General features: G+C 38.6%; 4 protein-coding genes and 1 long non-coding RNA gene across 11 annotated transcripts; 1 reads left to right on the top strand and 4 right to left on the bottom strand.

Annotated features, from left to right (window-relative positions):
* Positions 1-11055: 11055 nt before the first annotated feature.
* On the bottom strand, positions 11056-15585 carry GJD2 (gap junction protein delta 2). Its single transcript, XM_054827401.1, has 2 exons — positions 15171-15585; positions 11056-14528 (listed from the first exon to the last, which is right to left on the bottom strand). Exons 1-2 carry the CDS (start codon positions 15239-15241, stop codon positions 13685-13687), a joined length of 915 nt encoding a protein of 304 aa, XP_054683376.1. The 5' UTR covers positions 15242-15585; the 3' UTR covers positions 11056-13684.
* A 19149-nt stretch (positions 15586-34734) lies between these two features.
* On the bottom strand, positions 34735-40161 carry ACTC1 (actin alpha cardiac muscle 1). The gene is made up of 7 exons (XM_054826973.1): positions 40062-40161; positions 39282-39430; positions 37856-38180; positions 37046-37207; positions 36744-36935; positions 35422-35603; positions 34735-35063 (listed from the first exon to the last, which is right to left on the bottom strand). The coding sequence occupies exons 2-7, from the start codon at positions 39408-39410 to the stop codon at positions 34920-34922; spliced, it is 1134 nt and encodes a 377-aa protein (XP_054682948.1). The 5' UTR covers positions 39411-39430; positions 40062-40161; the 3' UTR covers positions 34735-34919.
* Positions 40162-42536: 2375 nt separating this feature from the next.
* LOC129206892 (uncharacterized) lies at positions 42537-65373 on the top strand. Of its 4 annotated transcripts, XR_008577315.1 has the most exons (7): positions 42537-42613; positions 44053-44161; positions 47713-47775; positions 59374-59519; positions 59990-60169; positions 62591-62678; positions 65237-65362. It is a non-coding gene; the product is annotated as an uncharacterized LOC129206892 (long non-coding RNA). The 4 variants fall into 4 exon arrangements; XR_008577314.1 differs by lacking the exon at positions 62591-62678 and having other exon boundaries at positions 65237-65373; XR_008577312.1 differs by lacking the exons at positions 62591-62678; positions 65237-65362 and having other exon boundaries at positions 59990-60662.
* A 1291-nt stretch (positions 65374-66664) lies between these two features.
* Positions 66665-124988, bottom strand: AQR (aquarius intron-binding spliceosomal factor). 2 transcript variants are annotated; one of them, XM_054826991.1, is made up of 35 exons: positions 124793-124988; positions 123872-123928; positions 122653-122693; positions 121620-121655; positions 119613-119733; positions 118230-118370; positions 116681-116749; positions 116083-116183; positions 115329-115405; positions 113983-114047; positions 112466-112582; positions 111389-111502; positions 110463-110566; positions 109518-109620; positions 108307-108427; positions 105141-105282; positions 104192-104370; positions 102164-102331; positions 101571-101740; positions 95539-95780; positions 93755-93898; positions 93116-93185; positions 90401-90511; positions 88693-88802; positions 85972-86107; positions 84060-84269; positions 83083-83220; positions 82133-82204; positions 78206-78393; positions 76454-76625; positions 73684-73854; positions 72842-72927; positions 71865-72039; positions 70607-70720; positions 66665-67573 (listed from the first exon to the last, which is right to left on the bottom strand). In XM_054826991.1, the coding sequence occupies exons 1-35, from the start codon at positions 124874-124876 to the stop codon at positions 67325-67327; spliced, it is 4398 nt and encodes a 1465-aa protein (XP_054682966.1). In that variant the 5' UTR covers positions 124877-124988; the 3' UTR covers positions 66665-67324. The 2 variants fall into 2 exon arrangements, 1 of the variants encoding a protein (XP_054682966.1); XR_008577311.1 differs by lacking the exons at positions 66665-67573; positions 72842-72927 and having other exon boundaries at positions 124793-124979.
* A 10018-nt stretch (positions 124989-135006) lies between these two features.
* On the bottom strand, positions 135007-144048 carry ZNF770 (zinc finger protein 770). 3 transcript variants are annotated; one of them, XM_054828594.1, is made up of 2 exons: positions 143947-144017; positions 135007-138988 (listed from the first exon to the last, which is right to left on the bottom strand). In XM_054828594.1, exon 2 carries the CDS (start codon positions 138844-138846, stop codon positions 136669-136671), a length of 2178 nt encoding a protein of 725 aa, XP_054684569.1. In that variant the 5' UTR covers positions 138847-138988; positions 143947-144017; the 3' UTR covers positions 135007-136668. The 3 variants fall into 3 exon arrangements, with proteins under 3 accessions (XP_054684569.1, XP_054684568.1, XP_054684567.1); XM_054828593.1 differs by having other exon boundaries at positions 135053-138988; positions 143967-144048; XM_054828592.1 differs by lacking the exon at positions 143947-144017 and adding an exon at positions 142290-143453 and having other exon boundaries at positions 135053-138988.
* Between the last annotated feature and the right edge of the window lie 131 nt (positions 144049-144179).

Genomic DNA, 144179 nt, shown 5'->3' with positions numbered 1-144179 from the left:
AAAAAACTTGCGGGTTGAGATAAAGACAATTTAATAGGATAACAAAGGAAAAGAATTGTTGTTAATATTGCAATTGCTCACCACCCACAGAGAAAAACCCCAAAACCGATGCCCAGTCTGTTTCTGAGCAATCCTGCCTCCCAGCTATAGCTTCCCCAGTTACACATGGAGCGTGGCGTTCTATGGTAGGGAATCTCCCTCTGGCCGCCCTGGGTCAGCTGTCCTGGCTGTGCTCTCCCAGCTTCTTGGGCACCTGGCAGGGCGTGGGAAGCTGAAAAGTCCTTGACTTAGTGTAGGCACTACAACTACCCAGCAACAACTAAATATATCAGTGTGTTATCATTCTCATCCTAAATCCAAAAGACAGCACTATACCAGCTACTAGAAAGAAAATTACCTCTGTCTCAGTCAAAACCAGGAACGAGCTCTACCAAAATCCAAAGCTTCATGGAAAACCCACAGATAACAGAGGATACACTCCCTAAATTGCCCGCAGTGAAGTATGATGAAACCAAGTTCATTTAAACCGAGGTCATTGAGCCTCAGGAGGATGGCACTCAGCAGACACTAACAGCGTGGTATGAGTTGCCCAACACCACAGTCAGGCTCATAGCAGCGTCTGAGCACACCTGTGCAACTGCAGCATGGAAATACTCCTCACAGTGAGCAAGCGACAGCAAGGGGGAGGAGGAGGAGATGGCTTACCGAGATGTGTACATTTCCTTAGAGTACAGTCGGGTCAGTAGAGTAACTGTAAATAAGAATAACTGCCGAATTCAACACAAGTGCTTGAAAAATATAACCCTTAAATAAAGATGACTGAATTTTCTCTCACTATGGTGACACAGTGTTCTATTGTGCCATGGGGCTGAGCCACTCACTTTCTTAACAAGAGTTTCTGTCATGAGCTTTTAAAGTCACCTGAGTGAAGTCAAAAGAAGCCCATGGTTAAGCAGCTGTCAAAGAACGGTCCACATGGAAGGGAAGGGCTAAGATGTCTGTGCAATGAAAAGGATCTTTCATAATGTTTCCTTTTGTAAGGGTTGAAAGGGCAGCTTAAACACAGAGGGAGTCAATACAACTACAGATCTTCACAATATATACAAACATTTTGACACATATGTGAGTTTAATGGGGAACTAGCAAGCTGACCAAAAATGTGACCGGAATAAAAAAGACAGCTGTCAGATTCATTTTGAAGTGTCATATAGTTCGTATTGACATAAAGCTGTAACAATTGCACAACAGAATAAATTAAATCTGGATTATATTTTTATGACATTGCTTAGTTGTAAATACAGTGGCAGACTTGGTTCTCACCTGACATGGTGAAAACGTGAGTCTGCACTGAGTCTATAAATCTCCATGGAGTTATTCCCTCTGTACGCTGGTGAACGGTGTCCAGACCACAATGGACAACCTATACTGCAAGCATTTCTGCACCTTCTTTCTCATTCAGGTGTTTATGTCCTCATATTTGTTCCTTGCATGCTGCACTTACTGCCCTGGCTTTTCAAGAGGGTAGGCAGTGAGCTGCTGCCTGTTTCACAGTAAGCTCAGATCTGCCATCTGTAATGAAACAATGACAAAGTATTCAAGCAGACGATTGCTGGGATTCGAACAGAACATTTACGAGAGGCATTTTGTATGCTCTGAAATACTTTTTTCTGTGCCTGTCAACAGCCATTGAGCTGAAGAAGAGGGACTGAGTTACAAGAGTAAGGGCCGAGATATATTCTATCATTTGAACTAACCAGATTAATAAATTGAATGAAACCAGAACAAAAGCAACAAGACAGGCCCATCTATCCCTTCATGTTTTTCAGATAGTGTAAATCAGAGATAGTAAAAATTTTCCAGGTTTTAAGTTTTCACTATATACTATCAATAACACAGTTGTCAATAAGAATAAAATCATAGAAACTACACTATAGACAAAAGGGCAATTTTTTCATCTTTAAGATGAAAACTTGAGATGCAAATGGCCCTAAATGCTCAGAAATCCTCCTGCCTTTACAGAAGCCATGGCATTCTTCCTGTTGCTTTGGCCATAGAGCTTAATGTCTCAATCCAGGAAAGCAATTTAGCACATGCTGTTGAAGGACATGCTTTGCTGACTGAGAATTGGATCCAAGGGTGCTGACAGGTATTGCAGAAGAACCAGCTGAGATGGTTTAAGAAGTCACTGGCCCCAGATCTCAGTTCCTCTTTCCTGCAGGACACTTGCCAGGACTGAATTCCTTAACAAATGTGAAGCTAAGTTCTACTCAAGTTACTGTGAAATACTTTCACTTAATTGAGGAAAGAAATGACAAAAAGTGATTGACTACCCTTACAAAATAAGCAAAATAAACTTCCATATTTGCACAGCTCAGCTTCTTCTTTAAAAAGCTTAACGTGTTAGTTAAAACTCCTTCTTCAGCGGTTTAAAGCAAGTTGCAGGATCTCACGCAGATACAGCTAAGGCAATTTTAGAAGTTTTTCTATCATTAATTTCTACTATAAGCTCTGATGGAATACCGGTAAAGTTTCTAAAAGTCACATCTATATCTGATAAAAGATTTTTGTGTGGTTAAAGCTCATCTACACACCCACAAAAGAGGACAGAGAGATAATGCCAGGTGAGGGGGCCCTAAATAATACCCTGCCCAGTTCCTGTCACACCCATCACAGGAGCCACCAGCCCATAAAAAGCCCACCTCCACAGCCCAGACAAGTACAGAAGTGCAGCAGCTGGGAGGGAACCTAATTTAAGGGCTGAAAGGGTGGGTTACCCTGTCCAGGTCACTCCCAGGGCTGTCCTAGGAGAGCCCAGCACTGGAGTCTGGGTATTAAGCCCATCAAGATGAGCCAAGCCTCAAGCACCTTTTAGTGGTTTTGCCTCAACTAGGGTGGGGGGGGAGCAGTGCTTAGAGGTATGGGACCTATTATGGGATGCAGAGGAAAGTAGATTTCAGGATTTATTCTGGGATGTTTAGGGGGCAAATCAAAGGTCGGGAAAGGGAGGGATCTAGATGATTTGGGAACAAGTGTGTTGATAAGGGGAGGCAAAGGGGCCGGTCAGGTGTAGTTTGCTGGTTGGTATGCTTGTCTGGCCGTGCCCTGCACCTGACCAGCTCAGTCTGTCCCATCTTTTTAAATTCCTTCCCAAATCTTTCCTGGGTGAGGGACTCTCTATTGAGCGCATCTGTGTGGGGCTCTGGGTGCCAGAAACTGGAGTCAGCCCACGGGCCCGTGTGCCTGGGTGGTGGTGACTGGAGAGACCCAAGTGAGTGAAACCCAGTGCCAGGCACAGGATGGGGACCGGTGCTCAGAGTCCCGGTGCCAGCGACTGGAGACCATGGGGGGTGTGAGCACAAGTGAAGGTCAAGCCGGACTTACTGGGGAGTGGGTGAAGTGGCTGAAGAGCTGGGGGACAATGACGTGGGTGGGTGTCTCTAAGGCCGAGATCACACCAGGACCTGGCTATCGGAGCGGCTGGGGAGTCCCAGCCTGCTGCTGGCGAGACCGTGGGGTCTGGGGTCTCCAGGACCTGCCAGTGTGTGTCTGAAGACAGGACCATAGGGCGGTTGGCTGCTGGGGACCAGGGGAGTCCCAGCCAGCTTTGGGTGTGTGTACAGGTGTGTATCTGTGTGAGTGCGGGGTCCGCACCAGCGACTGGAGTGGGGCTGCAGCCTCAGGGGCTCATATGTCCAGGTGACAGCAACTGGGGAGACTGGGATCCAGGGACAGCAGCTGGGCAGACCGAGTGTCTGAGCCTGGCTGCTGGAGGGATCCACGTTATACATATGTATATGTATATTTCCACTAGTGCACCTCCATCCTGCACAGCCAGAGAGGGGAACAGGATGAGGTCCATGCGGGTGCTCTGTGTGTCCATCTGCTCTGTGTGGCCAGCCACGTATGTAAGTGATGTACACGTTTGTGCTCTGTGTGCATGTGCCTGCTGGGAATACGTGCTCAGTCTCGCTACTGTTTGGACCTGACGCATGGAGCTGCGGCAGCGTCCCTCTTCTCAAGGTTGTTGCATCCAGGAAAATATACGTTCACCCAACAATATGGTAAATAGTTTTTAGTCAACATTCTACCTCACTCTCCCAATTATTTAGAAAATTAGTATCTCCTGGCACTGGTTTAAAATTTTTCTTGGTAAATTCTGTTTTAAAAAACAGTTCAAATTATTTCTAGACAGTAGAGTTAACTATATATTTCTTCTTTGGAAGACTTTTTGAACTTTATCTTTTTTCACTTGAGGATCTTTCTGTATTTAAGTATGTTCATCTTCAGCGCTGAAATATCCTGGACCTCTGAGTATGCTGAGTGCCAGAAGTTGTTATAAAAAGTGTTAAAAAAAATTTGCAAGGGGACAATTGAATATTATGCTCATCAGAATTAAAAAAGGAAGATTTTTTTTATATGTAGTGTTCTATATTAAAATAAAAGGGAACTTTTTAGAAAATGTTGCACTTTTTTTTGTAACTCTTCACTCTAATTTGCATGTGACACTATGTGGTGGGTTAACCCTGGCTAAGAATTTCTAATTGGTATTGACAGAAGTACCCTCACACTTTCTTAGGTAGAATTCAACTTGAAATACGCATTAGTTCTGTAATGAGTCAGCATTTCCGGATGAATGATCCAACATAAAGGATTTAGTTGTGTATATCTCTTAGCAACAGAGAAATCACAGCCTTAATTTCATAAAATAACTCTCGTGTTTATTAAACCCTTTTTTAGCACTATGGATTGAATGCATGAATTATCAAGAGTTGCCTTGGGCATGACATTACAGGCAGCTGTCTTGCACAAGAAAAACGGGGGATGTCTTGCTGAAGAGCAATGAAGCCATCCCTGGACAAGCAAGAACTACCAACTGCCAGGGTCCTTCAGTTGTCGGGCCCGTTACAGTCCCTGCAAAGGCACCAGCAGGCAGGACAGAACAGCAGGAACCACCACAGAGCTCCCCGCAGCTGCTGGGTCCAGGGAATGGCCGCATACGTGAGGTGACAGCAGCCTCCGAGAAGCGAGGACAGGGGTGAAGGCAAGGACAAGCAGTAATCACAGCTTTCCTCCCTACTTCTCCTTAGCAGCAGCAAACTGGCAAAGCCAGCTCTTCCTGTTCTCTCCTTCTCTCTCCTGTGGTTTTGCTTATGCTGCTGAACAGACTGGAGCCAGTTTTGTTGTTTTAGCTCCTGTGAGAATATGATCCACTGTCCTAGGATAAACTTTGAGATGACACGATTTCTTGAATGAGAGAGTTTCACCTTGTGATGGGTAGTTGCATGAAGAGCGATGCTGGCCAAAACCAATTAATATTAGGGGGTTTAGCTCTCTTTAACAGGTATGCAAGCCGTCCAGTATCTTGACCAGTGGCCACTCAGGTGCTACTTACATTTAAATATTTGTACACAGGAGTGCAGCAGCCTTACGGTAGCTGTCACAGCCCTATAATATCGTTCATAGTCTTATAGCAGGGTAGCAGGGGACGTTTCTGAGCAGAAGTCCTGTTTGACTAGGATTGACAGTCTAAACAGAGTTCCACTTTTATATTTTTGTTTCAGAAGCTCACACATTTGCTAAGGAGACGACATGGTCAGGGACTTTAGCATAACCAGACCTCCCGACCACGCTATTGGCATGATTCCTTTTTTAGTATTTTATTCAAAGCAGAAGGTCATTGGAACAAATGGGGAAGGAATTCATAGGCTTTTCAGTACTGAGAAGAATCAAATATCCAGTGCTGCATAACTCTTTGGCACAGCGTATCACTGAAAAACCTGTAAAACTGCAAAGTGTAAGCTGCTATTCCAATGGCGTGATAGTTTCAATGTATCAAATTTGACACCTTTTCAATAAAATAGGCTAAATTTAGATAACCATATGCTCACGCTGACAAGCTAGCTTCTCCCTGATATGTGTTTTCATGAAAGAGTACAGGAGGGCCTCAAAGTTTAATTAGCTTAAAGTGAATTCAAAATATTGTATTAACTTACAGTAGAAAGGTCAAGTTCTTGAGTAAACAGCAGGGATGAATATTTTCTACTTAATATACTAAGATTCAGCTGCACAGCCCCCATTAATGTTAATAAGAGTCACACTGCCAAATTCATAAATTATACCAGAAATATTTTATCTGTCTATGCTCTTACTGCAGTCTAATAAACATGGTACAATTAAAGCCCTTTCTCTCTTGATTGCCAGCTAGGCAAAGTTGAAGAGTACATGCAGACAAGCAAAGCAGTCTTTTATCAACAGAGATGTATTTATCATTTGTGCTTCAGTAACTTAAAAAGATGGACCAATTTCACAATTACATTCCAATCACGGTAAGGGATTTTTAAACAGCCATTTGAGAAATTTAAAAAATGAATGATTTTAAAACAAAAATCTCTCAGTTGTCACTAACACTGCCTTTTTGTTAGTAAGACTGCAGGTAATATACAATGACATCTATTCATTTATGTGTGATTAAACCATAAAGACTGATTTCATTTAGTATATGTTATTTAGAAGATCAACGTCACTCTAAAATTCACTTCTTTTTTTGATGTGTCCCACCAAGCACTGTGATTCCCTTGGTTGCTCACACCCCGTGGTCTTACTGGTCTAAAAGTAAACCAAAATCTGAGATCCACACCACACAGATGAAGGCAGAAAAAAATCTTCAGTCTCCACTTACATATAAACTGCATGAATAAACGCAAAAGACATAATTTCTTAAAATGTAGTAATAATTAAAGCTATAAATAAAAACCTTCTGTTTGCTTGGTTTTTCAAAAAATAAAATCCACAATTCCAATGATACATAATTGTCTGCCTCATGCAAATTTAGCAAAAAACCTGACTTTATTTGCTGACACTCTTTAAGAATTACAATACATTGAAATACATGCAGAATCTCAGTTAATTATGGTAATTAAAAAAGCAAAACATAAAAATTACACATCTCTGGAAACACAATCCAAATAATAACCAGAACATGAAATTGAAGAATACATCAAGAAAATTTGCACCACACAAAACCCCCCCAGAAAATCAAACAAAACAATACCAAGGAATCTGTGAAATTAATGTAAAAATGTTAAATCTTTTTTTTAGAAATGTGTTTCCACTCCTTTTATAAATAGAGAAACTTCAATAATTTCATGCAATAGAAAAATGAAGTGTTTCACTTTGGGGAAATTAGTAGAAATATGCAGCAGATAAAACAAGTTATTTCCTTGCTTTACAAATTATATTCCCACTTGCATGTGAGAAAATGGTGATAAGGAGTTGAATGCCTTATCTCTCTATATATGCAAACTAAATATTGCTCAAATACACTTGCTTGTGGGCATTTCACAACATCAGATGTGGATTCTTCCCTCTGAGAAGCTGTACATATACAGAATTACAGGCGTTTTTACACAAAGGACATTACTCAAGCAGGTTTTGTGTGGTTTAGGGTTTTTTTAAAGGAGAAAGTAAAGAAATTCCTACGGAGTTTATCTTTCTTCAAAACACCTGAACCTCTAGCACCTCACACACAGTGCAAATGTGAAAGCCCCTTCATATTTCAGTTCTGACCATGTGGTAACTCCATTCATAACGCACGTTGATCACCAGTCACCCTTTAATGTGAAGCTCCAAGTCTGATCACACCATCTATGTCTGCTAGATATCCGTATCAAGTACCGTTTGTTTTCCGATGGGCAAATTTTCTGATGTCAAAATGGTTTTCATTGTAGACCAGTGATGAAGAATGTGGTGCATTTCAAAAAACCTCCAGATATGTTAAATTCACTAAAGCTAGTGATACTCACAGGGACATTAGTGTTCATGATGGCTTTGGACAGTGTAATGTGCCATTTAGATTCTTCAAAGAAAAAGCTGAAAAATATTTGCAAAAAAATATAATTTCTAGAATTGTTTTGCTTGCATAAGAGATAGTGCAAGGAATCTTGTATGTTTTCTTATGAATGTGTTTTGAGCATGTTTTTATCCCTAAACTTCATAATAAGTAAGTCCATAGCCCACCTGTTTTTCCTTAATACCTACAAATCCTTACTTTTTTTCCCAATTTTGCTGTTATATATGATTCCTTAATCTTATCTTCTCACAACCTGTAATTCTAATATGTTATAAAATCCCTGTTCAATGTTAATTTTTCAAAAAAAAAATGTATAGATTTTGTAGATAAAGCTTGTCATCAAAAAGGAAACCATCTCTTCCAGAGGCGATGCTGCTTTACTGGTGCAAATTATTATTTACTTTAGTGCTCTTCCAAAAAAGATTTTGTTAACAGGTTTAAATTATAAGATTAATTATTAATAACACTTTTTAAAAAATAGAGACTGAGTCAATTTCTACCAGCAATCTTTTGACCTTTTGGAAAAAAAAAAAAAAAAAACCAAAAAAACTCCACCTTGATCATGATTGCATCAGAAACTTCATAAAGTATTTCAAAAATGAAAGTTACTTTTAATGATGTACCATGAAATATATTTATAGAGAAATAATATACAGCAAATGTTGTTTTCAGTGAAAGAAACTAAAAGTCCAGAATTGCTTCATCGCTTTAGAACGTATTAGTTATCCTCCAGGTACTGGTAACCTTTCTCTAGTCTTTCTAGCCACACCATATACACAAAAAGAGGTAGAGTAGAAAATCACCTTACTTTCACCTTCTGTTGAATATAGGAGAGATTCTCACTTTGGGGGGACATCAGAGTCCCTGTACATGTGGGTTTCCATAAGCTAGAGATCTGATTCCGCCTGTATTTCAGTCCCCACTAGGAAAAAGCCGGTAGGTTTCAATGGAACGAAGGCAAGCCTCTTTGCAGCTGTAACTTAGAGACACAGCTGCTCAGTTAAACTCGCTAAAGCAATTAGTATAGCCCGTAGCCCCAGAATTTCGCAGGAAAAGGGTGATTGATCGGGGTTTTTCAAACATCCGGTCAGGTCATTGCACACAGTTGTAAGAATACATGCCTGTGCAATACTTGCACAGTTTTTAACTGTCTCTGGATATGTGATTCCTTCTGTATCCATCTCTGCAATTCAACCTGTAACAGAGTAATATAATTTAGGTTAAATTCTTTTAACAGTCTTGCATATATTTAGCTATTTATATATACACGTATATGTATGGTTTACTATTAATGCAGTGCTATGGATTTCTCCATATCTACACTTATTTCATGGGCCGCGGACTCCTGATTGACTTCTTTAGTACATTTTAATAGACATAATATGAATCACTTCCTAGTGCAATTTTTCTTCACAGAGATGTTATCAGAGTTTCATTGAGAGGACTGTGGGGTTTAGAATCTGGTCTTAGTAGCTGATACTAACTTAGTATGTTTTCTGAAAGCTTACAATAAAATAGAATTTCTGGGAGAAGTATCTCAACATGTCCAGGTGCAATATAGAAATAGTGTAATCTCTCCTGTTAATCTCACTAAATGATGGAAGCGAGTTTCCCCCCAGCTGGGAATTGACTGGGTCCCACAGAAAACAGTCTCAGCATTGAATTCATGAAGAACAAGAACAGACCCTAAATGAGGAAAACCTATACGTGTTTTTTCCTTATACGTCTCAAATTTTTTATTCCCAATTTTATACTTGTGCACTAAACGAAAGCCTGTTTCACTGAAGGAGTAAGGCAGAACATTTATATTCAAACAAAATAAAGCAGAGGGATGCAGGCACAATGTGCAGCTGGTCCATCCTCTTGCCCTACAAGAAATGTATTCTTTTAGATGTGGGTGAAAAGAATTCTTCCTCACATTTAACCTCAGCGTTTCGTGTACAGCTTTTCCTATGGTTCTACCTAGCAGTAGCCATGTCCTGCCCTGTTAGGTATAATGCAGGACAAGCACTGAGCCCACTTGGGAGTTTCTGAGTGTTTCTGAATTCTCTAGCATAAAACAAACTAAAATCCACCTCACTGATTCCGTCATTCATTCATCTTAGTTAATCTCTAGTTAATCTCTTCATTCTTCAGATTTTCTTTAAGAAAGATGAAAACTCCAATATTTCTTCAAAGTCAATAGTCTCTAAAACCAAACTATTCATGGGAACAGTTATTCCAGCTTCCCTATGTAAAAATGTAGCTAGTTTTCATTATTAAAAAAAAAAAATCCCAGTTTTTTAAAAATCTTTTTATAGAATCTCATTGCATCTTACATATAGATAGTGAAATGGTTCAAAATCCCTATGTAAATAGTTTTTAAAATTCACGCAGATTCGAGAAGAACAAGATCAAGCCTGTGTAAGAATGAAATAATCTAATTATTTTATGTAAATTTTAAAATTCCATGGAACCAATAGTGTATTAAATTCTATTATAGTTTTCCATAAGAGCTTAGTGAACATAATTTTTATGTTTGCACATATGATGACATACAATATTGTCCACTAGTACAAAACAGGGTATACAATGAATAAAGCAAACACGAACTCATTTTTCGTATTTAATGTCTGATTCTTCCATAGGTGTCAGTGGCAAGACTAATTCATTTCATCAAGGCAGAAGCAAAACCTAAGTGGCCAGTAATGTGCCCTTCAGCTTCATGTTCACTCAGTTCTGTTCACTTAACACACTTTTCCATTGCTGTGACAATTTTAAAGCATTTATTTTGTAAATGAATAGTCAGCTTTCATGCAAACAATCCATTAGCATTACTCATATGACTCTCACATGATAGATTGGCAAAAAAAGTGTTTGCAATATTTCTCTTATCCATGACAAATTTGTAGTTGGTAAGAAATGAAAAATAACAATTGAAAAAGAAGGCTAGAACAATTGATCTCCTGACACCATTTCATTTCTCTTCTGAAATATGAAAAGCCATATTTTGTTTAGTGTAAATATGAAGGATGGCATTGCTGTTGATCAAAATATGAGCCTTTGCCTCCTTTATCACTGATCCTGTTGCATAAATTAACATTTGCATTTCCCTATATATTTCTTTTAGGAAAATTCTGAAGGATCCCAACTTACTGGCGTACAAAATGTGCAACTGCATAAAATAATTCAATGAACTGAGTCACTGGCATTGACTATTATAAACTAATATTTTCCTGGTCTTATCTAAAGAAATCTAAGGTATTAAAACCTTATAACTATCAAGACATGCACCTTCACTAGATTTTGACTAAACACTGCTACGCAGCCAGTGGAAATAACTTGCATTAGGGCTTCTGCCTAACAGGAAATTATGCTGAACCTGAACCAAAGCCCAGCGAATTCTGTACGAGTTTTTTTCCTTCAACTTTAACTGGCACTGGGTCAAGCCCTTTGCACACAATCTCCCATTTCTTCAACGTTAAAGCAATGCTTATGACTGTCAAACAACATTTTCCCCTTCAATATCTATTCAAAAGGAGATTTTTGCAAACCATCCCAGGACTCTGCAAAATGAAAATCAGACTTGGAATTCTGTGTCAAATAATAATCTTCAGAAGCTTGTTATATTGCAGATGGAGATTTTAGCTGCCATGTTGTCCTTCTAAAAATAACATGCAGTTTTCCAGTGAGCATGCAGTCAACTAGCAATATCAGTGTGCATTTATATCGCAAAGAATCATTTGAGAAATCCATCTTTATAGTTTTCTACAATCAAATTGGAAAACCTGTTCATTTTATACATAAGGGAAAATATTTTTAAAATCTTTAAAAGCATGACACATCTCAAAGTCTTTTTATGTTTCACAGTGGAAGAAAAAAAGACCACAGATGGAAGTGATAATGAATACACTATCTAAGAATTAATCGACATTTTTTTTAAGTGACAATGCTGGCAAACCACAAGAATAAAACGTTAAGGTATTTACTGTAAGCCAAGAGGAAAAGATTTATATGCATTATCTCCAAGCCAAAATACAATAAAATCCATTTTTAGGCTTGAAATAAAATACAATCAAAAGGCTGTTTGTGACTTTGAGCCCCCCTCTCCTTCTTACGTTATAAACTACCCTCAAATTTCCCAGCACCATTTTGGCCCTTTTCTTTAAAGGCCCGATGATATTTAGTTAGGAATGCACTTGTATGGTTTTTTAGTCCTGATCCAACTCCTACTGTTGCCAGTGGGATATTTTCTGTTGAATTCAGTGGGAATTAAATAAGGTCCTTAAGAAAAACTTAGTATCCTATATTAAAATGGTTGCTGTTAACACAGATTTATTTGTGACTGCCCCGGTGGCTTACCAGTAAGTCGATGGGACATAAACAGTGTATTTCTTGAACCAGCTGTAAGGCAGAAAAGCTGAGGTTACTGTTTGGATTCCCTGATGAAAAGTTGCAATTGTTTCATTTATAGGTAAATGCATTCTGGCTATTCCCAGAGTGACCTTGGCAGCCAACTGTGTTACCCTTAGTGTCAGCAGAAAGAAGGCTGTTGGTGTCAGTGGGCTTTGGATCAGGCTTTAAAGACAGAGAAAGCTTGCTTAAGGAGGAAAACAGACATAACGAATAGTCCTGATTTCCCAGGTTTTGTCACTTAGAGTTTAGAATATCAGCAAGACACTTTAAACCCTGAAGAATAATTGTTGTAAAAGTCAATTATTTTGACCCTGTGTGTTTCTACAATTGTATACAATAATAAAGAAGAATCTCTCTGGCTTACAAAAAAAGGCAAGTATTTTATTTATCAATAGAGATTTTAGCTGCTTTTTACACTGTTGCAATGACTAAACAAATAGCATAAAATAAACAAGGGAGAGTATAAAATCACTTTATTCCAGCTGGTATCCCAAGACAACCTTTTGACTAAGTACAGAGTTAGATGTTTCAAGTATGGCACTTATATAAATAAGAGCAGAGAGAAGGTGATATATTCACAGTTAAAAGCAATGAACTCTGTTCCTTTGGTATGTGTGTCATCATAGGTAATTGTAGATAAATGCATAACTTGGCTGGCATGAAACAACTCCATCTTTTTCATGCACATATTAGGGAATGAACTGAAATATATTGATATATTTTGCAGATCACAATTAACATAAGATGATTAAGGTCTCTGGTGTGTGTGTGTGGACAGGCAAACAAAAAAAAATGGCAAAATTATATTCAGCATTTATTGTTTAGCATAACTAATTGATGCACAAACTATGATAGAAAATAGCTAGTATTACACACCAGGAACAAACTCAGTGATTTTGACAGGGAAAATAATATAAGACATCTGTGAGATAGGTGAACGCAGATATCCTGATTGAGCTGTGGTCAGGTTCCTTACAGTGCAATTACCCTCCTTTTAAAACATGCATACATCTGCATATTGCAACAGTTTCAGCCCCCCCATCCCACCCCCCATCCCGCCCCCTCCAATATAGAGTATCCTTGCAGATTTTTAATACGAACATTCTACACGTTTACAACAATTAATCAGACAGTCCAAACTGTAAACTTATCCTAATGATGACCAAAAAGCCGCTCCACCGACAGATAACACCCAATCATTAGAAAGAAAAGTAGGAATAATAGTAGCTGTGCTGTAAGGCTAGATCAAGCATGGGTTTATAGCTGTTTTTTCAGTCTTTTACATAGCACTGCATTTTGCAGCTAGTTCAGTAAGTGCAGATCCAATACCTTAATGGCTTTCTTGGTGGTTTGATAAAATGCTTGCCTAAGCAATGTACCTTTCTCTAATGGCGTCTGGGTCTGTTCCACCTGGCACAGTGTTTCAGTTCTGTCACAGCCTCACACATAAGCTGAGTCACTTGACTGAGTCCTGCCAAAGTTAGGCATGCTCATTCTTGGCAGGTCCTTATTTCTGATTTCGTATATGGATTTCCTTTTTGCCTGGACTCCTCTCACTGCCATTTTGATCTTTCTCCAGCCCAGGTGGTTCAGTTCTGCCAAATTGAGCACCACACAAATCCCACTGACAGCAAACATGAATACCAAGAATACAGTCTTCTCAGTGGGTCTAGAGACATAGCACTCTACTTCTTTAATGCAAGGGTATCTGTCACATTCGTACATGGAAGGGACATTGAATCCATACAGAAAATACTGTCCCACTAAGAATCCGATCTCTAGGGCATTTCGAAAGACCACTTGGATGATATAAAATCGAGAAATGCCTTCTTGCCTCCTCATCTTTGACTTTGTAGTTCTGATAGCAGGATTGGGGATTTCCTTCACTTCTAAGCAGTCGGGTTCTGCCTCTTTGGTGGAGTTCTCAGTGTTCTGCAGTACCCCATTGACAATCGTGTTCTTGATTTTCTTACTGTCCTCACGCTTCATTGAATCCTGGTCCCTCTCCAAAGTGAGGAAGACAGTGGAGTACCTCCGTTCCCTCTGCTTAGCAGACTGGTGAACGGAGTACGTTATGAAGCAAAGGCTGGGAGTGCACACCATGATGATCTGGAACACCCAGTACCTTATATGAGAAATGGGGAAAGCCTGGTCGTAACAAGCCTGGTTGCAGCCTGGCTGCAGCGTGTTACAGACAAACATAGTTTGCTCGTCATCGTACACCGTCTCCCCTACAATGGCCACAATGAGTATCCTGAAGATCACCACCACGGTCAGCAGGATCCTGGAACAGAGAAGCCCGTCAGTGCGCGCCGCCGCCGCGCGGCCGGGAGCTGTCCGGTGCTGACCGGGCCCCCGCGCCGCGGCGTTCCCAGCCCGGCTCCCGCCAGCGCCGGCGGCGGCCCGGCACCAGCGACCGCCGGCGGCAGCCCCGCTCCCGCGCAGGAGACGCGCAGCCTGCGCGGCACCGCCTCGGCGCGTCCATGTGCGGCCGGGAGAATCCGCCGCTGTCAAAAAAATCTCCGGCGGCGGTCAGCGCTGCCCCCCGCCCCAACCTCCCGCCGAAGAAAAGGCAATCACGCGGGCCGTTAGAGCCCCGCAACGCGCCGGAGGGCGCGGCACGGGGTGGCTCCGGCCGCGGGACCCCGATGGCGGCGGGGTCTCCCCGATGGCCTCCCGCTGCCCCGTGGCTCCTCGGGGACAAGGACGGTGGCGTTTGCCGCGTCCCCGCGCCTCGGCTACCTGTGCCGCGCACACACGCACACACACGCGCACACACACGCACTCAAGGCACACACCGCAAGAGCCCCGCGCGAAGGATGCCCCGCACGGCCGGGACCCGGCGTGTGCCACCGACCCGCCGGCCGGCCCGCTCGGACAGAAGGGGATCCCCCCCGGGCCCCCCCGTACCTCTCGTAGCCCTTACCTCCCTATCATAGTAGAATGCTGCTGCACGGCAGCTTCCAGTAGCCTCTCTAGAATAGTCCATTCCCCCATCGCTGTTCATTCGGAGACAAAGACTTTGGCAAGCGGAGGGGATCTCTTCACTTCTTCCTTCCTTCCCCCCCTCCTTTTTTTTTTCTTTTTTTTTTTTTTTCTTTTTTCAGGGGCAGGAAAAACAAAAGAGCAGCCCCTCTCTACCGCCTGCAGTCCGGTGACAGGAAGGCGGCTGGAGACGGCAGCCCAGCCGAGGACTCCCGGCTCGGCTCGGCTGGGCTCGGCTCGGCTGGGCTGAGCTCGGCTGGGCTCGACTGGTCAGGGCTCAGCTCGGGGCCCCGCGGCGGCCGCCACCGGCCCGGCCCGCTCGGCTCGTGGCGCGGCGCGGCGGACCCGCGGCGTGGAGGGAGGAAGGTTGGCTTTTAATGTCTTGCTGCCTCTAATCTGCCTTTAAGTAGTCTCCGCTTGCGTCACTGACAGGTTGGTGGAGAGCAGCCAAAAGCAGCGCTCGGATTTTCTCATTTTTATTATTCCGGTGAATATAAATAAATAAATGCAATAAAATAAATGAAATAAATAAAGGAGGAGGAGGAGGAGGAGGAAGAGGAGGAGGAGGAGGAGGAGGAGGAGGGAGGGCGGAGGAAGAGCTGCCCCAGCCGGCACGACGCTCGTTGTGCAACCGAGTGCCTCGTTGCCGGAGCACCCCGGCCAGGCACCCGCTGCCCCCCGCGGCCCCCGCTCGCCAGCGCACACCCCGGCGCTCCGCCGGCGGGCCCGGCCCGGCCCGGCCCTGGAGAGCGGCCCCGCCAGGGAACGGGCGCTGCCCTTCGGCTGCTGCTTTGAAAAGCGGCTCTGGGGCGTGACTGTGACACCGTGACCCCTCCAGCCACGAACGCCTGGCTGCCGGGGGGGATTCCCAGGGGTTGCTAGGCTTTGCTTTTCTCCCAGAGCTTGACTGGGTTTTCTGCCACTCACAAAACAGCGGTGTCATACAGCAATAACCTTACTTGTTCGAACCGCTTACCCTTGGAAGGTATTGGACTTAAAATTGCATCTTTATTCTCCCTCGATTACAGATATAAGAATCACTAAGGAGAAGTGAGACGTATATATATAACCATTTCAGAGAATTCTGAGGCTGAGATTGGATTTATGCTAGGAAACACACCAAACCTTCACACAAAGCATCTCTAAACAGCACAAGAATTAAATACCTTGAACAAATCCTTACATTATAATCAGTCCATATATTTTATTCCCATGAACTACTATTCTGTGTTTAAAATATTTTTTTATTTTACAGATACCCTTAGAAACTGTACCTGAGACACCACCAAATAATTCCACACAAAACATTGGCACCAATTGGAATTGACTGTTCTCTGGTGGAGAAGCATAAAATGTATTCTGTGTATTTCCATAAAGATCAAGTATAGCTTCATACCTGCTGTCCTTTTTGCTCAGCTAATCTTATTAAAAAGCAACATAAGAAAAACCCTAGTGTGTCTGATCATAATACTCCGACTGCCAAACTCAGTAAGATCAGTCTCTTTCAAAAGCAGAACTGCTCAGGCCATTGTAAACAGCATAGTCCTTTGTTTTCTTTGCAGCTCTCTCATGAACCCATTCCATGTTATATTAATGATGTTAAGTGTTTTCTGAATAGACGGGACCATGCTTCATCTGTGCAGAGGACATCTGTGTATTTTAGACACCCCAAGGTTTGTTGTCTTTTCATTTGGAGTGTGCAGATGGTCTCTGATTCACATGATACTGGGTCAGTTGCCTGATTGGATCCCCAAATCTTTGAATTAGGAAAGTATCGAATAAGAGAAGATCGATGAATACCTCTGCACAGAAATTGGTAGATTTTTTTTCTCTCCCAATCAAGAGTCTGTGAAGAAGCATTCAATAATCTGAAGTTTCCTTCCCACACTGTTGGGAATTACTGGGAAGACTGAATAATTACTGTTTTTCCTTAAAATCTGACTGCATTCTTCCTGAAAGCTGGTTCTCATAATTCCTGCATTTGTTTTGTTTTGTTTTGTTTTGTTTTTTGCCTGTAGTTTGTAAAACCTGCTGCTGCAGCAACGCCATAACTAAAAAGAAAAGGTTGTTTTTTCTGTTAAGAGGACTGAGGTATCTATCCAACTGCCCTGACAACTGAGTGTCTCTTATGGACCCCAAAGTATCTGTTTGGAGATGGATCAGAGAATGAGAGAAATCAAAGCAGTAAAGGCAGCAGTAATGCATATATAGAAAGAGAGAGGGCAGGGAATATGCTAAGAAGCTAATGATTATAATCCTATTTAGCAAACCAAACAGAGAGGGAAAGCTCGTGATTGAAATTACTGAGAAGAGGAGAGATTTTGGTTCATAGACAAATATAAGAATTTCTACAAAGGAAAGCTGTTCTCTAGCACTGGGATAGAAAACCCACTTATCCGAGCTTTTAGAACCAGTAAATAAAAGGGAATTAAATTCTGATCTTATCAAACACTGGCCTATTAATGAATAGTTAGTCAGTGTTTGCTGTGTGTGATGAGTTCTAGTTACTACTGACAGCCCAGCTGTGGAGACATGGAGGGCAAATATCATAAATGAATGCTACAAAAACATGTAAGCACTGTTATGAAATTGCTTTTGATTTAAATATGGTTTAAAGTTAAACATTTTCAGGCCTGCTTTTACAGGATTTGCTTCTCATTCCAAAATATCTGACCGCTCCTTTTTAACAGTAGCCTCATACGCCCCGCTCCCCCCCCCCCCAGCCATATTCACATGCAGGATACAAGGCCTTAGTCTTGAGAAAGTTCACTGAGCTTCAGGCCTTAGTGAGTTTAGGAAAAAAAATTATTTCAGCACAAGAGTCTCTTTCATGATGCTAACATATTTTAAGTGACTGGAAAACTCAAAGGAGTTTGATACATCTCAAACTTACCTGTACAGTTTCTAGAACTATGAACTGATGTCCTTAATCTGAGCCCTGACTTGTCAAAATAGAAGTAGTAAGAATCAATGTGATGTTCTCTGAGTGCTTAGTGCAACAGTGAAAGGTGCATGAAGAATGTAATTTTTGCATTGCCATTATCCATTACGTGTATAGCAGCAACCTGTGGACTTATCTCACAAATTGTCTAAATCACAAAGTGCTCGGACTATGTATAGTCATGATTGTAAGAGAGAGTTGTAGACATAAGAAGATTTTCAGCTTCTAAAGGTTCACCTTAGGTTTTACACCATTCCCCTGAATGCTTCAGTCTGTGGCAAAGCCAGGATTCGCAGAGCAGCAATCTGCCAAGAATGCCGTGGATGTATATTGCACGGTGTATGGTATCCACGTTAGAAAACCATGCCTACATTTCATTCACAAGCATTCAGGATTATCAAAGCTTTATTTCTCCAGGCTTACAAAGAACCATTTCCTAATGAAACAGCAATACCAGTTTGCAGCAGGGCCAGGCTTGTCCTGTTCAATATTTTTTATCAGTTGCATACAAAGGAACTAAAATCAGCTTCCCACTCCACACACAGGCTTTCGGGTGGGAGGATGTATTTTTGTTTGTTTTGCTTTGCATTTGAAGAGGTTGAGTATTCCTCCACAGACAAAATTCAGAATAAACTCTGTTGTTCCTAATATGAGTTCAAACAAGCTTTGCAGAAAGAAAACTTCAGAGTGTGCGTCTGCTCAAAGATGCCGCTGCAGCAATATTAATTCATGATAAAATAATATAGACTGAGCTGATCTTGGATTAGGTCTGAAGAGCGAGCCTGTATGTGTCCTCAGTTGGATGCCAAACCGAGGTTAATCTGTCTCTAAGAAGCTGTAGGCCAGATTCTCTCTAAGAAATCCAGCCCTTTTGCCCTGATCTGGTTTTGTAAAGGGTCTGGAGAGCAGTCAAATCTCGCAGGCTGCACATTCCTCAAGTAGGGAGCGGCTCCCACGGGGAGCAGAGCTGACATATTTGGCTCTCCTGTCAGAGCCCCCGCAGCCTGGATGTGGATGGCATGACTGGATGGCATGATGAAGCAGCCCCACGGTTAGTGCCATGCCCACCGTCGGAGAGTGTGCTAAACCACAGTATTCCCCTGCTTCCTTATTTTCTATGCTGAGGTGAACTAATGTAAAAAAGAATCCAGATCTTACACAAGCCTTCCCCCCATACTACCTCCTCTGAAGGATGTATATTAACCCTAAATTTATTCCAAGGATTTTATTTTAAAATAAATCTACATATTTTTACTACCATGCCAACAATTTTCCTTGATTTTTTTTTTGAGTTGCTCTCAGTGGATCCATAATAACAGAAAATAAATAAAATGTCATATTTAGATTCCAAAACTGCGTGACAAATGACTGTATTTCATTATTATATTGCAAACCACTGTTTCCACCAATTGCAGTAAACTGGGAGCAGAAAGAGCTTTTAATTAAAAATTGTAAGCTAAAGAAAATAATGGGTTTTTCTTTTAGAAGTTTTTGTGAAACATGTTGCCCCATATCTGCTTTGTGACTGCATTTTCTAGCTAGTGTCACAAAAGAGAGATTTATCGGCATTACTTTCATAAAGCCGTAGAACTTTCTTTGGAAGACTGACACGACGAGGGCTTCCTGTTTGATAATATGTGGTGTAGTCCATGAAATCTAAGTCATTAGCTACTAAACAGAAAATGCCTTTTTAAGACCTCTCATAGCCATCTGCTATGCTCTGTTTTCATTTGGTGCCATGTGTGTATTAATGAAATGATTACATCAGATTATATCTTTTATTCATAAAATCATCTAGGTCATCTGCTTCCACCTACACTTTCTCTCTCATTAAAATGAGCATTTGTGCCGTGCCTACTTTCTCCCCCCGCTGTAAGAGTACAATCCCAGCTGCAGTCAGTTGCTATATGCATCTTAATAAGAAATCCCTCCCTGTGGTTTTTTTCTTAAATGAAATTCCTTCAAAAGACAACTCTAGTGCTTCACACCACAGAAAGTGCATTTTTCCTACAGTTTGAAAAGTAAAGACTTCCCAAAAGGTACGAGATCTGGATGTACTAATGACCTCAGCCCTTCACAAGAGAAAGCAGCATTTCAAGAACAGGGTCATTTTGCTGCCAAGAAATAGGTAGCACACTCTTCAGATCTAGTCAACAGTGTTTGTGTCAAAACTGACAACGGCAGGGCAAGCGCTTGTGTTCCTCCTTGTGAGGATGGAATACAGCCCGCATTCACACACTTCGAGCTTGAGAACAGCAAGGTGTCGAGTGCACCCAATTCAGGTCTTTCTGTAACGCACAAACAGGCAAAACACTCAGTTATCCTAATATTAAGACACTATTATGCAGCACGGGTTCATATCTACAACTGAAGATTACTATAAATGGAAAGTTCTTTGGCAAATCAGTGAAAGTTATCAGTAAAGAAGGAGTAAATCTATGAAGAGTCATGAGCTTTTTAACTGAGGGCTTGTAAGTGACGTGGAATTTCCATAACTATTCTTGCCGGGGCGGTAGTATAAGAAATATTCACGAGGGGGGCAGGTATTAAGTAAATATTCCACAACGTTTTGAACTAAGAGAATTTAAAATACCTAAATGTAACTGCTTTAACTAGAAAACAAATTTTAACTATCGTACTTTTCCAGTTACACATTATTTTATTCCCTGACAGACAAAATCACTAATGTTTCATGGGGGTCTTGTTAGCTGTCCACAAGGACCTTCTCATGTACAAATTAACAGCTCAAATCAATTTCCTCGGAAATAATTTGGACATATACATTGAAAAACAGTTGCATATACTTCTGGCATATGTACAGCTCCCAGTGCAGCAGCGTATGCACTTCTTGCAAACTCCAGAGAGTAAACTGAGAGTAAACTATAATTTATTTGCAGACAGGCTGCTAGAAGAATGAAAAAAATCATTGAATCAAATCCTTATGAATTGACAGGCTCTGGAAAGAAGTACAAAAGTAGTAAAATATTCCAGGGGCCAGATCATCTGCTGCCCGTCTCTTCATCTTCCCTTCTGTCTTTCACCAGTCTCAAAAGACCACTCACAGTCTGCTAAAGCATCCATTAATGCAGCTTCATGGAGTATGATTGCTTAAGTGTAAATTTGTGAGCAAATCTTATGTGGATCCCCATTATACTCTACTTTAAGGTTCCATACTCACTACAGAAAGAGCCTTTCAAAAATACCTTGGACAAGGAAGAGTATGAAGAATTCCATACAATCAGATTTAGTACCTACAATATGCATTGTAGACATGCAAAGAAATATCCACATACTAAGACAACAATAAACTCAATATGGGAATGAAAATCATCTTTCATTGATTAAAACTTGCATTTTTTTTTTCCTAGAGCCTATTCTTTCAAAGATATGTATTCCAAAAGATATGCACCCCTGTATAACTGATTAGTCCATTATGCTAAAATACCAGACAATTTTGCAGCCACTATGCCAGAACCAATACAGAATATTGGTGAGGCTCAGTTTGACAAATCTTACTTTCTTCTTTTCCTTACAAAGCAAAAGGAGTTATAAATTGCAATTGGAAGAAACAGTTAAACTTAATGATAATAATATATTTTTTAAAAAAATATATAAAATAAATTTATTTTCAATTTATATCATAACATGTCCATCCAATGGTAGTCAATTTTTATGGTACTAAAGGCAATTCCCACTGACTTTAGTGGAGCCAGAATTAAAAAACTCTTAGGACCTTATTTACACCAGAACATTTTTAAATCTCTAGTGGCAGAATAGTAATGATGAGAAAGTTAGTGAGTGCTTCAGAATACCCAGAACTGCAAAAAATAAGACTAAATAATAAGAAGAGAGTCTTCTATATTGGAACTCTAAGCAGCATTTTGATGCTTCTTGTATTCCATAGCAAAAAAAAAAAAAAAAAAAAAGCTTCAGTATTTCAGTATGAATGCATAACATCAAGCATTTTTTTCAGACCTACTGGTTTGCTTTGCCTTGTCTACATTTGTCTTCATCCAAACGCTGAATCCCTGTACTCCCAGCTGCTTTCAGTTCAGTGACGTGATTTACGGCAGAGTTGCTTTCCTTTGTTTTGATTGTTACACCACCATATGTCTTCAGTATTCCTGGTGCCCCTCACTCTCATCGTCTCCCTCCCCATCTCACCCGCCTCAGAAGGGAATTCACATTACATTAAAGCATCCCTTCAGAGGCCAGGCTGAAACAATCCCTTGAAATAACTAGGGCAGTCAAATGATTGATTTGAAAGTAAACTATGTCAGTGAATGGGAGTGAAAAGCAGAAGCTCAGTAAGAAATGCAGAGGGGGTTTTTATCCTTCTGTCATTCAAAGATTCTACAGTTACAATAAAAATGTGTGAAATATATTCGATATGAAATCCGTTACAGATATCTAAGGTATAAATACATACACACACACACGCATGTGTGTGCAAGTGCATGTGTTTATGTATGTGTTTTATAATTAGTGTCTATTTGTTTACAGACTGCAAAAAGAAATATGAAATAATATTTAATAAAGAATTCCATAGGAACTCCTACTCTGTAGGAATCCTATTTTATAAGATTATTAAAGGGCCTATGTGGGGAGAATATATTTAAATTCCATGTGATTTTAGACTTTGTCCCAGGTAAGACCCTAGGTAAAAACTATGGAGTTATCTTTTCAGTGACATTAGTACATGTGGATCAAGAATATACAGTAATGGGTTTGAGAGAAGAATCTGACATGTTTTGTGGAATAGTAAAAAAAAATTAATATTCAAGTGATTTTAAGTTTTATAAACATTCAAGAGTGTCAATTTTTTAGTCTAGAATCTTTAGTCTAGTCTATAGATCTACACATTTGCACTGGAAAATACTGATTCATAGACCCAGAATAGTTTCCCAGACCCATCCCAATCATGCACATCTGGAGTTTCACAGGTGGTGATTTAAACTGGCATTTTTGTGAGTTCCACCACTGTTAGTAACAAACAACATCTGCTCAGATGCTGCAGAGCATGCTTTGTTTTCAGAACACCATTTGTTACTCTTTCCTAAACAAAAAGTTTTCCAGGATGAACATTTAATTAAATTTTTGTAATGTTTCTCTTCCAAAATGGAGGGAAATCAAATTTGGAATATAAACATTTTCTATGAATCAAAAGCCCTGAGTTTTTTAAAGCTGTGGTTACGGAACTCAATTTCTTTTATCCCACAGAAAATTGAAGTGGTTACCTATAGATTTTGCAAAAAATTTCATATTGTGAAATACTCAATTCATAACTACATTTTCCAGAATCTATTAGAGATAATGTATGTTTTACTATGCTGCAGGAAAGAATCTGTTACACAGCAAGAGAAAAAGATACAGTCAATCATTCATAAAACATTGTAGAACACCTACAGTTGTGAATGATTTTATTTCTGTGCTCTTAAGAAAAAGACAAATCAGCATTATGTGTAATTTTGCTATGGTACTGGAAGTTGCAGTTTATTTTTCTAGATAACAGTGAAACCCACGTAATTTCTCACATAGGTCAGAGCTGCTCAAGGGCGGCATTGATTTGCACACATCCTATGCAAATCTGTCCTCATTTTAACCAGATACTTACTCTGTATTTTAGATTTAGAAACACTGCTTTGTAGCTGCTTGCAACCTCTTTCACACTTCCCTGTAAGAAAGTGGGGACTGTTTTCCTGTGAGAAACATAACCAAACTATCAATGATTTACAGAAAAAAAAAAAAAGAGAAAAAAAAAAAAAAAGAAAGGAAGAAACAAAATTTTGATGGTACCTTACTCCATGATTTCCTTAATCTAAAGCTGTGGCTGTCCAACTGATTGGGAAACAGCGTGGAAAGATGTACCTGCCTTCATCCGATCCACATCTCCTTCAGGACGTTCCGAGGCAGTCTGGGGGCCTGGCGTCACACCAACGACAGCGCCGGGCAGCTGTTTGGGTCGCCCCTGGGTACCTTTCCCGCTGGTGCTTGCCCAGCTCCGCACCTAGCTGGGGATCAAAGGGAAACCGAAAGGCTCCATTACCCACCTCCTGCCAGGCTGAACACCTAATACAGACCATGAACCGTAGAATTTGTCATTTAAAATGTCTGTCAATGGAACTTCAAAGGCTACATCAGAGTGAGAACAGTGTCATATATTTACGCTTACATGTAAGTGGGTAAATATTTTATGTGTACAGTTTTATCAACTGTTATTTTGTGCCAATTCATAAGATTCACTGCAAATACTACATTGGGTTTTATCTACATTTTCTGTTTTTCAGGTTTTTCAGGATCTCTCATTTTCCTTCTTCAACAAAGAGCCACGATGAAACACAGGCTTTCTCGTGAAGACTTCTAAGAACGAGTCTGTGGAGAACTTGGCTCATTCCAGAGGCTTCATCCTGCCTACAAAGAAAAGATGGGTTACAGTGAATCCACAAAACAGAAGGACCAGGGCCCCTAAGCTTCAGGTTTAATAAACACTTGGACATGGGTAAAATAGATGAAAATTACACACACGCACACAGAGCATTTTCAGACAGGAATTTCAAGGCCTCACACTGAGACGCAGCCATCCAGTGTTTTCTCAAAATCAGACCTCTTCTGATGTTGAGGAACAGAAATCAGTAGATTTCCAGCCCTGATTTCACCATATAGGTATATCCATCCTACAGTCTCAGTAGACAAAAAACAGGCAAGTGACTTGAAATATTTGCTGATAAGCACTTAAAGGCTTGACCTGTTTAAAAACTATGTCAATAAGTAATATGTCAAAAAGATATGGATAAGTTACTGGTCTGATTTGTTTTATTAGTGCTGTTTGATGCATTTCATTAGTTCATATATTTCCTTGGAGTGAAGGATCTGCTTTGGGGCAGAAATTGTATTATAAAGAGAAAAGGCTTACAGGAAAGCTAGTGCGGTGAGGGAGAGAAAAGAAATGACAGCCAAGTCCCCACAGGGCTTTAATTAATATTTGTGAAGCATATTTAGTTTAATTACACCAACTAGTTAGTTATCAAAGTCCAGTGTCACGCTACCTGAGATGTCAGTGCAAGCTGTTCCTTGGGCTTGAAGGTGGTACGTACAGCAAAAATGAATGTGTGAAATCCAAATATGACTGCCACAAAGGCAAACAAGGCATGAGAGAAAACACGAGCTCAAAGAGAGATCAATTAATCCAATGAACACCAACTAGACAGGTGGATGAGTCATACACACCGTGCGGGCAGAGCTCCTGTTGAATGGAAAACACACTTAATACGGCATGTTTCACTGTGAAAGACAGTGCGGCCAACAAGCTGGATTAAATTGGGTGGCAAGCCTCCTACCTGTGCTCTGATGATAGAAACATCCTCAAGCAGAGAACAAGGACTGACTTTCCCCTTTTATAAGGTCTCTTCTCTTGTGATTAGCCCTCCCACTGGGAGGGTTGGTCAGAGAAAAATATCAAATGAATATATCAAAGCAATTAATAAAAGATTTTTTTTTTTATTCATTCACAGATATACAGCTGCTTTTAACACATAAAACCTCCAGCATTTTGGGGGGGCATAATAAACAATTCAAAAGCTGCACACACCAGCATTTTAAGTTAACTCTCAGCACCTGCAGCAAGTTGCACTAGAATCCAACCCAAGATGCACAATTTTAAAAACCCACACTAAGTGCCCTTTCACAAAGACAAAATGTCTCCACTTGAGTCTTTTCAGCCACTATATTCAATGTTTAATTAGAAGCATACATGGGAGATTTATAGCATGGGAAGGGGAAAAAAAAAATCTATTCAGGAAAATAGCAATACCCTCATGTACTTTAGACATTCCTACTAGTATCACTGGCTTCAAAACAAGAGTAGTGTTCTGATTTATCTGAGCTGAGAATTTGGCCCTTAATTATTTTATTTATTTTTTAATGGCCCTAAGAATATAGTGCAGCATTTCTGTTCTACATTTAAGTTATATCTGAAGTTCTAATCTTCAAAAATGATACTCATTGAAGCAAAATACATTCCACTCTTCAAGAGCCTTTTAAAGAGGTCGACTTACCTATGATTTGGGTAAATTTTAAATGATTATAGAAATGACTAAAGTTGGATGCAATACCCTGTTTCCCTAGCATACTTCCCTCCATTGCTTTCACCGGACAAATTGTGTTTGTGGAAAGGGCAGGGAATTTGGGGGAGAACGTATGCCAAATGAATGTGAAGACTGACAGCAGGACTGACTTGTAACGCAGGTATTTTGTCCATAGCCCAGGAATTTCATTATGTACTCTTCAGTGCCATCTGCTGTAATCAGATACATTCAAAAACTTAAGAGATAATCAAATAGCCAATCTCAACATCTCCATGGCAGGGAAATTATCTGACTCTAGGCTTAGGTCTGTCCTACAAGGGTAGAATCCCATTAAGGGATCAAGTGCACATCATTGCCAAAGATGAAGAACTCGGTCACGACAATGGCCACATTCTTTCAACTTTTTGCTACAATTTCTTAAGCTGTAGCAAAAGACCCTTTACACAATTTAACACCTATGAGAATGGGTGCTCTACCACCACAGCACCTTCTCCAGTCAAGCAGGGACAGAACTGCACCTGCAGACGAGACTCGAGAGCAGCTGTCCATTTCATGCTCACCCTATGAACCTGGTGAAAAGAAGTCAAGAAACACTATTTTTCCAAAGTACAAATAGGATTTGGGTGCCTAGACTCCAAAAACCCAACACTGTAAGGCAATGGCAAAGCCTTAATCTCCTCTACCACCATTCAAGTTGGTCTATTAAGTGAAGAAAAAAATAGTTCCATTACGCACTTTGTTATCTTAATGACTTTTCTGCAGCTATTGCAAAGAAAGTAATGATGATTTTTCTGTGTGTCTTAGAGTAAGCGTACAATGTGATTGATTATGTCTATTCTGTCCTTCAGGATTTAAACAGAGCTCTAGAGTTCATAAATTATGTCCTACAGAACAACTTTCTGCTGGAAAAGCCATTTCTTCCAACAAGACTTACACAGTGGGTTGTTTGTCACAAGATACATGGCATGTTTTCCAGTGGAACATTCCCTAACCTTCATGTACTGGACAGGCTCCATTTTGTCTGTGTGAACGATGTGCTATGGTCTGGTTTTTATTAGCTTTAGGACACTCAAACTCTGATAGGGTCTCCATTGCTACAGATGGACATGAAGAAATATTTCCTATACAAAAGGCTTTTTGATTTCTAATAGGCAAGATAAAGGAAAAGAAAAGCAAAACAAACTTGTTTTTTCTTTTCCATACTGAGAAAATCCTAGCCAATAGCACCTGCAATGCATTTCCAGAACATAGAGCACTATAGGTTTAGCAAAACACCACCAGCAGTTTGCTGGTTTTTGCACAGCAGTATTTATCTGTTCTGTGGTATTTGTGGCATTCTCTATACTTAGATTGGCAAATGCCACAAATACCATGACAAATTTAACCACTGTGAGTGATAAATGTCAAGCTTTTAATAGCACCCACTGTCTCTCTGTCACCACACGACCCTATTTGGAGACTGCACAATCACCATCTCTGTATTATTACTTATAAAAGAAACAGTCTTTTTAGCATTTTAAATGGCAATATATTTGCTTTGTATAATATATATATGGACAGAATGAACAAAGGAAACCTTTGTATGCCTTTTGGCAGAAGGAAGATACTATTCCCAACAATTTTATATGCTGTTTATTTACAAAATAAAGTCAGAGGCTAGTTTCTTATTTCTGTTAGGTGCCAGTACAATGGGCAGAATTCATAGTCTCAGTTGAAATAAAAAGGCGGAAGCAAATTTGTCCACCCAGTTGGTGACAACAGTTGATATTATGTTTGATCAGAAAGCAAAAGTCTACAAAACTATTGCTACAGATGTTACATCAAACATTGCAAACTTATTGTCTACATGACTTTGGGCAGTTTCTACACTTTCAGCAGTACGTGATGTATTCAGGCTACATCTGAAGAACATACCTCTGTGGCACTTTGACTGTAGGTTGTAAGAAGGAAAGAGTATTTCACATTATCTCTAAAAACACTTCAGTTCCGATCTTGTCTCAAAATTCCAAAGTTCTGAGGTTTTCCCTTGAGCAGAAGACTAAATCAGAAATTAACTTCTGTCTTAGAAACCAGGCTACAAAATATCCACAGTTTTGTCTTAGTGAAATATCTCTGTGATATTTCTGACATGAAATATTCGCCCTTTCAAATGCAACTATTCTAATTTTCTAGGGAGGATAGTCATATTCTGTGTCATACAGATGTGGTCTCTAAAACTTGTTACCAAGTCAGGGATGCTCTTCCATTGCAAAGTTAAAGAGAAGACTTAGGGAAAATATTTGTATGCATATATATGTATAGACACACATACATATAATTATAAATATATATATATATTATTACAGCGAACACTTTGGAGAACCCAGAACAAAATGCAAGAGTGACTATCACCAGCAACAACGTAATCACTCATTTTTCTATGTCGAGTGAAGGTATCAGTTCCATGTAAGTCTCCTTCAAAGTCCATTCAATTTAGTTGCCAAAATATATGGGTAAAAGATCAAAAGCTACTGCATTACTGCAGTTTGTCCACTTGCAATACAGAGCTGACCTGCACGAGAGAGCTCCAATTCAATTAAAAAGAAATCTAAAAAAATTCCACACCAGTAAGACTAGTAAGGCCTAAGACCATTTTTGTAAACCTCTTCATCACATATTAAAGGTTTCGTCACACGTTAAAGGTTTTGGATTTTACAATACCCTACATTAAAATTTGAAAGTATATCTGGGCATTTTGTAGTGTCTTATAATGGATTGCGACATTTAGTAAGCCATAATATACATTAAATACCTCCTATATATCCATTCCTGCAGATACATATATATGGCTTTTTAAATACGGATCAAAGAAATCATTAAACATTTATAAGTCTAAAACCACAGATTGTATTTTTCACAACTCACATTTCTACATATACAAACAGGCTGTCAGCTATGAGTTCAGTGTTTTAATTATGAATGAAAGAGTATGCTAATAAAGTCAAATTCACAACCAATGCTGAATTAGTAACTCAGTGAATGATATTAATTTCAATAATCAGTCACTCAAATTGTCAAACTAATACATCAGAGAATGAAGTCAGAAGTTTAGCACAAGAAAGGTGTTTTCTGTTTAGTCTATAATAGAAGACTGAGTAGGAGAGGATTCCCTTTAAACTTTTACCTGAAGTAAAGTTACAGCCATGGAAATGGCCTTGACCTAACTGGTGGAAAACAGCGTTTTCTTATAGGTGGTGTTCCTTGTCAAGGAAGGATCTCCCAGTTTAGGTGCTAAATTCAAGACATAACTCATGCTAAGGAAGTAAGGAGTGAAGTGCTTTTTTTTTTTTTTCTTATGACTTCTTCAATGATGTGTCTTTAAATTCTGCTGACATTTCTATTTCTGCAAGAATTCTTCTTCCCTCTGGCTTACCAGAGAGCCAGAGCACACATGCACACGTGCACACACTCTCTCACACACACTTAACTTTAAAACACTTTTAATAACCCGAAATATTTAGTTAAAAAAAAATAACCAAGGTGGTCAACTTTCTTGCTCAAGATTAATGTTCCTTACTCTGTTTGGGTTTGGTTTGAGGTTTTTTTTTCATAAAATAGAGACAGCTTTTGAAGGCAGAAGCCTGTGTCCTGAAAATTATTTATATTATCAAAATCAAAAATAATGAAGAATTAGCACGAAATTCAGTGTCAAAACCCATCTATTACATAAACATGAGGATATGGTTTGGATTCCCTAAACTTATCTTTTTTTCCTTGATAGCAACTACTGTAAAATCCTTGTGCTTCTGGATGCTGCAGAAGATCTCCCCACCCCGACTGGCCCAGCAATATGTGCTGCCCAGACCCCTTCGTCCCCCAAACAAAATGAACCAGGTTTTTCACCTGCTTGCTTTCCCGTCTCAGCTGAGGCAGACACAGCCAGCTACGGCGAGCTGGGGGAGAGGGAGGAATACGTGGCAGGAGTTGCTCTGCTGCTACAGCCACCGATTTCCGCCCTCCCCAGAAGAGCTGGAGTTGCAGACCCTCTCTAGCACCCAGGAGCTCCCCAGTTTCCCTTCGAGCATTGCCTTTTTGCAAAAGCGTGTCTAGAAGCCACAATGCAGCACATAAGGCATTTGGGACCCTTTGGAACGAAAGCTCGTGTAGTCCTCGTTACCACTGACAACAGCCTTTCTGGTGATCTAAACCTGAGGGATTACAGACTCAAAACTAATCTTTAAGCTCTTTCTTACTGCTTCGCTACCTGGATTTTACTGGGTACCTTCCCAGGCTTACTAAATCATTTATGTGTTACGTAAATCTATGTCAATAAAGCTTTATGCTATTCCACATTCACTTTTCCCCCTGCATATGTATATCATCTGGCAGAAAATGGTGAAAAAATGTCCTTTAAATGCAATTCCTCTCCTCTAAGAGAGCATACTGACCTGTATTTGGAAGAACTCAGATATGCTATATTTTGTGAATTACTTCTTTCTGATGAAAAATAAGATTGCCACCAGGTATATTAACTTTTGCTAATGTCTGCTAAATTCTATTCATCCGACATTATTCACACAGGACAGCTTAATCACAAATTAAATCCATCTTTTAATTACATATCAACATAATAAAATTTTTCCAATAACTAACACTTCTATATGCTGAGTGTGCAAGTTGCAGCAATCATAGTCATCCTCAGGAGAAAAAGCAAAGGTAACTGGTGGTATGTTAACTGCCTGAATTGCTGCTTTCTTGAGTGTAATGAGTGAGAGTTACTAATCACTCAATTTTATGAATGATTTGTGTCTTGATAATGACAGAGGCTTCGGTCATAGGATGCTTCAGGGTGGGACTGGGTTCAGCTCTTACTGGAAGAAAGCAACAGTCTCTGCCTGGGCCTCGCATTCAGTTTATCCAACCAGCAGAGAAGAGGGTTTTCTCTATATTTTTTTTTCTATTGTTGTGTTATTGTTGTAGATTAATCTGACTGTCACATATATTTAGACTCACCTAATGTTTTTAAGTCTAAAACCCTCTTATTCTACATTAAAAAATTATCGCTCTACAGAATTCAATTATTCAAGCTAAAAATTTTCATATTAGTGCTTTGCCGCAGGCTGACTTTTTTAAAGGTTTAGCTAAACCAGCCTTTTTAGAGAAGATTAGCGCAAAGTAGACAACTCTATCAAATTTATAATGACTGTGCTACCAATTTTTTTGAAAGAGCCTTGAAGCACTAACAAGTGACTTCTGAAACGTCTCCTTATTTTCTGTCAAAAAAATCCATCTTTTAAAGCAGAATCGCAGGATTTTGGGATTCTTAGCACATACTTCATAGAGATGTTACAAGCTTTCTGTTCTGATCAAAATCCTATCCCTCAGTACTCCTTAAGTGCCAACATGCTCCTCGATCTACAAGTTTTCTGTAAGATCTGTGGGTCAGGCAACAGTGGCAAACCCCGATACCCTTCAGTCAAAAGCAGAAATACTGGGTTGTGCTGTTCTGGCTGCCAGAACAGGCCGTAAGATTTTGTCCCAGATCTTACTGATGTGTGTTAGTATTTCTTAACACCTTCTAGCCCTTATTACTGAATAAAGCCTCTTCATGTAGCTTAAAGATTATGTCAGTCTGACTTCCGCAGAATGACTTCCACACCATTTTACGTACAGAGCAACAAGGAGCTGCTAAATCAGATAACGGGACACACTTTGGTGTGGCAGACAGACGTTTTTGCCATGTGTCCACACTGCTTTTCAAATTCCGTGTGTTGAATCTATACATTTGGCTAAACATTGTTTCCTTCTTCCATCCAAAGAGAATCTCATCAAGAGCAATGAAGGTTAGCTGTGATCCTTTAGTCTCAAAATTTATGTCAGTGTCTTCATTTAGCTGAGGTGTTTCAGAGGTGAAGATTGATGACCACAGCCGGGTTTGTGTACAGCTCTTTTTTAATCTGCCTTTTTCAAGGAAGTATCTACAATAGTTTTACTGGTTATCACATAAGTGCTCTCCAGTTAATTTCTGCAGCCCATTCCACCATCTTCATTTGCCACACAAAATGTACACCACTGTAATTAAGGCTTGTAAAATGTAAATGGAGGGTAAAGTTTAACAGTGGCATCTCTTATTGGTGTTTGGAATCCTAGCTTATGTGACCTAACACTCAAATCCCTCTCAATCAAATTGATCAGTTGCATTACCCATATTTAAAAGATCTAGTTTTGCTTCGATAAACAGTTATCATAATCCCCATCCCACTGAATTATTAAAGTTTTCACTGCACTGAGTGTGAATACATATTTTTCAATGGCAAAATATTGGATTATTGCATTAAAACTGAATACATCTGGAAACATGCTATAAGAAGAGAAAAAGGGTAAGGCATTGCTACTTTTCAGTCATATCCTCCATATATGCAAGCATATCACTATTTTGCACAATCATATCCATTTCCATAAACTGTGAATTACAAGCCTCAGAATGCCTGTGGAAGGAATTTTGCCATCAGTCATGCAAGCAGCGGCTTCCTTCAGTTCCCTCCTCATGCCCACGTGCTCACGGCCGAGAACGCGGTGCCAGCTGTATGCCTGACCTGCCAGTCAGCGCCAGTCGGTCAGGAATCCGCTGGGTCTGACTTAGCATACCCTTTGCATGCTTGCCTAACATTTTAAGCTCCAATTAGTTGCAATTTATGTCCACTATCACCCTATTAATTCACACTAATACCTGAGGTGACCTTTCTGAACCAGCCGAATCTTTCAAATTAGCAAGCAAGAACACGCAAGAAAAGCACAATGCTGCTGAACAACACCATGCAGTAATTAAATCTGTGTTGGTCAGAAATCTGGAAAAGTTGCCATGTTTTCAAAACATACAAAATTTCTCCGTGGGGTGAACTTCAGAGTGATTCCCCGCTCTGGAAACCTTCTTAAGAACGGGGGAAGTCGTTGGCTTTGCCTTAACAGATTCACAGATTGATTTGCATTGTTTTGTGAAAAAGCCTATTTGTGGCAGCATTTCGCTAATATTTTGTGCAGTGTGAGGATAAGTATTTCATATTTATGCTTAAGTTTTCATATTTTTGTTAAAATTTAAATTTTATGTTCATTTAAAATGCTTAAATTTATGTTTAAATTGTAAAAAGATGTACATTTTCATATTCATGTTTAAATTTTATTTATATTTAACAACTCCATCCACCTTCTTTGTCCAAAAGCAAAAATATCTAGAAATAGTTGAATACTTCAATTGCAAGCCGATGGCAGGCAATCACAACTGCATCTCAGTAAAATGTCTTCTAATGACAGGCAAACTGAAGACAGATACTAAATATGTCTTCATATATTCAAAGAGTAAAATCAGTTCTGCTTAATAGAACTAACATATCTAACAGCCAGTTTTAATGCCTTTCTAGAAAATAATAGGGAGGAGAAACAAAAAAGTTTCCCTGCAGCTGTGTAAACTGCCTATTATTATTGTGTTGTGTATATTTGAGTATAAAATTAGCATGACATCTATTCTTTTCAAACATCTGTAATGGCTGTCAGCTGAGAACATGCCGAACTAACCGCATGCACAGCTTGATAAATGCTTTAATTGATTTCCTAAATCAAGTTTAGGTGAACTCCAGTCTGTGCATAGTCCAAACTATGACACTGACTGGTTCCGTTATTTTAACGGAAATGTCCCAGATCAATTTTAGATACTACTTTTAAAAAAAAATCAAAGAGCACAGTTATAAGAAGTCATGGTGAGGAACACAAAAGCTCAGAGAGAGTAAGAAATTTATGATTGTAGTATCTGGGTCAAAAAGCAACAAAGAATAGGAAAGATTAAGGATTAAAAATTGCCTGCGCTATATGTATGATGATGTGAAAATAATCCTGATTATAACAATTGTATGTTTATACAGAAAAAGTTTTATTCTTGTGCATTAGTACAATAAAGGCTTCACTTCTTTACCTCTGGGTTTGAAGAGATGGGGGAAGATGAGTAAACTGTCAGCCGGAATTAATATTTTGTCATAAATATTTATAGCCCACAGAAAACAATTGTGTGATTATTTAGGAGTGAGCTAATTAGTTATAGATTGCATTCTAAATGTATTAACATAATTGTTTTGCAGAAGCTTTGGCTTTCAATAAATTAATATTAAAATACTTGGGTTATAATAAATGCAACAGAAGAAACATTTCTCAATCCAGTGAGTGAATATGAGAGGTTTCCTTCCACTTGTCCTACTTACTACATCTACCCTCAAGGCTATTTTTTTGTAAGCCTTGATATATGATGCTTCTTTTGTTTCACGTTTCAAAATTAAAACTATAAAGCATAAATTCTTACTAATAGAAAACCATGACTTAACACGCCTACATCACTTAGAAGGACATGCATGCAGTGAAGGCATTGATATGTTTGATGGGAGTTTCCAAATCCCAGGGTGTTTAGTCTCATTTTTTTAACCAAAGAATACTTATAATAAAACAAAAGACAATCATTTGTAGGTTGCAAGTCCCAGATCTTGTTTATTTATAAAGCAATAAATATTAGAAGCACAAATAAATTGCACGGGTGTGTAAACAAACTGTACAATGACTGAAGAGTTCAGGAAGGGTTGCCAGAAGACTCCAAGAAGCATATTGTCGTCATCCTGAGTGGGAAGTAAATTGAGGGGAAAAGTGCTTAGAAGCACTTGCGGTGGACAATGGATGGACCAGCTTCATCATACTCCTGTTTACTGATCCACATTTGCTGGAAGGTGGACAGGGATGCTAGAATGGAGCCACCAATCCAGACAGAGTACTTGCGCTCAGGTGGGGCAATGATCTAAGATAAAGAAAAGCAACAGAATCCTCATTGAACAGTTACATTTCTGAACAACCAACCCACATCACCAATGTAACAAACCACTAAATATTTCCTTAATAAAGAACTTTTCTATAATAACAGTATTGATCTTCAGAAGCTGGTACAATACATGTAATATTCCTTAAGAAAAATCTATAACCATAGTTTCTTCTTTTCTAACACTTGCAATATAATTATGCTTATTAAATGGAATTTCTTCTCATTTGTCCATCAGCTATCAATCTCACTTTTGAGTTGTTCCTATATCCCAGCTTAGTGATATGGACATTTTCCCCATGCTGACCCACATTTTAGAGTACAGAGTGAAATTCCTCACCTTGATCTTCATAGTGCTAGGAGCAAGTGCAGTGATTTCCTTCTGCATGCGATCAGCAATGCCAGGGTACATTGTCGTTCCACCTGAGAGGACGTTGTTAGCATACAGGTCCTTACGAATATCAATATCACACTTCATGATACTGTTGTAGGTAGTCTCGTGAATACCAGCGGATTCCATACCTTAGGAAGAACGAAGACAGTAGATCAGTAAATTATACAAGAGATCTTCGTGACGAGAACTCTTGGCATTTCTCCTCATCATTAATATGAACTGCTATGATATTTTTGTTGTAAAATTACTTACCGATTATTAAATGTAATAGAAAAACATAGAAAAAAAAGAATTGCAGAACTAGCTAAGAAAACAAAAATTATTTGTGAGAAAGGGTAAGAATCACAATGCCTGTGCAAAGGAAAAATACTCAAAATATACAGTAAGAGAAGAGGTAGACACACAACATAAACTCATTTAGTATATGGCAGTGGGAGACAGTTATATAGAATAGAAAACATGAGTACCAGGTTATGTCAGAGTCTCACAAAAAGCATTAGTTGATATAGAAAAGACAGAAATAAAGACAATGAAAGCAGTGGAAGCAGAGCTAAAGAAGACAATAGTTACTCCATTTCTTTTTCAGCCTACTCAAAATACAGTCTATTTATAAACATCAAGGCAAGACATAAGCAAGATATGGACCAAGATATTAGCACTTGGTGGTAGGGAAAAAGAAACCAGAAGCAAATGTTTGTAGGCTGCATTCCAATTTATTAATTTTAACAGGTGCTTCCTGAAAGGGCTGACACTAGATCCACAGTAAGATGTCAGCTGATGAACAACTGCATTTATTGCTCAGGACTTAGAGCATAAGCATTTGCTATATCTGTCAGCTGCACTCACAGACAGCAAAGCTTGCCATCTTGACCATGGCAATGTTCAATTGCAGTGCATATAAATATACATACACCTTCATTCCACTTTTTTACCCCTCCCAGACACTTCACTTCTTGCAGTCAGGTACTGTTGAAGTGTAAGCTTCACAAATACAGCACTGGAAGCTATTCTCTCCATTGTAATATGATGATATTCTAACTGCATTTTATCATGAAAAATTGTGACCCTAAAACCTGGTCTAAAACTTACAAGAAGACCCAGCTGAGCTCATGTTAAGCACAGCTTACAGGGACCAGACGATCTAACTCATTATTTATGTTTGATTTTGTGCCAAATTTAGATAAGCAGGAAGAGGAGTGGGACACCTTCTAGATCTTCTGATTCATTCATACCTCCTACTGAAAGGAGAATTTCCTGGGAATACTTACCAATAAAGGATGGCTGGAATAAGGTTTCAGGGCAGCGGAAACGTTCGTTACCGATTGTGATCACTTGACCATCGGGCAATTCATAGCTCTTTTCCAGCGAGGAGGAAGAGGCAGCAGTGGCCATTTCATTCTCAAAGTCCAGTGCAACATAGCACAATTTCTCTTTGATATCACGAACGATCTCACGTTCGGCTGCAGATATACAGGAATCAAATCAAGGTTTGGATAAGCAAAATACTAGAGGACAAAGCTGGACCAAGAGAGACAGGATTTTTAGAGGAGGGCAAAGCTGAAGGACTGACCTGTTGTCACAAAGGAATAGCCACGCTCCGTGAGGATCTTCATGAGGTAGTCAGTCAGATCCCTGCCAGCCAGATCCAGACGCATGATAGCATGAGGCAAAGCATAACCTTCATAAATAGGTACATTGTGGGTGACGCCATCGCCAGAGTCAAGAACAATCCCTGGGAGAGAAATGTCAGAGAGCAGTTGGGATCACCTAGCAAACACTTAGAGCCCTTAGGCACAGTGAGCAGCAACAAACACAACCAAATATAGGATTTTTCAGGCACTATAAAGTAGCATCATTCTATTTTAGCCGTAAAGATCTTGCCCATTCCTTCTGCCTTTGCTTGCCTGGACATTCCTGTTTGCTGTGAACTTTCCCATTAAACAGCTGTCCCTTACATGTTTTAAGCTAATCCATACGAACAGCCTTCCACTACTGCTACACTCAGCAGTAAGTTATTTGCAATAGTGATTGGGTTTGGTCCAACAATGGGCATTTTAAAGCCTTAAACTGGTATAACACTTGTGCAACTGCGGTATCTTCACAGGAATGTCTCCTCGCTTGTGTCATCACAAGTGGCATGAGAATTAGTTCCACAGTGCCTCTCAGAAAGCAATGCAGACAGGTCCACATTGTTCTGTCCACAGACTGTTTGGTACTGGCTTTTCTGCTACTGTTATCACCAATTACTATAAGTGAAAAATGCCTTTTTTTTTTTTTGTAAATTTGAATGAGTTATGAGGTTTTTTTCCCTATTTGGAGGGAGAAGGAAGGAGGGTTCCTGAAAGGAAAAATCTAAATAGTGTTTATTTTTTTATTTTACCTGTTGTACGACCAGAGGCATACAGGGACAGGACAGCCTGGATCGCCACATACATAGCAGGTACATTGAAAGTCTCAAACATTATCTGGGTCATCTTTTCACGATTAGCTTTAGGGTTCAAGGGGGCTTCTGTGAGCAAGGTAGGGTGTTCCTCAGGGGCCACACGGAGTTCATTGTAGAAAGTGTGGTGCCAGATCTTTTCCATATCATCCCAGTTGGTGATGATGCCATGTTCAATGGGATATTTCAAAGTAAGGATACCTCTTTTGCTCTGAGCTTCATCACCCACATAGGAATCTTTTTGACCCATACCAACCATAACGCCCTAAGAGAAGAAAATACAGAAGAGCATTATTTGAGGAAGACAACATCACAGAGCCCAATTACATCACCGTCAACTATGCTATTTTGAAGAAAGGTACAAGCAGTCACACCACTGAAAGGTTGTTTAGGAAAAGAAATTAGCATTATTAAAATATTAAGTCAATGGTATTTGAAGTTTTCTCATAAAATCCTTTGTCCTTTGATCAGAAATGGAAGTATTTTTTTCCCTTTTTTAATGCACCTCTTATTTTCAATTACTTCTTTCTGGTCCAAAAGTTTGACTGAAAGTAAAGTGCACAATATCATGAGCAGGAGAAGATACAGAGAGACATAGAGAGTCTATAAACAAGAAGATACAGAGGGAAATGAGCCTTCTAGTGAAGGAAGATACTCTATTACTATGGAGCCTCAGCAGTAATTTATTCACAGTAACAGAGCACAAATTGCAAATGTTTTAGGGTGAGGTGTTTTTTTTAAAAAAAAAAAGCATTACAAACTTTTTACCAAGGAAATTGCAGGAGAATAAGTACTGTATTCTCTATATGCTGATCTAACTGTGACAAAAGAGAGGGAGAATGAAACAGGAACAGAGAAAAGTCGGCTTAGAGAGCAGTAAGAAGGTAAGATCGGAGACAGACAAAGTAGAGAAAATGAAAACATTGGACAGGATGGGTGGGAAGGGACTTAAACAAACTGCATCGTGTGCAAATTCAGCCAATGGAGATGCCTTTGAACTAGCACCAGGTCTGGCCTAGGGGATGGAGTGGGCAGCAGCTTTGTAGGAAGCTGGGTTTGGGCTCATTAGAGGAGAAAGCAGGGAGAGAGTCAAGAGGAAAGTTGGTGAATTAGAAATAGCTGGGAGAAAGGGAGGCAGTGATAGAAAGGAGATCAGGGGCAGCCCAACAGGGGAGCTGAGGGAAGCACTGGAGAGAACTGGAAATGCATCACTCGTAGCACCGCAAGCAGTGAGCAGAGGGAAGGGCAGGGTATTTGGGACCGGACAGAACTAAGGAGGGAAGGGGTGAGTGAAGGCGACTTCTGGAGAGGGAGGGAAGGCTCTGTCCTGCCCCAGTCCTGCCCCAGTCCTGCCCTCCGTATTTACCTGGTGCCGCGGGCGGCCGACGATGGACGGGAAAACGGCCCTGGGGGCATCGTCTCCGGCAAAGCCCGCCTTGACCAGCCCCGAGCCGTTGTCGCACACCAGTGCGGTGGTCTCCTCGTCGTCACACATCTTCGGAGGGAGGCACGGACCTGAAAAACAGCGCGGCGGCGCGTCCAGACCCCCGCGGACAGCGCGGCGCTGCCGCCGGGCCCCGCTGAGCCCCCGGGCGGCCCCTCCGCGCCCTCCCGCCCGCCATCCCGGAGGGCACGGGCGGCGGCGGCACCACCGACAGCTGGCGGCGGGAGCGGGAAATTTGACTCGTCCCGGGAGGATGCTCGATGGCTCAGCCACGTTCGTGGGCAGGGCTTTAAATAGGATCCGTCAGCCGCTCTCTTCTCCGCGCTTCAAAAGGCGCCCCGGCTTGCAGGACGCTCGTTAGGGCATCGTTAGCGGTACTCTCAGGCCGCAGATTGAAACGGGAGGGAAAGCGTTTGAAATCGGAGAGATCGGCCCTGCCCCGAGCACTTCCCCGGCGGCGGGGCGTCGCGCCCCGTCGGGCCGCGGCGGCTGGCGCTGCGGGGGGGGCGGCCGGGGACGGAGCGGTGTCCCCGGCAGAAATAACGCCAAGCCGGGAGGTGCACAGGCAGAGCAGCGGCTGTACCTGCACGACCGGCATCCGCCGCCCGCCGGTGTCTCCCACCCGTCCCGTCCCGTCCCGTCCCATCCTTCCCTCCCTCCCTGGCCGCCCCGAGGGGCTGCGGGCGCCGCCGCGGTACTCACCAGACCAGCACCGGCGGCGGGGGGGCTGCGGAGGAGAGCCTGGGTGCCGGCTCGGCGGAGACGCCCCAATTTATACCCCCCCCGAGGGGCAGCGTCGTCCAGGACCGCCGCGGGACGGGGCAGCCACCTTCTCCTTATTTGGTCGGCTCCGCGCCATTGAGCGGCCGCGCAGCCATGAATGGAGCCCGGCCAGCCCCGGCGCAGCCCGGCCGCCCGGCCCATGTAAGGCAGGCGCGGGGCAGCGCGCCCCCGGCCCGCCGCATGGCCAAATAGGGAGCCCCGAGCAGCCCCTCGGGGGCCAGCGCTTCCAGGGAGCTGGGTGGAAAGGTGGCTTCCCGGGCCGCCTCCCAGGGGCACGCCCGGAGCCCCGCTCGGCTCCGGCCGCCGGCGGCACCCCGAGGTGTCGACACCCGCCGGGTGCAGGCCCAGGTGGGCCCGGAAACTTGAGATGCTCGGGCTGGGCGGAGGGTGCGGGGGAACCTGCGCGGGTGTTTTCTCCGCCGGCTTTTCATTTTTCCACTGAAAAAAAGCCAGTCGAGCTTCTATTTAATCGACGACCCATGAGATTACTTTGGTGCCAACAACTGGGGCTCTTCTACTGCATGGAGGCAGCATCTGCTGCCCGTATTGCCTTAGGAAAGAGCAGTGCACACTCAATTTCTTTTAAACTTTGATGAGCACACGCAGCAAAAATCGTGTTTCTCTCTGCTCTTGGCTGACATCTATAGCACAAAATGGGATCTGCTTATTTACATTAATATGCATATACTTAAACTCCTCATTTTTGCTCTTTTAATACACACCGGATCAGTAACGCATGGTGATATGTACAGGGCAGAGGATGAGAGATGGGCATAGCTTGGACAAAAACCAGCTATGGTATTAATGTAATGTGACAGTTGTTTTCCTGCTCAGTTGTTGAACCATCCACATTGATAATTTGTTCCAGCGGTGGAACCTAGAAAATCCATGTATCTTCAGGACCTTTTTTTTTTTTTTTAGTTAAAAATAGAAAGACTGGAGAGGCATCCCTTGAGTGGGTTTGGCCTGGTATGTGAAGGCAGAGTTTGTCAACGTGAGGACCTGTATTATAATACAAAGTACAGTGTCCTTTGGGAGCTCAGCTTATAAACTGCCCAATGCCTGCCTGTGTAAAGACACAACGGGGCGGGGGGGGGGGGGGGAAAGAATTGAGGTTCAGGACAGAAAGGAAGGATGGGATGTAAAGGTCAAGAGGGGAACACTCAGTAAACAGGATCAACTGCTTAAACACAGGTCCAGTTTATTAGATGCCATACAAGGGCTGACAGCCATCACATGGCTATATACATCTTAAATGAGGTGGAAGAAAAGAGCTTGTGAATGCATCCCAACCTGCAGTTTGGGGGCTTTGGGGGGTGTTGGAGTAAGAGCTATCTTTGCACTGTGGTTTGGCTCTGACAATGGGTGTGAGAACTGGAAATCGCTGACTACTCATTTCTAAACTGTATCCAAAGGGGGCATCAGAGATGCTTCAACTTTAATTTCTTCTGAAACTGGAGATAGTGGAATCAGTTTCCTCATTTCTAGCACAATTAATGAGGTGGTTAGCTCCACCCCAGCCCCAGTTTATCTTGGGGTTGTGCCCAATTATGAGCACAACTCTAATGCAGATGTAGCAAGAAACTTCTTGGCCATTGATAGCTCCTGCTTTTCTTTTCTTTAAATGCCTTGAGGAGAGACAACCTGTTTCAGGTGAGACACCATTTGAGTATAAAGGTGTGTGTATGTCTATTTAATATATGTGTATATATAAATACATATGAACATATATATGCATGTTTGTATCTGTGTATGTATACATATGTATATATTACTTTTTTTTTCTTAGCTACCTAAGAAAGGAAGGTGTAGGACTGTGAAATACAGTGACCTTAAAAGGGCAAAGCAGGGACAGACTGTGCTTCAGTGCCTCTCCTCTGGACAAACTTTGGCTCTTAGTTTTCCTGGTATTGATGAAAAATCAACCAAAATCAATACTGGTGGGACAAGGACCCCAAGTGAGTACATACTTATCTAAATCAATTAGGCATAGCAGAGTTGAAAATATTTTGGTGATAGTGATGCCTGTTTATATAAGAATTCATATATATGCCAAAATGTATAAGCATATACACCCTGGCACAGATAACCATTTCAAAGAAAAAATACGTTACTGTATGCTGCTTTCATTTTTTTTTAAAAATCAGCGTATTTAATTCCATAGTAAATTGCCATATATAATTTAAATCTGCTGCTTTTTTTCCCTAGCACATCTTTTCTACAGAAACCGTATAATGTGAGGGATTGGCCAGCTTCTCTGGCACTAGAGATTAGTTTACAGTGTTATCTCAGCTGTTCCTCTGCTCTGAGGTGTTACAGTATTTACATAGAAGCCTGCTGCTGATAGCTGCATTGAATTCCTCCCCAATCAGACCCTCCCTGTCCCATCCTACATTCCCTTTGGCTAGAGAGGAGAGACTCCGCTGAAACCGAGACAGAGCCAGCTCTCCCAGCAAAATCTACACGAAACGGTCTGTATTTTCTTGTTTCCTTTATAACCAAATATTGGCTTTCTCTACCCTTTCCCCAAGTTTTAAATTTCTAATCCAGCAAGACTCACATCTAGGATCTTGATGCACTTGAGAGCTCATCAATCCCTCCCACCCATATATTGCAAGGTCAAATGAAAAGGGCACCACACAATGTACATAAATCCAAAAATCGCATCTGCTTCCTCGTAGCCATTTGAAAAGTACGCAGCTAAACTTACTCCTTTGGCCAAAACCATTCTGCTTGCTGCAATAAAGTGATATTACAGCCTCAAGTAGACCAAACAAGCAAACAAAAAGGCAAAAACCTACTGAAATGTGTTATGCGATGCCGTCTAGAGGACAAATAGCATCTGACTGACCAGGGTCCCCACATACTGCGTACATTTCTCATGACTTCGCTATTGGGAGTGACCCCAGAGACAAAGGAAACACTGGCAGTATGGAGCATTGGGAAAGCAGACAGATCTGCAGTGGACATGATCTGCATATACTCTAAAACAGCCTGAACAGACAGGAGCATGAAGCCTCAATGTGTAAACAATATTAATGGGGTAGCAAAATTATATTTTTTATATATATATATGACACATGCACATGGAAAAAACTTGATGTATTATTCGACCAACAAGACACTGTTGTGACTGCAGCCTAAATCAGACCATGAGTTCTTACCTCTGCATGGTAAAAACGCGTATTAAAAATCACACTGTGATCTTATGATGCCCAGAAATCCTCACAACTGCTATTCAGCTTTTGAACGAAAAAACCACTTAGCTTAAAAATAAAGCCTTGATTCTTCAAAAACTTTAAAGCATAGAGCACTTATTGCCACAGACTTCAGATTATTTACAGTAGTTAACATTGCATTCAGAAATTGAAAATGTGTAGGATCAAGCCCTCTTTTTTTCAGTCATTCAGATTATTTATTATCTGTACATGTTCCAATAAAAACAATAAACTTTTCATAATACACCAAACCATTGCGTGTACAGTATATCCTGACCTAGCAGGTCTTAGAGCAGATGACTTGTCTCCTCATTTAAAATTTGCTATTTCTAAATCCAATGGATGATGACATATAATATCTGTCCTAGCACAGAGCCAAATGTTACCTCTCTTAAGCCTCAGGCCAGTGTAATCTTTGGAAGAAATTTCACTTTTTCAAGAATAAGAAGCAAATACCTCTCTGACAGGTTTTACTTTGTCCCATGACAGCTGTTTGGAGCTATACATGCTTTAGAAATATAAGAAGCATCGCAGCAGAGTCTTGCTGATGGGCAGGAGTCCTGATGAGATGAGAATGCCAAACATACAATATATGATGGGTATTGCTGTCATGAATGAATCACTGTCGTGATGGAGTCATACATGGTTATCTACGTCTGTATAGTTATGAACCTGTCTCTGTGTGTATGCAGACATACAAAGAGAAGCCAGAAAAGACAACTCTGCAGTCACCACCAACCTGAAGTCGTTCCCTATGAAAAGGTCTATTACACTTTTTCAATCAGATTTTGAAGCTCCCAAGTGAGAAATCTTTCTTCTGTTCTGCTAGAGGAGAGTCTCTCAATTTAATAATCACACTGTCAGGCAAACTTCTCCAGAGAATTCACTGGGTATTTCCCTTTCTCAGTCATGTCTCATTCACCCTAGTAATAGCCTATGTTTCATACTTAATACATTCCCTGTCTTCTCAGCATTTAAACCCTTTGCATAGTTGCAGGCTGTTATCATCTCTCTGCGTCTCTTTCTCTCACTCACTCATGTACTGCTGCACATCTATAATTAACCTAAACCGTCTTAAGTGTGCGCTGAAATGACAGAATAATGAGGTGGGCACTGGGAGTTAGAGATGCAGCTAAAACATCTTGTTATGAAGCTGAGAGAATTAGGCACGGGCAATGTCAGTGGAGGCGAGTGGCAGTGAAAGGAATTTGTGCTTCTGAGTCTCTGACCCTCCAGAATCATTATTTGCCACACGTCACTTGGAAAGAAACGCCAAGACTCGCACTCCCATTACACCCACTTTGCAGTGGGAAGAGGGCTCAGAGAGTGCTGGCAGAGCCTAAAAGCACTGTGCCTGCACGGGAGGAATGTCTTGCTTCCAGAAGTGATGTGCTTCTCTCGCAAGCCAGAGCACGACAGGCACGACAGGGTAGGGCTCCAGCATTTCATACTGTGGGGACTGCAGGCTGCTCTGAAATAAAATGCAGCCCAGGGAAACTGGTACAATTTAGGCTCCTCAGGCTGTCTTATGCACTGAGGGACATGGAGTGGTTCAAGAGGACAGAAATATGTCCTGAACACTTCAGCTGTTGCCAGCATGTGTGTCGGTAGCCAGTCCTGTGCAATGTCTCTGAGAGATACCTGCCCTACATTAGAAAGCTGATGGACAGTACTTCTATCAGTAGTTCTAAGTCTCATTTCAGCTCTTGGGTTTTTTTCCAGTTAGAAAACACATCTGACCTAAACACCAGAACAGGTGGAACATGAAAAAAATCTTTGTGCATGCCTGTTAGGTGTCATACAATCCTCATTTCAGACTTGATGAGTCTCTGGCTGCTAGTACCATATCAATAAATAACAATTCCAAAGGCAATGGGTAATTGCTAAACGTACCAAAGATGCTTTGACAACATCTTATATTAGGAATATTTCAAAAAAACGCCAATGCTTAAGGCTAAATTCTGCTCAGTTAAATAAAATCTGTGATTATTTTTATTTAAATAATAATTCCTTCTTACATGTGATGGTAAAAAGCTCAGACTTGCAGAATGGTCACCCAGGAAGTGTAATGAAATTACAGGGCACCTTAGCAGATGTTTCATTAGTATATAAATTATGTAGATTAATACCTAGATACTTAAAAATGACACAGGAGAACAGTGAAAGAGAGAGAGAGAGAAAGCAAGACATAGACTGAGAAATTTGCAGCCAAAGGCACTTCCCTACCCTGATTTATGTCTCACTCCACCTTCAGTCTCCTCCAAGCTCACTGTGCTCATTTCTTTGCCATAGATTCTGCACCTGTCATGTCCTATAGAAAGTGATCAGGCCTTCATAGCCTATCTATGTATTGCTTTTCAAATTTAGCATCACAACTGCTACCAGACCAATGCCATGAGCAGATGCAAATCTGCTGCCAATGGTAGTGTTTCTAGCACATGGCCGTACCCTTGCAATTTAGTCTAGTTCTTTGCTGTAATAATTCATGTCAAAGGCAGTTTCTAAGAACTGTTCAGAATGTTTCATGCTAGGAATTGATCTTTTCCCTTCTTCACTGCTTCTAATGTCCCCCTCTTCATCAAGTTCCCTTGTATCTATGTTTTTTATCGCTTTCCCACTATCCTCACTTTCCTTCTCTTGTCATTTTCGTCTTTGTTTTCCTTGCTATATATCTGTAAATTTTCCAGCTCTGTGTTCTCCAGTATGCATAGATTGTTGTGTGCAGCCACATGTATGCAAAATGAGCAGACACCAACTCTGTGAAGATAAAAGAGGATTCAATTTGCAAGGAAAAGTTTTCCAGAGAAACAAGAAACATACCCATTTTCTTCCCCAGCTAGCACACAGTTGCAGGAAGATGAAATCCAGTAAGTGTATCTTGTCTTTACTGACATATCACATAGTCTGGTCTTCTTAATTATAACCCAACAAATTACTTTGTTCTCACTGATCTGCACGAGCAGATTTGAAGTCCATTGCAACAAGTAGGGTTCAATAATCTGAAACAAAAGGAATCTGAATCTACCAGCTACCGCAAAGCACTGTGTGAATTTCCACATTGTTTCTCAGCTGCCTTTTATTTTTCAGAATCAAAGACAGATGTCCTGTAATTACAAGAAAAGCAACAATGAAGCAGTCTATTCTAATTGCATTCTAGCTAAGGAATTAGCTTTTAATAAAGGAAAGCATCAAATGCTGGCTTTTCTGTTAACATCTCTACATGCATTCTCTTGTACTGCGTGTTAAAGAGGGAGGACCTACATTTCTTAATCTGTATAGACTAAGGAGAGAAGGAAGTATTGCTTTAGAGGTGAGAAGATAAGGTTCAGCAGGATGACGTGACTTGACTGAAGTCACACTGGAAATTAGCAGTTTATGTAAGAATTGAATCCTACTCCTGAATACCAGTTCCAGCTATTGAATAATAAGCACGCCATTGTTCTCAAATATGAGTACGTAAGGCTCTCTGAATCTGTGGTGTACACAGAAACTGTTTGCTTTGCCACAATTGATAGATATATCCTTCCCAAGAAATATCATTTCACAAGACCGCTGGATTCTACTGCTGCTATTAGGAACACAAAGATATTTGCTGAGTGTCATAAAAATGATGACTCCAACCTCCAATTTTGCAAAGTTGTAAGACGATTTAGATAAAAGCATCTCACTTATTAACAAAAGATGTAGCTGGACCATGATACATGGAGAAAACATTGCAGTAAGTGTATTCAAGAACAGAGCTGGAGGATGCTGAGACTGGCTTGGAACTTTCTGCCAAAATTATTTCTCTTGCTAAACCCCAGAGATTCTTCAAAACACATTTTATCCCAGAAGTTTTCTACTCCATTTTTCAAAGAATGCTCTCAAGTAGGCTCATTTCATTTTCTTACAGGTTAAAAAAATCCGCAAACCTACAGGTTTATTTTGCAGAAAAGCACTATCTGAATTACAAACAAAATATTTTAACTGACCAAAATGAATTTTTTTTTCCAAATTTTGTTTCTGAGTATTTTCAAGATTTTTAACTCTTAGCCAAATTCAGTAGAAAAATTTTTTTACCTCACCTTTTTCAAAAGATGGAAAAAATACTTCAAACATAACAGTTTATTAATCAAACCTAAAACTTTGATAATCAAAATAAAGTTTCTCTGGAATCTTGCTGACCATTAGACTCCCTTTAAAATTAAGCAATTAGCTAGAAGATTACAGAAGCTTCCACAAGCTACCTTATAAAGAGACTTTACATAATATAAAAAACATAGTACGAGTGTCGTAGATATATTCTGACTACATATCATGTTGCAAATGCAGATTTTATCCACTTTTTGCCATTCATTTCTCCTTATGTCCAGTTGGAACTGAGCAGAGAGATAAAGCATCATTTGAAAATCTAGACCTTCCAGTGAAGACAATAGGTATGTAATATGGGTTCAATTTTCTGGATTTTTACTGGACAATAAATTTTATTTTAATTGTGCATTCATAATATGAGTACATTTTTTTGTGCAGGTATGGCCTACGCATGATTTTCACTAGCTTTTATGAATAGCTAATTGTATAGTGTGTCTTACAAAGAATATCCAAATATTTCCAAAATCAATATCCTACAATGAGCTATCTTCAGTAATGTAGTCTTCATTTCAATCCAGCATTCCCATAATATGTTCAGTGCAAGTCAAAAGAATCCATACCAGACCGACATTTTTCATTTTGACAATAAAATATATGTGTAACACAATAACAGTACTGACAGATTTTTCAGATCTCAGAGAATGTTTACTAAGTTACTCCTGTTATGTACATACAAGGTAAAAAAATACCACAGCAAAGAAACAGAGTTCAGCTGAAATAAAAATAGCAAAACCACATTTTGAACCATTCTAGAATGCTTGGCGATGGAAAAAATTTCAGGGAACTAAAAGGGGGTTACTTCTAAGGTTTAATAATTTTCTAAATAGTATTCTAGAATGACAGCGGGGAATGTTTTCTGCCAGTACTTATTTTGTCACTTATTTATCCAAAGTCCTAACTACAGAAAAAATAAATCAGGGTCTACTTCCCTTTTCTTGTAAAAAGGCTCTGTTTTAGACAAGACTAAGTATTTACCAAGGCTTTAGTAAGAAGTTTGTAGTCTCTTCTGTACATATTTTGTAAATAACCACTGCATTTCAGACTTCACTTAGCATGCTTCATTAATATCACAGAAAAATGTCATGGGGCATTTCTGAGTTACCTATAGAACAGAATGCTTCATTTCTAATGTATTGGAATACTTCATTCTAGTTCCTGTCATCCTTAACATAGGAAGACCTGTTATTGGCTCAGCCAACTTAGTTATTATTTATGCTTGATACAAAGATGTTTAAAAGTGAAATTTAAATTAGCATTTTGTATAAAGCTGTTCAACATGTCCTGCAGATAAATAAAGGGTTGTGGACAGCAGCAATGTACTCTTCTGTTTAAAATATCTCTAAGGCACAGCTAAAATTTCTGTTTATTGTCATTCTTCCTGTAAAGAATGGCCAGACAGAAACTGTCCTGAACTTGATAACAATGACCCATCGCAGGTTACAAAAACCTGGAAAACTTCTGAAAAAGAAGGTAAAAATTTGAAAGGTTTAAATGCATATTTAAGGAACAGGTAATCTACCTAAAATCTCAGTGATTCAAGATCAGAGGAAATACCAGATGGCATCAGTAAAATCTCATTGGCAAAAGCTCATCATTTAAGTCAACTGGGGAAAATGTTGCTGAAAATACAGTTTTAATCTGTTGTCTTCAGCATAGTAGATGATTTGGGGGAAAAAAAAAAGGTCAATCTGATGGTTCATAAAGCAATTATTTTCCCATAAAATATCTTCTAAAATAACACACAAAACACAACCAAAGGCAGTCACCACAAAGAAAATCTAGATGTTTTCCTACTTTGCAAAACAGTATCAAAACTACCAGGCCAAGTGGTGGCCCTCAGAGGAATAACTCTTATGATGAGCAATTGTTTCCCAGTGCAAAATATCTTCAATAGACCAAGGTATTGGATAGACATTTGACAAAGCTTGACATGCAGAAAGATTCAAATATAGCATACTGCCCTTCAAAATGAGAAAAAATGGCTCTAAGAAAAGGAACTCACTAAAAATCAGTAAAAAAGAAAAGTTACTTACTGAGGTCGCCAAGTTTTGAATCAGCCATACTCTACAGAGAACAGGGGCACACAGATGAGTTGGCATTGCCATTATCCTCCAATAGAAATAGTGAGGACCGAGGTTTCTAAGGATTCAGACTATATTCAGGCTGACTGACAGAGTAAAGGAAAAAAATCATGTTTGTTTAACTTTTTGTTCAACCACATGACATTTGGAGACTGTATCTGCCACGGCCCTGAGGGCACCCACAGCCCTGACTGTCCCTGCTCAGCCTCCCCTGGGGCTCCCCCCACCCTGCCCATGACCCAGGACCCCATGTCAGCTCCCTCTCGGGCCATCAGCCCCTGCCCCAGTGATGCTGAAGCATGGCTGGTCTCCAGCTCTCCGCAGGCTGAGGTCTGCCCATCCCCATCCCCATGGCCCTGCTCAGCCATCATGGGGCCATGTCTGAGCCTGGTTCCCCTCACCAGCCCTGTTCCTGATCCCCATCTGAACCTTGACCTCTCAGCCCAGCCTTGTCGCTATGGACCTGCTGGCCACCAGTGGATCTGAACCCTGTCCTGTAGATTGGTTTCCTGGCTTGACCTCAGACCTGCCTCATCACCATGATGCCTTATGATCTGGACTCTTGCTCGGACCTGGCCGCCATCTCCAGGCCTGCCCTGCTTGCCTTGGGACTGGGACCCAGGTGGTGGGACCCCCGCCGTGCTGTGCCGTGCCCTGCCTGTGTTATCCCCCACAGGATCCCCCGTCTGATGTTGAGAGACCACGCCAAAAGCTTTGGTATTGATCTTATTGGCTGCACCACCCATTTGTTGTTGCTCTCTGCTAGTCATGTCACCGCTCAGCTTTTCTGGCCAATATATTACTTGCCTCTGCTCTGCTCACCACCATTCACGGAGGCTTTACATAGGCATTGGGTTAAAAAAAGAAAAGCAGAGACCCAGGACACCTCCAGCCAAGTATAGCTAGTAGTCATGTTTCATCTCTTGTTTTCTCTCCCTTTGCTTTTTCATACCCAGAGAACCACATGAAATAGAATGAGGCAGAATTTTATCTGTTAAGCTTCAAATACATTATGGTGCTTAGGATGCTAACCTAAGAGCTGAAGAGAGTGTTAAATTTGTATCTCACATCCCAGCAGAATACTCTGACCTCTAATCTGTAATGGAAGTGAGAAGGAATAGACTCCTCTCTAACTCCACCTCCTTTTCCATGCCCAGGTGGCACTTTAAAAAGCAGCCAACAAAAGAAACAATAAATAATAAGTCCTGTTTAGATTCTCAGGAAGAAAAGATGCTGACAATTTCTACAAGGATTTCAGGTTCTGGCTCCCAAGTGAGCAGGGTATCTATCTGCTAGCTTCTCCAGTTCAAGCACACTAACTCCATAAAGGAAGGGTGTTTCAGCTACATCCCAGGATTTAGTGTTTTCAATATATTAGCTCTAAATGTCTTACCATTACTTTAGCTTTTTCTGGCATGTTCCAGTGCCTAAATCATTTCATGTATTTTAGGTGGAACCTACACATCTATGTCAATTCTCTAGGAGTGACAGGCCACTAAGAATTAGGTACTGCAGCACCTCCAGCTTCCTTACATTTAACACGCTACATATATTTTTTGAAAGCTGCAATTAAAATCCATGGTGCTTTCCAAATATATACCATTTTAAAGGTAAAGGCTTTTAATACAGAATCTCTCATGAAATGTGAATTGTGTCAAGGCTTTTGGGCACTGAAATGAAATACTTTATTTTCTGTAGGACTCGTCTGCACTGTTCCCTTTTTCTGTCATTGATGGTCCAGCTGGTTCCCAGTGAAGACCCTATGACAACTCAAGTAAAAATTATCTAAATGGCTGCTGTAAGAAGTAAACTGTTGCACCTAGAATATCGCAATGAGTTCCAAGTATCCAAGTGCAAGAAAAATGGGAATTAAGTACAGAAGTTCAGAAAGATTATTATCTATTTGAGAGAAAGTCCTGAGAAGAGAGCTTAAGGAGTTGATACAAACTGCACCAGAATTCTTAATAAACTCTCATAGACTTTATAGGCTTTGAAGTAAGCTCAGGAAGTGTTGGCTATGTGTATTGCTTTCCTATCAAATTAAGGAGAGCATAACAGCTATTTGTATTTGGCCTAAATACCCAAGGATAAAGAAATATTTATCTGGTAGAATTATAACTAGCAAATTTACTCCGGCCATTAATTCTGAATCATTCTGTACCCTACAAACCTGTTAATATATGGTGTCATCTTCAAAGGGTACTGCGAGAGTTCAAATCCCAGCAGGAACTGGACAGGGATCTCCCCCGGGCTATTCATATTGAATTAAGTAATTGAAATATGATTTTGTTGATTGATTTCTATAGCACCAGGAAGCAGGTGAAATTCTATACAAGCATAAAATAAATTCAAGATTAAATACACAATAGGATGAAGACTGAAAATATCATATCACATGTATATCAATATCACATATATGTCTAAGCATATTCTGAAGATTGGATCAGTTGGGCTTGAAGCACATAAACTAAGCTATTAAAGCTTGAGACATTAAGAGAAAAAGCTAAAATATGCACTGTAATTGCAGTCTTGTGCTAGCTAACAGCCTGCTTCTATACAAAAGTCAGTAGATTTCTAGCTCTAAACACAGGCCTTCGAGTTTGGTGTAACTAAGTCGTTCATATTTATTAGTGAATTTTAAACTCCCAAATTCCTGTGAGGCTTTTATATTGAAGGCGATGAGGCACAGATTAATTGACTTAATGATAAATAGGAAATTGTTGGTCAATCTGAAAAAGAAAAAAATTAATCTTAGAAGTACTATTCCAGTATTTTAAGCATCAGTCCAGTAGTCCTCAAATTTTCCAGTTATCACTCCTTTCCTACTGGTGTTTTTGGGCATGCAATTTTACAGATGACAATAGCAAGATCAAATAGTTGTCATGATGAAGAAACTGCTTTGCTCAGCCAGATTCTCCTAGCTGATCTGCTTGAAAGCTGTAGAAAGTTCTGCTGGTTTCAGCAAAGTTACACCCAGCCGAAGCCACTGAGAAGTGAGATTCTGAGTTCAATTATTAACAACAAGAAAATGAAATACTGAAGGGCTTACCTTTAGGAAAAATATCTCTGCAGTATTCAAATGAAAAGAAAGAAGACAATCTTGGAATTTAAATGAGCGCAGAAACACAAGTGGGTTGAAAATCATAACTTTACATAAATTCTTGGTTTGCCTCTTGCATCTGGAACTGCTATGGAAATGTAGTTGGATACCAAAATGTCACCACTGCTAAAGCAACCAATACAGTGCCATGAGCAGATTAATTACTTAGCCTGGGAAAAAGTCATGTGGGACAGGTGAACTCTAAAAGGAAAACTAAAGAAAGAAAAGATCCTGGTTCTACATAGCACCATAGAAATTTGAGACAGGGAACTGTATATGTTCAGTAGAAATGTCTGCAAGTACAATTTCAATAAAGCTAAACACAAGGTTATTGATTTTGAATATACATGAGTTTGGATGGCCTTTTATTTGTAATGCATATTCATTTAAATGATCATATATAGCATATTTATATATCAGGCTCCATCAACACAGCTTGCTTAGTAATGATCTCTAGATTGACTGTGGGAGATTCTAGTTTTTTTTCTGTTCCTATTACTAAAGGACAGGAAAAAAATGGTAAAGAAATAAAAGCAGCAGTGGTACTCATCCTAAAGTACCTGACATCATTCAGAATCAAGTCCTCATATAGCGAAGGGGAAATCATGTAGAATTACATACTAATAATGCAGATCTAAATAGTATCTAATACTAGCACAGAACTGTATAAGAAGTTCTGTTAGACCGAAGTTCAAAGAAGTTTTGTTATACCATTAATAATGAAAGATGTGTGGACTGGTTTAGAACATAATGGGAATTCTTTCTAACTTAGTAGCAGAATTGTATGTGGCCTTGTGTAAAAGGGTGACCAGTTTGTAAGAGTGTTTCATTGTTTACTTTAAACAGATGGGCAAAAAATACACAAGAAAGGTAAGAAAACAGAAAAGAGGAACTCGAATTTGAGGAAATACTGTTTCATCTAACTGTACTGCTGTGCTAGCTATTCTGGAGCTGTTACAAAATCTGCGTCCTTTATCAGATATAGAAAAAATAATAACAACTAATCATAGAAATATTTTGGTTGGAAAAGACCTTTAAGATAATCAAGTCCAAAGCTTATTTCTATGCAGATATTTCAAAAGTAGCTTTCAACACAAATCTGATTTTTCAGAAGTTTGTTTCAATTTTGTTTGATTATTGTGGAGCTATAAAAGATGGAGAAAAAAGAAAATATTCAAGTCATTCTATTTGTGCTGAATAAGTTGAACAAAAATATTCTTTTGTTCCAGCGCTTTGAAGGCTCCCTACAGGGAGTCCATCACATGGACCACATACTAGTTTTAGGGTTTGAGTTTGTGTGCATTTGTTACTCTCATTTTCCATGTCCAGAACACATGCTGTGGTCAATCTAAATCTCATTTTTCCACCTTTTATATTAACACGCATGTTAGATGAATGTTTAATGCCTAAGTTTTAGCTGTCGGCTCTGCCCTAGCAGAATTCACAGCTCCTGTGGTCAGTTGGTACATAGGGGGAGTTAAATGTTTCAGAGAACAAAATCAGTGAAAAAGACCCAGTGAATCACCTCACTCAGCACTGTGTTTTCTCTGATCCTATCCTCTACAATATTAAACTTCTCCTGCGTATCATCACCTAACTCAGCATAACGTGATGCTTGATGGTTGAGGCTAAATGAGGGTCTTTCTGAAATACCGTTTATCTTGGCTTAGATGCTCTTTCTTACCTGTCTAAATTCACACCTTGAAACCGCTTTCTAAGGGTACAAGCCTCTTGCTATTCTCATTGAAAGGAACAAAAAATACTTCAGTTGTGGCCAACTTTATTTTACAATGGCTTTTTAACTGCAGTAGTTTACAGGTAAATGACATACGTAACCCTCTTGTGTTCCTGGGTGTGTTATTTTCCTCCAGCTCTTCCAACAACGTCTCTTCACCCCCACAACGTCATTCGTACCCACTCACATTTAAGTCCAGCTCCTCAACATAATCTTGTCTGGCTTCTCTAGTCTCCCAGTTTCAATCCTCTTCCAGAAATCTATGACTCTGCTGAAAATAGTGACCAACCCCACTTGCCCCATCTCTGAACCCAAACATTTTCATTCCTAGTCCCAATTTCACTCAGTTTTCCCTTCTACAGTCAAGAACCTTCTTTATTCACGTTGGGAAGACTACTGCAAACAAAGGGAAAAAATCTCCCTCTTCTGAGTTCTGCTATCTGACCCCACCTCAGCCCACAGTTACATGGAAAATCGCCGAGTTTCCTGTGCACGAGCAGGCACATACCGCATGTTCACCTCGCCTCTAGGAGTGGCGTGGACGTAGCCCAGTCCCGTGCGACAGATGAGCACAGCTGAATGTAGGCAGAGAAGACAAACTCCTCAGAGATTTCAGCTGCTCAACACATACACTTGGCTTTTCCAAGAGCTTATGAAGCAGTTGAATTTCAGCAGATTTTCCCCCAAAAATAGCAAAAAATGTCATCCATCCTGCTTACACTTCCCTCTGTCAAATTTCAGATGTCTAAATACTGGGGTGATTAGAACCTCTCATCAAAACAGCTGTACTTTTTTATTTTTACATAACATATACATGCTTTTCCCCAGCTTTGCTTTCAAAAAATGGCTAAGCAATCTTGGGTCAAACTTTCTGAAATATCCAACCTGAGGTAGACTTTTTACATGAAAATTTTCTGATGAAATGGTTACAGTTTTGGCAAGATAGAGGATGTCTCAAACTAAGTCCAATCTCCAGCTACCACAGAGACCGTGCCACGTTACTTACCCCTTCCATGGAGCAAAGAAAGTCCTGCTCAAAAATAGTTAGACACTTGATCCCACTGTCTCAAGTCTGATCTAGTCTCTCACAGCTGAATTGGTGGAAAATTTCGTTTATTTTTTAGCCAAAATACATTATTTTACTAAGAAACTGGATGAAGTGCTAAACAACTGAAAATGACTAACAACGGCAAGTGTCTTCTCTGTCCTCAGCGAGTTCACTTGTATCATTGAGTATAACCCTGAACTTCCTAAGCAGCCACCTATAGACCTCTTTGAAGGTTTTCTGATTTCCAGAGGGCGACTTCTTTCTTTTCTTGGTACATTGACATGGCATTGAAACACTGGTTCATCTAATCATAGCCTCCTCTAGATCAATGAGACCTCTTTAAACTGCCTTCTAGACTTGCTAATTTCTAAAACATTTCTGGAAATACACAGGAAGTTGTAGTTACTGTCACTCTGCCAGCTGGTCACTATAAGCTATTCAGTGTTTTTTAAGCAAGAAAAGAAACTTTAAGAAAACCAATCTTATTTTTCATATAATTACTCCCTATAATATAAATATGAGATGACAGAACCAGCAAACACAAGTCGTAAAAAAAAAAAAAATTAAAAATATTTTCCTTAGAGACCTACTAAAATTCTTAGAAATCCAAAGTATTACAAGTAAATGGTTGGACAATGCTTAGTGTTCAATGGATCGTAAAAATAGAAAATGTGTTAAACAAAGGACAAAGTAGGAGACATTTCAATGAGAGTGTTTACAGAAATTGTTTATTAATTTAATATACTTGAAATCATTGCAGTGAACCCACATAAGCAAAGCTGTTCCACTAAAAAACTGCTTTTCACAGCAAATTAACACAAAATGAGATGGTAAGGCACAAGATTTCTAATGTCTATTGCAAAGGAATGAAACGAAACAGGCACTGAAATGTACATATGAAATAATACACCCTGTAAAGACATCAGATCAGAATTTCACTTTTTTTATTACTGAGCAATGTACACTGTAGATTAAAATATTCACAAAAATAAATTTCCAATTCCGAATCCACTCTTCTCAAGTGCCTTAATCAGAACCAGTAAGTGAATTCCACCCCTTAGGCAGCTATTTTTAACTATTTAATTAGATTTTTGAGGCTGAGCTCAAAACCTGAGAGATGCGTACATAGCTACCTTCTCCAAGTACGTGCTATCATTACTCATTTTCAAAACAACAGCTGCAACTTTTAGCGTACATTTTAGAAGATAAACCTCTGGATTGGTAAGGTTTCTTAGACGCCCTCTAGAGAAATGTACGCAGCTAAAAAAGAAGAAAAGTTTGTTTAGAATGGAAAAGTTAAGATTAACAGAGCAAACGATGAAATCCAGCAGCACACAGTTGAACGTCTGTCCAGCACAGGGCTGTCTTCGGTGCTTAACGGGGGCTTTGCCATTGCACACATTCTGAGCCTCCCCAAACAGGCGCCCTTCAGCAACACTTCGCCTAATTCATCTAGTCCTATTAAAGTAGCGAGAGGGGAATGGAATCCATAGAGGGCACACAAGGCTACGCCTATGGACCAGCCAAGAAACACCAGTGCAATGAGCCAAAATAATCCCCGCGCTAAGCAGTTGCAGCCCGCCATCTGAAACCCAGTGACACGGAAGAGAAGGGTTAACTCTGACTGCAAATGTATATTGCAGTAGATAGAACTCTCTTTTGTTTGCAAATCTTATTTTTTTGGGGGGAAAAAAGATATTTTCAGCCAAGACAAATCTGTTTCCTATATTTAACAGAAGTATTATGTAACAAATACCAAGTCACACATGCCTCCTGGGAAACTTCCTGAGGAGGAAAGGGAAATATCAGATTCACTTTAATGAGTAGTTTTCTAGACTAGAATGGCTTGGATGCAAATTTTTAACGTGGCTCTACAGAGATAAGTTGCAATGTTCCTTCAACACATGAGAAAATATGACCATAGGTGAAGAACACAATTAATGTTTAGAATATAACGCAACACATCAAGAAAACCCCAAAGTCCAGACTATGGCTGGAGCGTAAAGTTGCAGAACTTCTCAGGTTGTCAGCAGGCAACCCGAGGAGGACACCTCCCATTGCTTATTCTCTGGCTTAATGAGAAACAGGCTGCACACAGCTAGTACCAGGTTAATTGAGTTTACATATCTGCTGGTCCTTTTCATTATCACCTACTCACCGTGCTGAGCTTTGAGACTATGCGCTTTATTTAACAGATCCATCAAGCCTACTATCCACCAAGACTATTAACAGTTATCTCCCCAATGACTGAGATGTGTTGTGAGCTGTCAGAGCATTTTATTTCTGCCTTGTTCATTCTTTCAGCAGTCTGGAAAATTGCAGATATATTTATATATATGAAAATGCCACACAATCCAAACCACAACCTGGTATTTTCTGGTAGTTTTGTGAGATGTCCAGAAAAATCAAACAATGGAAAAATAAACCGATCATACCTAAAACACTAGAACATTTCTCAGTGGTTCATTTTTAATAATTTATAAGAGAGATTCATTGAGATTTAATGGTAAAAATACAAACTGCTCAGGAAATTCTTTTAAAATTAAAACCCAAGCATTTACTATGTGCACCTTGGTTATCAAAGGACTGCTGTTAACCAGCCATACATATAAGGTGATAAAGTGGTTAAACATCAAGGCGAGAGAAACAGAAGCAAAAGTTATGGTGGTAAAGAGCAGTATTACTCAGCCTAAGGAGGGATCACTGTGGGTGGCACAGTATTATTGAGTTAAACAGGTTGCTCTGATTCAGGCGCTAATAAAATACATGAACAACACGGTAGCAGGCACTGCTTGAAATCATGACAGAGTAAACGATGTCTTGAAAAATAACTGTAGCTCTGGATCTATGGGTAGCCTAAACAGTTTCATTTCTTTAGCCAAGTTCTGTGAACAAAACATTTAAAATGTGACCAGAAAGAATGTTTTCTTGAATAACATAACTCTACGTAGATAGACCTGCTCATGGACTGATTTCATACCAATCACACTAGTATTTCATACTAACTCTGCTTGCACTGTTACTGTTTAGAAAAAGAGACGATAGCAAGGCTCAGGAAAAGGATGGCGTGGATTTATTAGCTGAATTTATGCTGCTTTATGATATCATACTGAAAAGTTTCTCAATTATCAATAAAAGCAGAAAAATATATGGAAAACAGCATTACCTTTACAACACCACTCTCTGACTTTTTAAATAATCAGATTTTCTCTGCCAACATTCACCCAAGCAGGAAGACAGGTAGATAGGTTGTTTGACAAAAGCCCCCGTCTCCTCTTTTGTCTCCTGCACACGACCAACCGCACTGTACCAAAACACGGACATTCCCACAGCAACAGACGTGGCCTCAGCAGGTGGCTTAGGTCTTGGGGGGGCTACAAGGAACGGAGGGATCGCTGCAAACAGCAAACCTCTCTCAGGAACTGAGGAACCTCTGAGCCTGGCCATTCCCTGACATTCACACCCGTAAACCTGCAACCTTGGGAGAAACTATCTTTGCACCGGCTCGTGTAATCCCAGCAGGGCGGCTGGAGCTGCTGGGCCAGGACAGAGGTGTGTTGAAGTCACCAACATCAGCCAGAGCCCGCACATCCCAAGGGGAACTGCCGGCTGCCCTGTTAAAGCCGTGGTACGTCACCTCTGCCACAGAGCCGAAGATGCAGCTTCCAGCCTTAGCCGTGGGTTTGGCAGCTGCGTTTTAGTTGATAAAGTATCTTTTGATCTCAACTACAAAAAGCATGAGGTAGGGAAAGTACAGATAGACACTAATACCTGTGCATGCCCTGTTTTGATTAGTGAAAATGTTTGGAGGAGAAACCTGGCATATCCTAGAGATATTAAAAATGTGTCTCCCACTGCCTTCCATGACAGGGACAGAGAAATAAGGATGGCTAAAAAGGTTTTGTGGTGATCTTACAGAAAACTCCACTGTGCCCAGTGGAAGAGTCCATTCTGCAACAGACGTGCAATAGAAACAGCAAAGAACCAAACAACAGGGAGAAAACACGTGTCCCAAAATTCCTACGGGAAGGTTTCTGTTTGTATCACTTACACGAGCACTTCAGGTATTCCTCAAATCCTCCAATTTCCTTCATTTTGTCTTTTCCATCTTTTTGTTTGATGAGAGGACAAAACACCACTTAAAAGGGCATTACGTTGTTTAAATTGAAAGACTTGTCCCATAGAGTATGGGTATATATTCATTCCGAGTTCTGTATATTGTAATAATACAAAAAACATTTTAAGTCCTGGTTTAAACTAGTAGTATGCAAAATAGGCTTTGTATTTTATTAGGTAGAAGATCAGGTTTCATACTGACACAATGAAGCATATCACATTTTTGATTATAGTAAGAAAGTCTCTTAAGAATCAACTTTCTCTACATGGATTTACCCCTACACAAGATGTGCATGTGTATTTCCACTGATATTTGTGTTTCAATAAATACAATTTAAAACGTTAAACCTGCCGTGTTTGGTAAGTTTTTCTTTTTAATTTTCTTTCGAGTTCATAATGATAATTGTTTCATTTTAAGAGTTGCAGGAAGGTACCGCGCACAGGACTGAGCGCTGAGATGAGTCAGGAGCAGCTGCTGTCCTCATCATCCTCAGCGCCTCATCTCATTATGCAGCTCAGCCTGACGGAACGCCGGTGGGTGAACATTGCAGGAGCAGGGAGCAATCCGGGACAACTGCCCCATCACTGAAGTATCCGGGTATGCAGGAGAAAGATGAGTTCATAGTACATTAGAGATCAAATGAGATAAAGAACGGAGCCTGTAAAAATAACAAGCTGCTCAGGAGCATTTCTTAGCTCTGAGTAAAACTAGTGGGTGCCTGAAACACGGTCAGTTTGAACAAGGAGAGCAAAGGTATGCTGCTACATCCCCTACCATGGTAGGAAAGCAGGGCGTTGAAGACAATCTTTATAGCTTGACTTTCATTAAGATTATAATGAATCTTCCACTTCTGTGTCCAGGTGGGTCAGCTTTCGAAACTGGAACTCAAGTGGTATGGCTGGAGGGGCTCAACATCCAAACATATTCCGTCAGAGCTGGCCAGTTTCAAGTTTTCATTTTGTGTGAAATTCCAAATTTTAAAATTTCCTTTCAGTGCTAATTGAACCAAAAATATCAGAATTTTTAAACCCTCTGAAATGTTTTGGTGGTTTTTTGGCTGTGGTTTTGTTTTGTTTTGTTTTTTACTGGGGAATATTGTATCTTTTACTTTCTATTTTATCACTTGACTTTCTAATAACTTATGATTCACGTAAGCAAAAAGTGCATTACTAAAGCCAAATGTTTGAACAGGTTTTGGTTGTTTGTTTTTAAATATGATACCAAAGTATAACATGTAACTAACATTTTGGGAAAAGTATTCCTTTTGGAAAATCGTCATCAACTCCGCAATCGCATTATTTCCTAAAATGACACCCCACAAAAGTTTCCTAATTCCCTACCATGTTTTCTGTCCTAGTTTATCACGGAAGGTTTATGTAATTCACATTCATTACAACAGTTTAGATGATAAAACATTGTAATAAATACAGAATTGACCAGGATGCCACGCGTTCTGGCCTTCCACTCCACATCATTTTTCACTACTCTATACTGACAGAGATGAGAAAATCCAGACCAATACACGGTAGGGTATCAGTAAAAGCCAGTCTGCAAAATTAGAACTCAACATTTTCTAGAAGGTGAGTACGTCATGTTCTCCTCTAGGATCTGTATGAAACCACAAAACTGCTAATAAAGGCTTTAGTTTCAGTAAAGATTTCTATATATCAAAGAATATAATTTTCACTATAGCTGTCCGATCAGCAAAACCATTCTCTCTTCAGTTGTTGTTTAAAATTTTCATTTAAAAAAAAGACTTAAATGAAACTGAGGCAATGTTTGTAGCTAGAGATTTTACACACACACACAGAGACATATATGCGTGTATATACAAAGAACAACTGATACAAACAGAAGAATAAGATGAAACTTGGGCAAACAGCCAGCATAAGGAAGGGAAGACAGACTTGAAGCTTCTTGAATATTTCCAGCAGGCAAAATAAACAAGGTACATGTGACAGAACTCTGAGGAGAGCAGTTCGGTAACAAAGAGAGTGATGGATATTCAGCTTTAGACATTATTAGCTTTTAATTCAGAGCCATACAGAGGCAATATTTGGATAAGCACAAGTTCTGTTCAAACTTAGGTCATATTTACACACATTGCAATACAGCAACACAAACACTCTGTTCATGTTTCCAGAGGTGGTCAGTGAGAGCAAGACAACTCTTCTGCAACTGGGCTTCTCCTTTTCCCAGTTAGTCTTGTTCCAGTGTTCTCGCGTGCGTCCCCAGCACAGGAGGATGGATTGCTGCTGAGGCGCTTTCTCCCCTCTCTGACTCAGCACGCAAAACGTGTGGTATGTCTCATTTTAGAAAACACGGTATTGCCCAATAGGACATGACCGCTGCTGCCAAAAATCACTCTGAAAAAATAGGGCAAGTCTATACTGCTGCGGATTAAGGTCAGAAACAGAATCTGAGTGCCTCTGTACTGAGCTTCTCCCTATCCACTTCTGTTGCCCCTGAACTACTTCCTTTACAGTAGTTAAGATACGTTATGTCCCCAATGACTGTCCGATCTAAAAATAAGTGCTCTTGACACACAAGAGATGTCAGGCTAGCACAGCAGGATGCTGAAGCGTCTCTAGATGCGTAGCAGGGCTTCTCTTACACTGGGTTGCAGCAATTTAGGAATTCACACTTGATAAATGCAATAAGGGCGGCTTCTTTTTATCTCTTGCAAATGGTGCCAGGACTGATATATTCCTGACCCTTATTTGGGTCTCTAGCTTATTCTTTTATGTTGTTCTCTGGAATCATAAAATCCTAATGTTTCATTAGGCAAGCGTGCACTGTAGCTGTATATGCTTGTTCACGGACATCTATAGATGAACCATGCATTGACAGCAGGTAGCTCAGCTTTTTGCTTGGGTCTGTATTTTCTTAAGACATTCATACAGAAACATACTCTGCTCTGATAGTGTTTCTCAAGCAGAGAGATAATGCCTGAACTCTGGAAAGTTTCTTACCTATAGCTGAAATAACTCTTCTTCAGTTTTTATTTTTGTTTTCCAGATATAACAGTACAGCAACGGGCTTCTCTGCATTATACTTCATGCTATTACTTGATTCAGAAACCCATGTCCTTGCTCTTTTTTTCAAGGTGAGTGAAAATCATAATGGAAGCCAAATGAAACGTATGATTTTTCTTAACAGCAACATATTACATTATCCCTGATATGGGCTAGATTAAGCTGATTAAAGCCCTTCGAGAGCAAGGCCCAGAGAAATAATCTGTCCTTGTTACCTACCATAGGCATGGGAAAAGATCACTTTCTCATTACAATAGTATTATTTAGTCTCCTGAAATACTACCGCTTACAAACCGAGAGGGAGTAGCATTGCAGGTATTGCTTCTCCCTCTTTCCTTGGGTTCTCTTCAGTGTGGTAATTTCGTAGATGCCCGCGCTGGCAAGGAGGAATTTTATTTTTGGAAGTCTGAGTACTGTACTTTTCCAGAAACCTTCCAAAAGTTAGGAAAATACATGGACTGACAGGCGATGCTTAGCTGAAAGTCTTTTAAGAAAGTTCTTTTTCAATTTGCAAAGGGAACAGCATTTTTTAAAAATGCATTTATCAGTATTATAGCACATAAACATTAGAGTTATTGGGCTTTTTTGACAGGTACCTAAGCAACCAATCCTCTAAGAAAAAGGATTGTTAAGAGAACTACAGTTGAGAAACCACATAGCAAAGGAAGCACTAGGGGCCACGAGAACAGCTTCCAAAACTCCCCCGAAAACATTCATTTTCTATTGATTGTTTCTACGGGGAGGATTACCATGTTTGGCAAAGGAAATTACACTGCCATATGTCTTAATGGCATTCACAGCTTCTTGACTGCTGTGGGTTGTGATTCATTTGTTGGCTAGGACGTTTGCTTTTGTCTACTTGCTCTACAAGATTTCAAGTGTTACCTAATTCTTGTTTCAGTAGAATTGTAAGTCAGCACATTTATCCAGTATGTGATCAACATCACCTCTAGATCATCTTATTTTAAAAGAATTCTGTGATTTCGGAGAATAAAACTGGTGTCTCTTGTCCTGTCAGCAAAGCCATTCTGTCAGGAAAACTTAACTTTTGCTCCTCACGAGAATGCTTTTCTTCAGGATTCATACCCTTTTACATCCCAGGAAACTGCAGAGATCCATTCCAAGAGGGAGGAGCAGGGGCCAGGTGTTTGCTTCCCCTTTTGAAGCAAGGTAGAACCTACCTTACCCAACGCGTACAGCAGTATTTGGTATCCACCATCAAAGCAACTGCAAGGTAGGCCAGGAAACAGTAATGGCCTTAACCTTAGTTTATGAACCGGTTCCTTATTGTAAACTTATTGATGCCTCCAGCTCATCTCTTCTTTCCCCTTAGCAAACTTTGTCCTGAACTTTTTAGAATTAACTTATCCACTGCCCTTGCCACATTGCCAAGCCATTTCAAAGTCCCACACAGACTAAATCAAAAGCAAGTCATGCTCTGAGAGTGTTCCTGAGGCACTTTCTTTGATCATACCCAAACTTGCACTTCCTGCATTATTTCCGAGTCACAGATGGAAAGGGGCCTGTATTTTTACAGTACTATCTCAGCTATGTATGGATGACAGAACCTTAAGTAAATTGCTCTTTGCCCTTGCTTTTCTGGCTATTACAGAAACGGACAGTAGATTGAATTACAGTATCATTTTTATATCAGCACAATATTAGAGTCCAAGGCTTGAGACTTTTCTAAACTAGTCTCTATTTAAATGAATCTGGAAAGTAGTGCCTAAGTTGTTTTACAGGCTCGGTGTAACAGAGGAAAATTAAGCAATTCATGAAGTGTTGGCTAAATAAATATGAAGATAAACCACTAATACTTCTTTAGTTTCACTCAAAAAGTCCTTAGTGTTTTGGTTTGTGGGGGGTTTTTTTTGTTTGTTTTGGTGTTTGTTTTTTATTACATGTCTTTGGAACAATAAAAGAAAGTAATTTTATATCTTTTCCTCCAGTTTATACCCTTAAAGTATCTTGTCTTCACAAACATTTTGTTTGCTAGGTTTTCATGCAGTGGTATGATAATTCTTTGCAATAATGCTTGAATAGAGTTTTTAAATGCTATTTTAACAATGGTTTTGTTCACTTACTTACAAATTCTCTTAAAAATAATTACATTTGTATGTGTCTTTTTTTTATTTCATTTAGTTTAACAACTAGATTGTGTTGTGCACTAGAATAAAGATAGGGACATCAGAAGGGGATGCTAAAGCCCAAGTAAATATTGCCATTGGAAAACAAACCATGCAGATCAAAAAACCAGAGTTTTAGACTGCTTCACTTCTCCCACCTACTCTTTCTTATAAGTAAATGTAACCAGAACATAAAAACTATTTTGGTGGAAAAGACAAAAGTTCATCCTTTACCAAAAAGGAAAAACAGAACTGAAAAGCTTTGGGGGGGGGGGGGGGGGGGGGGGAAAGCCCCAAACCTCATACTCCAAATCAAAGCCTCAAGAACTTTCCAACCACTGCTACAAGAAAAACATGATTTTCCAGACTTTTGAAAATGCATTCCCCAGTGCTATCAGGTTGCTGAAAAAAGTAAAGTTCAACATAAACAAGATGGCAGCAAGGATAACGAACCACTAGCTCAGCTCAAGTCAACTCAACAAAACCTTCCATCTCTTTTACAGGTGGTGTGTGGTCCCTCAGAAAACTGCGTATTAAGGCTACTCAAGCTTTTGAAATTTTGTGCAGTTCAAACAATTTCAGCCAGAAACAACCTTCATTATAAACCCCAAAATAGTGAGTGGGGGACACTGAAGTCTAGGATGACTCTGCTTGGCTGTTGTCCCACAAGGACTGAGCCAGAAGTGACCATGTGCACCTGGGACCTACATATGGATCCGAGCATCACACAGGCAGGTGGGTCACCGGCCAACGACAAGATTTCATCACAGACTGCGCACAACTCAGAAAGGTCTTCACAGCTCCTTTCAGCTTTAGGCGCTTGCTAATAGTCATTCTGTCCTAATTATTGATAGAATCTCTGTTAGTTAAATTATCCATTTTAGAAATAAACCAACCTCCAGAATACTTTTCCAATTCCTAAAATACTAAAGTACAATAAATGATTGTGAGACTCAAATATTTATAGAAAATAGGCTTGAAAACAAAGATGACAACCCTCAGCTGAGCTAGTCTCTTGTGGCCTGAAGGCCCCGTTATTATTCAACCCTGCATATTACTGCATGAAGCTTAGCACCCACATGTTCAACACTGTAATATTTGTTCTCCCAAGGCAGACAATTTGGTAATAAACGGTACACTCCCTTCCAATCAAAAAAAAAAAAAGGCAATGAAAGAACACACATTCTGCTCCAATGATTAGTTTTCTTGTTTGAGAAATGTTTTTCACTCGCTGAACTGAAGTTAGGAGAACACCGCGTACCAAAAGCAAGTATAAGGATTTGTTACTCCTGAGCAAACCTCTAACTCACGGGGAAGAATGATTTCAGGGGGAGGGGCAGATGAGATCTCAGCGTGGACACACAAGTATGCAACAGATGTGTTTCATGGAGCTCGGCTTACGTTCACCTTTATACTATTTCTTTTTCCCCTGTTACACTACAAAAATATTAAGAAAAATAAAGAACTTCAATGCTATTGATAAAAGCTTGTGAGTTAATTATTCTCTAGTCAATTTAGTGAGGAAGCCCTTCTGGCAGCTTTACAACTGCAACTTCTGAAACCCAAGTAGTTTCCCTTTGCCAGCAGTAAAAGGTGTTCCTATGGCTATTGCTTTGTTTGAAAATCTACTTGGAAAATCCTAAGTCTCATTGAGCCACTGAATAATTTGCCAAGTTGGCAGGTATTCCTAGTGAGCCAGGGAAAAACCTTTCTCTGATCACTTTATGAAAGATGTACACTTGGAAGTTACCCTAGAAAACCCACTCAACCATTGTGTCATTAATATCAATATTGTCTATTCTGAAAATCCTGCATTCAGGAAGCTATCTTCATTTTCCTTCCAAATGCAGCTTTATCCGGGGTAATTACTGTGTCCTTTTCAAGCAAAAGAAATTTATTACAAAACACTAATTTAAAAAACAGTGCTGTTGAAAAGCTGCATCCTTACTTCTGTAAATAATGCTCAATTAAAAACAGCATCAGAAGTCAACAATGAGAAATTGCTACAAGTACCTGGGCCGTATGAAACTCTGAGAACCTGCCAAGATCCCAATTCAATAAAGCTTTTAAATATTTCAAACTCTCATGATAATTCACATTTCTCAGACATACAATTAAGTATCTTTCTGAACTTCAGCCTAAGCCTAAATAAAATACCATCTCAGTGTATATGAGCACAGCTCTGCATCAGGAATTCTCCACTGCAAAATATTAAGGAAACTATGAAGAGTGTCTGATCAATACTGAATATACTTAATCAGTGAGGTTTAATGGACAACTCGCGTGACTAAATTAAAGGTCAAATATTCAAAACTAGTATAAAAAGTATCTTTACTGAACAACTTATGAAAAGGAAATTGTGTATCATTTGAGACCATTAAACAAATTACATTACTGATACTGACAAGAACTCAGTAAAGTTTGCCAAATATTTTGCTTGTCCACAAAGTAGTCAGTGAAAAATATACCCAATGGGTCACATTACACAAGCAACCATTTAAAAAAGTCACTGTAAAAATAGCAATTATATTTCTAATTGCTTTTTTCCCTGTCTGTTTTCCAAAACATGTAGATGACAAATATCCCGTGGATCACTTTTCAGTCTCATTCTCAGGTTCACTGTCTCCACTATCACTGTCTCTTCCAGGGTGTTCTGGCATTGTTCGATGTTCATCCACTTCGGCCACTTTCAATTCTCCTTCCTTCACCATTTCTTCCCCCACCTTATTTTCTTCTTCTTCAGCATCTTCCTGCATGCCTTGCACTTCACCTTCTACTTCAGTCTCTTGAGTTTGAGTAGTTTCTGGTTCTTCAATCATGGCAGGTGGGGGCAGTAAACGCTAGATGATTAAAAAGAAAGGATTTTCAGTTTTTACAACAAACACATTTATTTGGGCATTTATTCCTATTTTAGCTTGAACTGTTCAAATTATATTTAGGATTTTGCATTAGATAACAAGTTAACAACAACGACTTAAAATTTAGAAGCCCTAATTGTTTGTAGGCACTTAAGTACTATATAAAAAAAAATCAAGAATAATCTTGGCTCACAAAATGGTCTTTAATATTAGACACATTTTTTGCTTGAGAAGAGGGTGTTAAAAACTCAGTACTTCCAATTCAAGGATATCAAATACATTTTGTTATCCCAAACAGCCAGACAAGTAATAGGGCTACAGTAAATCCCTACTTGGAGCAACAAGTACATTCCTACCGTAATCTCATCTATTACCATTTCAAACTCCTAAATATGTTTAAGTTGCTTTTTGAGGTCTTTTAACAACTCATTCCAGTAATTTCCTCTTGAAATGTCTTATAAAATGTGTAAGTGCAGATAATGTTCACATAACAAGTTTCACCCACAGCTGTAAGTGTAGAACACTGTTAAGTCCCAGTAACCGTGAAAGCAATACTATTTCTCACATAATACTTCTGGGAAAGTAATTTAGTATATTCAAAGTGTTTTGCTCGCAACTAAAAAAGTAGTTTGTAAAACATAAGCGGTGATGGTAGCCATATTATAGACCTTGGAAAAAAAATACCACAAATACAGTGAGCTGAAGAGTATGGACGAATGCTATACAACTCCAGGTTGTACAGAAACACTCATACTTCTTGCAGCCTGACATTATTTAATGACATGATGGATATTTCCCTGGAATATTGTGAAGCATTTTAATGAAACGAAAGCACGATAAACCTCTCATGGATGATTGTTTAGTTTTGTTTTGCTTAAAGGCAACTTGTCTTCACACGACAAATTAAGTGTTTAATTACAGTGAAGTCTTATCTTCAATTAGATGACACTAATACTAGAAATTTCTGACAAGCATAGGCAAATCTATGAAGCAATTATGACTACCAGCAGAGATATGAAAAGCATTTTTTGTAGACTTTGAAGTTATCATATTGGTCCCCATAATCCATCTGTTCATGGAAAAAGCGTATTTCAGAGATACTTTAATTACAAAGACATATTACTGATGCATGAGACAGACTTCTTCTGTGATTTAGTTAGATGCATGTTGTGCTTCATGACTACTACTGTTAAGACTAGTGTAAAAGAAAAGGAAAAATATCATGTAGTACTGAATAGGGTAAAAGAAATTTAATGCCTGCTTCCCCCCCCCCCCCCGCTTTTTTTATCCTTTTTTTTTTTTGTAGTTCACTTTTTGGCTTCTCCTGCAAGGAGAATGTGATTCATTGCCACAGTAGGAAACCAACAGTTTTGTAACTAATTTTAGCTAGCAATGAATAAGATTAGGATGCTAAAAAGAGTAACTGGTATTAGCAGGAGGATTGTGTCCATATTTGATTAAGGTGTCAAGCAAACCCATTTTTTGGTAAAATTTAGATGCTACCATCTGCTTTTCAGGACATGTATACACTTCTCAGTTTTGACAGGGCTATTCATTTGCATCTGAAAATGACCAACTGCACAGTCCACTGAGTTTTCATCACATACGATCTTCACGGTTGAGAGATCTCCAACTATATTAGACAAACTGGCTCCAAAATGTGTCTTGTGATGTGCCTATAGGCCTGGCTTTCTAACAAAAGAGCGTGAGCTTTCACTGCTTAAAAAAATAAATACAGTTACAATAACATATTTTAGCAGTGTCACTCCTCTTTCTCTAACCCCTTTTCTCTACAGCAGACAGATAATTAGAGCACTATGCCAAAATAGTGAGAAAGCAGCCTGTCCACCTGGAAAAAGGCTTTTTCTGGGTGGAAAAATGCTTCAAATTTGGCTGAAGCTATGCCTCCCAGAATTACAAAAAACAAAACCAAAACCACCACAATCCAAGATTCACAGGATAAGAGGAAGAGAAGTTTTCTATCTGAAAGTCTGACATTCAGTTAAAGGATACGGAGCCATGCTCACACTCTCTTCCCACAGCCAGCTAATGCACAGTAGTGTCTGTTTACAGCAATTTTTTCCACTTTTGGAAATCCTTCAGAAAGAAAGAAGGATTCGAATCCTTCAAAAACCAGCAAGGAAACTTCAGAGTACCATGAAAGAATAAGTTATAGGTAATACAATCATGCTATACCACAGACATTAAGTGAAAGCTGACACAGCTGAGGGGTAGCATTTAAGACCTTTCCCTTTCTGTTTGCTGTCGACTACCTCCAGACCTCTACAGATCCAAGTACGTTGAGTAAAGGCAGCTTTCTGCTCAGTATTCTACCTAAATTACCTTAAAGCTCTGCTCATATACATAAGACAAGGGGTTTCTGTTGGGTTCTGAATTTTGCTTCAGGGATTAAACACTGACAAAATTACGTACAGAAGTGAGAAAGCATCTACAACTGCTTCTAACCCCATGCTGTTTTGCTTGGTGCTGAACTACTGCTGAAAAAAATTGTTCCAGAATAAAAATGCTACAGCTGCTAACCAGCCTGGATAACACAGTGAAATAACGTGGTTACAATGGTTCCAAGACATGATCTGGTCTTTCTATACACTGCAGGCTTACAATGCAAACCTCTATTACAAAACATTATTGCTCCAGCAGTGGTGCTATAATACCACCAGCTGCACTTACCTGACACATAACAGACGTTTACTTCAAGTAAATACTGGGCAGGATAGTTCTTTAGTATTAATGGGGAATTTTTGGGCTCAGACAGAGCCATGTCTAGCACTTGGCATCAATTACTGCTGGTTTTGGGGTCTTAAATTACTAAAAGATACAGCTCTTGCTACTGCAAGACTTTAAATACCTCAATATTCTCACTCTGAGTCATAAAACTTCCTTGAATTTTAAACATAGCAGGAACAGTCTCAAACCTCAACAGCATCTCATGTCACTCACTAAAAATCTATTTCATTTTAAATGCATGCCTTCCAAAAGTTAGAAGGTCCTTACCTGTTGATAGTGGCGTGTACTCTGTATCATGTGCATATACATATTGTACACAAAATTAGCCATTTGAGGCATATTCTTAATAACATGTATTTGGTGAGCTGGTCTTTCTCCATTCTAAGGAAGGGGAAAAAAGTAGACATTCAGCAAGCAAAGCAAAACAATCATTACTCAAAGGTTATTTAACTATATTAGAAAACATAAATCCCAAGAAATTAAATAATGCTTTTTAAATAAAAAAAATAGCTAAATTATTGGGAAAGATAGGAAGTGTAGGTCTTATGCTTTGGGGAGCTGGATTAATCATGACACTGCAGCCCAGTGAAGAAATTTCAAAAAGAAAGGCTGTGTTCTGATGCTTACTCCATTAAAGTATGTTTTGGGCTTGAGTCATTTAACATATTAAAGGCACAAATAGTGTAGGATCAGACCAGGACTTTGCCTACTTGTCCACCACTGTCCAGGTCCTCCTGGCTCACATTTGCTGACCGTGCACACTGCATTCTTTGTTGCACAGAGGACCTGAAAGTTTCAACTGAAGGACTGCCTCCCAAATTTGTTGACAGCACTTAAGACCAGAGAAAGATCTGTAACTGAATTTTACGTTCACATAGGCACTCCTTCTCAAAGATTCAGGAAGCAAAGCAGACATGCTCCTGCATTTCTTCACTTACCATCCTATTCTGTGTGTCCTGTGCTTAGATGTTTAATACAAACCTTTCCCTAAAGATCTAGCGCAGTATTACAAATTAAGTTTTCGTACTTAAGAACCTAGCTCAGCAACAAAACTCTTCTGTGATTCTGGACTCAATTTAAAAAAAAAAAAAAAAGGAAAAGTTAATTGGTTATCCTGAGGTAGTCAAATGTAGTTTTACCTCTTTTAATAAGAAGCAATTAGCTTTGTGTGGCTTTTTTTTTCCTTAAGAAATAACATTTTTTTATTTCATAACAAGACCAAAAATACGTAACACAGTAAAACCTTACCTATTTATCATAAAAGAAAAATATTGAATCACTTACACAGGCAGAACTCAGGAAAAAGCAGGCACAACAGAGTTACACTGATAACTATGTTTTGTGGAAAAATCAATTAAAAACAGCTAGTGTATATCATGATAAAAAGTTAATTCTAGGGACATAATCATCCAAGAGGCACTGGTTTAGCAGAGAAGACGGTCCCACCTCTTATAGCCCACTCAAAAAAAGTGGGCAAACACACATCCCCACTACAAATAGCGAAATTCAGAGCAGCTATTCCTACCTGTCTTGCCGTTGGAAAACATTCGGTGGGAACAATATGGAGGTGAAGTGGTCGAGCTGTGAGTTGGCTGAAAGCTGGAGTTAGCTCAAAACAGTTCTGAAACAACGATACCCTTGCAAAGATATAAAGCCCGAGCCTGGCTCTTGACATGGCTACAACTAATCGTCGCACATCCCTTCAGAAAACAAAACAAGAAAAATAATCAATCGTGTTCTTTTCACTGATGACAGCTGCAATAAAAATAACTAGACGTATGCGAAGTCTTAATTAAAGGAAATATAAAATCGCCTGCTAAAATATGATTTTGTCTTTTTTTTTTCCCCCTACATACTATTTCAGTAACTACCAAATCCTAGAACCACTACATAAAAGAGGGTTCATTGTACCGATAATGATAGGAAAAAATCACCCTTTGGTATTTTCCCAGACTTCAGAGATTTAAAATTGAGAACAAATCACAATAGCATTTCTGTATCCCTGAATGAGTACATGTGAGTTTGATAACTCATCTAACTACTGCTGAACAGACATGTCTTCCTCTACCCCACCCCTAAACTTAAGTGCAAACATTTTAAACTACACATCATAATGCAACTTACGCAGTGATCGAACACTTCTGATACAAAACAAATAAAAAGCTCACTTACAGGAAAGAATCTATGAGAAAATTTAAGCCTGCATTTGTTCAACAAGCATTACATTCCTATCGTTCTACTAGGGTGAAACCAAGTTCAGCCTATCTGCAGTAATATAAACTAATTATAGTATAAGAGCCATTACTAAAGGATAAAGTGGTTGTGAAGAGGGTACCAGACAGTTATAAAAGGAAGTATGTCTGAACTTCAATACATAGCATTAAACTTCATTTCTACTACATACTCAAATAATTGAACACTTTTGTATAATGTACTATAAACATCTTTCTGATACAGAAAACATGTAGTTTAATGACACTGCAGGAATATCTTCTTACATACCTAAGGTGGCCTACAGCTTTGGTACGCACTAGTGAAAGGAGAATATAATCATTTTGTTGACCTTGAAATCTGTCCACAGTTGTTACCTAGAGAATCAAAAACCCAGAAAAAAACCTCCATAGGTTAATCTTTGCCATTTCAATTAAAATGTGACACTAAAATTCTAACGTCAACTTCAGATTGAAACTGAAATAAATGGGAAGAGAAAAGAAAATGCTTTAACCCTGTTTTAGTTGAACTCTAATCAAAAGTCATCAGCATGTTGTTTCTGGGAGAAGTTGGAGGAGATTTTGTCTGACTGTATACCAATTCTTTTATGTTGTTATTCACTTCAGACAGCTAACAGTGGGGTGCTAGTATCAAAAGGCTGTGGAAAGCCATCAGTTTTATAGTACAGACTTTTAACCTGCAGAATTATCACCAGACTTTTATAACTATGTTTTTTAGTTGTTTCATCAGATTTGTCAGCATACATTTTATCACATAATTTCCACTCTGAGTGGATCTTCCTAAAGGTTTTTTTGGGTTTGGGTGGGGGTTTTTTTGGTTTGTTTTTTTTGAGGACAAAATAAATGACAAAAAGAGTTATTCTGTCCCACGTAGTCTGTAACCTTCCTAACCTCACTGACTTCAGTTTGTTTGTATGTCAAATTACAAACAGGCACAAATGAGAGGACTACTCTATGAAATTCTATAGAATGTAGGTTAATAAATGTGTAGTTAACCAGGGAATACTTGCGCAGAAAGCTGTGAATCTATTCAGTTAGTCTGTTCTGTAATATGACAATTTAAAACCAAACAAACCAGAACCACTCCAATGACTGATATATTTTCAAAGTCACCTTGTTTGGCCGTCCAATCAGTGGATTATTTCCACACCGCTGATTAATGACATCACGGATCAGGTGTTTCTGTCCATTGTAGGTTGTCAGGATACTTATCCTGTCTGCAGGATAACCAAGCAGGCACATATACATGAAGAGTGCTACAACATACTCTGCTTCGCCAAGATTCTTAAGTTTAAAGAAGAGAGGGAAAGGGAAAAAAAAAAAATGGAGTTACTCAACTTGTAAGGTTGGAAAGAATAACATCTGTGACATTATCATGTATTTAGACAAACTGAGAAACTTCTATAGATCTGATCTTTCTTTGCTCACTTAAGTCATTTTGAAAAAGAACCACAAGTAGGTTTAATAACTTCATTCTGATTGTTGTTCAGAGAATTGCTGAAAATCTTTACATCAATATTACTGTTAGTCATCAATTGACTCTTTCCAATATCTACTCAGAAGCTCCTAGTTTTATTTTAATACAAGATTAAACTCTAAATATTTAAGTCCATTTAAATTATATTTATGAACTATTAAATATTTACACATTTGAATATAAATGCATTTATATGCTTATAGCTATCTGCCTAACAGAACTGCCACCTTAACTGTATTATTACAGAACACAACCAATACAGTATTTCATTTTTCCTTCTTAAAGTTCACATATATGAAAAAAAATCTGTTACGAAAAACTGTGAAATTTTTATTTGTTAAAAAGTATTACAAACTGATAGCCTACAGATACCTGTATTTAAATACAAGGGTTTAAAAAACACTTAGCACCAATTTAACATGGTTCCAAATAAGCACAGAAAAAAGGTGCAATGACTCAATCTCTAGTAAGCTGAAAATAAGAACTAGTGGAACTAGAATAACTAAACTCCTTTCAACTGTTAATTAGGAGAGAGACATCTGGATTATCAAATCCAGTTATTTCTACTGAGGCCATACCTATTCAATTTCAAACGACCAGCTGTTATTTTGTATTTCATAAGATTTTTCCCTGTGCCATTACTAACAATAAATGTCTGTCCCAAAGCACCACTCTTCTGGCTGTAGGAAGTTTTATCCTATTTCCAGACTGAAGTTATTCATAGCCTGTTTAAATCCCTTTTCCGTCAACAAAAAATTATGTTTCAGGCTAAAAAGTTATTCTCAACTGCTGACATTTATTCCTGCTCTATTTATACTGGGAATGTGTTTTACTAGGCTGGACATACCAGCCTCCTTTATTTCTTCTTCTTAAGTGGGCTCTGCATTACTTGGAAAATGCAGTTGCTACACATACCAAACACCTGTGGGTGTAAAGCTATTCTACAAATCTTAATCCCCTTTAAATCTGAAATGTTCAAATTCACAAAGAGAGAAATAATACACGGCAGGAATTTGTTATCTCATGAAAAACCATGCAGTGCCACCAACATGCTCTGCTATTATCTCTCCATCTTTAAGATCATGAAAAAAACCCCCAAAACTGTACGACATATTATAAGAGTTTGCTCATGAAAGCACTGTTGTAATGATAAAGATGTTCTGTGTCCTTGCTTGAGTCTTCTTTGGCCCAGGAGCAGACTAAAGCAGTGCTCAGATTCTCAGTTATCAGAATCCTGTTCTTAAGGCACTAATTTCAGCTGTTCCACAGAACAACTTTTTACTACTTTTACATTACAGTGTTACAGCTTAAAAAACAAAATCGTAAGAAACTCACCCCTCCAAATAACCCTGTTCTCAAACTAGATATGAGATATAGTGGATTATGGCTCACCATGGCTTTGTTCATTAACAGCATGCTAGTTTATATCTCAAAAAAAAGTGAGAGGAACTCAAGCGTAAATATGAATATCTTTCATACCTTTTAAAATATAGATTAATGTAAGTCTCAATAATCTTCACAGGGAAAAAATGGCCACAAATATTATAATCTTAAAGTATATTGTTTGCTTTCCATAATATTAAACAAAATATAAGGTGTTAATTCCATGTTTGAATTAAACTCATTAACTTGCACACAGCTCCAGCCTCTGACTTTGCCAAAACCCAAACTGCTAATTTAAGCACCAGAGTTTGTTTTCATCACTGTTTTTAAAACAAGAAAAATAAGAGGACTGAAAATATAAGCATCCCATTACAAGTGTAAAAGTTTTTCCTATATTTAACAGAAATAGATAGAGGCTGTTGTTGCTGGCCTAATTTGAAAATTTAGTTGATAAATTCCAAGGCTAAGGTTTCTTTGGCAATTTACTTCAGCCTCAATGTCTCTCTGCCTCTTATGTGTATTTCTTGCAGTACTGTTTCATTCTTTTATGAATGGGCTTTTTAGCATTCTTACATAAAGATCAAATCAAAACAGTGACTCTTCAAGCTCAAATATGTGCCACAGAGCCAACTTTGATCCTTCACGTACAGGGGAAATGCTACTGTTTATTTCACTATCATGGCAGTACAGCTGAATTACAATGGACTTTAATTTGCCATAGGCCAAAACAATGTTTCATAATGAATTATACACCAAATCTCACCCCTCTCATAACATTGAGAAAACATGGATATCAAGCAAACTCACTCACATGGAGCAAAAAGCACAACATAATATGTTATCATTCTCAACATTCAAAACTGATTAAAAGGAGAAAAAAAAAAAATCACGCATACGCATGACTCAACTGTCTGAGAACATGAATGAAACATCAGTTTACTGTAATTTGATAGTCTGTCTTCATTGCAGATTTAATAAGCCATATTCAGATTAAATAAAGTATGCACGTAATATTTCTCTTACCTGATAGAAATAAGGATTAGGTTCAGACTCTCCCACACCATTGAAGTCTTCTACGTTTATAAGCTGGAAGTCATACAAAAACCCAGCGTTGGCTGTTCTGAATTCCGGCAGAAGCTGTACATGAGGCAGGTTACCCAGATTCTTGTAACGCCAGTTGTAGAGGTTACATAAACTGTCCGAAAAACACACAGAGACAAACCCCAAATAATTAAAGTGGGTTCTTGAACTCATTCAAAATAGTTCAGATGCACACAACCCCTCACTTTGAAAATTAATGCCTCTGCAGGTTTTCAATGAAAAAAACAATATTGCTGGACGGCCTGTACCTATGTAAATGAACGTATTTGTACAAGCTATCCACCAATATTATTTTCTAAGTTTTGATTCTGTTTGGTTCCCTCTCACAGAAAACTGCAAATTTCACTTCTTTTTAGAAAGCTCAGTGCAGCACAATCAGCCTTAAGCCTGTTCCACTTGATCAGCTTTACACTGCAGGGTACAAGTCTTGCAAAGAAATCTAGTAGGAATTTCCATGGAAAACAAAAATTATGGAATATTAATGCTTCTTTACAAAAAGGAGGGAGCAGGGAAAAAGGATTTTCTGCATTATCTGTTGTAAAGCTTCTTACTGCAAAACCAAATTTATTTTCTTATTTTGTGTGTTGCCATGTATTAACATGAGACACGAAGGGAAGCACCCAAAATCTACACAATTCTGAATCATCTCTGGTATTTATAGGGATAGTAGTATAACCAAAACACCCCATTCACAAATGCACAACAATATCCAGAAGATAAACTAGTAGATAGTTCATGGGGAAGCTACCTATGATCAGAAAAGACAAAGTGTAGAAAGCTATGGAAAAAATCCTCAATTGAGAAATTGCTTCCAAAGTGAAGGAATTCTTCTGCTCTCTTATCTGCAAGAAATTCGCTGAGATGTTGCAAAATAGAAGATGACAAAATAAACTTTATTTTCATCACACTCAGATATAATGTGCATTTTTAAATCATATTGAACTGTTGTTCATATGAATGGGAAATAATATTCTACCACCCCCAACATTTCCTACATGAAGAAAAAAAGTTCTCCTTCACACTGTTCATTCCATTTTACGCCTAAAAAATTAGGATTTAAAACTAAAGTAGTAAGATTTTATATAATTTTCTCTTCTTTGGTTTTATTTTTCCTTGTTAATTTGACACCACAAATATGCACTTTACAAAATAATTAAATTTGACATCTACATTACCCCCATGAAATGACAAATACATGGATAAAATAGAAAAGTTGTCTTACTACAGGGACACAGTATCTCTTGTAACATAAAAAGGCATTATGCTCTTGTGTGGACAACCTGGTTGTCCACACAAATCAAAACTGAAACACTGTAAGAAAAGCACCCTTTTGTAGACCTTAAGGGAAATATTATCTATTCAAGGCTAAATAAATCAAATCTTTATTTAACACTTAAGACTATTAAAATTTCTTTAAATATAATTTTCATTAAAGTACTCATACAATAGCAGAGTACTACTAGATAAAAAAAAAGAAAGTAAATCTGATTGCATTTCAGCAAAGGAAAATCTGCCTTCCTAGTCTAAGTTGAAACAAATGGAACCAAACAACTAAATTACAGTTTTGCAAACTCCTAACAACTAAAATACGCTTTCCAAAATTATATGTGTGCTTTTCTAATTTTTAACCTGGTATTTTCTTACAAGCTAGACATGCCATTTTCTCTGTCTCACCTTGCTCTTGCTCTTCCTTGTGCATCCAAATCAACAGTTGGCACTCCAACACGAACAAACCGTGTAAAAAGGGACTGCTCCATGTTGGAGTATTTTTGAAAAGCCATGTTCTTAATGACTGGTGGCAACTGATGATGGTCACCAATCATAATCCACCGCTTCAAACGACTGAATCCATCCTGGGGGTTCTAGAATTAAATAATTACACAATTATAATGATTACACTCAATTATAACACATTAATAGTCAAACTGGTGGTCTCAGTCTAAGCCCTAAATTTCAACATTTGTTCTTAAGTTACGCTGAGCTACAGTCATGTTAAAAGACAACTACTAGCTTCTTTCCAATCTGCTACTAGAAAAAGGGAATAGTATTTCAAATAGTCTTGTTTCTTACAAAGCAACAGGTAAGTTTATCTGTTAAAATCAGTGGAGAAACATTAGGATAAATATTATATTACATTATTTTAAAGGCAAAAGGGACATATAATCAGAGGACAAAAGGAAGAACCACAATTAAGAAGTTACAGTAGTAAAAAAACCCAAAAAACTTATTTCTACACAGTACTGTTACCCTAGAACAGTCTTTTAAACTTTAGTTTTTGGATTCTAAGAGTATGAATATGAAGTGCTTGAAGCATCTGAAAATTTTAGCGCTCACATGTCTAAGGCACAATCGGAGCGCGTGCCTTTCAACTGTCCCTGCAGTTCATGTGCTTCACCTGATTACCTCTGGAATTCCCGCACAGCCTCTTCCATGACCAGGATGTGCCTCTAATTAATCCTCACCCTGGCTCTTGGCCTGAATGCTCTTGTTTAGTTCCTCATCATCCTTTGTGTACCTATGTTACATACCAACAGAGCTCACGAAGGAACATTGTAACATAGGGACAAGAAAGGAACAGATGTGTGGGTAACATTATCCAGATATCAGAATCCTGAAGATTTCTACCTGCCAGTTTTACAATTCAGACCCTCACTTCTTACACATTCCTGTGATACTGCCCTTTCCCCACAGAAGCACTATTCAAGACAAAGCCTAAAGCCCCTTTTCCTTCTACTTGAAGTGGAAGAGCTCTGAAGCCCTCTCTGATCAGACAGCAAGGAAGGAAAACTGAACTCTGGACTGTCCAGCTCATCAAGCCTGAAGATGCCTTAGTAAGAAAGGAAGAGGATGGAAATTATTTTCAGTAGCATTGAAAAAGATTTTCTTCCCCCCCTCCCCTCCTCCAAAAAGGTTACTGATTTGGAAAAGACCAAGTATTCTATATAATCATTCTGCTCTTACCAGCAATTTCAGTCTTGGACAGAACCCTCCAAAGAACTCTTTTTTAAAAAATTTCTTACTCTGAATTGCAACTGCAAGAAATCAAGTACTACTGCTCTGTAAGCCTAGTTCTTTAGGTTTTGTTAAAAAAAACCCAACAAACAAAAACCAACTCGATTTTCAAGGACTATTTGGATGGCTCTTGTAAGAATGGTCATGGAATATCCCCCAGAATATGGCTCTACGGTGAAAAGGCCTGCTTTAATTATACAACACTTCAGCTTCTGCATTGCCCATATACACTTATTTCCCCTCACCAGCCTGATGCATCTGGTTATTCAATGCTCATTCAAACATTTGAAAAACACTGCAAGATGCTTATTTCACTAAATGCAATAATTTCATCATCAATGAATACCATGGTAAAAGCCACACAGGATTTATTCATTACACAGCACTGCAGTACAATGTTGTAGCATGAAATTCAAGACTGCCGAAACACAAAAACAACAGCCTAAAATATTATACATGTCTTTAAGCACAGAGATTTAAATACCCAATTGCAGGAGAAGCCACCTAAATGACAACTTAGGCCTCCATACCTTTCTGACAGGGGCATCTAACTAATCAGAAGGAAGAAATCTTGTATTTCAGGTTTAACTGATTTGGATATTGATCTAGAGAGTAGCAAGAGGACTCATTAAGCCTGCAGGACAGAAAGGAACCAAGTCTATTTCATTGTATTAGTATAATTGCTGAACTAATAAGTGCAAGGGAAAGAGAGCTTGACTGTCACTGTTGCATGATTTGTGAGAAGTCTCACCCAGCAGAGGTTTGCTCTCCAAATACGCCAAACAAGACGGCAAAATATGTACTCCTGTTCAGAGTTCAAGGCAGTATTTGGGGTTTAGAGGGTGAATTAGTTGCCTACCTGCTCAAAATTATCAAAACTCAGCAGTCTTTAACACATCAAGGAGTTAAAGAACTGCATTAATATCCCTAAAACTTAAAAACCTGCAGAGTTAAACAGCAACTGGTAACAGGACTTGGGCTTTAATAGCAGTATCATTAACTGGACATGCACATTCTTTTGTGCACTAGGCCCATACTGAGTTACTTTCCTGCAATTGTATTCTGCTCTCCATTGTTTAGGAACAAAGTGACAAATTATGAGCTGCCATTACAAATATAGCAAATATTTCATGGAGTTTCTATCACGCTTTTTTCAATTAGTTTTCTTTTGGAATGAAAATCCAAAAGCTTGGATGTGGTTTTCTAGAAGACTTAAAATCATTGCTTTTCAACAAAAATATCTGCTCCAGGCAAAACTTCTGAAAGCAAACAATTTTAGAATGTGACCAAATGCAGACTGTGTATTTTTCAGAAAGTCACTAGAGTAAGAATCAAATCAACAGTACAGACTGTCTTCAGTTTTACTGACTTCCCACACATTGGCTTCTAACTGGCAGCTAAAGAGGTTGCACAGAGTTCCTGAGGGAGCCCATACTTCACTTCCAGAGGTGAAATTTTATCTCGTGATAATCTGACATTACAGAGATAACAGAGCCACAGATGTGCAAGAAGCACATTTTGCTTACTTATGAAATCCTCTAGCTCTTAAAAAAGGAAAGTGATGCCTCTCAAGCTCAGGTTGCTAAAAGCAACCACACATAACCTTCGCTGGAGGCACAAAAAATTTCAAGACAGTCTGAGTGAATGTGTTTAGAATGATAAGAGTAAACATTTTTGAACTTAAGTATCTTTCCCTAAAAGTAGCAGTGTTGGCCATTACAACAGTCCCTTATGTTACAGAGCTATTGCTACCTGGCTTCCTAAAGACCGTGCTATAAACATCCCCGTGCCACATTAGCTTCAGTTTCCTTCTTTCCTTCCCTGCATTAGCAGTACCCTTCCAGCTGCAAGACTTCCATTCAACTGTATCACATCTGCATTCCCTTATCTACCAATTGCTGGTTTGCCAAACACAGTGCAAGCTGCAGTTGATTCCAGGTTAAACATCTACCAGTTAGCGAGACAAAAGGTGAATAATTATTAGGCAAAAGTGTAACCAGTAACCATTTCTTTTCTTTCTGTGGAGTTGTAACATCAATTAGAATGTTTCCTTCCTACTTGGCTCTAGCTTTCCTGCAAGTTGTAGGTGCTTGGTATCTCTCTTCCTCTGTTAATCTTGACTGAACTGACCAAACACCATAAGCAGACAGGATGACGCAGAGCGATTACGTAAGCATTATGTTCTTGGGAAACAAAACCGCTACTTAATAAGAAGTAATAGTCTTAACAACTTTTAAAATTAGCAATAATCACTATTAAATGAGAAAGAATAAAACTAACAAAGCCAGGACCTAGTTTACATAAATATCATCGCTTTTTTATTTTCAAAACGAAAGCCTGCTAATCCTACTATTTAGTCAATAAAAGCAATATATTTAGAACCTATTAGCTTACTCCATAGTATTAAAAAACAAGGATAAACAACTAAGGTAGAAAATTATGAAAGTTCTTTCTGTCCACTCAAATGGCAAATATCAGTTCTAGGTTACTTTCTGCACAAGATATTTTCCTTTTAATATTCTATACTGTTCAAGAACACAGACTTTCATTTATCTTTTTTTATAATATGTTTTATAATCCAGGTCTAACCTGCAACAGGAGAGGTATAAAGGTTTCTATCTCCAGAATCTGAGCAGACTCTTCCATTAAGATGTTGTCATACTGAGAAAGAAAAAGTAAAGAGATGTCCATCAACCAAGCAATACAAATTAATGCTGTTACTCAGTCTACCAAAAGAAAGCATCAATTACTCATTTGGTTTTCAATGGGTGGGACAGTTACAGCAGGATTTTACCTTATCGGCAAAAATACCTGTATTACCAAAAATCAATGGCAGTGTGTGAAATCCTACTACATCAATGACAGATCTATCTGTACCAATCCGGGCTTACATCTGGAAGGAATCCATGACTGTCCTACATGACATGCTTCCCATATGCCATAACTCATCCACAAGAGAAAAGCTTTCTGCAGTGGAGCAGACTAATTTGGTATCTTTGCACTGAAGTAGAAAAGGAGCACTTCTGTGATCCAATACAGTGAATTACCTGAGAAAAATAATACTGAAAGAGTCATTGGTGGTGAGCTTTTGTTTTGGTTTCGTCAGACGGAAGTCTGTACTAAATTAATACCTATGGTTGACACTGCAGAATAAGAACAGCATTGCGTCATAGTTATTTTTCCTCAAATTGTTCATTTTTTAGCCAAATTAATAAAGGCCAATTTTTTTTCCCAATTCCTCATTTTATTACTCAATCATATCACTGCAGTTCATCATCTAATATGGCAAAACAAACTTTTTTTTTTTATAGACATGCACTATTAAGCATTTTTGTATATACAATAACTTAAAAGTGATCTCATCTTTTACCCACAGAAGTTAAATTTTTCTTCAGTAAAATTACAATTTAAAACATACTGGTAAAAAAATGCAACTCAAAATAATCTAGTTGCCTAGATTTAGGACAAATAAAAAGGTTTATACAAGGGGGTGGGGGGGAACCCAAAACCCAGTGTAGTAACACCAGTATAATCATTACTTTGAAACCTAATTCAACCAGGTCATGTCGTTTCAGAGCAGCATGAGTACAAGTCATGGCAATGATTTTTGCTTCTTTCACCAACAGGTATTTGGATCTATCCAGGCCACTGCGGAGAAGTTCAAATGCTCTGAATTCCTAGGGAAGAGAAAAAACCCACAAAATTTGAAAGTCAGAATCCAAAAAATTATTGCTTGTAAGATGCACTCACTCAAACTATCTGGCCACCTTCTTCATATAATTAGGCAAGAAAGTTATGACAGTGTCGACTGTTACCAATCCCATCTGGATTTTTTTTTTTTTTTAATGCTAAACCTGGAAACAATAATATTTCAAAAAATAATCTTTTAAAAAACACATCAGAGAATTCTGCAACCTGTGTGCATATATAAATTTGCAGACAATTATTCAATTAACTCTGAGGAACCCTCTCAGAATCCCCAAAAATTTTGTTTTACATCTTCCTGTTTCCCACTTTACTGCATCATAACATCACATCAAATTCAGTATTATGAAGACCAGTACAGTTAATATGACCAAATGATACCCAGATCACCTTTACCCTAACATTTAAGAGCCTCTCAAGCAATTCTGGGAAAAATAGGAGATAATCTCTTTAAGTTACTTCTAGGTTATCTGATTAAAGGCAATTCACTGTAAATACAAAGACTCTGTGAGGATCAGAGGAGCAGCAATAGGTGCACCAACCCTAGTAACGTAATCAGTGAAAGTGGAACACGCAGAATGGCTGCTTCCTAAGACCAAAATAAAACAGATCAGACCCTTGTCCCTGCTGTGAAACATGCCTATATTACTCAAAGGTGGAAATTCTCACCTAAATGCCTTGCAAGCTAATGAAGCTTCCTAGAGGTATATAGTCCTTTTAGGATGTAGGGCAAAGCAGAATTTTGGAACTGTGTAAAGTTTTTTTATAGGATTAGCCAGATCCACTTACCTTTAATAGTTTTATGTCTTACCTCAAGCTGAGTGAATATTTTCTTAACATGTCTAAAACACCCTTCAGCAATTTCCATATCTTCTTCATAGGATCTGCCTTTGAAAATTGGTTGAGGAGCATTTGCAAAATACTGGTGAAAAGGAAAGAAACTGGAGACATCTGTAACATCTGGCAGTTTTCCACCTTTAACTTTCACTTTGCTGATATACTCCTCCCAACGAGACATTACCTATGGCAAACAAAAGTGTCATTCTGGCACCGTTTTATATCATAAAGTCATTGGCAAAGTGTAGTCTTGCACCCATAGTATTAAAATAAAAAATTGTCACAAAAGAAAGATACGTCTAAATTAGCATTTGACCGCGTATCAGGATGACATTTTTGAAGCTGTAGTGGGCTGACCTTGGCTGGCTGCCAGGCTCCCATCCAGCATCTCTCACTCCCCTTCCTCAACAGGACAGGGGGGAGAAAATAAGATCAAAAAGCTTAGGGGTTGAGATAAAGACAGGGAGATCACTTAGCAAGTACCATCACAGGCAAACCAGACTTGTATTACGGAAAATTAATTTCATTTCTTGCCTATTAATAGAGTAGGATGGTGAGAAATAAAGACAAAACCAAAACCACTTTTCTTCTCCACCCCCTCCTTCTGCCCAGGTTCAATTTCACTCCTTGATTCCCAACTCTTCTACCTCCTCCCCACCCTGAGCAGTGCAGGAGGAACGGGGCTTGTCATTCAAGCTCATACCACCACGTCTCTGACACTCCTTCCTTGTCACACTTCTCCCTTGCTCCAGCATGGGCTCTCCACAGACTGCAGCTTCCTTCAGGGCAAATCCATCCATCTGCTCTGGCATGGGGTCCTCCATGGGCTGCAGGAGGCCAACCTGCTTCACCATGGTCCTTGTCCATGAGCTATGGGGCAATCTCTGCTCCGGTGCCTGGAGCACCTCCTGCCCCTCCTTTTCGTTCTGACCTTGGTGTGTGGGGTTGTTTCTCACCTCTCCGCCCTCAGCTGCTGTGAAATGGTTTTTCACCTTTTCTCAAAGATATTTTCACAGAGGCACCACCAGTGTTGCTGATGGGCTCAGCTGTGACCAGTGGTGGGTCCCTTGGAGCTGGCTATGTCCAGCACAGGGCAGCCCATGACCTCAGAGGGCACCTCTACAACCCCCGCTACCAAAACCTCACCACATGAACCCAATCAGAAACAAATCTCTTGATTATCTCCACTTACAGTACTTTGGTTTAAATACCAAGTGGGATTCCTTTGGGATGAAACTGAACCAGAAGATGAGCCCTAGCAGTGCTCCTAGCACTCTCCAATATCTAATGTCCATTAATATTTAGGCCCACGCTACAGCTAGCCCAGAGTAACTTCTATAAAAACATATACAGTATATGTATTTGATCCTAAGCACCACTCTACAAGCCTGCTTAAACCACACTAATTGCTAATGTAGACCATGTCACACTGAAAAATACATGGAAGGGAAATAAGGGATATACAGTATGCAGAAAATGACCGATCTATGTAAGATATATCTGATTTCACACTGACATTTAACACCATAAAAGCCTTCTAGCAGGTCCATCAAGTAGCTGCTGTAATGTTTGTCCAAAATGTAAAGCCACCCACGGATTTTGCTATCTACAGAAGAAACTTCAGGTTAGAATCTTCGCCAGCAGTCATGAAGAACAGCGATGCTAGCCTTTGAATTGGCAAGTCATCAGGCAGGATTTAAAACAATAGCAATACAAGTAAGTACCGTTGCAATTATAGCTTTAGCTGTTATTGTATTTTGAACCACCAAAGAAAATGCTTTTTTTTTTTTTTAGACTCAATTCTGAAAAAAATCACTGCAATTTTTAAAAAGTATTTCATAACATACTGAGGTCATACAGTCTCTGTAGAAGTATTCAGTCCTTACTTGGTATAAGAAAAAATGGCCAGCTGTTTCACAAGTGTAAGAAACATCTCCTGGAACTCCAAGACTCTCTTGCAATCGCCCAACTTCTCGTAGAAGTTCAAGTCTTCGAGCCAGCACATAATTAACTCTTCCATACCTACAAAATGGATTAAATGTAACATAATTTGTATTTAAATGTATTTAATTCAAAACTGTTTTATCTAAGTATCAAAAGAGTGATCACGAAAGAAGCCAAACACCCTCCCCAAAAAAAGGTCACAACTACCTTGTTCCAGGTTCCAAAAACTGAGAATTTGCTACATGCCAACTATTTCTATCAGTTGAGCCCTAATAATTTACAAAGCCATGCAAGAGTCATTACTGTAGAAAAAGCTCCTTTTATCCTATCACTTTAACAAAAGCTTCATAAGCGTTAGTAAAACATCTGCATGATGTACTCATAAAGCAGAAAAGCATTACTTCCAATGTAGTGTTTAGGAACTATGGTATACTACACATTATGCAAACTCAAGTAAGTTATATGTTGTCTATGGGCCATCATAAATAGAACCTATACCCAAAGTTTCAGTACGATAAGGCTGACTTCCTTTGGCAATATAGGAAATGTTTTGCAATAATGCTTAGCCCACCATAACAGACAGGTCTGCATCCACACATAGGAGGTCCTGTACTCAGAGCTGCCTGTTGAATAACTTTGATTTTTATGATTAGTTTGTAACTTACTCCTTCCATTCTTCCTCCTCTTACACAATTCAAGCCCAATTTTTTTCCTTTGTAAATCAATTTCCTTATTCCATGCACTCCTCCCCCCTCAGAAGCAGTACAAGAAAGAAAAAAAAAAAGATCATATTTTCTAAAAAAAAGAAAACAGATTTAAAAGTGCTATTAAATGGGTGGAATTAAAGAAGTGAGAGAAACAGGACACTTTCTTTTAAAAATACATACATAGTTAAAAGCTCAAATGTGAATAAAGGCTAGCTTTCAAGTTCTTATTAAACTTTGTGTTCATAAAATATGCTTTCTGCGAAGAAAAAAACCCTGAAACAATCCCTGGTAATCACAATGGGTTCTGTTGTCTTATTTAGAAGGGTAAGAGTAGTTAAAACTGGAGATTTGAATTACTAAGACACAACTGAGTATGGTATTGTTCACAACTGGAAAAAAACAAGTTGATCAGGAACTATGACAGTTAAGATCCTCGGAATACTAAATAGTTTTTTCTTCTGCAACAAAACTAATCCATTATAATTACAAGTGACTGCAACCAGTTGTTTTTTTTTCCCCTCATACTTCCAATGTCCTCTTATTTCTCACAATTCAAGTCATATGTCCTCTTTTATATATTCCTTCACTGCTATAACAAATTTATTTAGCTCTGATTCCTTTTGTGTTTAAGTGACAGTACCAGTTTAATCAGCTCATCTCCACCTTATGTTCTTATACCCCCTGCCCCACTTTGCTGTGCCTAAAGAGGGAGCAAAAAAGGAACACTAAGCTTGCAAGCAGTAGAACCTCCATAAGCAGTATTGTGCCCTCTAAAGCAGCCTGACAAAGAAAAAACCACAAACTCAGAAGCAACATAAAACCAAACAAAAGATATATGGGAAATAAGCTTCTTTTCTCAGAGTAGTGCTGCCCACTTTCAAATATATTCCTCAGCCCTTATCCCTCCCTCCCAAACTGCCAGAACTCATAGGACTTGCAGTAATGTCCTGTAGGTCTGGAGTTAGCTTGAAAAAAGAATTAAAATAGACAATGTAGAGTGTCTCAAAGAAAACTCATTTTAATGATGAGCACTAATGTTCAAGGAGTATACTAAACCATGGATATTACTAAGTAAATATCTGTCATAGCCAAAATCTCAGTGAAATGATGCCATCAAATTTCTGGAATAATTTGACTACATCAAAGCATTAAAAATTAAAAAAGAATAAATCACAAGGTATTTGTTTGCTAAATGAAACTCAACTATGCATATGTGGCTAGCTTCTACTGACTATATATAATTTTTACTACAGCTTTTGAAGTCAAAGTATTGCTATAATAATCCAGTACTGGACAGTTCAGTTATTTCCAGCACACGACCCTTATAGCCCTGCTTACATTTATGAATGTGTGTAATCCTACTGACGTCAATTGGACTAACATGTAACAAATGTACAAATATTTACAAGAACAGGTTCTTAAGTCTTTGTACTGATACAGACTTGATAGCTTTCCTTATGTATACATTCTTCAATATGTTATTTACCAATGAAATAAGCAACTATGTAACTAAGCCATATTCTGAAGAATTAAAAGCAGAAAGTTTGATTTCATGTTCATATTTATTAATGCAATATTCACCATGCCAGTAGAAGTGACATCATATTTGCATAATAAAAAATTGTAACTGCAAAAACCTACCTTTATCATTCAACTTTCTCTCACAAAACAGACCAATTCTATAAAATGTATATGGGCCCAGAATAGAATTAACTACTTTTATTCAAGCAGTTGAGTCTGAACAAGCAACTTCCTGATTCTGCCTTTGGATTCTCAAGAGAACACAGTTTCTCTACTGAATAAGAACCAAAATTACTTAACCCTGTATTGGAAACAAGTGCACTCCGCGTTCCTGGAATTCAATAATGTGAGAAAGGGAGGTAGAACGGATTCAACACATACATCTTACTACAATGTTTATGCAAGCGAGTTTATCATTAGCACCTCCTTTCTCACCTGCTGAAGTCTTTCTCTGTCTCTAATTCCTCTTCTCCATGACCCAGACGCAGGAGGTGACGCTCATCAATGTCTAGAGCCATGATTTTTTCAAACAGCTGGTTCAAGGCCTAAAAGATTGACAAGAACAGGAGAAAAGGTAGTTTTTAGAAGTTCAGAGGCTCTTGCAAAGAAAAACTGAAGAATTAGGGGTAAGCCAGTTAGGAAATTATGCCTATTTTGGTATAAACCGAAGCCAAAGCAAACATGAAGTTAATCCTGAAACTAGAGCTCTTAATCTTGACAACAGGGCAACGAGCCTACTAAAACTCTTGTATTTGCATACTTTATAGAGAAATTACATTTGATTTTACCATTTTAAAACAATTTTAAAATTTGATTCTATCACCTAGTTAATTTAGTTGATAAAGCTATCAGTTTATAAAACTGTCTCAAGAAGCACACTTTGAAAACACTGATTTTGTTAGATGACTTTAAACCATTTAACTTTTAGTGTACATTAGAAGAGTGTAATCTGGTTCTAACTGGCAGGTGCTGTGACTCTATTCCACATGGATAAATAAATTTTGCTGAACTAAACTTGAAGATGTGCTACGTCTCCTGCCTTAAGCTCTTCAATTCTCTAACAGCTTAATATCGACTGTCCAATTCAGTGTATTTCAAAGGAGTAAGTTTGTAAGCACTGGATCACCAAGTTATGAAACTAAGAACGAACATAAGCAAGCATCACTTGTACTTCAAGTCAGTTGGAAGTCATGCAAACATGTTCACGTACAGTGTCAAGGCACAGGGAACGAAACCTGCTGAGATATCATTTATTTCCTGAAGTACAATTTCAAGTTCATGTTCTCCTATAAGTCTTGTCTGGTAAGAAGAGTCTCCTACCTGCCTCAAATTATTTCCTTCCTTTTCTCCCCAACAGACGTGCTCCCAACCCGTTCTCTCAACTCCACTACCTGTTACTCTCCCACAACCCATTGTACAATGGCCTGTATTATTCCAGGTTGCAACTCCTCACCAAAATGAATTCCATTCCACCATTCTTTGATCTATACCGTAAATGGCTGATCTTGGTTTGATGGAAAAAGATTAAATGTTTTTGTGGTATGTTCAGTTAAAATAGCTCATAATTGAGATAGGATAGGCTAATTAGGGAGACCAGGAAATAGATGACCCAGGTTTCCAAACAAATCCTTCCAAACCAGATGCAGATTTAGACTAAGAATCTTTAAAACTTTTATCATTATTATTCTTATTTTATATATGCTTGAGAATTAGCAGCTAGACACCATCACTTATGAATAGGAAGCAAGCATTCAGCTGAAAAGGCCATGATACCTTTCACAACTTCCCTTAGAAGCATGAAGCACAGAGCAACCAGTGCCTGAGAAAGCTAGTTAGCAAAAATCTGGCAGGCATGCAGTGAATGTGCAACTGTAAAAACTGCGCAGACACTTTTTCAAAATCCTTCCTAAATTCTATCCCCAACCAGTTAAATATATTGAAAACTTCTGATAAATAGCTCAGAACTACAAAATTGAAATTCAAAAATTTAATTTCACATTATGAAACTGGCAGAATTGCACAGAAGCGAACTCAAGTTTTCATTGTTAAGAGACAACTGCAACCCCAAACCTGCTTATCTCAATACCTGCTGTTCTTCTTGATTTTAAATACAGGAAAATTTCATTCATGACTAACACTTTACCTGATTAGAGTGGGTAACTATAAGAGTTCGTTGTTCTGGGAAATTATGATAAAGATTGGATATTATCTGGACTGCTACATCAGTTTTTCCAGTACCAGGTGGTCCTACTACCTAAAATCAAAACAAAATAAAAACAAACAAAAAAATCAACAATTTATCAGAATATTGCACAATACAAAAATATAGCCAGTTGGAAAAAACCCAGAACAATCTCACAAGACACTGACATCATACATTAACAGCAAAAACCCCTTCTGTTTCATTTACAATTGCATGCTGGCGTCTGTGAGCTTCAAGAACAGGTACATACATCATGAAAGATCTAGCCCAATGTTAAGGCAGATTCCTGCCTAAGAGAAATACGGTAAACCAGCAATTACTTGCTGGTTTTTGTAAACTTCAAAACCAAATACAATATATCATGAAAGACTAATTCAGATTAGTTAAGCAGATTCCTGTCTAAGAGGAATATGGGAAACCTGCATATGAAATACTATTCTGTTTCATAATCCATAAAAATCAGACCTCAGAGAAAAAAAGGCTGTTTAGCCTCAGAACAGACTAAAAAGAGGAAATGGTAAAAAAAGCATCAAAACATATCATTGAAAAAGAATACGGTGAGGCAGATATAAAGATCAGAAAACAAGTCCATTCTTTTTATTTACTCAAAAATCTATAACTGATGATATAGAAGTGATACCAACAGTTAATGTTTTTATAGGCTCAATTATACCAACAACATTCAAAAATTAACATCTGAGACATTATAAAGGTATCCAAGTATTATAAAGCATCTCTAAGTAATTTGTTCAGCATTAAGAAGCACAGAATAGCAGGTTTCATACGTATCTACACATAAAATTACCAGTTGCTATGAAATCATGCTTGCTTTATTTAAAGAACGTCACCGATCACTGGATTCAAAAGCAAGTAGGATTGTACTTCTCAAAAATACTTGACAGAAATACATGACATGACATAACGACAGAAAATAACACAGGCCTATATTACATCAGTGTTTTCTCTGTCTGCCTTCTCTCTCCACAAAAAAACTGGATGAGGTACCAAAAAAAAAAAAAAAATCTTCAAAACCAAAAAGCTGACTTTGTCATTGTTTTTCACATAACAGACTCTCATTCTCTAACCTCTTAAAAAAAATAAAAAAATCAGCAAATGCAGTTTTAGTAGAAAAGTTCGAATTATGTAACGATCATCATCTCAAGTATTTATGAAAGGTGATGGAGTACCAGGCATAGGAAGTTACTTTTCTTTTTTAAAGCCCTCCAAAAGCAAGGCAGATGGTAGTTTATAATGCATTATACGCTTGCATTTGAAGGTCATTAAAAGTTCAACAAATATTAAATAATACTAGTAAACAGTATACAACACTATTTAAAAAAATAAGACAAAAATAAAAAGTGACTTAGAGACCTCCTCTCCAGTATGTTGTGTGTTAATTATATACTACAAAATGGTAATAAAGATCTTAATTTCCCAGTTTTCCTTCCTATTGACAATACTACTGATAGAAAACAATACTTCTGTACACTGGTGTGGGTATTCTTAGACAAACACTCTAATTAGGTAAAACCTAGCAGTTTAAATTATTCCAAAGAAACTCTTCCAACATTGTTTAATGACAAAATTTAAAGCATCTGTCACTGTGACATTTACACAGCATTAAAAAAAAAAAAAAAAGCTTTAATTTCTAAATAGACCTTAGAGTTGATATTCTATCAACAACCAGAAAGTTCTGCTGTGTTCCACTAGAAAACATACCATACTCAAAAACACTGCCAAGAATTTGGGTAACTTCTATACACATTTATGACACTACTAATTTCAGCACACCTAATCAGGCAGAGACAAAAGGCATACAATTCCATGGAAGTTTATTTTTTCCTTTGCCATACATCTTTTCTGTGCTAGCTACAGAGTGTGTAGGGAGTGGTAAAACATAAGGAGGAAGGGGAGTAGAGTATGGAACTAATGAATACCAATACAAAACCCCTAAAAATTAGCATTATTGCCTATATAGACTAGGAAGAAATTAAGAGTATCAGAGAAAAGTAATTCAAATATTCCAAGTAACTACCAAGATAGACTGTACTTCATTGGGAGACAGGTACTTGTAGTCAAAATCTAATTGAGAGTTGTAAACCTTAAAGACATTTGCAGAAATTCACTGATCAAAAATTATTTTCGTAACAAATCTACAGCTTTGGTTTGGTTTCTAACTTCTTAGTTCTAGAAGTCAGCAGGATAAAAAGGACTACACATTACATTTCACAAGACTGCAAAAAAAAGCTCCCTGAAGACAAATGACTGACTTCCATTTCCTTTCATGGAGTTAGATCAAACTAAAAATGATGCAAGTGATTTAAACCAGCCAAAAATGACAGACATGGCAAAAGCTTTGCAGTCTAAAACTAGCAATCCAACCACTGAAAAAGTAAATTCAGTTGTTGTGGAAAGTCTTCAGTCACTGAAACACAGGATACAGTTATACAGAGATCAAATGTGTTTCTGTGTGATTTTGTGAAGATGGGAAGATGTTGAACCTTTGTATGTTAGTTTTTCATATTTTTAAACTATTAATAGAAGTGATCTCAGCAAGGCTACAGAAATAGGCATTACTGGTTTTTTACTGAATGTACCTAAAGCCAGAATCAAATAAAATAATTAAGAGTATAAAATCCTTAAAAATATTCTTACCATAGTTAGCCCAGGCTGCATTCCCGCACGTATAGCTTCAATCTGAGTATGGGTAAATTGAATAGTATTGCTGTAACAAAGCAAAAGAAGATCAGAGAGTGGATAGATTTTGCCAAGTTTTGATAAAAGCAATTGTTTTAACAAGTTCGATTTAAATTAATTGGCTACATGTTTCTCCAGAACTACATGCTTGCAAACTTTTATGTAAATTAAACCATCATTACAAATATGTTCGTTATAGACATGACAATCTTGCAATTTCTAAGCAAGACAGTAAAGCATGCTGTCCACGTGACAACAAAATCATCCCATCTAAAACATCATCGGTCTTTAGTTATTATTTGCTGAGAATGCTGTAAAACTATTTAGGTATGACTCTCCTAATATTCAAAGTCCTGACACAATACTAACAGATAGTATTTCCCATTGTTCTTCAAGGGAAGTTTTTAATAGAGAGAGGATAATAGAATAGTTTGATTTAAATATAAAACAAAACAGTCTCATACTCAAATCTTCTTTTGGTAATGAAATCAAAATGACATTTCATTTATAATCAGCAATATTATTTTGAAGTATTTCTGAAGATAAACTGGTATGCAATTGTTATCATTTGTAAGTAAGTTCTCATCCATTTGTTACCGTTTTGGTTGATTATATGGATATGGTCCCCTGTTTGGAATGACATGAGGCTCTACAATCAGTGTTTTAGCTTCTTCAGGTTTTTCTTCATTCCCATCCTCTTTTCTTTTCTTTCCTTTACCTCCCTTTATTGGGAAAGTTATCCTGTAATATATAATTTAAGACTTCAACATATTCACTATGATACCAGACTGTCTTAGAAGTTTATAAAGATTTTTTTGTCACCATTAAGACAAACTTTCACACAACGGGGAAACAAGAGTTGCAGACAACAAAGTATTAATGAGGATAAGGAAAAGGAACGACAACCAAATTGATGAAGCCTATTTAAAAAAAGAAAAAAAAGTACATTTGACAAAAAGTATGTCAAAAGTGCTCTTTACATAGCTTGAAAAGCCAGGAGCAGTGCTGAGTGCCAGCTGGAAAAACACTGAAGGCAAACAGTTCATAAATGAAAATGGAAAGGACAGGAGTAAAGCTATAATAGAAAGCCACCGGCACTGTCTGTTCAGCAGTAATAACTTGATTTTGTTCTAGAACTGATACACACTTTTTTCTTCCTTACCCAAGATATGTCAGTGTTCTAAACTGCTCCAACACATGAAACCTTTTATCCTCAAATTTCCATTTTTTTTTTTTTATAGTCCTCTGTATAATGTATTAGCAAGCTTCTCTAATTCAGAAACAAATCATGGTGAAGGAATTCCAATGGCTATCCAATTATCTTGAGACATCAATGCAGACATCTTTAACAGCAACAATCTCTTAGTCTCTTTACAGGACAAATGCAGCAGCAGGAAGAGCAATGGCTCTTCATAAAGAAGAATATCTGTATTTTAATCTATGAACTGAAAACGAACACTAGTTCATTGAAGGAAATTGTGTGTGGTATCTTGTCTTGGTACCTTCAGACTATTTTCGTATCATTACATAGCGTTAGTGCCTTCTCCATACATATTCTACATGCAGTGTTTTAAAAAAAGCATGGAAGATTACCTCCCTGCTTTTCAAGATTCCATTTAGCCATGATAAGACCTGACCGGTGAGGGGGGAAAGCCATCCTTTCCCTCCCCAGTCAAATCTATTCCTCAAAATGAAACATAGTTCAATTCTCATTAACTTAAAAGGAAAAAAAGAAGAAATTATTCTGCAACACTATGCACTGTGAAACTCAGCTGCCAAAGTCCAAGGAGGTCCAACAGGAAGGACAGAACCGTCAAGTCTAAAGATGCTGAACGGCACCACTGAAACAAAACATTTAGCGGTCAGAAAGGTAGGCATCCTATTTCAGAAACTATTTCTAAAATAAGCAATATGGGATTTCAGACTTAATTCTTTATTTTGATTGAACGGTGTTTCTAAAAGCTCAAATTTTAACTGATGCTGAAATTGTTGTTCTTTGCTTGCTTTGATGAGATATGTAAGGAAACTATGTAATTAAAAACCTTTAGGCTGAACTTAAAGGAGGCTAAATACCATAATGCAGCAGTGAATACTATGTGTCTTGATTCTATCTCACACTGTTGCTTTTCCCATACATTCAATAGGCTGATCTACAAGCAATGCTCTGATGCATTTTTGTACAGAGTAGAGCAGAAGCTGGTCCTGAGACTAATTGTAGTATAGTCACCTCTGTTATATACCTATCTAAATCTTTATATTAATATATTAACATCTTTTCTTAAAGGAAAGAGCACCTCCCTTCAATCACTGAACTCAACTCCACCTAACAACGTATTTCAGCAAGAATACCACACCAGGAGTACTTGAAATTTTGAGATCACCTGAAGGGGGGTATTTGCAGAACTGGATTGTCAACAGTCACTTTAATATTGTATCCAGGAAAGCTAGCCTTTAAGTGGTCAATGGACAGGAAAGTATCATTAAAATCCAGAGTTGCAATCTGATTTGGCATTTTCGAATAGTGCGCACTACTTGGGTCTCCATATCCGAGAATGATGTCATGCAGCCAGTCAGGAACCACACAGTCTGTGTTCATCAAATTTCTAATAGTCTCCAGAACAGCCTGAAAATCAGAAAAACAGAACAAATATGATTGTGAAGATTGACTTTTTACCAAGAAAATATGACATACTGAAGGCTAATCAAGTCTATTCTAAGATGCTAGCACGTAACAGTCTTTAATTGACAGGTGTTTGGTTAGATTGAGTCAATATATATACTGCGTATATATATGCAACGAAACACCAGTGTCAAACCACGTAATTCTTAAGCTACCCTGTTAGTAAAGAGGCCCATAATTATCAGTAAAGTTTTCATTCCAGAACACTCAGAGGAGAAAAAAAAAAGGCATAGTTCAAAATAACCTATAAACAAGACAAAATGCATCCTATCGCCCCAGCTTAGTGTCCTGGTTTTACGATGAGTGAACAAATTCATGTTTTATCAATAGCTACGCATATTTCTGCTTGAGGTTCTTCTCCAGGACTTCCATAAGGTCATGCTGTTTATACCAAAAACACATTAAAACTTCTGCATGGTTAACCATAGTCCTGGCGCACACTGGGTTTCTATGTACAATCCTGGAGCGCACCATCCTTGCTTCTCAACCCCTTCCCCACATAAATTCACTAATTCAGCAACGCAACTGATGACTCCACACAGTCCCCAACATGTTTCCGCATACGTATTCTAAAAAATTTCAGTTTTGCGGATACTGTTTGAGCTATCAATGTCTGGAAGCAACCAACGGTAAGTCTTATGTCAGGTTTTTTGAAGACTACAGACACAGGGCATTTTAAAACAATTGCTCCTTACTTTGACTAGCACAAAAATCATATTTAAGGTAATGCACAATTGTATGGCAAATTAATGCCTCAGCTACCCTAAAAGTTCTTACTAGAAATCTAATAAATTCAAGAACACCCTCATGCAGCTTAAGGTTTCTCCTTTAACCATGTAAATTTCATCCCTGCAGCCAGCTAAAGTTTCCCTCCAAAAGCTTGCTCTTCACCCTCAAATTAATCTCTCTACTCATCTGTGGTTACATCAGTATTTTCTCTCTCTTCCCCCTCCCATGAAAACACCAATGCTCCAAACACTGGACTTGTACAGAGGGTGTGCATTTTAACTAAGAGGTAGCTGAACTTTAGTCTTCCTGTTAAAGGGCTACTTTAGTGGTAAGTCTTTGACAGCCACAGTACTTGAAACTTAGTATTAGGACATCATGCACCTGCTCCTCAGCAGAAGAAACACAGGATATGAAACCTGCGCTGATTTCCAAATCCCCCAACTTACCATACCATCAAACATGGACACAAACAGATGGCAAACATACTGCATCAGCAGTCCACATCAGGATATTATACAGACCTTTCAAATGCCGATCTTGTAAAGTACGGAATTTTATTCTAATAGTCTAAATTTACAGATCTAACTCCAAAGGGTAGGAATCTCTGCCCTTCTCCTGCTTATGTCATATCATTCAAGGAATCAAAGTAATCCAGTCATCATTCCTTCTTAAACAGTCAACCTCTATAAAGGTTCTGATTCTTCCCCTCTACTCAGCATGGGTGAGACCATATCTGGAGTGCTGCGTCCAGTGCTGGGCTCCTCAGCACAAGAGAGACAGACATACTGGAGAGAGTCCCGCAAAGGGCCACTAAGATGATTAAGGGATTGGAGTATCTGTTATATGAGAGTCTGAAGGAGCTGGGATTGTTTGACCTCAAGAAGAGAAGACTCAAGGGGTGGTGGTGAATTTTATTGGTTTGTATGAAAAAAAAAAAAAGAAAAAAGAAAAGAAAAAGAAGGGAGGAAGTAAGGACAATGGAACCAGGCTCCTCTCAGTAGTGCCCTGCGAAAGGACAAGAGGCAATGGACACAAATTGAGATACAGGAAACTCCACTGAAATAGATGAAAAAGGTTTCACTGAATGGGCAACTGAACACTTGGAAAGCCTCATTTTATAATAAAGGAGATGGCTCAAAGAAACTTACCTGATACCTACAAACCACTCCAATATTTATTTTTGCTCTTGGTCTTACGAACATTTTAGTATGTGACCTGCAGGACCAGAGAGGTCCTGCACTTAACTTCTGATACCTGAAGGTCCTCCAATTACTTCAGAGGCCCCAGATATACTGATGGATGAGTCCCGTATTAACTAAGAATATTTATATTTTTGTTACAGATATAAAAAAGTGTTTCTGTCTTAAATGTACATTAAGCATAGCATAATACCTTCGTGCTAAGAAAAGCACAAAATCAGAAAAACGTGGCTACTTCAGGTAGTATTTCTAAATTTAGATGACCAATTTCTCAGAGAAAGTTTAAGAAATATGTCCCTCACAGTTAATGTGCTGTTTTTACATCACAAAAACTTTGCTTCAGCTTTTCAAAAGTAACTTCTTTACATGTAAAACCAGTAAGATTAGTTCTTTTAAGAACTAACACTGCTGACCAGTTGTAGTGACGTAGCAGTGCCACCTCCAGCAAACACATTGTATTTGCACTTCCACTGCTGTCACATCTGCTTAATTTACTAAGACTGCACAAGTGTCCTCTTGTCTTCTCTCTTACAAGCTCAGCTTAAAACTTTAAGCCACCTTCTATCTGCTCAATACACTATGAACACAAATCACAGTGATACTTTCTTTTCTTCTATCCAGCTGAAATTAGAAAGGTTTGCAGATCACATAGAATGCTTGCACCCAAACTGGTAACGATGTGATAAATCTGGAAATACCTTAGCTTGTCTTGACAAATCAGTGTATGACACCTAATTAAAAACCAGCACAGAATGGTTTGCATTGTGATTTGCCTGTAAATTATCTGCAAGTACACAGTACAAATTTGAAAGCCACACTCACACCTAAGAGCAATTCTGAGCAAACTTAAGTATTCACTGCAGCCCCTTCCTCCTGACTACACAAAAGCAAATACATATACTAATAAAAAACAAGCCTATAGTGCTGGCACACCAACAGGCTTTGGCAGAGAGCACTTGTGCTTAAAATGAACCTGCCACAGACACACAACATTAACAATCAGTTCTGGGGTTTTGGGTTTGTTTTTGGTTTTTTTTTTTTTTAAAGTTATAAAGGACTCTCTATGAAGTATTTCCAGTATACCAATCCACAGCTGGATGGCACCAGAATGCTCTGTGCAGACCACAAACTACTGTTTCACTCCAGAGGCATCTTTCCAGATACAAGAAAAGAAAAAGTCAAAGTCTTCCTGTCTCCCTCTTTATCCATCTGCACAGAACTTGCTGCAGAATCCTTTAAAATGAAAATCACTTTGATTATGCAATGGAATATTTTAAGGCACCAGAAGAAAGGCAGTTTTTCGTTAATGTTGCTTTTTCAGAATGGAAAACTCAAGGAACATTAAAGATTCAAAGGTCTAAATTACCTTAACAGCAAAGAAATTGAACATGCATACAAGAAATATTTTCAGGTATGCAAGATTATGCACCCTCATAGCAAAAAAGGCCAACAGTATCTTGTGCTGCATTAGGAAGTTGCCAACAGGTGAAGGGAGGTGCTCCTTCCTCTCTGCTCAGCACTGTTGAGGCTGAATCATAGAATAGTTTGGGTTGGAAGGGACCTTTAAAGGTCATCTAGTCCCACCCCCCTGCAATAAGCACGGACATCTTCAACTAGATCAGGTTGCTCAGAGCCCTGTCCAACCTGACCTTGAATGTTTCCAGGGATGGGGCATCTACCACCTCTCTGGGCAACCCATTCCAGTGTCTCACTGCCCTCAATGTGAAAAATTTCTTTTTTTATACCTAGTCTGAATTTAACCTCTTATTTTAAAACCATTACCCCTTGTCCAATTGCAACAGACCTGGCTAAAAATTGTGTTCCCATCTTTCTTAAAAGCCCACTTTAAGTATTGAAAGGCTGCAATAAGGTCTCCCTGGTGCCTTCTCTTCTCCAGGCTGAACAACCCCAACTCTCTCAGTCTGTCTCCATAGGAGAGGTGCTCCAGCCCCCTGATCATCTTCATGGCCCTCCTCTGGACTCACTCTAACAGCTCCATGTCCTTCTTATGTCAGGGACCCCAGAGCTGGATGCAGTATTGCAGGCGGGGTCCCACAAGAGCAGAGAAGAGGGACAGAATCACCTCCCTCGACCTGCTGGCCACGCTTCTTTTGATGCGGCCCAGGATATGGTTGGCTTTCTGGGCTGCGAGCGCACGTTGCCAGCTCACATCCAGCTTTTCATCCATCAGTAGCCCCAAGTCCTTCTCCTCTGGGCTGCTCTCAATCCCTTCATCCCCCAGCTGGTATTGATACCAGAGGTTGTCCCGACCCACGTGCAGGACTTTGCACTTGGCCTTGTTGAGCCTCATGAGGTTCACATGGGCCCACTTCTTGAGCTTCTCCAGGTCCCTCTGAGTAGCATCCCTTCCCTGAATCTGGAGCACTGTGCTCAGTTCTGGGGTCCTCAGTGAAAAAAAGGGACATGGAGTTATTGGAGCGTGTCCAGTGCAGGGCCACAAAGATGATTAAGGGACTGGAGCATCTCTCACACGAGGACAGGCTGAGAGAGCTGGGACTGTTCAGCCTGGAAAAGAGAGTGCTTAGGAAGTATCATATCAATGTTATAAATACCTGATAAGAGGAAATGAAGATGAGGGAGCCAGACTCTTCTCAATAGTGTCCCGTGACAGGACGGGAGACAATGGGCACAAATTAAAACATGTTAAATTCCATCTGAACACAAGAAAACACTTTTTTTATTTTGAGGACAATTCAGCACTAAAAGAGGTTGTCCAGAGAAGTTCTGGTTTCTTATTTGTTAAAGATATTCAAAACCCAACTAGACATGGTCCTGGACAGCCTGCTGCAGGTGACCCTGCCTGAGCAGGGGGCTTGGACTAGATAATCTGCAGAGTTGCCTTGCAACCTAAATGATTCTGTAATTATGCCACCTGATCAAAAAAGTTTACTAAAGGCAACACAGACCACTTGGTCAAAGGTAAATTAATGTCAATTCACAATTCTAGAAACTCAAATGCACATTGCGACTTTGTTGGAAAACTTTCTTTTCTGGCTTTCAACAGAGGGTAGGAAAGCTGTTATTGATAAGCTTACTGAAAAATAACATTTCCTGAATTTATATACAAAACTGAATTGAAGTTCTGTACATAATTTTAATCTTGCTTATAGACAATATTGTAATGCATTAGCAACAGGTTTATTTTGAACTCTGACCAAATTCCCTGAAGGCTCTCTTGACAATGAATACCCAAGGAAGTAAAATGCCGAAGAATTGCACACTGCAACTGTGTGAAGACTGTCGGGGCAGGAAAAAAAAAAAGCGCACCATTCAATCTACAAAGCTCCAGTTAGCATACAATCTCTATAAGGACTATCAAATATATCAGTGCTAAAAATCTTGTCTGACACCCTCCAAAGCCTAATAAGAAACTGATCCAGTGATGCTCCCAATAGCTAATGCGTTTTTCTGATTCCACCTTTTGATTTGTTACTCCTCCTTTTTGTACAGTCCAGTATTACATCAGATAGCAAAAACGGTCCACATACTCCTTTGAGCCAAAAAGGCCAAATACAACTGATCTGTAGGCTACCCTGTTAAAAGACTGAAATTATAAACTAATTTTTTATTATATACTCAAGTGAAACAGGATTGTTCTGATTTTCAGTCACTTCAACACTTAGTTGTAGGGGGAAGTTATCACCAGCTCACAGGCTTTAACTTCCTGAAGTGATCCAACGCCACTTAAAAAGCCTAACTACACGCATCTAAAATGAACGCTTCTCAGTACCGCTGGCATATTCAGACAAACTCTTATCCTAAGAGTCAATGAGCAGTGCCTTACCTTGAAATTGTTCTCTTTTGGTTTTCTTCTCATTATTATATTAAATGTCTCATAAACATCTTCTGCTCCATTTTGGATTGTATTGGTCATGTCTTGTTGATACTGATTTGGGTCCAGAAATACTCTGTATGTTCTGCAATCCCCTTTAAGTCTTGGTTTGGGTTCAGGTCCTGTCCGTAATTAAACAGTAAGATTAGGATTTGAAGTAGTGCAAAAAGCAGATTATCATTCAAATAAGTGATCCATAATCGGTCCTGAAATTAAATTTAGACAGATTCATATGATGAAACCAAGTTCTGCTTGGCATTACAAATACTCTTATTTCATGTTTTCACCCCTTTTCTAATAGAGTTTTTGAACATAAGCTATTTTATTCCTAAAACCAAAGTGTACTGGATTTACTTAATTAATCTAATTGCATCTGATTTTACCAGAGGAAATTAGCTGACCTTTCTCAGGACTGCTTATGGAATGGATTTGTTTTTTCAAGTAGGCAATTAATTCAATAAGCATTGCTTAAAAGAGGAGCAAGTAAATGATTAGGCTGTTACTAAAAAAAAAAGTAATATTTCAAACAAGTTTTGGTATCATACCTTCTTCAATAACACGTCCTTTTTCATCCAACATGCCCTGGATTTCACAGCCTCTGACATACACCAGGCCAGTCTGCTCAACAAAAGGTCGTCGTCGGTCAAACTTGGTGCCATAAGGTTGTGTGGGACGTACCGTAATCAAGAAGCAGACATCATGTTTACGCAGACCTGATTCCAAAAAGAAACATTCAGTGATTTGATTGAATGCCATTTTCCTTTTCCATTCCTTAATATATATACACAATAGAATACATGAAAATTACTATTAAATAAACCCCACCTGTTTAAGAGAATAATGTGTTCTGTTTCAAAATATGCCTTTAACTTGGAGGATACAGAACTATACAATATTGTCATCTTTTCCACTATTCTTGCACACCAATATCTGCTAGGACTTCAGATATGAAGAGGAAAAATTGACTGCTTTTTTCATGACAACAAGCTTACTATTTCAAGATTATTCTTCTGCCAATAATCTTACTTAGGTTACACAACCTAGATATTTTCAGTCTTACATCAAAAGTAGAGTGCCATTAATCTCTTATTCTCATTGCTTTCTTGTGCACTAACCTCCAATTTTATTTTTTTTTTTTACAACAATTTCAGTGCAGTGTCTAGAACTGGGCATAACTAAAGTAACTTACTTAATAGGGTAAAAGGTCACTTAACCAAGTTACTTGTTTTCCATATTACATTCCAGTTTATAAATCCTGATATGACTTGGTTGAGCGTTTTTCCTTTTCCCTCAGCAGTAACATATTGTCATGGAGTCGCGTTTGCTTTTGAGCGATGATGACCTCTGACTCTTCATTTTGCAGAGTTACTGCCTAACAAGTTCCAACATGCATTTGTGCAGTGACTTGCTCTTGCTTAAGGTTAATATCTTGATATTCATCCTTGTTGAATTACACCCTACCAATTCACTAATGTAATTTTGAACACTACTCCTTTTCTCCAGTATACCTAGAGATTCTCACAGTTCTAAGACACCTTCAAAACTTAGTAAACACACGCTGCATTTTTCATACAAAACAAATAATTTCTCACTACTCTCCGGATATTATCAAATCTAAAGCAGTTTCATCAAGATCTTGTTATGGCAGGCAATAATTCAACAAATTCTTCATGTCAATTTTGATTAAGTTAAAGCATTACCGCTTTTGAAATCACAGAGGCTCTTACAGTCTTTAAAAAGCTAGGTGCACCACTATATAGCTACCTTCAGTATAGTGAAGTCTATGCCACCCTCCTAGCTTTTCTACTTTAATAGAAATCTTCATTCCCAAACTTGTATCTGCTTATTTATCACATGCTCGAGCTTTGGCATTTGTGCTACGTGAGCTGTAATCGCAGCACAGGTGGGTAGCTTCAGCACATTTAACAGGGTTCTCTAACAAAAGAGAAGGGAGTGACATTTACTGATAATCCAAGTGCACATACATGCTCCTACGCCACTTGCCAACATGGTCAGCTAAAGTTCAATTCCCCAAGCAAAAGACGTGTTGCCTGCGGATACTCATAAGAGTCAGCACTTCCTAACAACATTCCAATATACTGAAAACTACTAAAATGTACTGGTTTGAATTAACTCAAAATCTGTCCTCTCCACTTGTGTATGAGACAGATATCACCTTCCCCACTACTTCTCCCAGTATGACATTATTAGCATCCATATTAATCATAGAATCATAGATTTAATTTAAAATGCTAAGTTACTTGTCCACATTCCCTATAAAGGGCAGACTTTTACAGCTACAAACCAAATGACATCAGTCTGAAATAGTAAACTTTCCACTCCCAATGGACATGTAAATACTTTAATAATTCCAATCTTCATTTTAGGGAAGTATACACTTCTTCGACTTGGAAATAACTGACTTTTAAACAGTGTATTAAGATTGGCAAATCTGTAGCACAGATAAAAAAAACCAAAAAAAACCCCCCAACTTTCTTACAAATAAGAGTGCATCAAAGTGTATTTTGATGAGCACTTATTTTGAAGGACCTTATTTCAAAGAATGTAAGTACCTTCCCATTCATCTTTGATGTTATCTCGGACATTTAAATTAATTGTAACATCTGCTCGTACTCGCATGGGCCAGTTTTCACCAATATTGGGCTTTGCCACCTCCACCACTGTGAAAGAGACAATGGGTTGCGCCATCCTAGCCCATCCACCAAAGACCACACCTCCGTATTCCGATAACCTAAAAAAAAAAAAAAACCCCCAAAAAATCCCAAACACCAAAGTTTTGTTAGTCATTATCTGATAACAGATTCAGTTCTTTTTTTTTTAAACTGTGAAACAATTTACCTCACAGTCAGCTTTAAGACAAAAGTAGAAGTCTTAATTTTACATGCTACTGAAGTAGATTCATATAATCCTGCATTTTAGAACTGAAGCATAACATGAACTGACTCATTCTTCTATTTCAAGAAGCAAAAGGCATTATAAACAAAAAAAACTGCCACAAACTCACAGAGAGAGAAGAAAAAGGGCAGATAACAAAAAGCAACTACTGAGTATAAGAAATATCATGCCAACCAAATGATCCCCTGAAATCTAAAGAGGATAACAACGTGGCAGATGTCAATTCAAGAATACTCAGTAACACCTCTCACAAACCAGAAGAGCTAGTGGTAAAGTTTCCAGATTTTGTAGTCTCAGCCAAGGCTTAGTACTTCTCCAAAACTAACTCATTCATATTAACACAACGAAGGCTGGTTGTTAGCATCCAACATACTGTCTTAACACATCTACAGGGATACACAGCAACACGCCCTTACAAAATCATTCCACAGGATGGCAATACCTTATGGAAGACATCAGTACAAAACATAGTATCTATGTAACAATTTAATATACATTTGTTACTATATATTTACTATATAGATAATATCAGTTATTCACTCTCAAATGCACTTTTATTACAACTGAAGTTGAACTGACTGGTTTGCATCAGTTAATAAGTATTACCATGGTTTCATCCTACTGACACTATCTTCAATGTCCTGTCTGATCTCGTAGGTAGACTCTAAGCGGAACAGATTGAAGTTCCTCAGCAGGTAGTCATGAAGAGTCAGAAACTGTAGATTCAATTTGGGAAGTGCAAGACAGCCTAAGGGGGTGAGGGTGGAAGGGAAGAGGTATTTGATGGATAAACAAAAAAGATTAATTAATATATTGGTTCTACAACTTCATAAATACAAACACACATACAACTGCCATAGTTGTTATCCTGGAAGATTCTAAAAACTACTTCTCTTGTAAATAACATGCCATTGAAAAGCATACATTTTCCTGCCTCCTTTCCCCAAATTTTCAGGTTTTCTCTAAATGAACCTGCACAAGATTAAAGGAATTTTCATCCTTCTGGCAGTAATACAGTGAACTATTTAAAGACTGAATCCTTCCCTGTATTCAGACTACAACAAAATTGATTTTATAAAAACCAAATGCAGGGCAAAGAATGGTACTTTGGGAATTCAACAATTAAGCCAGCACTAAGTAATGATGAAAAGCTTGTTAACTAATAAAATAAATAAAAAAAGCATTATCCAACATTTCCCCAGCTCCAATCCTTTATATTTATTAGAAGCCACAAAAACCTTCAATATAGAAAAAAATTTTAAGCCAAGAAATCAAATTTTAATGCACAACTTTCCTCAGAAGTTTCTGTTACTGATTATAATTTTTTTTTTTAATGAGAAATATCTAATCTTCCCATGTTTTTCAAGCTAAACAAGTATCAAAACTCCTAGACAGGTCCTAAAGCTTACATAGCTTTAGGGTAGTCTTAGATGTAAGAATTTTTATTGTGGAAAATTTGCATGTTACTCATTTAACATTACTGGAGTAATGTTCCAGGTCGACACTGATGCGTAAGACCTGTGAAAGCATCAGGCTTTTGTAACTTGCAATATTAACCTTGAAACCTTTCACTGGTACACGTACTGCATATTGGCTTTCACATGCACTGAGATACAGTGGCGGTGAAGAAAGGCAATAGAACACAGTAATTTCTATTCTAGAAATCCTCATGGTGATAAAATACTTTAACACATTTCCCAACACCAAGTAACAAACCCTGTCCTATAAAGCTAGTTATACGCACAAAGAGCAGAGCCTAAAGCAACACTTCTTTAAGGCTGCAAAGCATTTATCAGACAGATATTCTTCTTCCCCTTTTTTTTGTTTTAAAGAAAATAGAAACAATACTCCTATCTTTCTTGGGCTAAATTACTCTTAATTACATTTCAGACCAAAAGAATTTAGCTACTTTTAAGAACACAAAAAAACCCCAACAAGACGACAAAAACCAGAACTGTCTTGTTCAAAGTCAGGGCTGGAGAACAGATGGAGATTAAAGAGGAAAACAAGAGTGTAAACTGAAACTAAGAAAAGCAAAATAGAAAAATACTTGTCTGACAGCAACAGAAATGCTTCACAACAGTGCTATCAATACACGGATAATAACAGCAAAAGAGTTCACCTCAGAGGGAGGAAATGTTTCCACTAGCAATCACTGTTACTTGCCAAAGTTATATTTCACCATTAATAAAAAGTCACAAACCAGCACAGGAAGAGGTGTGATGAGCTGCTCTTTCCCCACCCCCATAACATATATATTGTGATTAATATATTTGGCTAATAAAACACAAAATAATTTGTGCATGCACTGTATGCGTAAGTCAGCCTTCCAATACAGTCTGTATGACAGTAAAGCTACCTTGACTTGTATTTAGAACCCGAATGTTCCAGAGCATTAGAACAACCTATATGATGTTTACTGGAGTGAAAAATTTAATTAAAAAAAATCTTGGTTTATATATTAATTTCCGAGAAATTACAGCAATCACCGCGTTTTGATTCTTTTTGTGGGGGTTTTTTGCTTTGGTTTCTTTTGGTTTTGTTTTTGCCGTTGGGTTTTTTTTGGTCAGTTTTTTTGTTGTTTTGGGTTGAGGGGTTTTTGGTCATTTTTTTTGTTTTAGTTTGGCTTTTTTTTTTTTAAAGAACCACCCCCAACAGGAGACTTATTATTCAGAAGAATCTGAATCAGCTTTCAACTACTTGCATCATACCAAACGTAAGTACTTTATCTCTTCTTGGGCAGATCTCTAAATGGCATTTGTATCTTATCTGTTTGGAAAAAGATCCTTTGCTGCCTATAACCCTGCCTTATCTAAAAGGGTTAAATTTCAAAAATCTTTTTCTTCTCATTAATACTTCTTCACAGAGAATCTATCCCAACAAAACTAGTTTATGCTAAGCAGATGAACTTATGGCTTATACCTACACCAAAAAAGAAAAATCTGAATCAAAACTACATGGAGAACAGTACAGAATACTCACTACTCAAACCAGAAACATACTTTATAGACTAGTGTTTGAAAACATACGTTGTTATTTGGAATTTCCATGTTCCAAATTACGATTTTCACATTCCTAATGAAAATTCCAATGATCCACATTAAAATTTTCAGCATAAGATTTTAAGAAGCACACGTTTTTTAAAGTAGCTAGACAAAAATACACGTGCTGTTTACTGCAAAGCCTAAAATTACATATTTCCTTGTTTGCAATACCGGCAAGTTTGCTTCCTTGCTCATGAGCACATCAAGAAAGAACGCTAGGTTCTGAATTTAGAGTGCATACACCACCTTTCAGTGACTATGTGTACACTTCTATCTTGAAATCAAAGAATAAGATAATTAGTGTTAATTTCCTCCCATCACCACCCTTTTTCTTCCTTTTAAAAAGGCCTTCTTGAACATACTTAAGAACAGAGCACAGATAACAGCTTTTCTGATGCATGTTTACAACCTGTTTCACCTTACAGTAACTACCTGTGCCACAGCTGGTGGTATAGAACATCTGTTACCCAGATTAGAAGCAAATAAATGTTTTTGTGTAAACACAGGCCTTTGGATTTTTCTTTAAAGCCACTACAAATTTGCTATCAATTTCATCTCAGAGTTCCTGATTCACAACTCAAAAAAACCTGACCTTACTCTAAGATACCACAAGATGTCAAAGGACTGCATATAAGCTCCCAAAACAGAATGAACACAGACATCAGAACTGCGCTTTTTTCCCCAATATTTACTGTCCTGTTCAGCATTTACTGAACTACTAATCATACCTTCTCCAGAATAATATTCCGTTGGTACAATATTTTCATCCCAAATAATCTTCTCTGTGGGATAGAGGGGCATCTGGTTGAGTTGCTGAATTTGAGATATTCGTCGCTCATGACGGGAAACCTAAAGAAAGGATGCATTTTAGAATTCCGTAAGTCATAAAGGGACAACAAAGCTATCTTTGGAACAAACACACTAATCTAAGACTGCTGATGGTCATTTGCTATTTTCTCTCTTTTAATAAGTTTCGGTTTAGTTATATTTAATTAAAAAAACCCAGCAAAACAAAATCAAATGCACACAGTGACATCAGAAGATGAACAAGCACATAGTCAAACTATCGGTCATAGCACCAGAGTCAATCAGTTGGCTGCTCAGTTGACCAAAAATGGCACAACAGAACTGAAAATATTCAGTCAAGGCTTAGCAGAGAATCAACTTTAATGGAAAGCAAAATGAATTTCATTTGAGCACATGGTCAATAGCTAACTACCACTGCTCATTCAGGAACAGCTAATCTTCATTCCCTCCTTGGGAGGAAAAAAAAAAAATCCATCCAGTACTACAATATGTCACCTGAACAAATATCTCTCCATGGCATCCATAAGCATCATGTTACTACCATCTACACCTTAGGAAATTACATGAATTATTTTTGAAGAAATCAACACAAAATAAACCTACGAAAAAGCTTTAAAAAACAAGCTATGCTATTCTAATACTAGTATCAGATCAGCAGCCTACAGTAATATTGTTACTCACTGAATATTCAAAAAAACATTATGTGCATCAAACTGTATTTCAAATGGGCTTGAGGAACCAAAGTAGTACTGAATATCTAGATCTACTTTAGCACGTTTTTTTTTGTTTTTAAAGGGGACAAACAGGTTACTACATAAACAGCAAAACTTTTCCAGAAGAACTCAAAACTGCTGCTGAGACTCTGCTTACTGACCTTTACAATTACACTGAACACATACATTCTAGTTTCTCAGGGAAACAGCATTTATAAATAAACATTTTAAAATATTTGAACTTTTATGGTTTTAAACGCCACCTTAGTATGTAGTTAACTGCTGTAACACTGCCATGGTTCACAGGTGGTTTTAGCAAAAGGTCCTAAACAGCTACTTTCCTACAGCGTAGTTGCTAGATGTAGCTATATCCTGAGTTTGCAATGAAAAAATACAAGCAATATTAATTCTGGTTTTACCAGCAACTCCAGCAGAAACTCCTTTTCATGGCTCGAGTCCTGCCCCTCGGGCAGGGGCGGCAGGAGGCAGAGGTATGACGCCACCTGGTGGAGAACGTTCGAGCTGCACAACGGAAGGAAAACCACAAGTCGCATCACTCACGCTGAACCGGAGAGAGGGCACTTACCCTAGCTTTTTTTTTTTTTTCCCCCCTCCTTTAAAAAAAATTAATTTCCACCTATGAAATTCATCAGAAAATTATCAAAAATAATCAAAAATTACAGATCAGTATTTTAAGTGAAACCTGAGATATTTAAAATATTTATTTTTGTAATTGTTACCAAATGCTCTAGAGCACTTCCATGGGTCAGCCACAGGTGTGTAAGCTGAACCACTCATCTGCAATAAACACAGCAAGGTGCAAATATTTTTTTATTGTTTCAAGACATGGACCTGAAAACAGAACCAAACAACAGAGCACACATTGCCTTTGTCAACATACAGACTGCTATTCTTTTAATCACAGCATTTACCATACAGTACAGTTAATATAGCAGTATACTTCTATGATTTCTGGTGTAGTTTTTGTACAGAACAGATTAAAAAAGCCAAATTTAAAAAGTCAGAGGTTAACTACTGTAAGTTAATTGCTGCTACAATTACTGTAAGCAGCCAGCTATTTTCCAGAAAATTAGTACTTTCTCACATTCGTTACAAAAAAGGGAAACAAAGACATTTTTCTTATACTGGAATTCTAGTACTTGCCTACTAGTGGACGCAAACTCTCCCCATCTCCCTATTTCAGAAGATGTAAAGGCACCGTGACAAGTCAGAAAGAACTGAGAAATCATGTGAGAAGGCCCAAGAGAAGTCAGAAAGAAAAAAGGCTAGAAATTTCTTAAATTAAAACATACTGAGAACAAAGAATTTCAATTTCATGTTGAAATTTCATTTTGGTAACTTACCTAAGGGGTCCAAATAACTTCACCAGTGAATCACGAGTATCTACTGCAGCTACGTTTGAGAGTGCAAAGTCATATAACTCTGGGAAATGGGCAAAGGCTGCTCTCTACAAAAGACCCATACCCAAAAACTGAATGTAAGCATATTAATGAAACAATTTAAGAGCAAGCTAAGTATTTATACAAAAGCATAGCTTCTTCTGATTCATAACACGTAGCACCCTGTGGACATTACCAGGATAGAAATAAAAACCAGGTGAAATCTCCATTTTTCTTAGTTAGCACCACTTATTTGTTACTCCTGTGTTTCCAACAGTGTCTTTTTTTATATATGCTCCTATCAGGATTTGTTCTGTCATTGAAATAAAACATAAAGGGGCAGACCTGTAGCCTTGCAGATGACAAAGAAAAACAAGGAACAAGTTTAATTTAAACCATGCTTCCTTAAATTTTTTTTGTTAAAACTGATGGGAAAAATTCTGAAAAGTGTAACTCTGTTTATACATCTATAAATAATGTGAATTTTTATTTTGTCTCTTATGTATGAGTTATCACTATTGCTACCATATGTGTGTACTGATCTTGAAGAAATGGTGCCACCTACTGCATAATCATAAGGTAAGTTCCTACAGCACTTAATTTTCCTTTCTGAATGGATTTAATGGGAACAGTTCATCCTGTCAATATCAATGAAAAGTGGTGGTGCTTTGCTAAAGCATATTATTTAGTGATAGTCACATACAAAACATTGGAGCGTTAGTGTCTTCGATACAGTTTAGAAAGTCAATTTAAAACTATTCCTGTAACTCAATAGGAAAAATAAGAGGTTTACTTTGGGAAATAACTTCATGCCTATTCCAGCTACAAACGAGACTAAAACAACAAAACCAAATCCTTTCCCTCCCGTAAGTACTTCACCATCTGCCTACCTGTAAAGAAGTAATTCTGTCATAGTGAATTGTTGTCATCTCATTCTCTGTCAAAGCATTTCCAGTCTGATCATTGATTTCAAAGCCAGTGTAGAATTTAAGCATATCTAAAAGCTGAGACATCATCCATACAAATTAGTGCATTAACAATAAGAGACACCCTACCACAAACAAAAACACAATTTAAGAGGACAAATCTAGGCACCACGCACAAACAAGAACTCCTCAAAGTTCTTGAAGAAATGGACCAAGGAGTGGTCCAAAACTTTATACTTGACTGACGCACAAAATTTTGTTGAGGTACCTCATCTACAAGCCATAGAAACTACACCACAGCCCACAACCAATGCGGTTTCTTTTACATACTAGGACTTGAAACTGAAACTAATTGCACTAGGATGACCTTGCCAGAGGTTCACCAAGACATTGAATCCAACTTATGGCTTGCTGCTACCTGAAAGAAGAGGTCTTGCTCCCTCCTGCCCTCTCTGATGCCAGCTCTGGAATTCATCCTACCTTTCAATGATATTATTTAACTCGGATGAAGAAAATTATTCTGATGTGCTGCTGGCTTTGTGTTCCATCAATACTGACCCTTAGAGAAACTCAGCAAATGCCAGAGATGGGGACAGCAAGCAGCAGGAAAAGCACCTGAGATGCAGGAAAGGGAAGAGATCTTCAAATCCTGCCACAAAAAACAATACACTGTCTATGACTGAGCAAACCGAAGGACAGTAGTGAAAAACTGCTGCACTGTAGAACAGTGAGGTCAAAACAAAGCACAGAGGAACTCAATGGTGACAACTTCTGCTATACATGGGGTAAAGCATGGCAGAAGCTGCACTGTTTTCTGGGTTGCACTTTCAAGAACTGTTCAAAAACAGAGCCAGAAACACAAGAGCAGTCACACACATAGGTGCAGGTAAGAAAGAACTACTGTCTGAAGGATTTAAATAAACACGTAGTTTGCACCCATCAGAAAAACCTGTCTTAACAAATAAATATAAAAGAAAACAATTGCGGTATTCAGTGCCGCATCAGAATGAAAAATTTATTTTCAACAACTTTGTATCTCACCTGGCAGAAGAGATGACCCTCCTTCTCTCTTTTAGCAAGACTGGACAGGTAACAGTGAACAACAAGATGGGAGTCATCCAGCACTGTATTAAACCAGCGCCGTGTGGGAAGCAAAGCCTGTGGTAAACAACCTCACGTTAGTACAAGCAATTATCCAAAATGTACAAAATCTTTGTTTCTCATAATTTTCCATTTCAAGAAGATAGATTCCATATCAAGATAGATTGCTGCACAGTTATTTACATATCTAATACCCTAACAGAGGTTCTCATGTTCAAGCAGCATTTAAGTATGCCAAGACACTGGTTTTATGCAGGTAGGCTGCTATGCACACACCCTTTTATAGGACTGGGAGCACAGCACAAACTTGCCATTGAGACTGCATCCTGCCAGTAATAAAAGCAAATTAAATAAAGCAATTGTTCTACTAGTAAGTGTCTACATAATGACTGTGTGCTACAAAAGCTACATCAAACTGCTGTAACATTTAAAACGTTTGGTTTCTATACTCATTTCATTAATTTTAAGCTTGTCTTTCTCAAGACTGCTAACTGTGTTTCTTCTAAATATGGTATCTTCTGTTCTTTGTAAAATACTCAAATTAGATCTAAGAATTTTTCAAATCTGAATTAAAAAACTAAAAAAGGTTTTTTGTAAAAAAAACCCAGAGATCATTCCTTCTCAATGTAAATAGCTTAAGCTGCTATACGTAGCAACTGTTCAACAGCATACAGTAGTACACCTCAACAATTCAAGAGAAAAATTAGTTGTTCTCAATGGAATCTACAGACTGAATTTAGGAAGCCAAAAAGCATCTACATGGTGTTTAGTATTAAGATGAAGAAAATAAAAGAACATGTAGTAGAAAGTGTTAATTGCCCTGCACAATAATTACAAAATGCAAACTCAGAAAACCGTAAGAACTTTTCATGGAGTCAGTCATTCCTTTCAAATTATCAAATCACCAAGTTTTGATGGTGGTCTATATTGTAACATGAAACAAATATTCTGAAAAAGGCCTCGACATAAGTAAAAAGAGCCCATTAACACAGTATATGCTACTGAGGGAAGACAACTTGAATTTACAGCTAATTTCTCATTTGCTTGTTCCAGTCATTTAAACAGGCTTCATAAACTGTCTGAATTCTAACCTTACTGTAATACCTAGCGAGAACTGACTTCTGGGTTATTCCTAGCAGATGAAAGCATCACACATTTTCATCAATTGCCAGAATTATTACCACTACTCCAATTAACAAAGTCTTTTTCATGGAGCAATTTAGGATGCTAGCTTTCTCTAAGAGTTCATCTGATTTATAAGCATAAATAGTCAGTTCCCAATATGAATGCGCTGCTACAACCTCCTATTTACAGATGGAAAACCACTATTAAGCAACCAAATGCCCAACTGTGACATAACTGCCTGCTAATTGGAATAAGGCTGTAATAATGACTTTATGCACTTAAAATCTAGAAAAGTACACCTAGAAACAGGTTGAAACGATTTAGTAACTTACCTCAAGATCTAGCATGAGTTCAATGAATCTCTCACAATAATGAACTTTATCCATAGAAATAGGACCTAGATAGAAAATAATTTTTTTTGCAATTGATCCACACCACAATATATTTGTACTTGAACTATTCTTTTAAAAATGTAATAAATGCTACTAATATATCAGTATTAGCTTTTAACAAGATTCAAAAGTTAACTAGCATATTCTTCTCTTTTTTCTGAAAGAATCCTTTCTTTCATGGCAAACCAGAAAATTTTTGGATATAAGGAAGTAATGGAACTAGAGTTTTAGGAGTCGTTTTAACCACTCTGAAAAAACCAACAAATGTGACACACAAAAATGCACACTTCTACAAGATACCAATGGCCCGCTAAGCTTCCTAAAAGCTTTTAACTCTGGGTACTCAAAAATACCTATTCAAAAGCTGCAATGAAGGTGTGTGCAAAAGGCCTTCACAATACTCAAAGCTAGTCGGCGGTGACTACTAAGGAGCCTCTAGAATCATGGCAAAATACAACACTAAATCTGCTTTAATGAATACCTACTTCCTAAAGCCTCCAAAGAACTGTTAATGCAAATCTTCCTTAAACAGGTTTGAATAATTGGGAAAACAGAGGGGATAGGTATCCTTTCTGAGAAAGCCACAATACCCAGAATTTCCACTTAGAGCTCAGTTAAGAGCTGAGGTTTGCTAAGAGTTTAAGAGAAAAAAAAAAAAAATTTATGAGCAAAAGCAGCATTCCAGGAAGTGATTTCACCCAAATTGTGCTGTACTTAGAGCATAATAAGCCTTTTTTTGTCAAAAGGCGAATACCTTCTTGTACAAACACTTTTCCTTTCTACATCAGGCAAGCATATAATTTTGCTTGTCACAATGCCTTAAAAATCGAGAGCAGTCAAATCTTGCAGAATTTCACTTCACTTTGGCTTTTGTTCTTACCATAAATCAACAGTACTGACAGAATACAGTCTTATGATATGCATTTATACCACCTGTTTAACAAGGCATCTAAGTATGTACAAAATGCTTTAATGCTGTAAGCAGGCTGTAAGCACACAATAAAGAATATCAGTACACAGAAATATTTTTTAAGTCCATACTAAACAGAAGGAGGTTTAAAGTAGCTTTCCGCTATTTCATTTTTAAAGCATATACTATTGAATTGAATAAATTGAATACTAATTTTGACATGAAATTCATGCAGATAGACATGGATTTCACTAAAACCCCACCCAGATAAGATCTCCAACCTCAGGTTGGTAGCCTAAAGAGTAGTTGCTTCAGTAACAGAAAAGAATTTAAGACAGATTACCAGATAACAAAGTAACAGAAGAACCACCGTTACCTGAGACAGGTATTGATTTTAGCACAGAAATGAATTTCTGAATGAGCTGTGAAAGAAATCTTCTCTCCCGATATGCTCTAAAATCAGACATATGACAAAAGCATTAATATTCCTTAAATGCAGACTAGAAGTACATCGTATCTTTCACTAATACAAAGTTAGCTGCTTTAAAATTTATATAGTGGTAGCAGGTTGCTTTGAAACACACCTGAACTGTTTAGATGGTAACTCTTCTCTCTGCACACAGGCAGACAGATTAGCAGAGTCTACATTTTTAGGCACAGAACTGAAGAACAACCCATGCTTCTACTGAGTCAAAGAGAAGTATGTCACCTACAACCTACCACATTGCAACACAAAAGTACTGGAACATGTAACTTTGGTGGGATACACAAATTTATTCAAATACTTGCATAAGCTATTTGCTTAGGAGCTACACATTTGCTAAAGGTCATGGAAAAATACAAGTAACTACATGAATATTCTCTTATGGCTTCCATCCTATAGCTCTAAGATTTGTTATCACAAATTCACTGATCAAATAAAATATTAGAGTTCTATAACAGTATTTTAAATAAAGACTACTGGAAAACAAAACAGTTTCCAGAAGATCACATATAATCAATCTTATCTGCCACCTTCGCAGTCTTTTTAAAAAACACAATTTTTTATTAAAACAATTTATTTTAGCTGAAACACAATGAATGCATTAAGGGATTTGGATTTAACAGGAAAAAAGGTTTCTTTAACATACCGCATTCTTGTCTCCTCATCCATTTTCTCATCATTTTTCTTAATTAGATTCCAGAATTTTCTTAGTTTTGGTGTCTTTTTCAGCTCTTGTTCTAGCCGTTTCTGAAACATCAAAATGTTATTCAGTCACCAAGAATCCTTGTTTTCAAGAGAGATAAAATACAATCCAGTCTTCTTATTAAAAAAGAAAAAAATATGTAACAAATTGAAATAAACCGCCATCTCAGACTAATCTCAATAAGTATCACTGTAAAACAAGAATGTAATTCTCTCTGCAATAGCAGAGAGAGTCTAGCCATGGCTAGATGTCAACTCCATTCCCCAGTCCCTGTGATCTCATGGCCTTGTCTATAAATTATAGCTTGAAGAAGCTATAAGCAACAAAGTTTAGTTTTATGAAAAATTACATAATCGATAATTACATGGAAATTTGCAACAAACAATAAAGAAAATTTTACCAAGCACACAAATATAATGTCATAGCAATGCAGGCAGATTTTAATATTAGACTTCCATAACAGCATTCCATAAACATTCACTTTATAGGACTTGGATAATGCCTAGAAGATTGCTTTGCCAGTTTACAGTGTTATGCTTACAGGTTGTAGAGCCATCCACATTGGTAAGGAAATGAGCTGCTGCACCTGACTTCTGATCAAATCCACCTCCTGTTAGAAAGTTACAGACAGAAAATGTTCCTTTAAAATTCTTGTTTTCTGATGTGCTTGTCTTACAAAATACATCAATGTACATTACCACCTGCCAAAATAAGTATGTTGTTGTATTAGATTTCACAATTTCCTAACAGGAAACTGTACAACAGCCTACCCAGTAGCACTTAAAACTGCTGACGACTTTCACATTTTAGGCACTTTTCAGGGATTCCGTCAGTTCTTAATACTTCAGCAGGGGCTCCATCCGTGTAAGTAAATGTAAATTCAACTGTTGTTTCAAGTATTCTCTCTCCAACTCTGCCTGTCATCTGGATCCACAAAGTTTTCTTTCTTTCCTAAACTACTGAAAAACTTTCATTAACATCTTAAATATGTTTTCACAGACAAATACTCCATTCTCAGCATTCTGAAACGTCACACTTCAATGCTCCTTACTTAAAACACTACTGTGACTATCCTGTTCTGCATTTCACAAAGTAGTGCAGCTTCTAATAGCAGTATGCTTTTACAAGCACTTTTTTACTGGCTTCCATATCACGTTATGGAGATATATCACGTTATACAAGAAACATGCTCTGCAAGCAGGATTCCATACAGTCACTATCAAAACCCTCCTTTAAAATGAAGATCCATTGTACCATGGCCACTATAGAGAAATAATACCTCAATAAACCATACACATAAGGTTAAGAATAATTACTGGCTCCCATAATCATTCCTAATTCCAAAATCAAATCGTACACTTTCTGAATTTTTTTTGTCTGTGAGACACAATTTTGTTCTTTAACTGTGCAGACCCTGACTTTTACTGATACATCCTGTGTGCCATATAAGTAAAGAAAAAGCCAAGTAGCAAGAGAGGGAACAGTACTGTTTTACATAACACATAATTGTAAGTAAGTTACCCTCCACGCTTGCTAATTAGGATCTCTAACTGTGTTTTTACTATAGACTGAGAACAAAACTTGGTTCAATGCTTTTTTAAAACTAGCTCAAGAAAAGTGCAGATAGAAACACTATCTAAACCTGGTTTCAGAAGTGAAAAAATTACTGTCTTTCTCAGTAGTTAACGGAACTAATTTTGTGCAATTGCCCAGTTAAACTAAAAAAAAAAAAAAAAAAAGAGCACAGTACTAAATAATCTGCTTTTAAGTGTAAAGCACCTTTTCAAATATAAATACATATTTTTAAGCACCATTTTAAATATAAGTTTGAGTATATGCATTTAAATTGCAGTAAGTGCCAATCCTCCAATTTCAAATCTCTTTTATGACCTTGTATCAGAGAAAAGCAAACATGATGAGAGAGAGAGAAAGCAAGAGTCAAAAGGAGGGGTAAAGGCCCTCTGTACTGTCTTCTTCCTTAAATGGGAATTTTGCTTCATTTGTCTCATGAAAAGAAATTGCTCAAATAACTCTTCTTGACACAGAAGAGCAAAAACACACTGGAAGTATTACAGTTACTTTTAACATACCAAACTATTGAAGCAGTGATCAAGGAAAAGCAGCAGAACAGTCTGTTCATGCAGAGAGTATTCAGTGTCATTTTCAACCAGCGATGCTTCCAATATGCATTTGAAAAAGAAGGGAAAGTGTTCTGGTTTTTTTTTGAATGTCTAGGAATAGAAGAGGAAGTTGATTTTGAGTCAGGTTGATACAAATCATTTCAATCTTCATTCACATAACATAGCTTAAGTTCTCTAAATCCACTTAAATCTATGAAAGGAAGGATTAGATTTTCTCTTTTTCATTTACTCTGACAAGGCAGCACAAACAAAACAGACTAATATTCTCCTGACCAGGGATCTTCACACTATGGGAGAGCTCTAATGAAACTATTGCCTTCTGCATGGTCTAACACAGGTGATGCACAGGACAAACTGAACAAGAAGCACAAGTGGAGTGGATTGTGCTGTGGGATGCTCAACTGATGATTGCACACAATTACTGTAAAATGACATACGTTAGAAGCGAATTGGTAGATTTTGGTGAAAACTATGGCAGCTGTTTAGTGATCTGCAAAAAGTGAGTAGGTCAAAACCACCAGAGATTGACTACAGTTGTGGAACTCCCATTCAGCTATCTCAGCCAGAAAAAGATAACCCCAATAATCACAGAGATAAAACAGTTTCTTTACAAGGGCAGCCACGTACTAAATAATAGATTTAACTAAGCTGCTTGGAAAGTAAGATGCACCTGTCGTTTTGCTTCTATTGCCTATGCCAGAACAAAAAAAGGCACAGACATCGTACGCACAAGTTAATAATCCTTTGTTCTTTGCCAGCATTGAAGTAACGGCACTATTATCCGAGTAAGTGTGCTTCTGAAATAATGCTTGCATACAATTCCTAACCAGGCTTATGTTGTTGAGATGACCTATGAGAACTGGACTGTTCATAGAAACACTGTATTATTTCTGAACCTATTACTACAAAAATGAGTACACATAGAAGCAGAATAAAAGATTTTTTGAGTGTAAAGTTTCATGCAGGAAAGCTACAAAACCATATATCTGTAGATATAAAAATCCTTTTTTTCTTTCAATATCAGAGCAAGAGGCTCTCTGCAAATGCCTGACTTGTCAAATGCCAAAAAAGCAAATGCTGATGATGATATAAAGGCATCACACGGCAGAACAAAGGACTCGTGCACCAGAAGGAATCAGGTGATTTTTCATCCGTCCATTGCTTTCTCCAAAAAGAACACACACTTTAAAACACCATGAGACATTCCAGCTGAGGTACCATTTACTTTTAACACTACAAGCTTTGCTACGTTCTGTCAGTGTAAGCGAGCACACCGCAGAAGCTGCAACTTATAGATCAAAGTCAATTCTAGCTGTAATTGAAATTGGTTACCTCCCACGCAGGGACATTCTCTCTGAACTTCTCATTCACCATACAGCAGATTGACATTAAATATGCCTTACTGGACACCTCTGGAGAATAATTCATCCATAGGTAATTTTCAAGGTACTGGCTGTGAAGAGACAAAGAATATTTTATTAGTTGCTGCCACCCACATAATCTGTCACTCATTTGAAAGAGCAGTTATCCACAGGGGTTTCTTCCTCCTTCTCCTTAAAGCCATCTTTATAGTTTGTGAATAGTTCCTGAAGTTACCTCTCATCTAGGTCACTGCAGCAAAACTTGCTAGACTCAATAACTGCTACGAGAGACAGATGAGTTTCTTATCAGGAAGACACATTCACCAGAGGGTTTCCAAATGTAACAAATAGCCACGGCTCAATACCAAGTCAGAATATGAATTCACGTTGATTTTCCAAAAAGAGGAAAAAAAAAAAAAGAAAGAAAAAACCTTCACTCATCTAAAGAATGTCACATGCAGCATTTCCTAGCATAAGATGTGAAGGACAACTACTGTATAGCTCTTGAAGTCAGCCCTAACATTCATTTGGCCCCTCATGAGCCTTTTTACTTTTTTCCACAGCTTACTTTTCTGATGTCTTACAGTAAGCTACTGCAATAATTTCACATTAGACAAGTACCAGAGACAGTGGGGGGAAAAAGGCAATGAGAAGTTCTATGTAACCAGGAGCAAAAGGCTCAGTAATGGTCAGACAGGGAATTCTGCTTCCTGGGAGCTCAGCCAGAATGCGTAGCTTCAGATGGAGCTGAGATAACCTCGCAGGCATATACAAAATGAAATACATGCTGCTTCCCAAGAGCTTGGATCTACCAACGGAAGGGGGGAAAACCCCCACCAAATCCATAGAACTCCATACTTCCTTTCACCCAGGAATTCCAATAAGCTTCAATACGTTTTAGTAAAAATACTATTATGCCCCCAAGTAAGGATAAATGTATGTGAGCAAGAATGAAGGACATGAAAAATCTCATATGCACAAAGACAGGAGAATTTGACAGATGGATGGGGAGGTGGGGGGGAAAGAAAAGAGAAAAAATGACTTACAGGACAAATGGCAGTAGATGGGGCTATAGACCAGAAACTACTAAAGTTACATTACAGGCTGGTAACACTAAGAATGTTCACAGAAAGGCTAAAAACCTCTAACTCCATGGTACTGCTGGCATACAAATTCCAGAAGTCATGCTACCAGCATGCCATTTGTTAGTGTCAAACCCCAAACCGTAGCTTATGTTTTCTCTTCCACCTTTTCTAATAAAGAAGCACAGAACAGAGGGAAATTTGTCCTGCTTTTCTAGTTAGTGGTACTACTTACATATTTCAGCCTTTTCAAACAAAGAATCTCTCTCAAACAAAAACCATCTCATTCTGCCTGCTCATAAGATTGGAAAGATAAAACAGAGCCAAATAGAACACTAAATATTGTGTTACTAAATATGTAAATGCTGCAAATATTTATTTTACATCATTTTAGACATGCTTTATAAGCTCTTCCAAGAAAGTCTGAAGTAGCTGTAAAAATCTTCTAAACAGATCTCCATTTCTTTTCAAGTGAAGAAGACGTTAGTGATACTGCTGCAACACAATTCATTTTTACCCTCACAGTAAGTGACTTAATTCAAAAACTTTCTCTGACTTTGGTGAGTTCTGATTTAAGGCTTAGTGACACATTCCAAATAACAGACCCATGTTTTTCACCTCTTTCACCCACACTCTCTTCTTCGGTGCTTCACTTGCAGTAGAAATTCAGAGTCATAAAACAAGATACTCTGACACATTACTTATGCTTATGAAATTACTTCCTCCTCAAATTGAGCTCTCCTCACTTAATTTTCCTACTTACACAATTCAAGGCTTTAGTAAGTAGGAACAAATGAGTATACTACCTTCAAACTGACTTACTGCCCTGCATTTGCTTCTCATGTTTACGGGTTCCTATGAAAAAATAGCTTAAAATTTCACTCCAATTAGCTTACCTGAATTCAAGAAGCATTATCTTTCTAATAGCAAACCTAAAAAGGAAAAAGTAATCAATTAACACAGGAAAGAAAGCCTCCCATAAACATCTTAGCTGCACAGAAAATGGTAGTATTTTCCCTTATTTTATTATATAACAAAACCTGTACCAACATCTAGGAATTATTTCTGCCCCTCCATTTCCATGCAAGAGCAACCACTTGAACGCAGAAGCAACTGCTGTAACACTGTGGAAGCCAGTGTTCGTGCAGGTTCATTAAGCAATCACATTCACATTAAAAAAAATCCACCTAGATCTTTTAAATATGAAGACACAGCTTCTAACAGCCTTGAAGGCAAACTGCTAGAAACTGAGCACATCTTCTGGAAAACTACAACTATATATTTAATCAGTTGGTAATGGTATCTCTTCTTAGTGACCGGAAATGGAAGCTTGCTCTGATCCTGTATGGCAATTCTTACATTACTCTCGCAAAGAAATCATAAACAGAATTCTCTCCAGAGCTCAAACTTCCCCTGAAGAGCTCCCAATAGCTATGGTTACAACTCTTTCCTGTACACAGAGTTGTAGAATGCAGTTTATCTTGAATTGTCTCCTCCATCTAACATTACGATTCACTGAAATGAGACTCACCCTTTATAAACCTGGTAACAATATTTAGGGAGAGAGCAAAAAGCTAGAGGCAGCACACACTTTTTTTTTATTTACATACCTTGCCGACAAAAGAAGGGACCAGCCTTCTACAACCATCACAACAAAACCGACATAAAACACAACAGACCACCAGATCAAGGAACCAAACATTATGTCCAACCATCACATTTAAGGAATATGACCTCATGAACTTTCTTTTTCCTCATTCAGACTTTTAAATACCACAACGATTACATGACTCAAATGCACTTGAGTTGTTTTCATCTGCTCTCTACATGTTAATGCATTTTAAAATATTCTATGAAACATTAAAAACCACTTCAATACAGATAGTGTTGGAATGCTTGTCTGTAAGTGAAAGTGCCTAGTGTACTTACTTTGACTTGACAATTTCTTTTGTATATACATCTTCAATAACCTATGAGAAAGAATATTTCCAAAAAAAAAAAAGGGTTAAGAATTTTATATATTTCATAAAGTGATTAAAATGAATTAAGATATCTTATGCACTCAAAGTTACTCTGAATTAGTTTCTCTCTGCTTACTACTATTTGATCAAAAATGTTGTAACAGTGATGTCTCAGCTCTGAAGTGTCCAAAAGCTTCACAGACCTACATACTAACAAAGAAAGTGAGTCAGCTTAGGGGAAAGCACACAATGATAGAGAACTGATTGGACCTTCATTCAAGTTACTCTGAAGGAATGTTACATCTCACCAAGACTCTTCTATAAAATCAAACAGATACGCAAACCTTTTTATTGTTAATCTTTGGCTTACTGTTAAATTTAAAGAAGCGTCTTCAAGAGCCAAGTCTGCATCAACTCAGTCATCTGTTGTCACTGGGTTTTTTAACTGACATTTAACCAAATCCAGACACTTTTACCTAGTTTTTCCAGCAAGAATGAAAGAATCTGCACTATCTGTTGCAATAGGCACACTTTGACATCACATGACTCAGAGATGCAACTTACCTGCTTCTATACATCCTAGTTCTAGCAATCACAAATACTATCACGAATATTACAAAGACAGTGATTAAACTGAGGCTAGAAAGGGAGATTTAGCCAAATACCCACAAGGGAAGGAAATCTAACATTTAAGAATCCCGCACCACAGAAAACCAGCACAAAACCAAACACATCAGGCCAAATTTTAAACATTCGAAACACACATATCCACCAGAACAGCACTAAAGCTGTCTGAGCAAAACTCTCTGAAGAATCTTTTAGAAAGAAGTATACAGCTCAGTAATACCTGCATCTTTCACCCTTCTTTGATTTCTAAGAGTAGCCCCTCCTCAAACATCTTTTAACCTCAAAGGAGATGCTCAAAAACCTTTTACTCTCATAAATTCTTGGTCAAAGCACACAAAAGAACTGCACTGGTATAGCACACCTTCATAACAGTGCCTACAGTTATAAACAACAAATACATGACAAACAATTTATAGTTACAGTGTGTTAAGGAACTGTTGACTTTCCAAGCTGTTTCCTATACTCTTATATAAAATAAGCACCATTGGAGGTTGGCACATCAGAAAAAGTTTGATACTCATTCTTTTACACTCCAAAACAATTCCAGTAGAAGTATTTACCTTTGAATCAAAAGACAATTTTTTCTTCACGTGTGGAGCCCAGTATTTATTTGCTAACTGTATAAGGCAAAAATAATTAAAAAAAAAAGTTAAACATATACATCGTCAGTTGTAGTGATACAGTAATTCTATAACGCATCTCATCCCCAAACTTTATTTCACTAATATCCTTCTTAATTTCAGCTTATGGTAACTACAGACAACAAAATTATGTTTTCCAGTAACAATGCTTTTCATCTATTTAAGGTTTTATGCCTAAACCTTTTCCAACAGAGGTGTGATTCTCCATAAAAAACTTCAGATGCATAGACTGCTATATAATAAACAAGTTTTTTTTTCTTAAGCTATTTTTAGCAAAAAAAAAATGCCATGACCTTTCTGGGACTGCAAACCCCAGGTTGCAAATGACTATGCTCCCATTGAGGAATTTCATAAAGAACCAGAGGCTGCATAGGAAGGTCTAATATTTTAAGGCTATTTGCTGTAGCCATCGCTGCACCAACACTCGTGAGCTCTGGCGGCAAGAGCTTCCCAACCAACTTTATTCAAACTTCTTTATACTGTACAAGAGGAAGGAAAGCAGCATTTCCAGCGCAGGAAAATGATCACTCGCATAAAACCACTTGAAATGCTCAGCTCCAAGAAACTGTCAGCAACTTTTCACGTATTATAACAAACCTGATCTATTTTGCAGCGCTACTCTTGTAAACCTCTCTAGCCTGGAGACGCTGGGGCCGTATACCCGTTCGTATGTCTCCTCACTCACGACAAAGCAGGACCCTCTCCCTAACACCCACGCACCGCAAAGACTACCGAAACACCGAGGCGCCGTCGCTGCCGGAACGGCCCTTCCAGCACCTGGCTCCGGCCGCTCCCCGCCGGCCCGGAAACCCCCACGGGCCGCTCCCCCGCTAGCCCTACCTGGGTCACGTACTCCGCGTTGATCTGCGACACAGTGGGCGCCACGATCTTCTTCGGCGGGGCCGAGGACGCCGGCGCCGCCATGGTGAAGCGGGCCCAAGCCGCCTGGCACACGCCGGGCAGTGCTGCTGTCCCCCCGCCGCTCTCAGCCCGGGCCAGGCCCAGCGCACCGCTGCCGGTGCGGAGGCCGAGCGGAAGTAACCTCCGCGCACGGAGCAGCGGAGAGGGGAGCGCTTCCGAGGCGAGCGGCGCTAGAGCGGCCGCGGGGAGGGGAGGGGAGGAGAGGCGGCTGCGCCACCCGCCGCGCCCTCCCTGACACTGCAGCCGGCGAGCGCGGAGCGGCGGCGCTGCCCCTGTCCCCGAGCCCTGAGCCGTGCCCGGGCCGCATTCTGGCGGTCGCTGTCAAGGCCTGTGCCGACGCCGGCCTCGGTGGCGGGCCGCCTGCTAGGCCCAGCCGCCCCAGCAGCGCTCCCGCCCTTTGCAAGGAAACACCTCAACGAGCTAGTCAGGAGTCTGTAAAAGCCGAAAGACTGTGATAAAAGAAGAGGGAGGCAGTTAACACACCTGGTTGCTTTGTGCTCTGTAAATACACTTGGGGTGACTCCTATTTTATTATTTATTTGTCCTGTAGAGTAAAGGTTTCTGTCCATCTAACGTGGAAAAGACCCACTCTTATTAACAGCAAAGAAACGCCACTCAGATCTGGGCAGAGCTGCGTGCTTGCTCTGGTGCATGTCCCTATAATATGTGGAGAAGAGGCAAAGGTAAGAGAAAAATTACACTCACAGAAGTCAGCAGTTTGGTAATGATTTAGAATGGTTGGCAATTAACTTCTATTTGGTAAACAGATTAATTAAGGAGGAAATTAACAGAGTCCCCAGAGAGGTTACAATGCTTTGTTTCCCTGCTCGTTATCCAGTACCTGCCACTTGAGTACTTTAAACTTCCAGGCAGATACCATTGAAGTCTGTTTGAATGTGACCTCCTTTGTTTTGATATCAAGGTGATCTCCATTTCATTTCTTCAAGCAAAGGTTAAACTAAATATTCTCTTTGAAGTTGAATTAGAATGTACAATGGGAATGGAAAAAGTAATGACAGTACCTTGAATGGGATCAGACAATGGCTACATTCAAATAAATATGCCTACTGCATGCCTTTGCTTTAAAAGATCCAGAAAATCTAAGCTTTCTGTATAGAGACAAGTCAAATCAAAAAGTTGCAAAAGTACTGATAACAAATTCTATAAATAACAAGGATTGAGCACTGTCTTGTCTTGGGATTGGAGCCTTTAGAGAGATCCTTATTTGATGAAAATATGCAAACACAAACCAATTAAAATACACTGAAACCAATGTACCCCGTTTGACATTTAATTTGTGATAAAACCCAGCAAATTAGAATGCTTCAATTTAATTCACCTAGAGGTTACACCTTTATGATTGGCTTAGCCTTTTCAAAATCTATGCAGACACCAAAAGGGATAGTTATATTTGCCCTTTCTCCATCACTTGGTACAACTGCTAGCACTTGCATCCATGGGCAGGCGTAGAAAATATGAGTAAAATTTACCTGAGCTGGCTGGGTGAGCCATGGTAGCATGCTTCTGCACCTTAGCTGGTAAGTTTGGGAGGACACTGTAGGCAGTATTGTCTTCCACAGTTAGCTTGTTCTGTAGTTGACTACCTCAGAAATCAATACAGCTAGCTTGTATTTGTATCTATCAGAACAAGCAGAAATGTAACAGCTTGTCAGTTTGGCAAAAAAGGAAGAGAGTACTTTTGCTATCCATGAGTAGACTAGGTGGATAAATGGGAGGAAGGGAAGGAACTCTTGAAGCTACAAATCAGCGATGAAAAAGGACAAACGAATACAAGTTCATGTTGTGGTTTTGCCCCAGTCAGCAGCTAAGCATCGTGCAGCCACTCATTCACTCCCCACCCCACCCCAGCGGGATGGGGAGAAAAATCTCAAGGGTCAAAATGAGAAAACTCATGGGCTGAGATAAAGGCAGTTTAGTAAGTAAAGCAAAAGCCGCACGTGCAGGCAAAGCAAACCAACCATTCACTGCTTCCCATGGGCAGGCAGGTGTTCAGCCATCTCGTGGAAAGCAGGGCTCCATCACACACAACGGTTACTTGGGAAGACAAATGACATCACTCTGAACATGTCCCACTTCCTTCTTCTTCCCCCAGCTTTATATACTGAGCATGACATCATATGGTATGGAATACGCCTTTGGTCAGTTGGGGTCAGCTGTCCTGGCTGTGCCCCCTCACAGCTTCTCGTGCACCCCCAGCCTACTCACTGGTGGGGTGGTGTGAGGAGCAGAAAAGGCCTTGGCTCTGTGTAAGCACTGCTCAGCAGTAACGGAAACATCCCTGTGTTATCAACGCTGTTTTCAGCACGAATCCAAAACACAGCCCCATACTAGCTACTATGAAGAAAATTAACTCTATCCCAGCCAAAACCAGCACAGTTCATTGCCTATAAATACAGGCTGAAAATAAGAAGTCTTCTAAAATTGGCTTTCAGATGGGAGCCAGAAGTTTTTCTTGTGTTTAAGACAGCATGGGACACCTAGGAGAGGCTGTGATGATTTCTTGGGATCAGAGGTGACAGTAATTGATGACCTTGGATTTCTAATCACATGCTCAAGTACCACCCACAAGGTGACATTTTTTCAGAACTATTACCATGCCTAAAAGTAGGTATGCAAATAGATTTTGGACTTGGGCTGGTAAATTTTCTAGAACAGCTTTGCAAAGCTAACGTAAACCTTCTGACCTGTGTTTTATGATAGATCATCGGTCATGTGTGAAAACTCACAAATTTCCATATGACGTCAAAACTATGAAAACTCAAGGAGGAATCCATGTTTACTTAACTTTTGGCATTTGGGTGTCCCAATGAGGATGTTAGTTGTGTTAAACCTCCCTGCAGTCAATGTGGTGATGGAGGTCCTACCAGAGGGCAAATCAGAACTGATTTAAGTGCTCTGACTCATTTTCTGAAGGAGCTTCTGATACTGGCAATGAATATTAGCTGCCTAATGTTAGATATTATGATTACATCTCTCAGTGGCAATGTCAAATAAAGTGATAAAGATTTTCTCCCTATAAATAATGCTGTAAATATTTCTTGATGAGGGCTATTGTTTAGTTACAGAGTGCTGTGACAATAGGACTACAAATGAATAGTAAAAGCATAAATTAGTGCATTGGCAAAATACATTGCTTTCAAGCCTCAAGAGCAGCTGAACCTTTAAAGAGGAGTTGTGGTGAGACCAGGCATAATGACACCCAGTGTTGTACCTATGTCCTCGTCTGCGACTCTCACCCCAGCTCGCAACTGTCTATTAGGACTGGTCTCTTGAATGCTACATGCAGTTTCCCCCAGAGTGGAGGCACGTCTGTCACTTTGCACCCCAAACTGCTTTGTAGTCAGGGGAAAAATAAAACCCTGCACCCTGTTGTCCCCACAGCCTTCTATGAAGTTCTCCATCTTTCTGTACTCATTGACTTAACACGTCAAGAAAATCAAATATTCTTTCTCTTCAAAAATCTGTTAATTCATTCATGAAGACATGTATTATTTAAAAAGTCACACATTTGAGTAGATGCAGTTTTCAAGACTATTATTCATTTCTAGGCTGCATACAGTCCTGGTCAATTTATATTCAATGCTGCTTTCTTGCTTAATTAGCTCTTCTTGTTTCGGATGCTTGCCCTTCTATATTATTGTAGCCAGGAAAAATATGCTTGTCTACTCTTCCTTGTAAACTATACAAGCCAAGGTCATCAATAAGCTGACCATTGCTTTTATCTCAATGATACTGTCCCAAATACCGTATCAGTGGGTCAGGAAGCATCTAGTGATAATTAGCAGGGGCTGATTCTATGTTCTGTCCTGTCTACCTTTTAGGGTTTTTTTAGGTTCTATCTAGAATCACAGAAATGATTAGTTTCTAGAATCACAGAAATGATTAGTTTCTAGAATCACAGAAATGATTAGTTTCTAGCAATGACAACTCTGAACAATTAATCTATAAGAATTTCTAATATTAATTGATTTTAAGGTTTGTTATTGTTTTAGGATCTTCAGTGAGACATGACCAGTGAAACTAGATTCAGCAGGTAGATACTTCTAATATAAAAGCTGTTTCACTTTTTTCCTGTTCCTCTTTCACACAAATACAGAGATTTATCTGTTGAATCTTTTATCTTTCAGGTTCTTAGACATAAACCCTGCACTGAGAGATGCAGCCTCAGTGTGGATAACATTGCACCTATGTATACTCTGGTGGGAAAACTTTGTTCCAGAGCAGGCAACAAACACCAGCACTGCTCTCAGGTTGCAAAATGTCATTACCTTACCCATCCTAGTCATCAGGTTTCTTCAAAATTATGAACAGGCAACAGCTGTCTCCTTCTCCAAGCAAACATTGTGTTAGGGACAGATGATTCCCCTTGTGCTGCAGCCTGGTCATTGCAGTAGAACAGTAGCAATTTCTCCCAGCTCTTTGATCTGGAACGATGCGATGGCTACTATCACAACTCTGCAATCACTTGAACTCCCAATCACCAGGGCAGCAGAGGCGACAGAGATTCCCTAAGACAGAATTGAAGATATTGAAACCTTCTTACCTCGATGGGGATTCTGTTCCCTCATAGCTGAGGGCATACTAGCAGCCAAGACTGCTCTGATGAAAAAGAAAAGCAGCTCACTGGCAGTGTTGTCACACTGCTCCACGCTTTTCCACACAGGGAGTGTTTTCCTGCTGGTCCACCAGTACAAGTTCAAGCTAGGCCTGAAGCTCCAGGGCATGATCAAGGCTGTTGAGACCGCACTACTTCTCAGTGGAGACACAGGGGCCTCCTCTTCTTTCCAAAGTCATTGAATGTGGCTGTATTTCTGCTTATGACGGTAGTTTTTACTCTTTTCTATGTATGCTGAGTCCCTTTACTGTTTCTTGGACCATGTGGTTCATAACTCTGAGGCGAAGGGAAGTCTACATTACTTTTTTCAAAAGTGAGCTGTGATTGTTCTGACAGCAAGTTCATCTGTATGCAGAAAGTCAAAGACACCCAAGTCCTAGAGGGAGATGGCTGAATGTGCTTTCCCTGTGCACAACTTCAAGACTTAAAAATATTGAGGTGGTCCAGGTGATTTTTGATAGAACTGCATTTCCCAGGATGGAGGAATAGATATCTGAGGTGCATCTCACTGCTATATGGGAATTTGTTCTCTGGGCTGATATAATTCTATTATACTACATGCATAAGCTTCGCTTTAGGGAAGTACCTAACTGGATACTTTAACTTAAGGCAAATGAATCACAGCCCTGGTGATGTTAAGCCATATGTTGTTGGGTAGGCTTTCTGTGAAGCAAGGCTGTAAAGCTTAGGAGACTGCATCTCTTTAAAATCAGCTTTTATGTCTAACTTGTTGACTTTTACACAGGAACAAAAGGGTTTTTTAAGATGCATCCCTCTGAAAAGCTCTGAAACATGAGAATTTCTCTCCAAACATGAGAATTTCCATTCTCATCATGTGTATGTACAAACTTGCACATACAGCTTTTCTTCTAACCAAACTGACTATGAATATGCAGTATTTTGAAACTTGCAACGGTATATGAAATCAGTTTTTGAAAGGGATGGGGGATGAATGGTATGGAAATGGAATAATTTGTACACTATTCGAAGATGACCAGAAACCTCCTGTGTGTCTTACCTGTTGAAATGATAGAAGCAGCATTGATTTAACCAGCTTTCAGGTAAATAAAATTTGGAAAAGCTTCTCAAAAAATATCAGAGGAATGTTTCAACATGTAAAAAGTTTAAGCACAATGATAAGCGTTATTCTGTTCGTTATAGTTTATCCTTCATAATAGTTAATATTCACATAAACTAAACGTTCAGTCTGTTGATTATAATTTTAATTCAATCACATCACATTGCTTTTACTATTTTATTTATGTGCATTCTTCTAGTCCAAGAGTTTGTCACTGTGTTCATCTCATTAAATATGGGTACTCAGTAAATATGTGTACTTCCACTCAGTAAATATGGGTACTTTCAAAAATGATGCCTCAGTTTAGTAACAGATGCTTCTTAAAATATTTAGAATTTTAAAGTGTAAAGAAGCCGTCAGTAGCATTCTGATTTGTGTATAAATATTTATTTAGCACACGTTCTGGCCAATGTACTGCCCTTGATTTTTGTGCAAAACTTACAGTAACTTCAATGGAAATTCTGAGCTCATGACTAGAGAAAAATATGGTTAATTCATCAACCCAGCTGCTATTATATCCCAGAATAGCAAGCAGTGCCTCTAGTGAAGGAGGTGGGAAAGTACGGGAGTTTACGTCATTCTTAGCTTTCTGTTGATGGGCACGCATTTGGGTAACAGCTCAAGTTAGAGCAGACGCTGGGCTATTCAATTCTTTTCAGAGACTTTTAGCTAGGGCCCTACCGACTGGAGCAGAACAGTGGTGAGAACGTAAGAGACCAATGGCCAGTAAAGCTCTAGAAATATTTGCTAGAAATCCTGTGAGAAGCTCTTGTGATAAAATTTCTATGAGGGAAAAAAAATAATGTGAAATAAATCTGTTTGATGGAAGAACATGAGGGCTTCATCACCGAAATGAGATGCTAAGGCAAAGAATTTCCTTTCTGCTAGTGCTAGCTTGAGAAATGCTATGGAAAGTTGAGTCTATTTGCAGAATAATTGTAAAAGTAGATTCTCAATCCCATATCCTTTCTCACAAGACAGAAAAAAATACTGATTGCAAACACAACAGAAGCATATCTAATATGAAACACAAAACTTAATCAAGAGAGAACAACTATAAGATGCTGAGAGCTAGCTCCAGTCTCCTAAAGCTTTCATCCTTGCCTTTCTCCATATTTTCTAAACTTTTGGTAGCCATTTTCATTAGCATGGAAGTATTTTAAGAGAGGATAATACGGCCATAAAACAGCATACCTACTGAAAACAGCAAAATTCACACTAGTGTAATACTGAAAAAGAATTTATTAACTTTCAATAATTTCTTTTACTGAAAAAAGCCTCCTACTGTGATATAAACTAAAATATTACACAACAAATCATTTTAGCTTATTGGCAAATGGACATTTTTCCTCTGCTAATTGCACTAGCATCAGACATGTTATTTGATGCCTGAGGGAATTCTTACAAAAGTATTCTCACTACCCAAGTACCTGCTATTAGAAGACCCAGAGCATCAAATACAAGATAGAGCACACTATGGCAAACAAGGTTGCCAAGATACTAATCCAAGGTTGCTCTCAATGTCATGGAAAAATCGTTAACATGTTTCGATCTTAAAAATTATCCTCAAATTGACTGAGACACTTGAGGTGTCTAGATAGCTTAGCAGATTTCTTAGTTTAGTAGGACTGCATTGTCGCTAACAGGAATCTCTCTGCTCAGCTGTACTTTCAGTATCCTCTTAGAATCAAAATAAAGTAGAAATTGAGGAAATCGTTTGAGTTTCTGTAGCTCAGCAAACTACTTTTGCAAACACACACACTAAGCATTAAAATTTATACTCTTTTAAAAATGCACAAATAAAATAATGCATGCTTGCATACCAGGAAGACAGTGTTTTCCTTGATGTCACTAGAAATTGAGTGCAGTGCATTAGCGGTACAAATGGGAGACGGCATGTGTAGTTGGTCTCTTCAGCTTAGGAACAGAATTTTACTTCTGAAATAGCAGTTGCCACATAATTCTCTGTATTCCCCTTCTTCACGATATCAGCAAGGCACGTTCCAGTGCCACATCTACTGAAGCAGCCGTAGGCAGAGCTGGATGGCCACTGTTTCCATATGCTCTTATTACCCTACATATCCAGACAGCTTTCAGTGGAGAATGACAGGCCACCGTCTACATCAGAGCCGAGCAGCTTCTCATCCTCAGCACCATTTTGCACGTCATGGCAGCACACGTGCAACAACCAGCTCCATGACTCTCTGTCAGTCACAGACGGGGTTTCACAGATCCATACAAATTGGGACCAGGGACGCTGGAAGGATTCCAGTGAAGAGGAAAAGTTTTAGCCACGTATCCAAACTGTGGGGAGTGTAGCAGAATCAAGCTACGCATTAGCATATCCAGGAAGCAGACTGGAACTGAAATGGCAGAGTACACACGTAAAACAACATTCAAGGACTTGTGATTACTCAGGGCAGACATAACGACACTTTCATGTTAGAATGGCAGTTTCTGAACAAGGAAATGATCAGTTCTACTTGTGAGTGATTTTGTTGGCATAAGGCTGATTTCTCCTTTGCTCGCATGGATCCGAAGATTCACTTTTTTAACACATGCTAAAAAAGATGCTGTTTAAAAGCTGCTTGACAGAACTAGTCATTCTATGAAGAAGTACAATTAATTTGCTCAACCTGGAGAAAATAAGGTATATGAGAGCACAGAAGTCATTTCTGTAATTTCAATTTTCCTTATGATAACTGCCTCTAGACACATTTCATCCATAGCCATCAGACCATAAAACTAGGCTATTAAGTTAAAACTTGCACTTTAAGAATCCACAAAACCTTGTGCGAGGAATATGAACCATGACCCCTTTAGTTATTTAGGAGATCTAGGCATTTTCAACATTATTAGAAGGGGCCATTAGAAGGACCAAATCCATAGTCTTTATTGATTTAAGAGTCATCCAACTGTACCTATCTAAGTGTTACTCGAGTGAGCTCTTGTTGTGAGATTACGACTTTCAGAGTTTTACATCTATACTAGAAGGCAGCCAGGAAAACTAAACATTAGATCCAGCATCTCAATTTGAAGCCTAAGGTCTCATTAATTTCAATTAAATTTCTTTTGTGTCTATCTCCCATTTGCCTCACTAACTTTTCTTGTTGGCTCTGGGTATAACAGTGAGAGCAGATCACAGAAAAGTTGGAGAAACCAAACACTCAGTGAGAAGCAGCTACGAAAGTAATTAAACAGTTTTTCTGTGGTTTATGATGGCTTTCTTTCCTTTTTGAATTTTTCCCTAGACATATATAGGAATACTTATATATATATTGCAAGTTTTGACTTTCTGCAAACATTGCAAGGATAGCGCAGCAATCAAAATCATCAACATTTTAAAGTTATCCATAGCCACATTTCCTAGATAGAAAATGGACTATGTGATCAGGTAGTACTGCAGTTCCAGTCAATTTAGTATTGCATACTTATTTGTCTTTTAAAAAGTCCCTTTTATCTTTTTCTGCTTGTTTTGACCCTTCTTTTATTCCACATAGAACAACCTGGAAGCTGAATCCACACAGTTTGAGAACTTCTCTTTGGGGGGGAGCTTAGTATTAACACAGGAGGACCCATTGTTTTCCTGTTTACAATATGCTTTGGGTCTGCTACAGTCTTAAAAAAAATCCACTACTTCAGTACTATGAGATTATTACTCTTACCCATCAGCTCATTCTAACAAAACCACAGGCAATGTCTCTGCCACCAAAGATAATTCAAAGATTGATGGCTTGAACTTGCCTTGAAGCGTTATGGAAAATGACTAACATACTAATGAACAACACAAAGCGTTACTGTTAACAACGGGGAAAACCATTCTAGCTCAAATTCTCAAAGGTACTTGGAGAATTTTACTGTTAACTTCAAAAGAGATAGGAGTTCAACCTTAGATTTTTTTTTTTCCTTCTGACTCTTAGAAACTGCTTTTCCCCTTTCTAGCTAATTTCTGCTATGATCCCCCTAAAATTGTGAATTTATACGGGGTAGAGAGCCAGATAAACAAAGTGGCCCTTACTGCCCTTCTGAAATCCCATGGAGCCCAAAGATTACATTAGTTTCCAAATTAATCAGACAGTAACAGTTCCCACATGTCTATTCACCCCTGAAAAGTAGCTTTCTGTATCACTTTCCCCTCTTTTTACTCAAATTGATATTTTCAAAACATAGCAAGTTTAATGTTCTCTAAACATTAGTCTCCAACATAGCATTTTTTAAAATGACTGAGACTCCTTAAGAAAGATCTTGTTATCTTTAAACGTATTTCTATTTTATTTCTACAACAAAAAATATCTGAAACAAAACCTATTGTTGTAACATGCTTGGTTATTTTGATACATAGTCTTGAAACTATTCTGCATATTGAATGTTATATTGTTTCAAAACTCTGGTTTGCACATAAAGTATACAATAAAAGTACAATATAAATAAAATAGTTTATTACAAGTATTTTAAAAGAGCTCTACAATACACTTTCAAAACATTTTATACAGTATTTTGTCTTTCAATATGAAACAATTCACATAGGAAGAAAAAAATCTCAATATATAACTATAGTCATTATTAACATACTGAATTCATCCATCATACAAAAATCATAGTAACTACAGACTGTTTCTGAGTATCTTTCCTGGTTTTATTCTCTCTGAAAATGGGAAAGAATAACATGTACGAAAATAAAATAATAACTCCCTTCACTCTTCATTTATACTAAATACTACAAAGCTCATGCCACAGCAAAACCTAGATAAATCACTTCAAAAATTAAAAAAAAAATCAAAACCATTTTACTTAAATAAATATGAATCTATTTAAATAGTGATAAGAATGCCATGTATCTTACAGATATGTTAATTTAGAAATAGGATTAAAAACTTCAGGTTTCAAATATTCAGAAGTTGCATAACAAAGGAAAACACCCTAAAAGGTAGTTTTTCAGAAGGAAAAAAAAAACAAAACAAACTTCATTCTTGTTCATAAAGCTCCACCACACTTACACTTTTTGCCAAACCCCACAGGCACAATGGGCAAAGCTCTCTACTTACCAGAAAGTAGAGCTACAGATTCTATTAATACAAAATCAGAATTACTTAATTTGAGCTAAAAGTAATTTTCAGTCTCTTATATTTAATGTAATGAGAACATGACTTCCCGACAAAACTGCTCGTCTGAGTTATTATCACATCTTAAAGAACATTTCTTTTACTGGTGCAATATGTATGCTAGAAGGAAAGGAGACTGGAACAGATAGTAAGCCCGTTTGTAATGTTAATGAAAATTCCTTGTCCTCTTTTCTTGCAGAAAAATAGTTCAGTATTGTATGAATTGGCCAAAAAAGCTAGAAAAGGCAAGGGATATACGTAGAAGAGGAGATAATGAAGAAATGGATTAATTGATTATAAATCCCACTATTTTAGTATTGTCTACTTATATTTTATCATAAAAATGGAAAAGATCTAATTCCTCATCCATAGATCGCCAAGCACATTACAAAGCAGTTAAATTTTTTCTATTAACTATTCCATAATGCCACATCAACATTTTTCTCATTACATTTTTCCCCTTTTCCTACTTTCTTCTTTTTTGCATCTTTTACCTAAAAATAACCATTCTTTCTTTTAAGTATGAAATAAATACAGCAAGTGTCCTTTGTTTGCATCATATAGGAAATGAGAAGAAAGTAAAAGAACTGTTTTTTCTGTATTCTGGAAATTACCTTTTTATCTTTATCTGGTAGTTACCATTGGACAGCATAATGTCATAAAACACTATATGGGAAAAGGTATAACTCTTCTGATTCATAGAGCACTGCAGATCGTTGCAACACCATTAATACAGTAAGAATGTGTATTTATGAATTAATTTAGGAAAAGAAATGCAGAGTGACTTTTTTCCTGCACGAGTTTTTAATACCTTCTCACATTCATCACAAATTATATCAATTAGACAGTTTTGAAGACAGTAAATTAACTCTTCAGCAGGTCATCTCCATAATAGGAAAAGATCACCCCCTTCATTCAATTGTTTGGTCTAACATAAGCCTTTTAATAATTATTCAACCAAAAATGTTTATATATAATTTCATAGGGCATTAGCCAGTTTTGATAAAACCAATATATTCTCTGGTTGTTGCTCAGCAGAACTCAGCTTTAGGCTCTCTTTAAAGTGAATAAGGTGATGTCTTTTCAAATGTGGGGCCTGTCTGAAGTTTTTACCACAAACTAAACATTCAAATGGTTTCTGTCCAGCATGCATTAGGTAATGTCTTTCAAGCTTAGAAGGTGATTTAAAAGTTTTAAAGCAGATACTGCATTGATACAATCTGTTAACTTTGCTTTTTTCAGTACCTTCAGAAAAATCATGCCAATAGCTGTAACAGCTCTGCTCAGTTTCCAGCAATTTACTACACAAATATGGCTGTGCGTTTCTACTGCTGGTGTTGAGAACAAAGTCCCCTGACTCAACTTCAACTTTGATTTCAGCTGCTTGGTTTGACTGAATCAGCTCCAATTCTTGAAAGCCAGATGCCTGTGAAGGTGTTTGAGAATAACCTGAATAACCCACAGGCTGAGAAGACTTAAATTCAATGTGATCTCCCTGATGATTGAAAAGTTTGTTCAGGTTTTCAAATTCTACCTGGCAAACGGAGCTTTTATAGGGTCTCTTTTCAGTATGGGTGAGCTGATGTCTTTTTAAGTGAGCTGACTGTCTAAATGTCTTCCCACAAACATTACAGCCAAAGGGCTTCTGTCCCGTGTGTATAAGATAGTGTCTTTGAAGTTTGGATGAAGACGGAAAGATTTTTTCACATCTGTCACATTTACACACTTTGTGTCTGTTATGTATATTTTTAGCAGAAGCTGAAAAAGCACAGTGAAGTACTTCTGGATTATCAAAGAAATCATCTGATGAACCATAAAAAGCATCATCTTTATTATGCAGTGAATCATCGAAGTTTAACGTGCTTTCACCAGTAAGCATACCTTTTAAATTAATTCCAAAGTTGTGAGTTTGCGGGTGCTCTTGCCAAGGTAATGGCACAGCAAACGTTCTTTTCATCCGGTTACTACGTGCCCTGTGCTTGCTACGGCAATCCTTGAAAGGTTTAGTGGAAGCATGCTGATCGGAATGCTGATCTCTAGCTGCAACCAGGTCAGGACTTTTAAAGTGACCTGATTTTTTTTTTCTTCTGTCAGACAGAGAAAAATCTGTTGCCTTTCCTCCAGTATGCTTCAGCTTCATCAGGATCTTATTTTTCATGCTGACAGTGTGGCTGCATGCCATTGTACCATAATTTGAACTTTTTCCATCTCTCAGACAACAACATTTGTGCAAATTTAGAACCTGCTCAGTTTCAAAACACTGCTCACATGCTGGGCACTGAAAGGGTACAATATAAATTGAGTGAACATCGTGTGACTCATTCTCCCGTGACTCGTAAGCGTCAGCATTCTCAAAACTATCCTTCCTTCCTTCCAACAGGTGCTGTGTTCTGGGATATTTAAGAGTCTTTGCTTTGTATAAAATATTGTGGAAAGTCTTATTTCTGGCATGGAGCTGTTTGTGCTTCATGAGTTTGCTCTGTATTTTAAACCCCTTCTGACAAAAGCAGCACTGAAAAGGCCTTTCTTCTGTGTGTGTGAGCTGATGGATTTTCAAGTGAGTTGACTGTCTGAAAGATTTACTGCATGAAGGACACTTAAAAGGTTTCTGGCCAGTGTGAATAAGGAAGTGTCTTTCTAGCTTAGATCTTGATGGAAATGTCTTGTTACACGATTCACAAACATGAGTTTTCTTTCTCCTTCTGGCACCACGTAGATGATTTGCCTTCAGGCACTGATGCAGCATCCACCTCTCTTCAGTAGAAAAAGATTTCCAGCACATAGAACATCGAAATATGCCATAAGTGACCCTGTCTTGCTCAAAATCCACAGAGTTTTCTGCTTGCTTGGTATCATTCTGATAATTCTCATTATGAAGCTGCTGATGCTTTAAGAAAGTGATTAAGTTTTTGAAGTTTCTATGACAAACAATACACTTAAAAGGCAGATTATGGGTTAACTGATGCCTCTCCAGGTGGACTAGCTGCCTAAATGTTTTATGGCATACATGACATTCAAATGGCTTTTGACCTGTATGTATCAGATAATGCCTAGCTAATTTTGATGGAGTTTCAAATTGTTTATAGCAAATGTCACAAGTATATGGCTTTTTCTTGGGTATCCTGTCAGCTGTTACACACTGCTGAACTTTTAACATTTTTAAAAAGCAATTACACCTCGCTTACTGTTAGTTTCTTCAGATAGGTATTTCAAGTGAAATCATCAATTGCATGCTAAGATGGAAGGCTGTAGAAGCAGCAAATTTTCTTAGGAGAGATATTCTTAAATCCCACAGGTCCCTAAAATAAGAGAGAGAGAATTATTTTAGCCTGTATTAATACATAATTGCCTATATTTGTCTCATTTTCTACATAAGAGACCAAAAGCATCTAGATTGGAATACTCCTGATTTAACTTAGCTTAATATGCTTCCCTCATAGCAGAGTAATCATTCGTTATGTTACATGATACAGAAAAATTAGACTACTTTCCAGAAAAAACAAACAAGTTTAAGTCATCCGTGCTGTAACACAGATATTGTTTAGTCCTGCATGTTACTTCAAAACAATATAAAGTTCAGCTACATTATGATATTTAGGTTATATACAAATAAAGTATAGTCTTAAAAAAATCCACAAAACATACTGTAATAAATTTCTCCCCTACAGCAGTACTTCTAACTCCTAGATACAATATTTATGAACGTGAGAGAAAGAGAGAAGAACTAGGGATTCTTGGGCATCAGAAATAAAAATTCAATGAATGCAGTATTAGTGAGAAGTAAAAATTAACAATACATTGAAACTAAGTACAAAGTTACTATTCACATTTCTGCATCTTATCAACTATATCCAGAAGAAAGAGTAATGTAATCATTTTTGCTTTATCTCAGAAGGGCAAACACCAGAACTGGTCAGCAAGAGCACTAACCATAAACTATGACCAGAATGAGGATAATGCCCAAAACAAGGATGAACACAGGCTATGTTCACTATCTCATCGCACAGCTAGAATATCAGAGCTGTGATACCTAACCATACACATACTCTGAAATCATCATAGAGGTCATTATAATAATACATCATAATGAGAATTTTAGTCTAAACCAAAATCATGAAATAGTTTCAATTTTCCTTAAATTTTCAACAGACAAAACACACTTGGGCAAGCTACCGCATCTCAGCTAAGGTGTAATGACTTGCAAACAAGAAACAGTAACTTTGCAAGTACCTGAGTGCATGAAAAGTTATTAAAATATTCATAGGAACAGCTAGAAAGGACCTCAAGCAACCATTTAGTTCAAGCCAACTCTGAAAGCCAACTCATAACTAGATGGCCTCCAAAAAGTGGTCTTAACTTCCGCTGAAGGAGGTTCCTTAACCTCAGCAGGGCCCCAGCTCCAACGCGTCACTCTCTCACAAAGCTTTTCCTTGCGCTCAGGGGAGCCTTTCTTTACTACAAAGCTATTTTCATTGTCCTTTATCCTGTGAATCTGGAGAATAACTAAAAAGCATTCTCTGTCACAACTTTATGTAGTCAAAGTCTCCTTTCTCTCCTATTTTTTTTTTTTTTTAACTAGGAAAATTCTGTTTTTTCTAAGTATTGCTTTTAGGATCACAAAAAAAAAGTATTGATTGGTCTTTATTGGTCTTTTTAATCATCTCTGGACTAATTTCAATTGGTCACATCCTTCCTAAATTGCAGCATCTAAGACAGATTAAGTATTCCAGTCCACAAGGCTAGTAAGAAAAACAGAATAAAAATACCTCTATGGTATTACCTAAATGCCCTTATAAAAAAGGGATGGAGGGACCAAATTTTAAAGCAACAGCATAATAGTTAGGACTTGTAATAACTTTGAGATACACAATACATTTCTAACTATAATTTGTGGTATTTTGATCCTACAACTCAGAAGCTCTATATTCCTTCTACATACCAACAGAATAAAAATGAATTTATTCGGTGCCTCCAAAAGCCCCATCTCCTCACAAAGAGTTAATGTCCCTAGTTTTTAAAAATTCAGAAATATCTGAAAAGTCCATTCAAAGTCATCACAAAGAATAAAAGCCTACTGCAATTTAAAGCAAGTTACGAGACTCAAGACACAGGCACAAAATACTGAAAATATCTTGGTGAATCAAGATTTTTCTTAAGCTTCATGGGAAGAAACCTGGTCATCTGGTAGGATTGTTCCACCTCTAATTGATATGTTCCTATATAATTGTGGGCCTTATTAAATAATGTTTGGATGTACAGCTTAGATGCAGTTGTCACTACACTGAGGAGTTACCTAATCTCACTAAAATCGTTCAGGTTAGAACTTATCAATGCTATGAAGCAGTTGAGAAAGTCAACTTTTCCTTTCCTGTAGAATTTTAACAGCTACTCAGTTTCAGTCTTCTTTTGAAGAAGCAAGAAAACACAACACTCTTAGGAGACCCCTTTTTCCTCTCAGTTGTCGTCACATCATGTGAAGGCAGGGAGTTTAGAGGGAGTGTGTGACACCAAATGCTTTCTAGTTTGTACTACCATGAAGCTAGAGACAGGTAGGCTGAGAAAAGGCAAAAAGCTTCTCTGCTATGCTGGAAGTTTCTGTACAGCTCAAGGCAGCCTCCATTAGCAGGGAAGGAAAACCTCCTGAGAAAGAACTGTAAAGACTGATGAGTTTTAGTTAACATACTGTCATACAGATCTAATTTACACATCAGGAAAGTGCTCAAACACTATAGTGACATGCAAAGAAAAAAAGTCCAAAGTAAGAGACAGCTGTGGCATATTACACAAGGGATTTTGTATTTAGCTTATAAATTTTTTAAAGATGCTATCTAGTGAATGAGGAAAATGCTCTGTAGTACAAGGTGTCAAAAGCAGAGCACAGCTTCTTGCTGTGGTCGTCTTGCCCTGTGAAAGACTAAAAGTTCAGATGAGGTAAAATTAGGGGATGCAGGGGAAGGAGAAAGGAGCCAAGATGGGCATTACTGTGTGGCCCAAATATATTTTCAAATCCTATTTACTACAGACAGACTTCTGCACATCTATTTCAGGGTGCTCTGTGCCTTGCACATCTAAGGAATAAACATGCTGCCGCTAAAGATCAAAGAACAAAAGACAAGCTTGAAATTTTGTCTCCTGCCAGTCTTGGAAATACACAGGTCTGTCCAAATTAGAATCAGAAAATGCACTTCCCTAAGTGATAAGGATTTCGTTTGTGGCATAGGTCCAATTTTATATTAAATTGACATTACTTTTCATCTTGGCTGCAAGGTCATGCATAAAAATAGAGTCAAGAAGTAATGTAGGCCATTCAAGGTCCACAGAGGACTCTCCTTAGTCTATTATTATTTAATGATTAAGTAAAGATTATATTTATTAATATTACAGATGGCAGCAAGCTGCAACAAAATTAAAAGATGATGGAAGAAAATTCTGAATTCTAATCCAGTTGTTACTAATGAGAGAAGTATTTTTTGAAAAACAAACAAACAAAAACCACACAAAAAAACCCCCAAAACGGGAAGGGAACTTTACTAAGAAGAAATGAAAGATTTTCTACTTCGGCAGGAATAATGAACTGGAAGGGTTGAATAATCAACTTACTAGGTTATAGTTGTGCAGAAGAGACCTGGAGCTTATGCTGAAACGTAAGGTGAATATGCCAGCAGCAAGCATGCCATCCATACCAGGATGCGTAAACAGAAGTAAAGCTTCGACAGCACGTAACTCATCCATACTACTCACTACTGTTTATAGTTCAGCTGCAGTACTCTGTCCAGTTTTGAATACTGCCCTTCAAATTGAGTCAAATATATGAAGTAATTGGAATCAGCCCAGAGAAGAGGATCAAGAATGATCAGAGCTTAAATGCATAATATACAGGAAAAGATTAAGGTAACTGGGAATGTTTAAGTTAAAATAGAGGAGACCTGATTAAAAAGAACAAAAAAACTCCAAAACAAAACCAAACATAAGAGCCAGCTTTAAAGAAAACAGGAATAAGCTGTTCCCCAAATCATTTATAGTTGTGACTGGAAATGGATTCAAATTACAGCAGAGAGGATTCAAGTATATTATTGTCCTTCCAGCTGCAAAATTTTTCCTAATGAGCATACAAAGTAGTTGTGTGGGGAGATTGCTCTGCCTCCGACACCGGAGGTCTCCAAAGAAAGTTTTACAAACATCTCTCAAATTCCCATGCCCATATAGTTGACTCTATACAAGATAAATATTCTGGCTTGCTTTCCTATGACTCATTAACCTAATCCAAAAGGAACCACTCAAGAAATGAAAATTCAATATATTTCCAAATTTGCCACTGAAGGATTCTTCCACATCATTATTATTAGTACATCCTCAGACCCTTGAGATAAGCTAATGTTTATAGCTGTCCAGACACAATTACAAGAAAATTAATTACAGTAAAGGTGTGAAGAACCATAAGATGCCTCTTGTAACATTAACTACAAAGCAGACAAGTGAAAATCTAGCTGCTGACTTCAGAAACACACCGCACGCAACAGAGAGGAATCTGAGCACTGAGACAAACACCGCACGCTGGATTTCCTCCCCAGCTTTCTCCAGGGGAAAGATTAGATTGCTGCCATGGGGGAACAAATTTCACCAGAAAAGTAACCTTCACCTGTAGTTACACAGAAGCCAACAGCAAGCACCACGGCTCCTCAAACCTAACACATCTCATTCCCCCGTTTTCCATGTATTTTTCAAAACGTTTTCTGAAGCAAAAACCAAAAAGATATATGACGGTGAAGCGGGGCTGGTTTAAGATCAAACCTAAATTCTGCTGAAGGGCCCCGACACCCCCGGGACTGGTACCACACACCCCCCGCCCCCCAGCTGGACTAACTTAGATCCAGTTCAAAACTTAAAATCGACCACTGAGGCGGCCCTTACAGAAAGCAGACCGCGGACCGGCACGCAGCCGCCGTTCCCGCAGCGGAAAGCGGGCTCCGCGTGGGGCCACGCCGGCCCGGCCAGCGGCCGCCTGCTCCCGCCGCGGCTCTCCCGGTGCCCAGTGCCACCCCCGCCCGCCGACGGGGCGGCACTGCATAGCCCGGCACCCGCGACCGGCGACGCCCGGGGGCTCTGCCCCGACGCGCTGCACTGGCGGCCGGCAGCGCCGTGACAGGGCCGGCCCAGCGCCCCGGTGCTGCGGCGGAGCCCGCAGCGGCGCTGACCGCCGGCCGAGGGGAAAGGCGGCCCGCGGCAAGCGGAAGCCAGGAGCGGAGAGGGGAGCGACCTGAAAAGCAGCTACCGCACCTCCACCTTCCTCAGCCCTCCCGGGTTGCTGCCGCCTAAACGCTTCCCCCCGGATGGCACCGGGACGCCGGGAAACCCGGGCCGGAGCTTTCCGTTCCCCCCGCGCAATCCGGCCCCGCCTTCCGCCGCCGGGCTGCGGGCGGGCCGGGGCTGGGGCCGGGCTGAGGCGGGGGCGGCGGGGGGGTGTGTGATGTGCTCGACGGTTTTATTTCT

This window comes from Grus americana, chromosome 5 (genome assembly GCF_028858705.1).
Source record: "Grus americana isolate bGruAme1 chromosome 5, bGruAme1.mat, whole genome shotgun sequence".
Taxonomy (NCBI): domain Eukaryota; kingdom Metazoa; phylum Chordata; class Aves; order Gruiformes; family Gruidae; genus Grus; species Grus americana.
The sequence above is the reverse complement of the archived record's forward strand: the minus strand, read 5'-3'. Positions and strand labels throughout refer to the sequence as shown.

Coding starts and splice junctions, on each gene's coding strand:
- GJD2 (XM_054827401.1), bottom strand. CDS start 15,241: ATGGGGGAATGGACTATTCTAGAGAGGCTACTGGAAGCTGCCGTGCAG. Junction 14,529..15,170: donor CATTCTACTATGATAGGGAG/GTAAGGGCTACG, acceptor TCTCTGTTCCAG/GATCCTGCTGACCGTGGTGG.
- ACTC1 (XM_054826973.1), bottom strand. CDS start 39,410: ATGTGTGACGACGAGGAGACCACCGCACTGGTGTGCGACAACGGCTCG. Junction 37,208..37,855: donor TGCCTCTGGTCGTACAACAG/GTAAAATAAAAA, acceptor TTTCTCTCCCAG/GGATTGTTCTTGACTCTGGC. Junction 35,064..35,421: donor CTAGCACTATGAAGATCAAG/GTGAGGAATTTC, acceptor TCTTTATCTTAG/ATCATTGCCCCACCTGAGCG.
- AQR (XM_054826991.1), bottom strand. CDS start 124,876: ATGGCGGCGCCGGCGTCCTCGGCCCCGCCGAAGAAGATCGTGGCGCCC. Junction 112,583..113,982: donor AACTCATGCTAGATCTTGAG/GTAAGTTACTAA, acceptor TGTTTACCACAG/GCTTTGCTTCCCACACGGCG. Junction 111,503..112,465: donor AGGGTCATCTCTTCTGCCAG/GTGAGATACAAA, acceptor ATGATGTCTCAG/CTTTTAGATATGCTTAAATT.
- ZNF770 (XM_054828593.1), bottom strand. CDS start 138,846: ATGTTAAAAGTTCAGCAGTGTGTAACAGCTGACAGGATACCCAAGAAA.